Consider the following 102,938-nt stretch of genomic DNA (forward strand, 5'->3'; position numbering starts at 1 on the left):
CCTGGATGGTGGGGATCCTTGATTATGGATGCTGCTTTTTTTGTGGCAGTGCTCGTTGTAGATGTGCTCAGTGGTGGAGAGGGCTTTGCTTATGATAGATTGGTCTGTGTGCACTACTGTTTGTAGGCTTCCTTTGTTCTTGGGCATTAGTGCTTTCATAACAGGCCATGATACAAGCAGAGAGAATATGCTCCACTGTGCATATATAGTTCTTCAAAGGTTAACATGAACCCCATTTTAAAAGGTTAACATGTTTGTCACGAGCAATGACAAAAGGTTCAAATGAAGCATGACTTTCACTAGAGATCCTGCATTATCTGGCAGTACACTATTGTACATGGAGGTTTACCAGGATGATGCCTGGATTTGAGAACGTCTTACGAGGAGAGGTTAAGCGAGGTAGGGCTTTTCTCTTTGGAGCGAAGGAAGATGAGAGGTGTACAGATGATAAGAGGGATTAATAGAATGGACAGCCATACAGTATTCTCAGGGGGAAATGGCTAATATGAGAGAACATAATTTTAAGGCAATTGGAGGGAAGTACAGTGCAGTGTCAAGACAGGATTTTACAGAGTGGTGGTAGAAGTGGATACATTAAGGACATTCAATAGGTAGCTCTTATTTTTTCATCCATATGTCTATATTAGATTGCACTTGGAACTGGATCAAGGGCCTGTAATGTTCTATGTTCTAAAAGAAAGTTGGCAACTCAGTAAGATTTAATTCATTGCTTAAAAGGGTGTGGAGTCATCTTTGGAGGGGACACACAGTAGTCCTCATCGATGGATTAGCAGTGGAAAGGGTGAGCACTCTCAAGTTCTGGGTGTCAAGATCTTTGAGGATCTTTCCTGAGCCCAACATATAGCTGTAATTAGAAAGAAGGCATGACTGTGGTTGTATTTCATTAGGAGCTTTTAAGAGTTGGGACAGTGCCTATAAAAAGAATTCACCCCCCCCCCCACCCGTAAGCTTTCATGTTTTATCACACTGAATCGCAGTGGATTTAATTTGCTTTTTCTTTTAAAAACATACTGATCAACAGAAAAAGACTTTTGTGTCAAAGGGAAAACAGATCTCTACAAAGTGATCTAATTACCAATATAAAACACAAAATAATCAATTGCATAATTATTCACCCCCTTTAATGTGACACACCAAACCATCATTGGTGCAGCCAATTGGTTTTAGAAGTCACATCATTAGTTAAATGGAGATCACTGTGTGCAGTCAAGGTGTTTCAATTGATTGTAGTAAAAATATACCTGTAGCTGGAAGGTCCAACTGATGGTGAGTCAGTATCCTGGCAAAAACTCCACCATGAAGACAAGAGAACACTCCAAGCAGTTTCGCAAAAAGGTTATTGAAAAGCACAAGTCAGGAGATGGATACAAGAAAATTTCCAAGTCACTGAATATCTCTTGGAGTACAGTTAAGTCAATCATCAAGAAATGGAAAGAATATGACATAGCTGTAAATCTGCCTAGAGCAGTCCATCCTCAAAAACTGAGTGACTGTGCAAGAAGGGGAGCAGTGAGGGAGGCCACCAAGAGACCTATGACAGCTCTGGAGGATTTACAAACTTCAGTGGCTGAAATGGGAGAGACTGTGCATACAACAACTGTTACCCGGGTGCTTCACTGGTCACAGCTTTATGGGAGAATGGCAAAGAGAAAGCCACTGTTGAAAAAAAACACATGAAATCTTGGCTAGAGTTTAACAGAAGGCATTGAGACTCTGAAGTCAGCTGGAATGAGACTCTATGGTCTGATGAAACCAAAACTGAGTTTTTTGACCATCAGACTAAACGCCAAACATCGCACATCATCAAAAATACACTATCCCTACTGTGAAGCATGGTGGCAGCTGCGTCATACTGTGGGGATGCTTCACCGCAGCAGGTCTGGAAAGCTGGTTGAAGGTAAAATTAATGCAGCAAAATACAGGGAAATCCTGGAGCAAAACCTGATGCATTCTGCTTGAAAACTGCCACTTGGGAGAAGATTTGTTTTCCAACAAGACAATTACCCTAAGTATGAAGTCAAACCTACACAGGAATCGCGTAAAAACAACAAAAGTAATGTCCTGGAGTGGCCGTCAGATTCCAGACCTCAATCCAATTTAGAATTTGTGGCTGCACTTGAAAAGGGTTGTTCACTCACGATCCCCATGCAATCTTACAGAGCTTGAACAGTTTTGTAAAGAAGAATGGGGAGAAATTGCAATATGCAGATGTGCAAAGCTGATAGAGACTTATCCGCAGACTCAAGGCTGTAATTGCTGCCAAAGGCATTTCTACTAAATACTGACCTGAAGGGGGTGAATACTTATGCAATCAATTATTTTGTTTTATATTTGTAATTAATTTAGATCACTTTGTAGAAAATCTGTTTTCACTTTGACACAAAAGTCTTTTTCTCTTGATCTGCGTCAAAAAAGCCAAATCAAATGCACTGTGATTCAATGTTGTAAAACAATAAAAATTAAACTTCCAGGAGGGGGGGGGGGTGAGTACTTTTTATAGGCACCGTATGTTACCAAGGACACTTGCAAATTTCTATAGAAGTACTGTGGAGAACATTCTAACTGGTTGCTTCATCATTTGGTATGGACGGGCCACTGCACAGGATCAGAAAAAGCTGCAGAAAGTTGTAAACTCTGCCAGCTCCATCATGGGAATTAGGCTCCCCAGCATCCAGGACACATTCAAAAGGCGATGTCTCAAAAAGGTGGCATTCATCATTAAAGATTCCCATCATCAGGACATGCCTTCTCCTCATCGCTACCATTGAGGTGGTGGTAAAGGAGCCTGAAGAAACAGTATCTTGCCCCCCACCCATCAGATTCAGAATGGGCAATGAAACTATGAACACTATTTGATCTTGGAGTAGGTTAAAGGGTTGTCATAGAGGCTCTATTGTGCTGTTGTGTTCCATGTTCAATAGGGAAAGGTATTTTGGTAATAGCCAATCAGAATCAGGTTTATCATCACTGATATTTGTAATGAATTTGTTGTTTTGTGGCAGCAGGACAGTACAGAGCATAAGAAAACTATTATAAGTTACAATAAATAAATAATGCAACAGAGGATTAGTGAGTTAGTTGCATTCATGGAGCGTTCGGAGATCTAAACTGACAGTGGATGGAAGAGGTCTGCTCCTCTCCAGAATGGTGCCAAATGATCCCTCACACCTTGAAGTGGGTCTTCAGTTTAATGTTTCACTCAGAAGACAACTTATTGATCCTATTGATCTCCCAAATCACTTATTTGTGGTAGTGTGTGTGTGTTATATATACTACGTTGTGTACCTTGGTCCAGAGGAACGTTGCTTTGTTCGGCTGTATACATCTGACCGCTGAATGATAATAAACTTGAACTAGAACTCACAACCTACCTTGTTACGGCCTGGCACCTTATTGTCTGCCTTCACTGCATTTTCTCTGTCACACTTTATTCTGCATTGTTATTATTTTCCTTTATGCAACCTCAGCACAGTAGCGTGATGAAATGATCTGTATGGATGGCATGCACCAGAGGAAGCAAAGCAGGTTTTTCACTATCTCAGTACATGACAATAATAAGCCAATTTAAATTCACAATCTACACAAGATCAACATCTGACTGGCCATGGACGGATTTAAAGTATGCTGACTGCCAGTGTTTCTGGGAATGTTTTCTCCAGACAATAGTATGTCTGCCTGCAACAGTCACATTTCCAGTTTGCCCAGTAAGAAACCTCTCCCCCCACACCCACCAGCATTAATGCCAAGGATGCTGCAATGTCAGTCTTACTCTGCATTCCCCTCCCACCCACGAGAAATCTGCATACACACAGCATGCTGGCTGGCTTTTCTTCATCTTTAATGTTAAAACATCTTAAGTTGTTTTTTTTCTCCTTAAATTAATCTGGTATTTTCACTTTCTAACTTCCAAAACTATACCAGCCTCTCCTGTTACAGTATAAAGTGATTTAAAGTTGCTGAACACTATACATATAATCTGAAATGGCATAGAAGAATATTTCCTGTCTTTTTAAAGTAATTCAGCATTCAGCAAAACTGATTTACAATAACACCATGCCAGGACAAGGTATATTTTGAACTTTCGCAGAATTCATCACAAAGACTTAGCCAAAATATGCACACAATATATTTTATCATCAGCAAACCATTACAATCAAACAGAATACCTAAAAATGACCCGAAGACAATTTAAAGAAGACACTCAAGTATCTTAGAACTAAAAAAAAGGAATGTTTCTTTGTTTAGTTACTTTGGAATTCAGTATCCATAAAGGCCATAATGCTAGTGTCAAGAGTATTCACATTGGGTCTGAACCGTGGCTTGGCTGATCAGAGATATTCCTGCGAATTTTAAGAAGCTCTTTGTAGTGGCTTATGTTTCTTCTTGCCGGATGAGAAGGAGATGGAGAGATCAGGTGGTTACTGTAAATTACCTCACTCTGTCCTCCAGGCAATGTAGATTCACTTATCAGAAGCCAAGGTGGTAACATTAATATTAGTGCCATTTCAACAGAAACTGTGGGACAAGACATGGAATAAATTACATTGCACAATATCACTGTACATTAAGTAAGGCTCCAGAACTGATCCCAGATAGGCAGCATCTCACTGGATGGAATTTAGAAGGTGGACAACCTCCTCACTGCAACACCCAGCTAAAGAACAACTTTAAGATCACCTATGACACATGGGATACGTTTTCGAAGCAGTTTGTGGCTTTTATTGCGTAAGGCCATGTGGGTTTCACAGCAGCAAAGAAAATGGAACAACTTCTGTATAAAAGCATAGAGTACCCAAATGGAACTGAAACATATTTAATTGGTCTCTATCCGGGGGGGGGGGGGGGGAAATGAAGTAAAATGTTTGCAGCAAAGGTGGGAAATTACTAGCCGAACAAGTCCTTCAAGTCGTTATTGGCTGACGTGCTGGACGGCGTGGAGTTCGTGGGCAAGCCAGCCTGGGCAAAGTTCTGGGGCGACATGAATGGGTTGGCCGGTAGAGGGGTCACAGGGAATGCTGGCTGCCCCATGGCCCTTGGATGTGGCCCTCCCATTGGGCTGTTGGCAGCCGGAGAGCCCTGGGCAGGAACAAACTGGTTCAGCCACTGGTTTTGAGGTGCCGTGTGTATCTGCGACACCTGGACCATCTGGTTCATGCTGACTTTGCTCTTCTGAGGGCCCAGCAGGTTGTCTAGAGCAGACATGTTCACGGCTTTGCTGGGCTGTGGCGCTGAAGCGCGCAAGGGTTGGCTCAGAGAACCCATGCCGGAAAAAGCTGGGAGACTGGCAGACGACGACACGGGCATCCAGCTCATGCTGGAGCTCCCCTGGGTGGCATAGAAGTTCTGCCCTGTGCTGCCCATCCCCATGGCGAAAGAGGCCTGGAAAGGTGAGGTGGAACTGAAGACTCCCCCGTTGCTTGTGCCCCCTAAGGCGTTGAGGCTGGTGTTGGGTCTGGCGAACCCCATGGTGCTATTTGCTGGGCCGGTGGCAGAAAAGCCACTCGAAGAAGCAGTCTGTGTAGAGCCTGGCCTGGATGAGTTGATGGAGATCGAGTTCATGGACGTCATGTTTTCCAACAGGCTGCTCGTCAGGTCTTTTGTCTGTAAACAGAAAATGGAACAGAGAAGCTCTGTGTTTAAATGGTCATCATCAGAAATCACTTCAAAACAGCATTATAGTCGTATGTTCTCACTTGTAAAAATTGCGTACAGTGTGCGTTAAATTAGATTTTCTTGGGAATGCTTATCTGATGTCCTGTGCCTATGATGCTGCAAACCACCTTCCTCAGCTCTTCCCAGATACTGGTGATACCAATTAGGGCATTCAGTCCATCTGGGAAAAGTCCTTCCTTCCACTGAGAACATCTACAAGGAGCACTGCCCCAAGAAAGCAGCAGCCATCAACAAGGACCATCATCATCTCGACCATGCTCTCTTCTTGCTACTACCATTGTGAAGGAGGTTCAGGGCTCTTAGGTGCCACACCACCAGGGACAGGAACAGCTATTATCCCGCAACCATCAGGCTCCAAATTCCCGAACCAGTGTGAATAACTTCACTCGCTCAACACACAACTGATTCCACAACTTACGGACTCACTTCCAAGGACTTAGCAACTCTAATTTGTCTTCTTTTGCACATTGCTTGTTTGCCAGTCTGTTTATGCATAGTTTTTCAGAATTTCTGTTGTATTCCTTCATTTTCTTGTAAATGCATGCAAGAAAATGAAAGCACGGCTGAAAGCACACACTACCAGGCTTAAGGACAGCTTCTGCCCCACAGTTATGAGACTATTGTCTTGTATGTTAAGATGGCATGAGATTAAGATCTTGACCTGACAACCTACCTTATTATGGCTTTTCACCTTACTGCCTGCCTGCATTGCACTTTTTCTGTAATTGTAACACTTTACTCTGTGCTCGGTTAGCGTTTTCCCTTGTACTACCTCAAGGTACTGATGTGATGAAATGATCAGTATAGATGGCATGCAAAGCATTTTTTTTTACTGTAGCTCAGTACAACAGACAAGAAGAAACCAAGTTACCAACATTTACTAAATGTCACCTTAAATCTTCTTCACTCCCTGAAGAATAGCATTTCCTTCCGCTTTATCCTCATAACTGAAGTCTCCCATCACTGCTATTCTAGTAAATCACCTCTTGTGGCCATTACCCAGGTACAGTACATATCCAAACAAAAATTTCACAAGTCTGTTCCCAAAAGCTCCCAATAATCTCTGTTGGTCAATAATAATTGTTCATGGAACACAAACTTTACCCCACTTCTTATTAATTCCACATATTCCTTATACACATTTCCCTTCAATCTCTCCATGACATTAAGACCGTAAGACACAGGGACAGAATTAGGCCATTCAGACCATCATGTCTACTATGCCATGACATTCAGCTGATTTACTATCCCTTTCAATCCCATTCTTCAAGTTCACTTCAATTACTTCCAGCAGTTCTACATTTTATTTGGGAAGTGACAATAGGCCTGAAATCTATTTTCTCCTGTGACTAAATGACATTTACGATGCTTACAATGCTCACGTTTTATGCAGTACTCCAAGAGTGGTAACTTGTGCTGTCAAAGTAAAACAAAAGAGGTAAATAAAAATCAGGGTGAATAATGCTAGAATTATAGGTTTGGTCTCCTCTGCCACAACCACTGGCCCTAATGACTTCTTGGAGTTACACCAGCTCTGCAAAGATGTACCTGTGAGCTGGGAGCAGAAACCTTGACAGCTGTTGGGGCAAGCGGCTGCTGGTTGCGAAGTTTCTGAGCCTGTTCCTGCTCCTTAGCCAGACGCTGCTTTTCCTCCAAAGTCAGAGAGGCCTAGACATAGAAACAAAGTAGATGATTATTATACGGAGTGAAGGATGAGAGGTAGTATGATGGAGGTGTGGAAGATTATAAGAGGCTTAGAAAGTGGACAGCTAGCACCTATTGTTGTCGACTGCGGAATTCTGGGCATTCAATGGACTGAGGGTGTGGACTGTAAATACGGGTGGCTGTATTTTACTGATATTCTATATGTGCTTGTCACCTTGTATATGTGAGGTGTAGGCTTCGAGCCGCAGTGTCATCTGTTTACAGCTGCCAGGAGAGAGGCGACAGAGTTGGTACACTCCACCGGGGGCGGTGGGGAGTGGCATCCAGGCCAGAGTTGCTGCCTGCCCCCTACATGTTCACTCAGCAGAAGACAAATTCTACTGTGGTCAACTGTAGATTGATGGCTTGAGTTTGAACTCTTCTATTGCGTGGCTGTGATACCACAGGTGCTTGCTATATCACGATTGAAAATAAAGTGGAAATAATAAAGTGATCGGAAAGAGGTGAAACGCCATCGGTCACTGGAAAAGCGTTAGGCTACAGTCGGTCAATGATCGGAACAATTTTAAAAGATAAAGTGATGATAACATTTGAGTAAGAAGATTGGGACCTAAAAACCTCAGAACCAAAGAAGTTTTTGACGAAAGAGTTAGCTGAAACCTTTTGTCTCATGGAAGCAGGGATGGCAAAGTTAGAGGAGCAAGATCTTAATACAGAGAGGTTCACCAAAGTTTAACATACAGTTACCAAGGGCCTCAGCTGCTACAAGGCAATCTATGATGAGAAAAAGAAAAGTTCTGCATAGAAAGGTAAAATATATACTAAGGCAAACATCTGACTAACTGACGCTAAATAAGAACCGTATGTACCTGTTCCAACTTCCCTACAAATTCGACTTAAAAGACAGACTTAGGAACAGATCTCTTTCGTAACCTGGGGACTGCCTGTATCCAAAAGGTAGCACAGCCAACATCAGGACTATACTCACCCTGGATTAGTGACTCAAACCTAATGATTAGAAGCTACTGAGTGAGTTACTGTGGATGCCAGTCAGGACCACATTGAAGAATAGGAACAAGCCTAACGTCTGGTATAAAGCTCTCACCTTGACTTGCTTCTGTGGGTTGGAGGCCAAACCATTTTCCTTTCTGTTAGTTTTGGTGTGTGCTTGGTCCACACCAAAACCGGAGAAGATCTTGTCAATCTGTTTGACAAAGTAACAGGGAAAGTTAATGATAAGCACAGAACCGAAACACTGCAGCCGCAACACAGACAAAACGCTGGAGGAGCTCAGCAGATCAGGCAGCATCTACGGAAAAGAATAAACAGTAGACATTTTGGGCTGAGACCCTTCATTGGGACTGGAAAGGAAGGGGGAAGGTGCCAGAATAAAAAGACAGGGGAGAGGAAGGAAGACAAGCTAGAAAGTGAAGGTGAAGCCAGGTGGGTGGGGAAGGGGGAATGAAGTAAAAAGCTGGGAGATGATAGATAGAAAAGGCAAAGGGCAGGAGAAATGTGGCAGATTCAGATTTATTGATCACATACACATCGAAACACAGCAAAATGTGTCATTTGTGTTAACAAACAACATACACAAGGATGTATTAAGGGCAACCCACTGATAGCATTAATCCAGACATTAAAAAATCCTTCAGCTGAGCCCAGACACACACAAGAGTGCAGATGCTGTAATCTGAAGAGTTCCTCCAGCACTTTGTATGTTGCTCCAACAGCTTTCCTGATTCTTTCAATTTCAAAAACTTACCAATTAAAGCAGAGGAGACACATTTGCTCTCTAACTGTCCCTGCCATTTATTTGATCTTATCATCTTATTCAGTGATACAGCATGGAGTAGGCCTTTCCAGCCCTTTAAACCACACTGCCCCAGCAGCCCCAGACAAACCTGATTAACTCTAACCTAATCATGGGACAATTTACAATGACCAATTAACCTACCCAGTACTGGTTGGACTTTGGGAGGAAACCAGTGCACCCAGGGAAATCCCACACATTTCATGGAGAGGACGTACACAGACATCTTACAGAACGGCACTGGAATTGAACTCTGATCTGTGGAACGCCCCAAGCTGTAACAGCAACACTCCTGTGGCATATCCCCTTTTCCAGAACTCTTTTTGATTTCTTAAAAACATTCTTTACATGGCATGACATGATAATCTCTGCCTCAATGTCTCCTGAAATTCAAGCATTTCCCACTTGGTTGTCTTAAATCATTCTTGGAAATGTACTGGTAGTACTTCACTGCTACTGCTTAAACCCAGCAAACTACTCTATTCACCAGAAAGACAGCTGTGGTTAAACCACCACCACCTTCTCAATGACATGCAAGGAGGACCAATAAATGCTGGCCTTCTCGACATTCTTCAAAACAATTGCAACAAAGGTTAAGTTGATGAGAAACACAGCAGATTCTGCAGGTGCTGGAAATTCAGAGAAACGTGCACAAAATGCTGTTGGAGTTCAGCGGGTCAGGCAGCATCTTTGGAAAGAAATGAACAGTCGCTGTTTCGGGCCAAGTCTCTTCATCAGGACTCTTGAAGAGTCTCAACCCAAAATGTTGTCTCTTTATTCCTTTTCTTAGACACTGCTTGACCTGCTGAGCTCCTCCAGCACTCTGAGTGTGTTGCTCTTAAGCTGATGAGGTTATGTTGATAACCTTGTTCCCTCTAAAGGGCAAACAAGCTGCTTGGTGGTCATGCTGATAGATGCAAAATAAACTGCAAAATAGTGAAGACGATGGAAAACTGGGAAAAAATGGAAAGCACCTGGCAGGTCAGGCAGTACCGACACAGGGAGAAGCAGTTAATGGCTCAGAGGCTGGAACAGTGGAACCGTGACAGTCTAGCACAAAAGCGTAGTAGTTACATTACTATATTAGCACCTTAGAGCACTGCATTAATGATCAAGGGACATTAACTAACTAAATAATCCGGAATTAGGAAGCTGGTGTCAAAAATTACTTAAAATCCTTCTGGTCCAATGACCTTCAGGAAAGCAAATCTGTAGTCTTGAACTATTCCCTCCCTGAAGAAATGTCTGTTAACGTCACTCTTTCCAGGACTTCCAGCTGTACAAGACATCGAAAACTTTGACAACCTTAATGGTTAGAGTTACACAGCATGAAAACAGGCCCCTTAGCCTAACTCATCCATGCTGACTGTGCTGTCCAGTGAGCTAGTCCCATCTGCCCATGTCTGGCCCATAGCTCTCGAACCTCTCCTATCCACATATTTATCTAAATGGCTTTTAAATGTTGCTAGTGTGTCCACCTCAGCCGCCATTTCTGGCAGCTCATTCCAAATACATATTTGCCTTTTGTGTGAAGAAGCTGTCCCTGATGTCCTTTTTAAACTGCTCGTCTCAAATCTTAAACCTATGTCTTCTTGCTTTTACCCCATCCCTAGGAAAAGACTACGTTCTTTCACCCGGTCCATGACCCTCATGATACACCTCTATCAGAGCACCCCTCAATTTCCTGTGTTCCAGAGAATAAAGTTCTTGTCTTTGCAGCCTCTCCTTGTAACTCAATCCCACAAATGTAGGAAATTCCTGGTAAATCCTTTTGGCACACTTTCTAGTTTAGTAACATCTTTCCTCCTACAGGGTGGCCAGAACTATATACAGTGCAGCCTCACCAAAAACTTGTATAACCAATCTATTCTTTCATTAGTTGTCTATGCAAGATAATAATTGTCTCAGCTGCATAATCAAGACTGCCTTTTCCACCAAACAACATTTAAGGGCTACACTAAAATACCTGAATCTAGCTATTGTACAGGCTAATTGTTATCACTGGAATATTATTTTTTTTAGTTGCAGCTAGTTCTTTGTAGATGTCCATGACGTTTTCAATCAGCCCTTCTTGTTTGTTCTCTGTTCATGTAACACAGCTGGAAACAACATGCATCATGCCTTATTATTGACTTCTGAATCTCTGGATCACAAAAAAATTACCAGGATCCAATAGTCCTCAACAGCTTTTTCCTAACTAATCTATCAAATCCATTCAGTCCATCAGGGTAAAGTTCTCCTCACTACTGAACAATCTACGAGGAGCAGTGCCAGAGGAGAGCAACATCCCTCATCAGACACTCCACCATCCAGGCCATGCTCTCTTCTCGCTGCTACTATCAGGAAGGTGGTACAGGAGCCTCAAGACACACACCACCAGGTTCAGGAATAGTTATTACCCCTCAAACATCAAGCTGTTGAACCAGAGGGGTAACTTCCCACAATCTACAGATTCACTTTCAAGCACCATATTCTCAATATTTATTACTTATGTATTAATAATTATTATTTTGCTTGGATTTTTTTGTTGCTTCTTTGAATTTACTGTAAATGCAAGAAAATGAATCTCAGGGTAACATATATATGTACCTTGATAATAAATTTACTTTTAACTTTGAAATCATTCAAAATCCTTAAATCTCTCATTTAGCACCACCTCAATTTTTCTTTTACAAGGAAATAAATACCGGTCATTCTGTAATATATCTAAATCTTTAGTATTTTAAGTGCACCTACTTCCTTCCGGCACTTGTCCTCTGACAATCACTACTGATTATGGTGCCAAGAGTTAAAGGAGTGTCTATATACCGCTCCTAGCCTTTCATGTCTTACAACACTTGATGGTGCTGTTACTCCCCACTGGACAGTCAATACAGCTCACCTCACTTTGTAATAAATCAGGGTTTGCTTCAGTGGAGGGAAACAACAGAGAAGTCACTTTTGAGAGTGATGTACAAGAAACATTCATCACATCACTGGGCAGACAGTACAGCACCACAGTTAATGGGAGGTTATCAAAAAGCTACATCAATAATCTTACAGGATTCTAATTGATACACCTACAAGAAAAATAAGAGGAGCAAAGGTAGCCCAGGTGATAATCTCAGAGGTGAAGAGCTTATAGGTTGTTTCAGAACATGGAGCATAAAACAGCCCACAATGTTGTGCCAACGCTTTGAACCAATATGAGATCTAATTCACCCTTCCTTCCTATATGGCCTTCCATTTTGCTTCTCCATGTGCCAAAGAATCTCTTAAGTGTTCTGAATGTATCTGCCTTTATCACCACCACCACCACCACCGTCAGCACATTCCACGTCCAATATCCTCCTATATTTACCATCAAACATGTCCCTTTGTATTAGCTATTTACGCTTTGGGAAAAGTCCCTGGCTGTCTCTTATCATCTTGTACATCTCATCCTCTTACTCTACAAAGAGAAAAGCGCTAGCTTGCTCAGCCTTTCCTAATAAGACATGCTTTCTAATCCAGACAAAACCTGGTAAATCTCCCCTGTACCTTCCACATCCTTCCCATAATAAGGCAACCAGAACTAAACACAATACTCCAAGAGTGGGTGAGCCAGAGTTTTATAGAGCTGCAACATTACTCACAACTCGAACTCAATCCTCCAACTAATGAAGGAAAAACAACACAGGCCTTCTTAACCACCCTATACTATGCTTTTCTGGATAACTTGTTAGAAGGACATATTCCAAAGCAAACTGGATCTGGTATTGTGTAACAAGTTAGATCTACTTAATAATCCCATCACTTCTTTCACAACCTCTTCCCAGTGGTGCTGCCACGTCCTTGACTCTTAACTCAGCTTCTCTATGTTATTCACCTACTGTTACTTTAGTACTGAGGACCTCTGTTCATCACTGTTGACCATGGATGCTGCGTCCTAGCTGTCTATGTGATACACAAGATAGTGCAGTACGATGTGGAGAACAAACTGTTGCCCACGCAGCAGGCTCCCCCTCTCCCCACAGCTGATGAATCCAACAGAACAGCAGAGACCGATACAGTTTGTCACCAGTGGCATTGCAAAAGTTGCCAGTCAGCATTGAACTCCATGCAGGACTGCCTTAGGGTTTGGATTTTTCCTTGAGGTTTACTCCCACAGCCTTCCTAATGAGTGGGTATAGTTGCAAGGCAGAGGAGGTTTGAGATCAGAGTTTTCCTTCTCCTAAATGAGCTACCAACCACGGCTGACAAACCCCATTTGCCTGAAGAAACTGGTTTCAAGGCATCAGTAACCTGTCTTTGCCCCTTCTATCAGTAGAAATGGTTTCATCAAGCTTAGTAACTAAGACATGCATGAAGGCCAGGAGCTGGACTTAGTTGTCAGAGAGTATTTGAGATGCACACCATCGGGAGCATTTAATAGGTAGTGGGAGCTCATCCCCACTACTTCACCTGGCTATAACAACCTTAAGCAACCGACTTTAGTATCACCATGTACATATACTGTTTATTGGTACATGAGAGCAAGGAATTCCATTGCAGCCTAGTGTATATAAAGCAATAAGATAACCTGAATATGAGTAGCCATACTGTATGTAAGTTTTTTCTTCGATTTTGAGGTGAGGCTTAAGTTTACTAGGATTCATGATATTGATTCAAACACAATGAGTGGACTGGTCACCTGGTTTCTGCACAATATCCCAGAAAATAAGCAGGAAAAGATCATCATGGTCCTTGTGATCTGCTGAAACAGTGAGGCAGTGTCACATCCCATGACACATTTCCTATCCCTCTATCAGATCTACTTTGACTTAGCTGTCTCAGATGGAACCTGCTGCTACACTCAGCTGGCACTGCCTCACATATTCAACTCCCTCCACTTAATGTAAATGGGCGCCACAGTAGGGTAGCAATTTGCACAACACCATTACAGCTCAGAGCGTCAGAGTTCGGAGCTCAATCTTCTTGTCCTCTGTGAGGAATCTGTATGTCTTGCCCGTGGAATGCATGGGTTTTCTTTGGGTCCCACAGTCTAAAGCATCTATAGGTCAGTAGACTGTAAATTGTAAGTTGTCCCATGATTAGGCTAGGATTAAATTGGGGGTTTGTGGGCAGCGCAGCTCAAAGGGCCAGAAGGGCCTATTCATTGTTGTATCTCTAAATAAACAAACAAACAAATAGACAAATAAGTAAATAAATAACACAGAAGTCCCATTACACCCTCCTATGAAGAATGTTAGAGTTCACTAATGCTGTTGCTCAAACAGACCTTGGGCTTGTCTCCCTTCCCTACAACCGCCACTGCAAGCAGCTACAATATTATGGGGGAGATGTCACCTCAAATTTCCATTCAAACTTCAACCCTATTCTAAGTTCAAAAGATGTGACATTGCAGCTATAATAGATTCCACTGTTTTTTGTAAATACAAGAAATTCTGCCATTCCTTGGTTTCATCAGCTGTGTGGAGAGAGGGAACTTGCTACATGGGCTACAACTTGCTCTCCATGTCGTACTGCCCAAGCTTGCGTAACTAGACCGCTAGGATGTGATATCTATGGTCAACTCTGACCGACAGAGGTCTCAGACCAGAGACAAGAGATTTAGCAGAGCTGGAAAGATTAGATTAGGTTAATTTGTCACATGTACATTGAAACATACAGTGAAATGTGTTGACTGTGGCAAAGACCAATACAGTTTGAGATGTGCTGGGGGCAGCATACTTCTGGCACCAACACAACATGCCCACGGTATGCCAACCCTAACCCGTGCAGTACGCTTTTGGAACGTGGTAAGAAACTGGAGAACCTGGAGGAAAGCACACGGTCATGGGGAAAATGTACCAAATCTTTACAGCTGTGGGAATTAAACCCCAATTACGGTCGCTGGTACTATAAAGAGTTATACCAACCACTACACTACCGTGTCACCCCGAAACTCTGTCCCAACCCATAATGCACTTAACCCAAGATGAAATGGACACATCTCCTTTCCCTACAACCTCTATTACAAAGGAGGAAACAGCTGCAATGAAATGGAGGTGTCACTTCAGATTTCCATTCCAATTTCCAAGTGTGGTGACACTACTCATAACCTCAGCATCGTGAGAAAGATATCCACTGTTGGGTCAGGACTGAACGTGAGCCGATCCACCACATACTGCGTCAGTGTACACCCCACTGAGCATCCTTCACGTAGCAAAATGGCTCAATGTGCTTCCGAGGATAGGTGACAATCAAAAACTGACACACATTAAAACAAGAAGCAGGAGCAGTAATACACACAAAATACCGGAGGAACTCAGCAGGTCAGGCAGCATCTATGAAGAGGAATAAAGCCCTTCCTTTCCAGTCCAGATGAAGGGTTTTGGCCTGAAACATCAACTGTTTATTCCCCTCCTTGGTTCTTCCAGCATTGTGTATGTTGCTGTGGATTTCCAACATCTGCAAAATCTCGTTTTTATGAGCAGAAGCAATGAGAAGCATTTTAAAGGGGGAGACTCAGAGGGCCAAAGCTTCTAACAAACAGGACATTAAAATCTGATAAACCACAAGCGGGCAGCTCCGTCAACAATATCATCAGTACATGGAAGAACCGATTTTAACTATAATTGGGAAGAGCCTGTTCGATAGAGAAAGTTGTACAACTGGTTGCACATTTCCCTTCTATTTACTAGTTTTACCTGATTGTCCTGACTTTCCTTCGACTCAGCAGCTTTGGATAACTGGCCAGGTAGATCCAGACTTCTAAAAGGAAAAAAAGGAACAATTTCATTACTGTTTTGACAAAGGGGAAATGTAATGCGTTGTAGTAGCAAACTGAAGACATTCCAGTGTGCTACGCAACCACCAACGCGTGGATGCCATCATATTGATAATGTAGGAAACCTGGCAGGCACTTGGGTTTCTCTATCTGTAGGAATTTGCTGTTCACAGATTGATAATGATAGAAAATCAGCCTGCATTGCTGGTTCAATGACAAAATTGGGTGGCTCCTTGACAAACAAGTTACCCAAGGGGGAATGGCAGAAATGTGCAGGTTACATTTTGATCAGTCATAATCTTACTGAAGGGTGGAGAAGGTTTGAGACATCAATCGCCCTTCTCCTGCTAGTTTTTGTTCACAGGACAACAAAGTCTAACTTCAATAATTAACAGGATTTGCACCCCAAAGACCAAAGCAGAATCCTAGCCTTCATGATTCAAGATAGTTCACTGTCATTCTTCAGTACACAAGTGATGTCCTTTATTCTTGTGTAATGAAAAATGATAATAAACAATCTTGAATGTTCTTATTCTTGTTTTAAAAAATACAATTAGCTGAGAACAAAAAGCAGTTTGATAAGCTTCGAATTATTCAGTATGATTGGGGACTATCCAGCACTGTCCACACTGTCGCTGTGAAAGTGTACTTCTTCCCAAGATCCTACCGTTCCCTTGTGGCCTTCACAGCGTTTCCACTTCATCTGGAACTTACTGTCCAGGAAGGCAGCGGAAGGAGAGTCACGTATGGCTTTCCAAAGGGAAGTGGAAAGGCTCTTTGTTATGTTTGGTAACTCCAAAATATAAAACTAACTGAAAGAAAAGCACAGAGCTGGGAATAACTTGTGTACGTTTAGTTTTTACTTCAGTGAGGCACACCAATAAGATGTGGTGGTGCAGTGACATATGCCATTCACATATAACCCATAATAAATTATGTAACCAACAAAAAATACTGAAACATTACTCAAGTATTACTGAAATATTAAATACACAACACTCTTGACAAGAAAGAGTTAAAGGGCCACAGGGGAGGAAACAGGCTACTCAGAAGATGAAGAGTGGACATAATGAACCAAAATTTTATGTCAGCTGCCTTGAAATTTAAACCACAAAATTTAAAACAAAACCCTAACACGCAAGACTGCATTTTCTCCTTTCACTTTATTTCAAGAACATTAATGGTTTAACGATGGCAAAGATAATAATGCAAGAAATTATGGAGTTTGGGGCCAAAAATTCAAACACAAGGTTTTTTGTGGATCTCTTTTCTCCTTCAGAGTCCCTGAAGCTCACAACCAATTACATGTTGCTTGGTTCTTACACTGCAGGGTACAGTCACATTGCCGGCGGTCACACGGAATGTAATGCAAGCACTCTTTACCTCTGTTGTTCCTGCATGCTGTGCAGTTGTTCCAGTTTAGTCTTGTGTTCTCCCTCCAACTTACTTAACATTTCCTTGATCACTCCCATGAAGGAATTGAACTATAATCAGCAAAGAAGAACATAACATGTTCATTACTGAAAATCATACGAACCAACACACAAATCAGAAGACTCAGCAATCCTTCACCAGCAGTTAGAAGTGGAGGTTGGTAAAAGTATTGACTCGGGTTGGGCTCTAGTCAGGAGATTTGGTATGTCCCTGCCAACCCTTAGCAATTTTTATTGATGCACCATAATAAAGCATACTTTCAAGATGCTTTGTGGCTTGTATGTCAATTGCTCTGCTCATGACCCCAAGAAACGGCAAAGAGATGTGGACAAAGTGCAGTGCATTATGGCAACCAGCCTGCTCACTACAGATCTTGTCTACACCTCTCAGTAGAGCAGACAACATAATTAAAGACATCACCCAACCTAGATATTTTCTCTTCTCCCCCTCTCCCATTGGGCAGACGATACAAAAGCCTGAAAGCACCAACTACCAGGCTCAAGGACAGCTGCTGTTTTAAGATAATTGAATGGTTCCCTACGACAATCCACAGTCCTGACCTCACAATCCACCTTGTTATGATCTTGCAGCTTATTGTCTGCACTTTCCCTATAGCTTGTACTGCCTCAATGTACTGTGTAATGATACGACCAGACAAGCTTTCTACTGTATCTCAGTACATTTGGCAGTAATAAAACTTATAACTAATAAGGTATTGAACCTGCTGGATATGCAAGGTTACCAAACATACGTCTTCATTATCGGCACTTGAACAGCGGAAAAGTCAGAGACCAGGAGCGAGAGAAGAGGCGACTCACTCAGGTAGGTGAGCGGGAATTAAAAAGCAGTGCTTCACGGAAGCTTTGGCATTTGAACAGCAGCCAATCAGACATTGGGATTCATTAGCAAGTGTAACTAAAATAAGGCAGGGGCAAGTGGAGTGGTGTTTGTTGGAGTGGACAGTGTTAAGAGTGGGAATTTTGAGGCTTTAGCTCTTCGAGGCTTCAGTGAAAGAAGGCAAAAAGCTGTAGTTGATTTTTTTTCAGCTTTTTGTTTCCTTCTTTTCATTGTACAGTTAGAGCAGTTGGGATGCCAGGCAGGATAGCGGAATGCTCCTCTTGTAGGATGGGGAAAGGCAGGGAAACCTCCAGTGTCCCGGACAACATCACCTGCAAAAAGTGCATCCAGATGCAACTTCTAACAATCCACGTTAAGGAGTTGGAGCTGGAACTGGATGAACTCTGATCATTCGGGAGGCTGACAGGGTGTTAGACAGGATATAACCTGGAGAGAGGTTGTTATACCTAAGATGCAGAACACAGGAAACTGGGTGAAAGGAGTTAAATGGCCAGTGTAGACTACCCCTCTGGCCACCCCCCTCAACAACATGCATAGCACTTTGGATACTGTTGGAGGTTGGGGGAGGGGAATGACCTAGCAGAGGAAAGTCACAACAGTTGGGCCTCCGACACTGAGTCTGGCTTTGTGGCTTAGAAGGGAAGGGGGAGAAGAGGTGAGCCATGCTGATAGGCGTTCGATAGTTAGGGGAATAGAAAGGAGGTTCAGTGGATGAGAACGAGATTCCCAGATGGCATGTTGCCTTCCAGGTGCCAGGATCCAGGAATCTCAGATCAAGTCCTCAGCATTCTTAAATAGGAGTGTAAGCAGCCAAAGATCGTGGTCCACGTCTCAATGACACAGGTAGGAAGAGGAACAAGTTTCTGCAAAATGGGTTCAGGGATTTGGGTGCTAACTTAAAGGACAGGACAACTAGGGTTGTGATCTCAGTACTGTTACCTGTGCCACATGCTGGTGGGGCCAGAAAAAGGAAGATCTTACAGTTTAACACGTGGCTAAGCAGTTGGTGTAGGAAGGAGAGCTTCAGATTTTTGGATCACTGGTTTTTCTTCCAGGGAAGGTAGGACTTGTACAGCAGAGTCAGTTTTGCACCTAAACTGGAGGGGGACTAATATCCTCTTGGGAAGGTTTGCTAGTACTGCACAGGGAGGGATTTAAAATAGAGTTGCAGGGGGATGGGGTCCAGAGCGCCAGAACAAGGAGTACAGTGGATGTGGGAAGAGATGTTGTTAAGACCTCAAACAAAGTGAGGAAGCAAAAGATTGAGCATGGTGGAACCATGAGTTCCACATGAGTTGCGTATACTTCAAAGCAAGAAGTATTGTAGGAAAGGTAGATGAACTTAAGAGCATGGACTAACAAATGGAATTACGATATTGTGCAGAAAATCTGCAGACGTTGGAAATTTGAGCACACAAAATGCTGGAGGAACTCAGCAGGCCAGGCAGCATCTATGGAAAAGAGTAAACAGTACAAATTTCAGGCTGAGACCCTTCATCAGAACTGGAAAAAATGATGAGAAGTTACAGCAAGAAGGTGGGAGGGGGGAGAAAAAAGTACAAGGTGGTGAGTGATAGGTGAAACCGGGAGAGGGGGAGAGATGAAGTAAAGAGCTGGGAAACTGATAGGTAAAAGAGATAAAGAACTGGAAAAGGGAGAATCTGATAGGAGAGGGTAGAAGACCGTGGAAGAAAGGGAACGGGGAGGAGCACCAGAGGGAGGTGATGGGCAGGTAAAGAGATAAGGTGTCAGAGAGAAACAGGAATGGGGAATAGTGAAGTGTGGGGAAAGGGGGTGGCAATTACTGGAAGTTCATGAAATCGAAGTTTATACCATCAGGTTGGAGGCTACACAGATGGAATATAAGGTGTTGCTCCTCCAAACTGAGTGTGGCCTCATCATGACAGTAGAGGAGACCACGGATTGACATGTTGGAATGGGAATAGGAAGTAGAATTGAAATGGGTGGCCACCGGGAGATGCTGCTTTTTCTGGCGGACGGAACATAGGTGCTCAGTGAAGCTGCTTTCCAATTTATGTTGGGTCTCATCGATATACAAGGGGCCACACAGGGAGCACTGGGTATAGTAGATGAGCCCACAGGCTCACTGGTGAAGTGTTGCCTTACCTGGAAGAACTGTTTTTGGCCCTGAATGATAATGAGGGAGATCAGTGGGGAAGGATGAATGGACAAGGGAGTCACATAGGGAGCGATCCTTGTGGAAAGCAGAAAGTTGGGGGGGCTTGGAGAGAAAGATGTGTTTGGTGCTGGGATTCTGCTGGAGGCGGCGAAGGTTATGGAGAATTATGCACTGGACGTGGAGGTTACTGGGGTAATAGAGGAGGACAAGAGAACCCTGTCCCTGGTGGGGTGAGGGCAGGTGTGCGTGAAATGGAAGAGAATGCAGGTGGGAGAAGGGGGATGGCATGTTGTGGAGGAGGTATATTCCAGGTAGCTGTGAGGTTCAGTGGGTTTGTAAAAGATACCAGTAGATAAATTGTGTCTACAGGTAGAGACAGAGAGGAGAGAGAGGCGTGAAAAATGGACCAGATAATTTTGAGGGCAGTGTGGAAGCTGGAGGCAAAGTTAAAGAAATTGTCAAGCTCAATTTCCAGGGGGATAAAACAGAGTCAAGGTATGCAGATATAAGTTCAGTGGAGCAGGAACAAGCAGAAACAATGGGTCTACCTGCTGAAGCAGGTTTGTGGATCTTGGGTAGGAGGTAGAAATGGGACACGCCGAGTAAGGGGACTATGAGGTTGGTGGGAGAGGATGGGGGATCACCAGTGTTGATTAGGTCAGTGATGGTGTGGGTGACAATAGCCTGGTGCTCCTTAGTGGGGTCCTGCTTGAGGGGTAAGAGGAGATGTCTGAGAGTTGTCGTCTGCCCTCAGCAACATAGAGACTGAGCACTGTAAACTGGTGATCCAGTTAATCACATTATCATCCAGATCATCCAAATTTACGGATGACACCATGATTGGGGATGTAGTAGACAGCGAGGAAGTCTATCAAAACTTGCAGGAGAATCTGGACTAGCCAGAAAAATGGACTGAAAAAATTGCAGATGGAATTTAATACAGACAACCGTGAAGAGCCGTACCCTGAGAAGACCAACCAGGGTAGGCCTTACACAGTTAGCGGCAGGGCACTGAGGAGTGAGGTGCAACAAAGTAATTTAGGAATGCAGGTCCATAATTCATTGAAAGTGGTGGCACAGATAGGTAGGGCTGTTAATAAAGCTTTAGGCACATTGGCCTTCATAAATCAAAGTACTGAGTGCAGGAGCTGGGATGTTATGTTGAAGTTGTATAAGACGTTGGTGAGGCCTCATTTGGAGTATTGTGTGCAGTTTTGGTCACCTACCCACAGGAAAGATGTAATTAAGGTTGAAAGAGTACAGAGAAGATTTACAAGGATGTTGCCATGACTGGACGACCTAAGTTATAAGGAAAGATTGAATAGGTTAGGATTTTATTGATCGGAACATATAAGATTGAGGGGAGATTTGATTGAGGTATACAAAATTATGAGGGTATAGATAGGGTAAACGCAAGCAGACTTTTTCCACTTAGGTTGAGTGAGACTACAACTAGAATTCATGGGTCAAGGGTGAAAAGTGAAATGTTTAAAGGCAACATGAGGGGACATTTCTTCATTCAGACAGTGTAAGATGTGGAATGAGCTGTCAGCACAAGTAGTGCATACGAGCTTGATTTCAAGATTCAAGAGAGGTTTGGATAGATACATGGATGGGAGGGGTATGGAGGGCAATGGTCTCTGGACATGGCAGTTTAAAGGATTCAGTAGAGACTAGATGGGCCAAAGGGCCTGTTTCTGTGCTGTAGTTTTCAGTGACTCTATTAAAGTGTGTAGCAATATTGAATTACAGAAACAGGCCCTTCAGCCCACAAAATCCATGCCAACCGTTTTGCCCATCTACACTAATTACATTTGCCCGCATTCAATCTAAATCCTTCTATGTCTTGTTTATTTAAGTATCTGTTTCAGTGCCTTGAGATTGTACCTGACTCCACTTCTCCTCTGGTAGATATCCACACACAATGTTTATAAATAAAACTTAGCTTTCAAATTCCCTTCAAACTTTCTAAGTCTCAGGTTAATCTATACCTTCCTACTTTTGACATCACTACAGTGGGAAACAGATTATACCCATTTGCCCTCTCTGAAGCAGGGTTAATGGCAGGATTCTTAACATTACAGAGGAACAATGGGATCTTGGGGTCCACCTCTATGAATCCATGCAAGTTGATAGGGTGGTTAAGAAGGAGAATGATGTGTTGGCCTTCATTAGCCAGGAGGTAATGTTACAGCTCTGTTAAAACTCTGGTTAGATTACACTGGGAGTACTATGTTCAGATCTGGTCGCCTCATTACATAAATGACGTGGAAGCTTTAGAGATGGTGCAGAGGAGACGTACCATGTTGTTGGCTTGATTAGAGAGCATGTCTTTTGAGGAAAGGTTTAGTGAGCGAGGGCTGTTTTCTTACAAGTGAAGGAGGATGAGAGATGACATATAAAATGAAAAGAGGAATAGATAAGAGTGGACAGCAAACACCTATTTCCCAGGGCAGAAATGGCTAATACGAGTGGTTATCATTTTAAGGTGATTGGATATAGGGGAAATATCAGAAGTAGTTCTTTTTCTCCTCCACAGAGAACAGAAAGGTGGCATCCATTAAGGACCCCATCACCCAGGACATGTCCTCTTCTCACTGTTATCGCCAGGAAGGAGGTACAGAAGTCTGAAGGCACACACTCAATAGTTCAGGAACAGCTTCTTCTCACCCACCTTACGATTCTTAATTGGACATTGAACTCATGAATACTATCTTAGATTTTTAAAATATTATTTGTTTTGCACTTTTTATATTTAATTATATATATATATTTTAACCGTAATTAATTTACTTATTCCTTCTATATTATCATGTATTGCAACATACTGCTACTGCTAAGTCAACAAACCATAACACGCGCTGGTGATAATAAACTTAATTCTGATTCTGACCACGCTGCCAGGGTAGAGGCAGATACATTAGGGACATATAAAAGACTGTTAGATAGGCACATGGATGAAAGAAAATGGATAACTATGCAGGAGAGGATTCATTGTGGAGTAGATACAACACGGTGAGCTGAAGGGTCTGTACGTACAGTTCTATGTGCTAGAGACAGGTTAGTACTGAAAAACATCCTTAAATCCCAGCTCCAATTCAGGATACTGTGCTGTTGAGAGCATGCGGAGGCTGCAGAGGTGTTTTGCAGTAGGGATTAGTGGGGGTGTGTGCCCCCTTTGATTTTAGGATTAGGTTTGGGGGTAGGGCTGGTGGATGTATTTGTGGGGCTGGAGAGAGAGGTGCACATTCGAGGCCATGGATACAGAAGAGGAAGGGGTCTGACCTGGTTTAGATTCAAGTTATTGTCAATGCTGAGGGGAATGAGGTGTGGCAACACTTTGGAGGCCAACTGTTCTTTGGTAATTCCCAGCTTCTTGTGGCTGAAGGTACATTTGTAGATACCTGTGCAAAAGAGAGCAGAAGAAATGTTTCAAACCCAGTGCCAAATATACCCTTAAAAAATGTTACGTAAAACATGAGGAAGAACTCTCCCTGAAGTTTAGCACGTAGTAACCAGGCAGAAATGAGATTCGAATAAAAGGGGTGTTGAAATGGTGGTCTTCAGCCACAACAACAGCGAGGAAAACAGATACTTCATAATTTCTGCCAGCTCCAATATGATTCCCACCACGGCTACACCTTACAGAGATACAAGAGATTCTGCTAATACTGTAACTCTTAAGCAAAACACACTAAATGCTGGATGAACTCAGCAGGTCAGGTAGCATCTATGGAGAGGAATAAACAGTTGACATTTCGGCCCGAGACTCTTCATCCGGATTGGAAAGGGACAAAAGCCAGATAAGAATATGGGGGTTAGGGGAGGAGCACAAGTGAGGGCGGAGGTGGTTGGGTGGGAAGGGGGGAATGATGTGAGAAGCTGGGAGGTGATAGGTGGAAAAGATAAGCAGCTGAAGGACGAGGATCTGACAGGAGGAATACCATTTTTAACAACTGACAATGTGGGAAAGGGTACAGCCAAGGTATCTGTAAGGGTCTGTAGTTGGATGTTAGTAGATAATCTGTCTCCGGGAGTTGGAGTCAGAGAGATCAAGAAAGGGGAGGGAGGGGTCAGAGATGTACCATGTAAATTTGAGGGTAAGAGTGGAGCTTGGAGGCAATATCAGATTCCTATCCTTCAAGCCTCCTCAGTCCACCATTCACCCACTGGCCCCAATCTCACCCCTCCTTCTCCCCTCTTCACCCTCAGTCCTAATGCAGGGCTTTGACCTGAAACAACAATTATTCACTTCCCAGTAGATACTGCTTGACCTGGTGCTCCTCTCATGACTTAACTTGCGGATATTTTCAATCTTCATGGGTTAAATTCCTCCTGAGTAACATTATAACCGCAGAATACGTGGCATTTACATAGCACATTTCACAGTTAAAATCTCTGTTGGCTCACCTAAAATTCCCATCAGAACTGCAGGCTCCCGAGATGGTATCTGCTGTAGGAAAGGAAGGATTTCGTCTAGGACAAACCACTTGTCAAGATATTCTAGGAGTTTGCCAAGGCAAACCAGAGAATTCACACGCACCTGGAGAAATTGGAAACAGAGATATAGTCTGTTAATTAACCCATCTATATCCTGGGGAAAAGCTAAGTGACTGTTGCTGTGTAGCTAAAGGCAACATGGTAGTGTAGCAGTTCACACAATCCCTTCACAGCACCAGCAATCACCGATCGGGTTTTAATTCCCACTCCTGTCAGTAAGGAGTAGACACGTTCTCCCTGTGATGCATGAGCTTCCTCCGGGTGCTCCGGTTTCCTCCCATGTTCAAAAGTAATATAGGTTAGGGTTAGTGAACTGTGGACATGCTATGTTGGCACTGGAACACGGTGACACTTGTGGGCTGTTCCCAGCACAATCATTGCTGATCTGATTTGATGCAAATAACTTACTTCATCGCATGTTTCGATGTACATCTGACAAAAAAAGCTCATCTTTAAATTTTTTATAAATAAAAATATAAGAATTACAAACAAGAAATGGTCTGTGAAGTCATGGTAAATTGGTAAATTGAGTTATAGAGAGGCATAGAGTCCTATGGCACAGAAACAGGCCAGTCGGCCCATCTAGTCCATGCCAAAATTATTATTCTACCTTGGCCTGTCAACCTGCTACTGGACCACAGCTGTCCATACCCCATCCACCATGTACTTATCCAAACTTATAATTGGCTTATTATTTTAATACGTACAAAGGTGAGACTAGGTGAGGGGGAAGTGGGTTTGTGGAGGAGACGCACAAGATGATGGTAGAGACAATATTCCAGAAAGGACATACGGGTGTGCTAGTGAGCCCTTCCTGTCACCTACCCACCCACCTCCCTCACAATCATATTTTTGTTTAAAAAGAGCTGCAGTGTTTCAGTCAACCAGTAAAATATTAATGCTCCAAAAGGTATGAGTTGCATTTCCCATAGTACAGTAGTGGGTAAACTAAAAAGTAGTTTGCAATCCTTAAAACATTTTGGGATGCCCTGAGGTTGTAAATGGGATTAGTACTGATGGGTACAATGGACAGCACAGATGGCCGAGGGGCTCTTTCAGTTCTAAACAACTTGATGACTGATTAACATTGATTCTTTAGAGAAACTCAAGTGGTTCACTGTATTTTATTTTAACTAACATAAGAAACAGGTGTAGCAGTAGGCCATCTGGCCCATCGAGGATGCTCGGCCATTCAATAAAATCATGGCTGATCTGTCCGTGGACTCATCTCCACATACCTGCCTTTTCCCTATAACCCTTAATTCTCCTTCTATGCAAGAATCTATCCAACCTGGTCTTAAACATATTTACTGAGGTCGCCTCCACTGCTTTGTTGGCCAGAAAACTCCACAGATTCACCACTCACTGGGAAAAGCAGTTCCTCCTCATCTCCGTCCTAAATCTATTCCCCCCGAACCTTGAGGTTATGTCCTCTAGTTCTAATCTCACCTACCAGTGGAAACAACTTTCCTGCCTCTATCTTATCTATCCCTTTCATAATTTTATATGTTTCTATAAGATCTCCTCTCATTCTTCTGAATTCTAGCAAGTACAGTCCCAGACGACTCAATCTCTCCTCAGTCTATCCCGCTCATCTCTGGAACCAACCCGGTGAACCTCCAAAGCCAGTATCTCATTCCCCATGGAGACGAGAATTACACGTCGTACTCCAGATGCTGCCTCACCAGTACCCTATACAGTTGCAGTATAACCTCCCTGCCCTTAAATTCAATCCCTCTAGCAATGGCCAACAGTCCATTTGCCTTCTTGATAGCCTGCTGCACCTGCAAACCAACCTCTTGTGATTCAAGCACAAGTACTCCCAAGTCCCTCTGCACAGCAGCATGCTGCAATTTTTTTTACCATTTAAATAATAATCTGCTCTTTCATTTTTCTTTCAAGGCGGATGACCTTGGATTTACCAACATTGTACTCCATCTGCCAGACCCTTATCCACTCACTTAACCTATCTATATCTCTCCGCAGACTCTCCGTATCTTCTGCACAATTTGCTCTTCCACTCAATTTAGTATCATCAGCAAATTTAGATACACTACACTCAGTCCCTTCTTCCAGATCATTAATGTATATCGTGAACAGTCAGGGGCCCAGCACCGACCCCTGCCGCACACCGCTCACCACTTGCCAGCTGGAGTAACACCCATGTATCCCAACTCTCTGCTTTCTCTTAGTTTACCAGTCCTCTATCAATGCTAATACATCACCCCCAACTCTATGCATCCTTATCTTATGGATAAGATTTTTATGCAGCTCCTTATCCAAATAACATCCATCTGTTCCCCTCAATCCACTGCACTCGTTATATCCTCAAAGAAATCCAGCAAGTTTGTCAAACATGACCTGCCTTTGCTGAATCCATGCTGCGTCTGCCTGATGGATCCATTTCATTCCAGATGTCTTGCTATTTCTTCTTTAATGATAGCTTCAAGCATTTTCCCCAACTACAGATGTTAAACTAACTGGCCTATAGTTACCTGCCTTTTACCTACATCCTTTTTAGAACAGTGGCGTGACATTCACCATCTTCCAATCCACTGGGACCTGCCCAGAGTTCAGAGAATTTTGGCAAATTATCACCAAAACCTTTACTTTAACTTCTGCCATTTCTGCCAATTAAGTGATGGTGAAGGTAAAGACTATAAATTAACTTACCGCAAGGGAGGAGGTCTGTAAACTGACACTCTTAATGCGAGGTATTAAAGAGTTCTTCATGGATGGATAATCTATCAGGTTAGCAAATGTTGGAATTATATTCAGGCAAAGCTCCTAAAAGAGAAAGAAAATAATTTAAATCAATACTTGGTTAAAGTCATTGCAGACAAACTCAAGGGATTGACTACTGGAAGTTGGAGCAATCAGTGTTCATGGCATCAGGTTGGAGGCTACCCAGACAGAATATGAGGTATTGCTCCTCAGACCCGAGTATGGAAGTAGAGGAAACTATGGTCAGACATATCAGAATGGGAATGGGAAGTTGAATTGAAATGGGTGGTCATCAGAAGATCTTGCCTTTTGTGCTAGACTGGGTAAAGGTCCTTGACAAATCAATTCCTCCAATCTGCGTATTATGTGTCTCCAAGTACTCAGAAATCTCATCCTTAATAATGGACTCCAACACTTTCCCGACTAAAGTTAGGATGAGAGGCCTATAATATCCTTTCTTTTTCCTCTTTCCCTTATGGAGTGACATTTGCAATTTTCCAGATCTTTGCAACCATTCCAGAATCTAATGATTCTTGAAAGAACATCTGCATGGACCAACCATTGTATACGTCTTAAAAGGCGTGTGGCACTTTATACAAAATTCAGACTGTGTAGCAACAAAGGTGACATGTGTGGCTGCATTTTAGTTCATGCGTGGCCGCATACATTTGCAACTTATATTGCTCCACAGTCTCTTCAGCTACCTCTTTCAGGACCCTGGGGTGCAGTCCATCTGGTCCAGGTGACTTATCTACCTTCAGACCTTTCAGCTTCCTAGGCACCTCTTCAACTACACTCACTTCTGCCCCCCGGACACTCTCAATTTTTTGGCATACTCGTAGCGTCTTCTATAGCAAAGACTGATGTAAAACTTTAGTTCCTCTGCCATTTTGTTATCCCTACATTACTATCTTTTTAACATCATTTTCCAGTGGTTCGATATCCCAGCCATTGCTGTTCTGTTGTCGTCCTTGCTAATGTCCTCTTCCAATCAACTTTTGCCAGCTCTCCTCTCAGTCCTCTATAATTTCCTTTACTCCACTGCAATACTAGAAGTTTTTTCAGTTATATAGAGTAAAAGGGAAGTGAGTATCAATATTACACCACTGGAAAATTATGTTGATGAGGTAGTAATGGGGGACAAAGGAATGGCGATGAACTTAATAAATAATTTGCATCAGTCTTCACTGTGGAAGATATGAGCAGTGTGCCAGAGGTCTGTGAGTGTTGGGGAGTAAGTGCCATTGCTATTACAAAGGAAAAAGTGCTACGCAAACTGCAAGGTCTTAAGGTGGATAAGTCACCTGTAAACAGCTAGACTACATCCCAGAGTTCTGAAAGAAGTTGCTGAAAAGATAGCAGATGTATTGGATATGATCTTTCAAGAATCACTTGATTCTGACATGGTTCCAGAGGACTAGAAGATTGCAAATGTCACTCCACTCTTTAAGAAGGGAGGAAGGCAAAAGAAAGGAGTTTATAGGCCAGTTAGCCTAACCTCAGAGGATGGGGGAATGTTGGAATCTGTTAGTAAGGATGAGGTCTCAAAGTACTTGGAGACTAATGATAAAATATGTCAAAGTCAGCATGGTTTCTGTAAAGGAAATCTTCACTGACAAATCTGTTAAAGAGTTCTTCGAGGAAGTAACAAGCAGGATGGACAAAGGAGACACATTGGATGTCATTAATTTGGATTTTCAGAAGGCATTTGATAAGGTGCCACTTACAAGACTGCTTAATAAGATAAAATCCCATACATTACAGGAGAGACACTGGCATGGATAGAGGAATGGCAGACAGGCAGGAGGCAGTGAGTGGGAATAAAGGGAGTCTTTTCTGGTTGGCTGCCGGTGACTAGTGGTGTTCCTCAGGGGTCAGTATTGGGACCTCTACTTTTCACATTGTTTGTCAACAATTTATGTAATGGAATTGATGGCTTTGTGGCAAAGTTTGCGGATGATATGAAGATAGGTGGAGGGGTAGGTAGTTTTAAGGAAGCAATGAGATTGCAGTAGGATTTAGACAAATTGGAAGAATAGGCCAAAAAAAGTGGCAGATGGAATACAGTGTTGGGAAATGTATGATAATGCATTTTGGTAAAAGGAACAATAGCGTGGACTGTTACCTAAATAGGGAGAAGGTAATACTGATACATCTGACTTTAGCATCTCCATCTCAAACTGCAGGGTGAATTCTTAAGATCCCTGGCACCTTAGGATTCCTTTACCTTAAGCTCTGTACGGTCAACTCAAATGTCTTCCATGATGAGGATGTCTCTGAATTAACGGAAGGGGTCATGAGTTTCTTCCAGAAGTGCATCAAGGATGTTGTCCCCCAGAAATCGGAGAGGGTCTATGCAAGCCAGAAACGCTGGATCAACAGTTCTGTGTGAGCAGCACTTACTGCATGACACAGGGCTTACATTGCCAGTAGCCAACAGGAACTCAAAAAATGCAGCTACGATCCACTCAAAGTCATCAAGGCAGTGAAATGAAAATACAGGGACAAGATCTAGACACAACTCTCCACCAATAGCATACGCAGCTTATGACAGGGTCTGCAAACCATTGCAGACTTCAAAGCTAAACACAGTGGAGTTTCCAGCATTGCTGCCTCTCTCCCAAATGAGCTAAATCCTTTTTACCCTCGATTCGATGTTGCCAACACTGAGCTCCTGAGGAGAGCCGCCGAAGAGACCTGCAGCTTGGTCATCTCGGAGGCTGAAGTACACAGCTGTATCGAAAGAGTGGACAGTCACAAAACCACGGGACCGAATGGTATCCCAGGGCGGGTACTCAGGATGTGCGCATCACAACTGGCAGGTGGGTTTACAGACATTTTTAATCTCTCCCTCTTCCAGTGTAGAGTGCCCTCCTGCTTCAAAACATCCACCATTGTTCCTGTACCTAAAAAGACCAAGGTATCAAGTCTGAACAACTGGTGTCCTGTCGTACTCACCTGAATAATAAGCAAATGCATTGAGAGGCTGGTCAAGGATTACATCTGCAGCATGCTACCACTCACACTGGACCCCCTACAATTCACCTACCGACACAACAGATCAACAGATGACGCAATAGCCACTGTCCTTACACATCTGGAGAAGAAGGATGCTTATGTGAGAATGCTATACTTGGACTACAGTTTAGCATTCAACAGCACGGTTCCCTCCAAGCTTGACAAAAGCTCAGAGATCTTGGCCTTCACCCTGCCTTGTGTAGCTGGATCCTGGACTTCCTGTCAGATCGCCGGCAGGTGGTAAGAGTGGGCTCCCTCACCTCTACCCCTCTGACTCTCAACACAGATGCCCCTCAGGGCTGTGTCCTAAGTCCTCTCCTTTACTCTCTGTATACCCATGATTGAGTCACCTCCTACACCTCTAATCTGCTAATTCAATTTGCTGACAATAATACACTGATTGGCCTAATCTCAAAAAATAATGAGGCAGCCTACAGAGAAGTCATCGGCATGACACAGTGGTGTCAAGAAAACAACATCTCCTTCAATGCCGCAAAAACAAAGGAGCTGGTTGTGAACTACAAGAGGAATGGAGACAGCCAACTGACATCAAGGGATCTGGGGTTGAGAGCTTCAAATTCCTCAGCATACACCTCAACAAGGATCTCACGTGGCCTGTACATACCGGCTGTGTGGTGGAAAAGGTACAAGAGCGCCTCTTTCACCTCAGATGATTGAGGAAGTTTGGTATGGGCCCCTAAATCCTAAGAACTTTCTACAGGGGCACAATTGAAAGCATCTTGACTGGCTGCATCACTGCCTGGTATGGGAACTGTACTTCCCTCAATCACAGGACTCTGCAGAGAGTGGTGCGGACAGCCCAGCACATCTGTAGTTATGAACTTCCCATTATTCAGGACATTTACAAAGACAGGTGTGTAAAAAGGGCCTGAAGGATCATTGGGGATCCAAGTCACCCCAACCACAAACTGTTCCAGCTGCAACCATCTTACCCCCTGCACCAGTTCCTCAGCCAAGCATTTATCTGCCAAATGTTCCTATTCTTCTCCTATTACCCCAACACGTGGCACAAGCAGCAATTCAGAGATTACTACTCTGGTGGTACTGCTTTTCAGCTTTCTACCCATCTCCATAAAACTCTTTTTTTCCAGGGCCTCTTCACCTTTCCTATCTATGTAATTGGTACCAGTACATACCAAGACTGCTGGTTGCTCCTCTTCCCCCTTTAGAATACCATGGCTGCCAGTAGGTTGTTCCCCTTAACAGTATCCAAAACAGTACACTTATTACTGAGGGAAACAGCCACAAGGGTACTCTGTATTGGCTACTCATTTCCCTTCCTTCCCCTAATTAGTGTAATGTCTTACAGCACTAGCTGTAAGATTGGGGTTCAATTCAAACTATTGACTGGAAGCTGTTTGTTCATTCTCCGTGTGACCACATGGGATTCCTCTGGGTGCTCAGTTTTCTCCCATGTTCCAAAGACAGATGGGTTTGGGCTAGTAGATTGTGGACATTATGTTGGTTGTTGATACAAATCAATGCATTTCAATATGTTTTAATGTAGATATGACAAATAAAGCTAATCTCTTTAAATCTTTTTATTCATGTTTGCATTAGTAATACATTTTGTATCAAAGATTAGCTTTATCTGTCACATATATTTTACAACAAGTTGATTGCATCAAATCAAATCAACGAGGATTTTCTGGTCATGCTATGTTGGCATCATACTTCAGGTGCCATCATTTCTCCCGCTGTTCAATAAAGGCTCTAAGAATAAGCCAGGAAATTACAGGCCAATGAACCTGACATCAGAAATAGGAAAGTTATTGGAAGGTATTCTAAAGGATCAGATATTTATTATTTGGATGAACATGGACTGATTAGGGATTGTTAACTTGGCTTTGTGTGTGGCAGTCATGTCTAACCAATCTTAAAGAGTTTTTTGAGAAAATTACCAGGAAAGTTGATGAAGACAAGGCAGTGGATGTTGCCGACATGGATTTTTGCAAAGCCTTTGACAAGGTCCCACATGGGAGGTTGGTCAGAAAGGTTCAGTTGTTTGGCATTCAAGATGAGGTAGTAAAGTGGATCAGACATTGGCTTCGCGGAAGAAACCAGAGAGTATTGTAGATGGCTGCCTGACTGTGACCAGTGGTGTGCTGCAGTGATCATTGCTGGCTCTGTTGTTTGGCCTCTATATGAATGACCCGGATGATAATATGGTAAACTGGGTCAGCAAATTTGCAGATCACACCAAAATTGGGGGTGCAGTGGATACCAAGGAAGACCATCAAAGCTCGCAGTGGGATCTGGACCATCTGCAAAGATGGGCTGAAAAGTGGCAGATGAAATTTAATACAGGAAGTGTGAGGTATTGCACTTTGGAATGACCAACCAAGGGAGGGCTTACACGGTGAGCAGTAGGACCCTGAGGGGTGTGGTCGAAAAAAGGGATCTGGGATACAGATCACATAATTCCTTGAAAGTGGTGTTACAGGTACATAGTGTTGAAAAGAAAGCTGTTGGTACACTGGCCTTCATAAATCAAAGTACTGAGTACAGGAATTGGGATGTTATGTTGAAATTGTATAAGACACTCGTGAGGCCTAATTTGGAGATTTGTGTGCAGTTTTGGCCACCTGCCTACAGGAAAGATGTAAATACAACTGAACAAGTGCAGAGAAAATTTACAAGGATGTTGCTGGGACATGAGGACCTGAGTTATAGGTTGAATAGTTTAGGACTTCATGATGTTACAGAGTCCACATCATTTATGTCAGTGCTTGAAATTCTCACTGCTCTTCAGTAAGACCATACCTGAATCTGAATTGATGGTGCTTCCAGAGCCCTGTAAATCATCGGTAAGACTGTGTTTTTTATATCTTCTGGAGGAGTTTTTGTTAACAGCAAATCCATCTTTTGCAAGAAGATTAGCAGCACCTAGTCACAACAGAATACAAATAATTTTATTCAGTTTGTTATTTCTCCAAGCAAACCAGTAAAATATATGAAAATCAATTCAAGTTTATTGTCATTCAACCGCATACATTTACACCATCAAACAAAACAACGTTCCAAGTAGCACAATACAGTACATATAACTCTCACAACACGTAAAAGTAACATTACCACAAAGTTAACAAATAATAAATATATTCCAGAAGATTGACATTTAGCATAAGTGTCAGAGATTGACAGAAAAAAAATGCAAAAGCTAATAAGACTATTTCTTTTCAGCTTTGTATCTAGATGTGCATTCAACTCACCATGTTGCTAGCCTGAAGCATGAAAAGAAAAGGAATAATTTACTTAAGACAGAGTACATGCAATTCATAACATGCAGCATGGAGTATTTCACAGATTGCTAAAGAGCACACACATAAAAATAATATTTCTTTTTAGCTCAAGCAACAAACAGAAATTCACCCAAAAGCAGTTTGCAGGCAGCAACGAAGACCTGGCAGACTTGGGTCTCGGGATGACACAAACCCATACCACAATCTCTAAGCACCTCAAGTGAGTGAATTAGTGGTAGGGCAATGTGTAATCTAGAACTCTGGAAGGATATTACGTCTGCCACCAATAAACATGCATGGCTTTCTATTGAATGGCTGCTAATCACACTCACAACCTAAGTAGTATTACTCATACACAGCCACAAGTGGGCTACAGTGAGAAGACTCATTGCGATTTCCCTTTGCTTTTAGCCTGTGCATCTTAACCTAAACAAAACTCAAGCTGCTTCATTCTTTGCAGCTTCTTGATGGTCTCGATTCTCTGTACCTGAATGGGCTCCTGCAACTTGAAGACTGGTATCAGGTCTGGGAGAATTAGCTTAACGTACTCCTCCTTGGTGCATTCTTCAACTATGAGCAGGACATTCGGTAGGACAAAGGGCACCATGTCCGGGTTCACAAACTCTGACGTCAAGTATGGTAGGATACGCTGAACTATAACCCGCTAGACCAGGAAAAAACAACAGCAACGGAATAAATAGAGTTTCATCCTTTGTTAGAATGACATCCTTACTACTCAAGAACCTATCAAACTCTGCTTTAAATATACCTAATGACTTAGCATCCATAGCTGTCTGTGGCAAGGAATTCTACAGATTCACCACCCCCTGGCTAAATAAATTCCTTCTCATCTCTGTTGTGTTTTCCGTTTCTTGGCAATCTGCATTTTGATTCAACGTATCAATGGGTTTAGAACATCTTTTATTCATAAACATTCACTTCCTCCATCTCCTCTCCCAACCAGGTGTGAGAGGGTGCAGAAGAGGTTTACCAGCTTACCTAGGCCAAATCAAAGGTGGTGATGAATCAATATTTAGGAGGGAGATTGAAAATCCGGCTGACTGGTGCCACAACACCAACCTCTTACTCAGTATCAGTCAGACCAAGGAGCCGATGATTGACTTCAGGAGGAGGAAACCAGAGGTCCATGAGCCAGTCCTCATCAGGGGACCAGAGGAGGAGAGGATTAGCAACTATAAATTCCTCAACGTTATCATTTCAGAGGACCTGTCCTGGGCCCTGCACGTAGGTGCAATTACAAAGAAAGCTTCTACTTCTTTCATTGTTTGCGAAGATTCGGCATGATTTCTAGAACTTTGACAAACTTCTATAGATGTGTGGTGGAGAGAATTTTGACTGGTTGCATCACAGCCTGGTATGGAAACACCAATGCCCTTGAAGCGAGAATCCTACTAAAAGTAGTGGATATGGCCCAGTCCATCATGGATAACCCCTCCCCACCACTGAGCACATCTACATGAAACAATGTTGCAGAAAAGCAGCATCCATTATCAGGGACCCCCACCACCCAGGTCATGCTCTCTTCTCACTGCTGCCATAAGGAAGGAGATACTGGAGCCTCAGGACTCACACCACATTGAGGAACAGTTATTACCACTCAACCTTTGGGCTCTTGAACCAAAGATAATTTCATTCAACTTCATTTGCCCCAAAACTGAACTCTTCCCACATCCTATGGACTCACTTTCAAGGACTCTTCATCTAATTTTCTCAGTTCTTATTGCTCATTTAGCTGTTATTATTGTTATTATATTTTTTTCTTTCTTTTTGTATTTGCACAGATGGCTGTCATTTGAACTGATTGTTCATCCTGCTAGTGCGGTCTTTAATTGATTCTATTATGGTTATTGGATTTATTGAGCATGCCTACAAAAAATAAATCTCAGGGTTGTATATGGTGATATATACGTACTTTGCTAATAAATTTACTTCAAACTCTGATTTGTATGACAGTTTATAAGACAACCTTCACACTGTATATCGGTCCATGTGACAATAATAAATCAGTATCAATTGTGATTTAAGGAACTAAGCTTCACTGCCATTACCAGTCACAATGGAACTAACCAGACCTTGGGAAGCTTCGGCAGAACTTTCGGCAGCCCTTTGTAAAACTGTGACTTCTGGAGATTGTCTCGCTGGAAGAGGGAATCAAAATACTGCAGAGTCATAGCCCCTACGTCATCAAAAAAAGGGATCTGGGAAAGAGCACACAAAGTTCATCAGAACAAAACAAACACATAATGAGTTCAAAGGCTTCATGGAAATTCAATTTGATGCCAGAATTATTTTCTCAAACACTGATCAAGAATAATCAAGCACACGTCAGAACATTTTTAAGAAGAGTATATATATTCAGCTATAAAAGCACAGAGCACTACAGCACAGAAACAGACCTTTCAGCCTATCTAGTCCATGCTGAACAGTTGTTCTGCCATTGATCTATGCGTGGACCACAGCCCTTCATACCCCTCCCATCCAAACTTGTCTTAACTGCTGCAAATGAATCCGCATCCACCACTTCCGCAATCAGACAATCATTGGTTAACTATCCATGGTCTGGATTCAGGCATGGAAGTTGAAAGAACAGAGTGTGTCCAATTCTGGTCGCCTCATTATCAGAAGAATGTAGGTGCAGAGGAGATTTACTAGCATGCTGCCTGGACTTGAGGGCATGTTGTATTAAGATAGGCTGAATGATCTAGGGCTTTTCTCTTTGGAGTGACCTTAGCCAAGCACATGGACCAAATGTCCAAACCTGTCACACTGAGGGCCTTGCCACACTGTTGCAGTGAAGAAGCAAGAACGTCACTAACTCAAAAGTCATCTGTGCCACCTTCAGCATCTTTTCTCATTTTCATGAACTTGCCATGAGCCTGAGGGTCTGGGCCCAAGGACTGGAGGTCCAAAAATGGCCTGCCCCGGGGTTGGAGGCTGCCTGGTGTGTGTGCGCACGAGTGAGTCGGTGGATAGGAGGGTGCAAAAGAGGTTGTTTTGCTGTTGTTGTCTTGCTGTGTTTTGTTGCTGCTACTGCTGTTTAAGCATGTGGGCATGCTATGATGGTGCCAGAATGTGTGGTTGTGAAAGTAGATACATTTTACTGTATGTTTCAATGTACCCGTGACAAACAAATCTGAAGCTTATCCTATTGCCACCACGAAGGAGGTACAGTAGCCTGAAGACCCACACTCAACATCTTAGGGATAGCTTTTTTCCCTCCGCCATTAGATTTCTGGATGGTCCATGAACCGATCAACACTACATCACTATTCCTCTTTTGCTTATTTATTTATATATTATTGTAACTTAATCTTTTATATCTTGCACTCTACTGCTGCCACAAAACAATAAATTTCACAACATGTATCAGTGATAAAAACCTGATTCTGATTCAGATGCCCTGCCTTTCTCAAATGAGTGTAAAGTTCCTCAAGCAACTCTTCTAAGAAATTGACCATCCCTGCTGGACTTGTTTGTGTCCAGGACAAAGATGTGTGAAGGAAAAACTTTTATGGACACTACCCACCCTGCAAACTGCCTTTTCCTAAAGCTCCCTTCTGGAAAGTGCTATAGAGCTATTAAAACTAAAACTTCACACCATCTTGAAAGTTCTTTCGTCCAGGCAGTTGATCTGACCAACCATTTAGTTCAATCTTTCCCCTTTATCTATTATTACCCCTTTCATTGCTCTGTAAACCCATTGATAATGCTGATTACATTGTAAATGCATGCTAGTATTTATGTGCTGATGCACATTTCACATCCTCTTTCTTGACTAATTTTATTAGATTTTTTCACTATACACAATTCTTTATTTTTATATCATTCTTTATAGTTGTTGAAGGTTGCTGTCTCTTGTATGCTGTTCGCTGACCGTCACACCATAGCAAGTTCTTAATAATGTACATGTATATGGGAAATAAAGTTGATCCTTGATCCTATGAAGGGTAAGGAGCTTTCCCTGAAGCACCAGGCTGAACTAAATCACTAAACGCACAGATTGGCCTATCATTTATCAATCTGTTGTTTCAGGAAGCCTGAGGTGCATAAAATGTGTTCTTGTTGGCTGCTTTGTAAAAGTACTTCCACTGCTGAGAACTACAAAATCACTGGGCAGGAGAAAGAATCATCTGGTTTCAACAAGTGGAGAGATGTAATTTCATATCTGTGTGCCTGCTCACCTTACATAGCTGATCAGCATCTGGTCTCACAGCAGGCGTTACATTTAGGAGCAACTTCAGATGCTCCCGGACCTCCTCGGGAACCTTCTGCAGTATGCCAGGGCCTAATCGAGTGAGCTGCAAAAACAGAAAAGATGTTCATAATTCAATCCTCAAACCGAACAACGCCAAGTCACATTTTGGAAAATCACTCACAAACTTGATTGATTTATTTTATCTCTTGAACTGTCAACATGAACTTCAAGACTGGAAGACTTCAAAAACCTATCCCCACAGCAACCCTGACCTCAACCCCCTCAACCTCCCCCTTATGAAGGGTAGAGATGTGGTAAATGTAAGCAGGCTTTACCCGCTGAGGTTGGGTCAGACTAGAACTCGAGGTCATAGGTGAAGGGTGAAAGGTGAAATGTTTAAGGTGTAGCTGAGGGGCAATTTCTTCACTCAGAGGGTGGGCAAGAGTGTGGATCGAGCTGCCTGCAGAAGTGGTGGATGCAGATTTGATCACAAAATTTAAGTTTGGATAGGTTCACAGATGGGAGGGGTATTGAGGGCTATGGTCCAAGAACAGGTAGATGGGACTAAACAAAGTAATAGTTTGGCATGGGCTAGATGGGCCTTAGTGCAGGATTCTGCACTGTAGTGTTCTATGACTATATTACCTCTGTCTTACCCATTCCTCTGCTTCTTTGCACCTTAAAGCTAATTTATTTTCACTTTTTCCTGGTATTGACAAAGGGTCTGTGACTTGATGACTGTTTCTCTTCCCACAGATGCTGCCTGACCTGCAGTGTTTCCAGCAAACTATTTAAGACACTTGCTCTATGTTTTTATTCTTGCAAGATACACAAAAGAAAAATAAATTATGTGGTAAAATGATTAAAAGACCAATGATGGCAGCTGAGCCTTGGACGCGTGTTTTAATCAAATACTTAAACACAGAGAGAGGAATGGAATTAGGGGTCAGGCTGGGAATTAGACACAGATGTGAGAGGTTAGACAGAGGTCAGGCCTGAGTCTAGGCCTCTACTTTACGTTACACTCTCGAAGGCGAGCGACGACATAGATGAAGGATGGATGTCAGCCATGGACAAAGACCAGCAAACACAATGGCTGGTTCCCCAAGCTATGTGAGTCAGTGAGTCTGAAGTTCAGCCGTGAGGTCAACACTGAAGATCAAAGCCCGAAGATCAATTAGAAGCCTGGGAATCGAGGCCCGTTGGCCAGAGCCATGAATTCCAGTCTATTGGGGAAGTCGAAGGCCTGATATCTGTGAGTCTGATGAAAGCTGAGGTCCAGGAGGCAGCCTGTTCTGTGGTTGAGGACTGTTTGTATATGTGAGAAGGTGCGCAGGTGAGAGGAAGTGAAGCCACCAGTTTTGCTGCTGTTCCACTGAACATTGGGGGCACGCAATGTTTGTGCTGGAATGTGTGGCAACACTCGCAGGCTGCCTCCAGCATATTCTTAGTTTGTGTTGGTTGTTAACGCAAATAACGCATTTCACTGTAGGCTTCGATGTGCATATAATAAATGAATCTGAATCAATCTACTTCCTTCAGGCCTTGCACTTTATTTGTCTGCCTCCACTGCAATTTCTCTGTAACTGTAACACAACATTCTGCATTCAATTTTGTTTTTGCTACCTCAACGTATGTATGCATGCAATGATCTGCCTGGAAGGCACACAATAAAAATGTGACAATATTTTTTGGATGGTACAGGTGACAATAAAAACAAACTATTCCAGGAATTGGAGACTTGGGGGATGAATTACCTATCCAAAATATAAAGGTTAGTTTTACTTGTCACATGTACATTGAAACATACAGTATCATTTGTGTCAACTAGCAACACAGTCTGAGGATTGCTGAGGGCAGCCTGCAAGTATTGCCATGCTTCTGGTGCCAACACAGTAACACTAAGCCTTACATTCTTTAGATTAAGACCAATTGCAAAACACAAGTAAAATAGTTCACTCCCTCAGAGGAATGTGAATAGAGGCTAACAAGTGAAATTTTCAAATAGGTCGAGACATTTTTGCTAGGTACAGTACAAAGGACAATGAAATCAGCCATGATTTACTGAATGGCACCACAGACTTGAGGATCTGAATGGTCTATTACTACAAAGCTGGAGGGAGCCAGGGTTAAATCCTTAAGTGACTCTAAAGGTACAGCTACTATTGTCATCTTGAATGAGTGAATGCAAATAAGAAACTTTCTGCTGGAAGGATGACAGAGGGATGGCAGGAGGGAGAAATATCAGACACTGAAGAATATGGTGAGCATGGGAATGGGCTCATGGCTACAGTGACAAAGGATGTTCAGTGCCAGGGAAAAGAGGAGATTCATTTTTTGTAATTTATTTTTTATTGAAGTTCATCATCAAACAAACATTTCCATAAGATGTATTTCAGACATTTTACATATATATCATATAATCATATATATCACAAATCTCCACAAAGTATTTATCTGAGGTATACACTTATAGAAAGAGTGGAAAGAAAAAACAAGCAAAAGGAAAAAACTATGTACAAGTAGGGAGTGATCTTTTTTTTAGAACAGATTCATTGATTTGTGAGAATAAAATCAGGCCTATGAGGCATTATGTAGTTAAACCATTTTTCTGGAAAGGAGGAGATTCAAACACTGGAGTGGTTGGAAAAGGCAACACAAATTTGTGAGGTAATAGCAGATCAGAGGAAGAAAATGAGTTTGAAACTAGAGCACTGTGTTCCATGTGAAAATGAGTTAAAAGTCCACTGGAGACCCAGCAACAGGCAGCTGTGCTGGGATTGGAGGACAATGTATTTGTGTGTGTGGGGGGAGGGGGGGGGAGGGAATGGGGTTTGTTTTGCAGTTCAAAGTTCAATGGTTCAAAGATCATTTATTATCAAAGCATACAACTCTAAAGTTTTTCTTCTCCAGATAGCCACAAAACCAAGTAAAAAAGTATAACAGGACAATCGTTAACCCCCAAATTCCCCCTTCCTGCACAAAAAAAAATTAAATGGAACAGGCATATCGGCTCCCAATCACCATTCCCCCACACACAGAAAAATGAGAAAGATCAGGTAAAAAAACACAGAATATAAAAAACGATAAGATTGAAAAAAGTCCATATTCAAAACGCAGAAAACCTCTCTCCAGGCACAGCATGTCTCTCCCCTCTCTCGCCTCCCACAGCAGAGCGACCCCACTAGCGATCAGAAGGCAGTCTCCCCTCTGTTGTTAATTGTTGTTCTGCTGAGCATTGAGGGCATGCTATATTGATGCAGAAGGTGTGGCGACGTTTATGGGCTGCCCCAGCACATCCTTAGGTTGTGTTGGTTGTTAACACAAATGATGTGTTTCACTGATGTATGCATGAGGAATAAATTAATCTGAGTCTGAAAAGTCAATATTCTGTAGAGGGAATTAACAACAATGGCTTTTATGAGCCCTGAAATGATGAGAGTGAGATTATTGCAATATATGAAGGGAAGTGGGACAGGCAGCTGAGAGGGTCATTATCTCACATCAGGGGTGGTCCAGGGCCCAAGGGTAGGGAGACCTTAAGACATAGGAGCAGAATTAGGCCATTCATCCTTTGAGTCTGCTGCCATTCCATCATGGCCAATTTATTATCACTTTCAACCCGTCTTTATAAATCAAGAACTTATCAAACTCTACTTTAAATATACCCAATGACTTAGCCTCCAAAGCCATTTGTGGCAATTAAGTCCACAAATTCACCACTCTCTGGCTGAAGAAATTCCTCCTCATCTCTGTTCAGAAGGAACGTCCTTCTGTTCTGATGCTGTGCCCTCCAGATCTAGACTTCCTCACTGGAGGAAACATTCTCGGCCCCTTTATCTAGGCCTTTCAATAGAGACTATGAAGTAGGTTCTGGGAGACATGAGAGGAAAGGAGGTGGGTAAGAGGTGGATTCAAGAGATCAGCCAGTCTGATAAAAGGTCATCGTCCTCTGCACACTACTGCTCTCTCCACAGATGCTGACTAACCTGCTGAGCATTTGCAACACTGCCGGTTTTTATTAATGTTCATTACCTACATTTCGATTACCTGATCCAGTTGTCTGCTGAAACTCTTGAAGATGTCCTGCTTGTTGACTTCAAAGATGGGTGCGCCGTCATTAAACACGGTGAACATGACACCTCCTAAGGAGTACATGTCACTGGCCAGATCACAGCTCACCGATAGAATGTACTCTGGAGCAATGTACTCTGGGTTCGGAAGGCACAAAGGAGGAAGGTTTGGGTCCCACTCCTTGCATGTAAATTTAAGCTGCAAAAGGGAACAAGAAAAATATAAACACAAGAGATTCTGCAGATGCATAAGAAGAGTCTGGCATGGGGTAGATGGGCCGAAGGGCCAGTATCTGTGCTGTAGCATTCTATTAGTATGTTGGAAATCTTGAACAACACACACAAAATGCTGGAGGAACTCGACAAGCTAGGTAGCATCTCTGCAGGAAAATCAAGGGTCAAAGTAGCTGACCCGAAACGTCGACTATTTATTCCTCTCCATGGATGCTGCTTGACTTGCTGAGTTTTTCCAACATTTTGTGTGCATTATTCCGGATTTCCATAGAAAGGAATAAACAATCAATGTTATGGGTTGACTGCTGATTTCTCTCCATAGATGCTGCCTGACTTGCTGAGTTCCTCCAGCATTTCAAGTATGCTCCACACAAAATAAACCTGATTTAACTAAATACAAATTGTAAAACCCAGCTGTTTGTTCATTTTTATTTAATTTCTACGCAGGTTCACTGCAGACAATGCAAGATGCATTATCCACTGCAAACAGTCTTTGGTCCAGCAACGTTTAGCCACCTCATGGTAAGGTTTGCCAATGACACAAAATTAGGGGGAACGGTCTGATAACGTTCAGGCAGCAGAATCAATACAGTTAGATCTAAAAAAAATCAGGATGTGGGCAGATAAATGGCAGATGAAATTTAATACAAGTAAATGTAAAGTATTACATATAGGAAGCAGAAACATTAGCTATAAATACACAATGGGAGGCTCTTGAGTTAAAAAGTGCACTGTATGAGAAGGATTTGGGTATCCTGGTAGACTTGTTGCTATCAACAACTAGACAATGCACAGAAGCAATTAGGAAGACTAATAGAACGTTGTCTATATAATGTGCTCAGTGGAGCTCAGATCTAGAATCATTCTCCTGAAGCTGTATATTACGCTTGTGAGGCCACACCTTGAGTTCTTATACAATTTTGTTTTCCATGTTGTGTGAAGGATGTGAAGGCACTGGAGAGAGTTCAGAGAAGGGTGACTAGACTCATTCCAGGTCTGCAGGGTATGAGCTATGATGAAAGATTGGAAGAATTAAATCTTTTTAGCCTTAGTAGACATAGAATGAGAGGAGACACGATAGAAGTGCTCAAAATCATGAAGGGTATAAGTAAGGCGGATGCCTGCTGCTATTTCAAAATTAATCCAACATCAAGGACACAGGCCATACGTGGAGACTGATTCAGGGGAAATTTCAGACTAACATCAGGAAGCATTTCTTTACACGGTGAGTTGTGGACATGTGCCCAAACTACCTAGTTGTGTACCTTAGAGACTTTCAAATCTAAACTCGATAGTTATTTCAACACACTATGTGAATAGGAATTTGGCAAGCTTTGTTGGGCCAATGGCCTGTTCTTGTCAAAATCAACCTCTGTGCATTCTACGTCATGGTGACTTGATAACAAAGTGTTTTGTTGTCAAGAGTAAATCTCACTGCTTTGGACCTCACATCAGATGCAGTCAGGACAGCTGACTGAAAGACAAAAGAAAATCAAATGAGCTTTTGCAACAATCCTAGGTTCATTATCATTAGCACTGATGGCATCTGCTCAACATTATTTGTTTAAATTCCCTGGCTACTGTGATAAAATTCGAACTCTTATGAAGGGTTGTGGGCTGTGTAGGAGGGAAGGGTTAGAAAGCCTGCCATTTCACATTGGCTGCACCTTTCCTGTAACTTGATGATTGGTTATAAATCTGAAACATTAATTTAGTTCACTCATTATAGATTCTGCTTAACCAGATGAATCACAGAGTTACAGCATGGAAACTGGCCCTTTGGCTCACCCATTCTTAGTAGACAAGTTTTATTTGAAATATGTACATTGAAACATCAAAACATACAGTGAAATGTGTTGTTTGCATTAAAGTCCAACACATTCCAAGGATGTGCTGGGGAAATCCTCCAAGCGTTACCATGCTTCCCTGACAACATAGCATGCCCACAACTTATTAACACTAACCCATATGTCCTGGAATGTGGGGGAAACCAGAGCACTTGGAGGAAACCCACGCAGTTTGTGACGTGAAATTTGTTAACTTAGCAGCAGCAGTCAATTCAATGCATAATATAGAAGAGACGAAAAAATAAAATAATAAGTCAATTACAGTATACAAATATTGAATAGATTAAAAAACATGCAAAAATCAGAAATACTGTATAATAAAAAAAAGTGAGGTAGTGTTCAAAGCTTCAATGTCCATTTAGGAATCAGATGGCAGAGGGGAAGAAGCTGTTCCTGAATCATTGAGTGTGTGCCTTCAGGCTTCTGTACCTCCTACCTGATGGTAACAGTGAGAAAAGGGCATGCCCTGGGTGTTGCAGGTCCTTAATAATGGATGCTGCCTTTCTGAAACACTGCCCCCTGTAGAAAGGCTACTTTGTAGGCTAGTATCCAAGATGGAGCTGACCAGATTTACAACCCTCTGCAGCTTCTTTCAGTCCTGTGCAGTAGCTGCCCATAACATATGCAGCCTGTCCACGGTATATCTACAGAAATTTTTGAGTGTATTTGTTGACATTCCAAATCTGTCTTGCCTTCTTTATAACTACATCTATATGTTGGGACCAGGTTAGATCCTCAGAGATCTTGACACCCAGGAACTTAAAACTGCTCACTCTCTCCACTTCTGATCCCTCTATGAGGATTGGTATGTGATCCTTCGTCTTACCCTTCCTGAAGTCCACAATCAGCTCTTTCATCTTACTGACACTGAGTGCCAGGCTGTTACTGCGGCACCACTCCACTAGTTAGAAACATAGAAAACCTACAGCACAATACAGGTCCTTCAGCTCACAAAGCTGTGGCGAACATGTCTTTACCTTAGAACTACCTAGGCTTTACCCATAGCCCTCTATATTTTTAAGCTCCATGTAGCCATCCAGGAGTCTCTTAAAAGACCCGATTGTTTCTGCCTCCACTGCCGGCAGCCCATTGCACGCACTCACCACTCTCTGCGTAAAAACCTTATCCCTGACATCTCTTCTGTACCTACTTCCAAGCACCTTAAAACTATGCTCTCTTGTGCTAGCCACTTCAGCCCAGTGAAGCCTCTGACTATCCACACGATCAATGCCTCTCATCATCTTGTACACCTCTATCAGGTCACCTCTCATCCTCTGTCGCTCCAAAGAGAAAAGGCCGAGTTCGCTCAACCTATTTTCATGAGGTGTGCTCCCCAATCCAGGCAACATCCTTGTAAATCTCCTCTGCACCCTTTCTATGGCTTCCACATCTTTCCTGTAGTGAGGTGACCAGAACTGACCACAGTACTCCAAGTGGGGTCTGACCAGGGCCCTACATAACTGCAACATTACCTCGTGGCCTTAAACTCAATTCTACGATTGATGAAGGCCAATGCACCATATGCTTTCTAACCACAGAGTCGACCTGCACAGCAGCTTTGAGTTTCCTATGGACTCGGACCACAAGATCCCTCCAATCCTCCACGCTGCCAAGAGTCTTACCATTAATACTATATTCTGCCATCATATTTGACCTACCAAAATGAACCACTTTACACTTATCTGGGTTAAACTCCATCTGCCACTTCTCAGCCCAATCTTGCATCCTATCAATGGCCCGTTGAAACTTCTGACAGCCCTCCACACTATCCACAATACCCCCAACCTTTGTGTCATCAGCAAATTTACTAACCCATCCTTCCACTTACTTATCCAGGTTATTTATAAAAATCATAATGAGTAGGGGTCCCAGAACAGATCCCTGAGGCACAACACTGGTCACCAACCTCCATGCAGAACATGACCCGTCTACAACCACACTTTGCCTTCTGTGGGCAAGCCAGTTCTGGATCTACAAAGCAATGTTCCCTTGGGTCTCATGCCTCCTTACTTTCTTAATAAGCCTTGCATGGAGTACCTTATCAAATGCCTTGCTAAAATCCATATACACTATATCTACGGCTCTACCTTCATCAATGTGTTTAGTCACATCCTCAAAGAATTCAATCAGGCTCGTAAGGCACGACCTGCCTTTGTCAAAGCCATGCTGACTATTCCTAATCATATTATGTCTCTCCAAATGTTCATAAATCCTGCCTCTCAGTATCTTCTCTATCAACTGAAGTAAGACTCACTGGCCTATAATTTCCAGGCCTATCCCTACTCCCCTTCTTGAATAAGAGAACAACATCCGCAACCCTCCAATCCTCTGGAACCTCTCCCATCCCCATTGATGATGCAAAGATCACTGCCAGAGGCTTAGCAATCTCCTCCCTCGCTTCCCACAGAAGCCTGGGGTACATCCCATCCGGTCCCAGTGACTTATCCAACTTGATGTTTTCCAAAAGCTCCAGCACATTCTCTTTGTTAATATCTACATGCTCAAGCTTTTCAGTCCACTGCAAGTCATCCCTACAATCGCCAAGATCCTCTTCCGTAATGAATACTGAATCAAAGTATTCATTAAGTACCTACGTTATTTCCTCCGGTTCCATACACACTTTTCCACTGTCACACTTGATTGGTCCTATTCCCTAACATCTTATCCTCTTGCTCTTCACATATTTGTAGAATGCCTTAGGGTTTTCCTTAAACCTGTCCGTCAATGCCTTCTCATGGCCGCTTCTGGCTCTCCTAATTTCATTCTTAAGCTCCTTCCTGCTAGCCTTATAATCTTATCATTCCTATCATTACCTAGATTTTTGAACCCTTAAGCTCTCCTTTTCTTCTTGACTAGACTTACAACAGCCTCTGTACACCATGGATCTTGTACCCAACCATCCTTTCCATGTCTCATTAGAACATACCTACTCATAACCCCTCGCAAATATCCCTGAACATTTGCCACATTTTTTCTGTATGTTTCCCTGAGGACATCTGTTTCCAATTTATGCTTCCAAGTTCCTACCTGATATCCTAATTCCCTTTACTCCAATTAAACATTTCCCTAACTTGTCTGTTCCTATGTCTCTCCAATGCTATGGTAAAGGAGACAGAATTGCGATCACTATCTTTAAAATGCTCTCCCACTGAGAGACCTGACACCTAACCAGGTTCATTTCCCAATACCAGATTAAGAACAGCCACTCCTCTTGTAAGCTTAACAACATATTGTGTCAAGAAACCTTCCTGAACACACCTAACAAACTCTACCCCATCTACTCCCCTCACTCTAGGGAGATGCCAATCAATATTTGGGAAATTAAAATCTCCCACAACAACAACCCTGTTATTATTACTCCTTTCCAGAATCTGTCTCCTCATCTGCTCCTCAATGTCTCTGCTACTATTGGGTGGTCTATAAAATACACCCAGTAGAGTTATTAACCCCTTCCTATTCCTAACTTCCACCCACAGAGACTCCATAGCTAACCCCTCCATGACTTCCTCCTTTTCTGTAGCCATGACACTATCTCTGATCAACAGTGCCACACCCCCACCTCTTTTGCCTTCCTCTCTAACCTTTCTGAAACATCTAAAGCCCGGCACTTGAAGTAGCCATTCCTGCCCCTGGACCATCCAAGTCTCGTAATGGCCGCAACATCATAGCTCCAAATGCTGATCTCACTCCTGTACGCCCTCTCGTTACCACCTGAGATTCTACCAACAATGGTTGCATCGTTAGCAAATTTATAGATAGTACCTGAGCTATGCCTGGCCACACAGTCATGTGTATATAGAGAGTAGAGCAGTGGGCTAAGCACACACCCCTGAGGTGCGCCAGTGTTGATCATCAGCGAGGAGGATATGTCATCATCAATCTGCACAGATTGTAGTCTTCCGGTGAGATCCAGTTGCAGAGGGAGGTACAGAGGTCCAAGTGTGGGAATGATGGTATTAAATGCTGAGCTATAATCGATGAACAGCATCCTGACGTAGGTGTTTGTGTTGTCCAAGTAGTTTAAAGCTGTGTGGAGAGCCATCAAGTTGCATCTGCTGTTGATCTATCGCGACAACAGGCGAATTGCAATGGGTTCAGGTCCTTGCTGAGGCAGGAGTTCAGTCTAGTCATCACCAACCTCTCAAAGCATTTCATCACCGTTGATGTGAGTGTTACCAGGCGATAGTCATTTAGGCAGCTCACATTATTCTTCTTAGGCACTGGCATAATTATTGCCTTTTTGAAGCCAGTGGGAACTTCTGCCCGTAGCAGTGAGAGGTTGAAAATGTCCTTGAATACTCCTGCTAGTTGGTTAGCACAGGTTTTCAGAGCCTTACCAGGTATTCCATCTGGACCTTCCACCTTGCGAGGGTTCACCTTCCTGAAAGACAGCCTAACGTCAGCCTCTGAGACAGAGATCACAAGGTCATCAGGTGCAGCAGGGATCTTCACAGCTGTAGTTGTGTTCTCCCTTTCAAAGCATTGAGTTCATCTGGTAATGAAGCATCACTGCCATTCATGCTATTGAGCTTCACTTTGTAGGAAGTAATACCCTGCAAATCCTGCCAGAGTTGCCATGCATCTGATTTCGCCTCCAACCTCATTTGAAATTGTCTCTTCACCCTTGAAATAGCCCTCCGCAAATCATACCTGGTTTTCTGGTACAGGCCTGGGTCATCAGACTTGAATGCCACAGATCGCGCCCTCAACAGATGACGTACCTCCTGGTTCATCCACGGTTTTTAGTTTGGGAATATACAGTGAGTCGTTGTGGGCACACACTCATCCAAGCAGATTTTAATTAAGTCGGTTACAACTGCAGCATACTCCTCCAGGTTCGAAGATGAATCCCTGAATACAGTCCAGTCCACCAATTCAAAACAGACCTGGAGGCGCTCCTGTGCTTCCCTTGTCCATACTTCTTGGTCCTCACTACTGGTGTTGGCAGTCTTCAGTCTCTGCCTATACTCAGGGAGTAGAAGTACAGTCAGGTGATCAGATTTCCCAAAGTGAGGGCGGGGAATAGCATCGTAGACGTTCTTGATGATGGTGTAGCAATGGTCCAGTGTGTTGCTTCCTCTGGTATTGCAACTGATCTGTTAATGGTAATTGCTTAGTGGGGAGAACATACAAACTCCTAGTAGACAGTGACAGGAATTGAACCCTAATTGTGATTGCTGGCGCCAGAAAGTTTTACGCTAATTGCTACAACAACACAGCACCACAAAACTATAGGTAAGGAGGGGACTAATCTGATCCACAAGGCCACATCCACTGAGAAGTAATAAATGCTAAGAAAATAACCTGTTGGACCTGTTAAAATCTGTTAAAATAATGTCTTGTTGGAATCACGAAACAATTGAATGAATTATCCTGTCACTACCTCCTGTTCCGATGAATTGGAAGATGATATGCAAAAATCAAAACCCATGATTTTCCAGGCACCACTTCTATTCAGAATGATATTCTCTGGTGTTAGGTTCCCATGAATCATCTTAACACTGCTGTGCAGAAAGGAGAGGCCTTCACAAACCTGCAAGTAAACAAGAGTCATATTATTGCAGTTTAAAATGGACTTAATTAAGATAACTGCATGATCATAACCATGGACATTCTATAAGTACAAAAGTCTAGGACAGCACATGTACTGCTGAAAATCTTGGAGGACCAGTCACATATTCCTAGGCAACAACAGTTTATTCAACAGTGTTTTACACACCAAATCCTGAGGGACTGAATTACAGACTAGAGTACAAACAACCTGGGGAAATAGTTGTAAAGACCAAGGAAATGGCAGAATCAACACACACAAAATGCTGGTGGAACACAGCAGGCCAGGCAGCATCTATAGGGAGAAGCACTGTCGACGTTACGGGCCGAGACCCTTCATCAGGACTAACTGAAAGGAAAGATACTAAGAGATTTGAAAGTAGTGGGGGGAGGGGGAAATGCGAAATGATAGAAGACTGGAGGGGGTGGGGTGAAGCTGAGAGCCGGAAAGGTGATTGGCAAAAGTGATACAGAGCTGGAGAAGGGAAAGGATCATGGGACGGGAGGCCTCGGGAGAAAGAAAGGGTGGGGGGGGGGGGGGGGGGGGGGAAGCACCAAAAGGAGATAGAGAACAGGCAGAGTGATGGGCAGAGAGAGAGAAAAAACAACTAAATATTGTCAGGGATGGGGTAAGAAGGGGAGGAGGGACATTAACAGAAGTTAGAGAAGTCAATGTTCATGCCATCAGGTTGGAGGCTACCCAACCGGTATATCATGTGTTGTTCCTCCAACCTGAGTGTGGCTTCATCTTGACAGTAGAGGAGGTCATGGATTGATATATCGGAATGGGAATGGGATGTGGAATTAAAATGTGTGGCCACTGGGAGATCCTGCTTCCTCTGGCAGACCGAGCATAGGTGTTCAGCGAAACGGTCTCCCAGTCTGCGTCAGGTCTCACCAATATATAAAAGGCCACACCGGGATCTGGGGCCCTTAATGGTGGTGAGGGAGGAAGTGTAAGGGCAGGTGTAGCACTTGTTCCGCTTACAAGGATAAGTGCCAGGAGGGAGATCGGTGGGAAGGGATGGGGGGGACGAGTGGACAAGGGAGTCGCATAAGGAGTGATCCCTGTGGAAAGCAGAAAGAGGGGAGGAGGGAAAGATGTGCTTGGTAGTGGGATCCCGCTGGAGGTGGCGGAAGTTACTGAGAATTGTACTTTGGACCTGGAGGCTGGTGGGGTGGTAGGTGAGGACAAAGGGAACCCTATCCTGAGTGGGGTGGCGGGCAGATGGGGTGAGGGCAGATGTGCGGGAAATGGGAGAGATGCGTTTGAGAGCAGAGTTGATGGTGGAAGAAGGGAAGCCCCTTTGTTTAAAAAAGGAAGACATCTCCTTCGTCCTGAAATGAAAAGCCTCATCTTGAGAGCAGATGCAGCAGAGTTGGAGGAATTTGAGGGCAGGGTGAAAGTTGGAGGCAAAATTAATGAAGTCAACGAGCTCAGCATGTGTGCAGGAGGCAGCACCAATGCAGTTGTCGATGTAGCGAAGCAAAAGAGGGGGACGGATACCCGTATAGATTTGGAACATGGACTGTTCCACAAAGCCAACAAAAAGGCAGGCATAACTGGGACCCATGCGGGTGCCCATGGCTGCACCCTTGGTTTGGAGGAAGTGGGAGGAGCCAAAGGAGAAATTATTGAGAGTAAGAACTAATTCCGCTAGACGGAGGAGAGTGGTGTTAGAGGGGAATTGGTTAGGTGGAGAATCCAAAAAGAAGCGAAGAGCTTTGAGACCATCCTGGTGGGGTATGGAGGTATATAGGGACTGGACGTCCATGGTGAAAATAAGGCGGTGGGGGCCAGAGAACTTAAAATCATTGAAAAAATTCAAAGCGGGGGTTCCGGCGACGTCATCGTTGAGAATGGCAGCTTAAGTCACTAGCTCCTCCGGAAAAACACGTATTAAGCCCCGTTATTCCATCAAATATAATATTTTTCAAAAAATATTTGAACTGAAAAGAGGGGCAAGAATGGGGAAAAGGAACGGAAATAAAAAAAAGTGACACTGCAGAGCCTGCGTCCGAGAGGAGTGCAGCGAGCGGCTCTCCGACCCGACCGCGTGCTAGCGAGGCGGCTGCTGGGTCTCATTCAGGCGAAGCGGCGAATTTCTTCGAAAACCTGAAAGAAATAATGGAGGTCCAGAAAGAAATAAAGCAGCAGCTCTGGGATATTAAGGCAGAGCTCGCCAGCGTTAATCAAAAAATAGCGGTGGCAGAGACTCGAATCAAGAAGGTGGAAGATCGCGTTCAAAATGTGGAACGGATACTGAGTAATACAATAAAAATATTACATCACCAAGAAGGTAAACTGCTTGACCTGGAGGGAAGATCATGGCAGAAAAATATCAGAATCTACAACGTTCCCGAAGGAGCGAAGGGCTCGTCTATGACGGAGTTTGTCGAAAAGCTACTGTGGGACATGCTGGAAATTCCCTCGGTTATGAAGCTGGAAATCAAGAGGACGCACCGCGCGCTGGTTCCGAAACCTACCCAGGACAGAAAGCCATGCTCTATAATAATTAAATTCCTTCGGTACAGCACCAAGACGCAGATTCTACAAAGGGCCTGGGGTAAGAAGAGAGTGTTTTTCGACGATAAATTAATATATTTCGACCAAGATTACCCCCCCCCCCCCCCCCCCCCGCGGTCCTGCAGAAACACAAAGAGTACTCTGAAGTAAAGCGAGTACTAAAGCAAAATACAATTAGATTTCAAACTCCGTACCCTGCTAAACTTCGAGTGTTTTATGACAACAGGACACGGTTGTACCAGACGGTGGAAGAGGAGACTACAGACATGAAGGCCAGAGGTTTGCCCGTCAGTGTCACCAAAATGAGGGAGAGCCTGACTGAGGAACTGTCCCACTCCGCTTGGGAAATAGTGCAAGAGTCGAGAAGGCAGGAGATGGGAGGAGGCCAAGAGAAATATATCAGGAAGAGACTGGGAGTTTCCCAAAGACAGTCCTCACCCCCTTCAGAAGAGCCATAAGGTTTAGCTAACTTTAAAAATGTTGAGAAGCTAAATGAAAGCAAAATTACACGGTGATATACCTATCTCGAGAAATACTTATTATAACGTGGATTTTATTTTACTTAGTTGTTATTCTTTATTCTCTCACTCCTTTTTCCCCACCAAAATGAGAATATATATATACGTATGTAATGTGTGTGTGTGTGTGTATGTATATGTGTGTGTGTGTGTGTGTGTGTGTGCGCGCGCACACATATACATATATATATAGGAGGAGTACACAGGGAAATCTTTTCTGTGTAATGGATTTGTTCACTGACTTTTATGAATACTACATTGGGGGCCCTCAACTCACAAGTAGGCGGGGTTATCCCCCATAGCTAAACATTTCCTCTAGCTCAACGCAGGGTAATCTACTAGTGACCTCAGCCTTGGAATCACACGTTCGTTGCCATTTTTGTTATTATCTGCGTTTCTTGGTTCTTATTTGTTCAGGGAGTAGATCGATTAAGTTTTATTCTAATTTCAATGGTACATTGACAGATAAATACAGATGGCTAAGGACAAGGTAAAATTCATTTCTTTTAATGTCAATGGGCTATTAAATCCAATCAAACGTAAGATAATTTTATCCAATTTGGAACAATTTGATTCATACTGGGAAAAATGGTTTAACTAAATAATGCCTCATAGGCCTGACTTTATTCTCACAAATCAATGAATCTGTTGTAAAAACAAAAGATCACTCCCTACTTGTACATAGTTCTGACCTTTTGCTTGTTTTTTCTCTCCACTCTTTTCTATAAGTGTGTACCTCAGATAAATACTTTGTGGAGATTTGTGATATATATGATATATAATATATGATATATAGATACAATGTCTGAAACACATCTTATGGAAATGTTTGTTTGATGATGAACTTCAATAAAAAAATAAATTACAAAAAAGAAAAAATTCAAAGCGTGAGAAGTGTCACGAACATAGGTGGGAAGAGATTGAACAAGGGGGGATAAAACAGTGTCAAGGTATGCAGAAATGAGTTCAGTGGGGCAGGAGCAAGCTGAGACAATATGTCTACCTGGACAGGCAGGTTTGTGGATCTTGGGTAGGAGGTAGAAACGGGAAGTGCAGGGTGTGGGAACTATGAGGTTGGTGGCAGTGGAATGGAGATCCCCAGAGCTGATAAGGTTGGTGATGGTATGGGAGACAGTGGCCTGGTGCTCCTTAGTGGGGTCATAATCAAGGGGTAAATAAGAAGAGGTATCAGAGAGTTGTCGCTGTGCCTCAGCCAGGTAGAGGTCAGTACGCCAGACAACAACAGCTCCCCCCTTATCAGCGGGTTTTATAGTGAGGTTGGGATTGGTGTGGAGGGAGCGGAGAGCAGAGCGTTCGGAAGGAGTGAGGTTGGAATTAGAACAGGGTGTGGTGAAGTCGAGACGGTTGATGTCCATGAAGAGGAGGAGGGTTGAAGATGGAAGAAGGGGTCATCGGTGGGGGTGGGAGAGTCCTTGTCAAAGAAGTAAGCTCGGAGACAGAGCTGGTGGAAGAAGAGTTCAGCGTCATGGCGTACGTGGAACTCGCTGAGGTGTGGGTGAAGGGGGACAAAGCTGAGGCCCTTACTGAGGACAGAGCGCTCTGTCTCAGAGAGTTGCAGGTCGGAGGGAATGGTAAAGACCCGGCATGGATGAGAGATGGGATCAGAGGAGGGAGGGAGGCTGGTAGTGTCAGTGGAGAGGGGAGGGTTGGGGTGAGAGGAAGATGGAGCCTCGGAGGGCCCAGGAGCTGATGATGGGATCTGAGGGAGTGAGTGGTGGTGGGGGAACGGGAGACGGGAGTCACAATCGCAGCATGTGAATCACTGGGGATACAGTTGCAAGAAAAAGTTTGTAAACCCTTTGCAATTAACTAGTCTTCTGCACTAATTACTCATAAAATGTGTTCTGATTTTCATCTAAGTCACAATAATAGACAAACACAATCTGCCTAAACTAATAACACACAAACAAGTGTACTTTCCATGTCTTTGTTGAACACAATTTTTAATCATTCACAGTCCAAAATGTATAGGAATCCTTGTATTTAATAACTGGTAGAATCTCCTTTAGCAGAAATAACCTCCACCAAATGTTTTCTGTAGCTTTTGGTCTGACTTGGACAATGACAAAAAGGAATTTTAGACCATTTCTCCATACAAACTTTCGTTCATCAATATTTCTGGGATACCTTGCATGAACAGTCCTCTTCAGGTCATGTCACAGCATCTCAATTTGGTTAAGGTCTGGACCCTGACTTGACCATTGCAAATCACAAATTTTCTTTTTTTTTTAAACCATTCTGTTGTTGATTTATTCTTGTGTTTTGGATCACTGTCTTGTTGCATCATCCAACTTCTATTAAGCTTCAGGTAACAGACTGCTACCCAGACATTCTCTTGTAAAATGTCTTGACATAATTTTGAATTCATTGTTCCCTCAATGATTGCAAGCTGTCCAAGCCCTGAGGCAGCAAAGCAGCCCCAAACCATGATGCTCCTTCCACCATGCTTCACAGTTGGGAGGAGGTTTTGGTGTTGATGTGCAGTGCCCTTTTCCCTCCAAACATAGCAATGTGCATTTATGCCAGAAAGTTCAACTTTTCTCTCATCTGTCTACAGAACATTGCCCCAGAAGTATTGTGCCCCAGGTGGTCTTCTGCAAACTTCAGACATGCAGCAATGTTTTTTTTTTGGAGAGCAGTGATTTCCTCCGTAGTGTCCTTCCATAAATACTATTCTTGTTCTGTGTTTTTCTTATAGTGAACACGTGAACAAAGACTTTAGCAAGTCTTTGAGATTTCTGCAGGTCTTTTGCTGTTATCCTTTGGTTCTTTTTCACCTCCATTGCACATTGTACTCTCGGTGTGATCTTTACAGGATGCCCACTCCTACGGAAAGTAGCAACAATACTGAATTCCCTCCATTTGTAGAGGACTCTTACTGTGGACTGATGAACACTCAGGTCTTTAAAAATCCTTTTGTAGCCTTTTTCAGCTTCATGCATCTCTACAATTCTTCTTCTAAGGTCCTCTGAAAGTTCTTTTGATCAAGACATGCTGCATATAAACAGATCTTTCTTGAAAAGAGCAAGTTCTATTAATAACCTGACTTTACGTGTCTTTTTTTTAATACGGCATGGCACCTCTACAACCTACACCTCCATTCTCATCTCATTGACTGGAACATTTGACTCCAAACAGCTTTTGTGGAAGGCACAACCCTAGAGGTTCACATACTTTTCTGAATCTAGACTGATTGTTTAAATGGTGTATTCAATATTGACGAGAAGTATAACTGTTTGTGTGTTATTAGTTTGGGCAAATTGTGTTTGTCTATTATTGTGACTTAGATGAAAATCAGACCACATTTTATGAGTACTTAATGCAAAATACCAGGTAATTGAAAAGGGCTTACAAACTTTTTCTTGAAACTGTATGTAAAGCAGAGATTGATAGGTTCTTGGCCAAACTCTACTCCTGTGTCTTATGGTCTTAGACTTTTCATCATTTTTGTGGAAGAAGTTATGACAAACATTCCACAACAAATAATAGTGAGGAGGAATGAATGAAACTGGATTTAGTGAATTGATGTTAGGAAAATTTATGATGCTGAAACCCAGTCAGTCCCTGTCCCAGATGACTTACATCCTTGTATCTAAAGAAATAGCAGATGCAATAGCTATAATCTTCCAAAATTCTTTGAATTTAGATAATTTTATTTATTTTTGGTTTTACTTAGATCTATAGTACTGTAACAGTTCTTTCTGGCCCAACGAGCTTGTGATGCCCAATTATACCTATGTGATTAATTAACCTTCTTTGGAATGTGGGAGGACCCAGAGGAAACCCACGTGGTCATGAGGAGAATGTACATATAAACTCCTTACAGACAGCAGCAGTAAGGTCTTTCAGAGGCATTTAAGAAAGTCTTTGATAGGTATACGGATGATAGAAAAATGGAAGACTATGTAGGAGGGAAGGGTTAGATTGATATTACAGTGGGTTAAAAAGTCAGCACAACATCGAGTACAAAGGGCTCAAATAGACTCCTCTGGGACACACTGGCAGTCTTCTTACCACCTATTCAGCCCAAAATCTAGATTGACACCCAGCTCACACTCACAACTAACAGCACTAAAGATGCCTGGTTAACACACCAGAGGTTTTTCTTTTGGGGGGGGGAAGAGAGGGTGACCTCACTGAAATTATCGAATATTGAAAGGCCTAGATAGAGAGGTCATAGTGAGGACCTTTCTAATATTGGCAGGTCTAGGACCTCAGGGTACAGTCGACATTTCAGACCAAAACTTGTAAAAAAAATTCTATTCCTCATATCAGATTCCTTTCTCTTCAGCCCTTAACTCTTGCACCTATCCCTTCCCAGCTTCTCGTATCATTTTCCCTCCCCCACCCACCCTTTTCTCCCTCACCTGGTCTCACCTATGACCTGCCAGCTTGTACTTCTCTCTTCCTTTCCCACCTTCTTATTCTGGCTTCTGCCCCCTTCTTTTCCAGTCCTGATGAAGGGTCTCAGCCATAATCATAACATAGATGCTACCTGACCTGCTGAGTTCCTCCAGCATTTTGTGTGTGTTACTATCATAGAGTTGAGTATGTTGAAAACACACCATCCACTCACCTGCAGCAAACCATATTTGATTTCCACATCATAAAGCTTGTGCTCTTTAATTTCTGCAGGCACAGGAGACGGTAGGTGTTCATAGCAACCGAGGACATTGGCTAAGCTTGCAAAGACGGGCTCCGTGCAAAAGGCTAAACAGTCTCTAAAAAGAAGTTCAGTTAGACCACAAAAGAAAAAATCAGTTTAACAAGAGTTAACTTTCACATGAACAGTTAGCAACACATGCATCAGATTGGCTCTACCTGGACTCCTCTAGTGGATGCTGTACAGTCAGCAGTCGTGGGTGCCTCAGTCTCGTCAGCTGTTGCACACCTTTCTTGAGTGACTCGATTATGTGGTCCTTTTCAAACTTCTGGTACTTCTCGATTAGCTTTTTGTCAAAAACAAACACAGCTACTTCCTGAAACAAGGAGATTTGACCAATGTCACAGAATTGAAATATTAAAATTGCATTTTACAATTGATTCTATTGAATGTTAAAGATTACTGTGAGAATTGAAAAGAATATGAAATATGAATTACTAGTGCTTCACAATGACCACTGGAAGAAACTGTAATCAATCTGTTCTCCATCTGCATAATGATAAAAACCCTTGCAAAAATCATGTAATGCATGTGCATTCCAATGCTAGGTAAGAAAATCTTTGAAACAGTAGGGTCAAAACCAAACTCATCTGCACAAGTACGTGTGCACAGGTGTAATTAAAAACTTGCAGCAGTGTCACCAGCATATAGCATCAGAGAAGCAGCATTCAGAAGAAAATCAATAACATAAATTATACATTATTTTTACAAGAAAGAACATATTTAGAACAAAAAGGAAGCCCATTTTAGAGCCAAGTCACCATCAGGACTTTGTCGGTTGGATCACAAAACCAGGTTCGAAAATAGTGGTGTCAACAAACAGTGGTGGCACTGCCCTCAGCAGCCGGTCATGAACTGCATGAAATCCATTACACTGAAGCCCTACTAGTGTGCATATCGCCCCAATCAGACCACCAGTGATACAACAGTCTCAGTCTTGTCCCAGCTGGAGAGTAATGCTCATCAACTTGAGTTCAGTGCTCAATATGATCATTCCTCAGAAGCTGGTGGGAAAGATGTCCTTGTCAGGTCTGAATGTCTCTCCGTCACTGGATTTTACTTTTTGATGGGACAGACCTCAGTCAAAGGTCTGTGTTGACACCAACAGCCCCAGAGCAATGTGTTTACTCTGCTGATGCATGTCTGTACTGCTTGATCCAGCTCTAACCACTGCATTTGGCATCATCAGCAACAACGATGAGCTGGCATACAAGGAGGAGGCAGAGCCACTTGTGGACTTCAGGAAGGTACAGGCTGACCACTCCTACTACACAAAGGCTACTCCGTGGAGAGTCAGGTGAACCAAGTTTCTTGGAGTGTACATCACAGAACATCTCACCTGAACCCTGAACTCCACCTCTTTAGTTAAGAAAACACAGCAGAGCCTCCACTTCCTGAGGAGGTTGAGGTGAGTGAGGCTCCACACCCCAGTTCCAACCACATTTTACTGGAGCACCATTGAGTGTCCTGATGAGCTGTATGGGAATTGCAAGGTAATTTACCACAAGACTTCATAATGGATTGTGAAGACTGATGAGATCATCATCCAGAGTCTCCCCACCCCTTTCCAGAACATATACCAGAAGCACTGCAGAGCCCTCAGCATTGTCAGGTTCAAGATCAATTCATTGCCATTCAACCATACACACATATACCACCAAATGAAAGAATGTTCCTCCTGACCAATGATAAACAACACAGTACATATAACTCACATATATAACACAAAGAAAAGTTACCACAAATAATAAGGAGCATTAACGCACAAGTTAAAAAGTAAACAGTATTGCTGTCGCTGATAATAAAATCAGATAGCTAAAATAACAGGGCTGAGAACACATTCACTTTTACGACCAAAGCATTCCTTTTTTTACTTGTTATCAAAGAGAACAACATGGGCCCCTGTCACCCACACTGTTCTGGTCTGATTAGAAAACTGTCTTATTGGTAATGGATATTAACCATTTGGTAAATTGCATATGTTTGAATTCCTTACTCACAGGATCAATCACCATTAACAACTGAGGTGTTAAAAGTCAATCAAAACTTCATGCAGACAGCCGATATTTTGAAGTTGGCAAAGTCAATTGTCCCTTATTTATTGGTTGGGTTTCACATCATTTTGTTTTTCTTGTCTGTTTCCGGCACCACTACTGTGCAAAACAGCCTTTCTCAACCTTGTTGCCCAGGAGGAACATTTGAAAATGATTAAATATACAGCTCAAGGAACATTAGCGTGATCAGAAAGTTGTAGATATAATAATCCAAAAATGATCATCAATGCTCTTTTAAGCAGAGAATGAATTTTTAGTCAACCTTTCTTGAAAAAAAAGACAGTTAAGCTTAGCTTACCTTTCTTGAAATTAATCTCTTTCTTTACCTTTCATAAATTTTTTAAAAACTCATGAGGAAAACAGAATAAATTTCTCAATTCTGGATTGAACTTGAGATAAGCACACGTGGATTTCACCTTCAACTGAAATGAGATGATTGCTATCCTTGCTCTTCATGCTTGTTAAACAAGAAAAAGTGTGCTCACATATGCAAGAAGTTGAAAACTGCAGCAAAGTGTCCATTGCTTTCCTACGAAAGGCAGGATACTCTTCACACAGTTTTTAAAATATTCTCAAGTGAACTGGTCTTAAAGCTACTAAATAACTTCCTTCCTGGGTCTTTTCACTGACTGTGACGTTATTTTCAAAAGCTTTAATCTGCTTGTTTTGAGATTCCAATAGTCATTTACAATAATCTGCACTTTTATGTAGTTATGTGACCTTTCAAATTTGCTGCAGCCATCGCTACGTTTTAAGTTGTTTGCCACAGACTGGGCACAATGGAATGGGACAATTTGGGTCACCAGTCCATGTGAAACCCATTGACAAGTAGCTCTCATTGTAAAGATGGACTTTTTTGTGTCCATTGTTGCACTAGTGCAGTGAGATGACTCAGAAGAATGTAATTCTTCATCATTAATCTCCGTAGGCCTAGACCTAGCAGACTCCTCTTCAAAAATCACCACACTGGACTGTCTTTAGAATGAAAATTAGCCTTGAATTTTCTACTACACTGGTAACTTGATCACTCCAATAAGTCAGTTGGTGACATGCAAGGGGAAGTTGGTGGGAGGGGAGGTAATTTGGGAGGGAGAGGCTGAAGTAACAGCCCAAGTTGGGCAAGTCCATTCAAAGCTCAGAAAATGCACTTCATGCTCCTCAACAGCCTACCATCCTCCCCTCCATGTAATACAGCACTCACCAATTATCAATGGCCTCACCTATCTTGCATCAAAAACTGAGAATAAACACAATCCTACAGCGCACTTCCATACTGGGCTGAGAGACCTCTAACGAGATTGCTAATGGCAATGCTCGGTCACTGCCTACCACTGCGGGCACCAGCATGATGCGTTGCGTGAAATTCAAAATACAACGTTTAATCTTTTAAAATAACGATCTCTCGCGGAACCCCGGTTGAAAAACATGGGTATAAAGAGACGCCATGAGTTTGAGGAAGATCTTTCTGGAAGTCTCACTACAGATGCCTTATGTGTCTGGCTTGAGTACACACTGCCACAGTTACCCCAGCCTATCATGTCTGCAGTAAGCAGAGGCGTCTCCGGCGGTCTCACTTGTCTACAACTGCTGCACACCATCTTTGTCTGGACATCGTCTTTAACCCTTGCCCTTAATACAACTTTCACAGTATAATGCTACTGGTGCTGCATACACAATGAGACCTGGATGGTGGCAGGGAGTTTAGTAGCTTTACAGCTTGGAGGAAAAAGCTGTTTCCCATCCTAACAGTTCTTATTCCAATGTTACGGTACCTCCTATCTGATGGTGTGGGGGGGGGGGGGGGGGGGGAGGAGTCAAAGAGATTGTTGGACAGAAGGGAGGGGTCACTGATAATGCTAAGGAACCTTGTGTAGGTAGTGGTCCGGATAAATATCTCTGATGGGTGGAAGAGAGACCCCAATGATCCTCTCAGCAGTCCTCGCAACCCTTTGTGGGGTCTTGTGGTCGGATGCCTTGCAACTCCTGTACCAGATGGAAATCTCTTTGAAGGGAAGCTTCTTCCCCCAGGCTGTGAGAATAATCTGCTACCACCCAGTACACATTATTTATGACAGCACAGTATACTACTGTATATTTAAATATGTAATTTATGTACTTTATGTTTACATCTAGATATTTTATTGTGTTAATATCATTTTATATGTTGAATGTGATGTATGTACTGTGTTGTGCACCTTGGTCCCTGAGGAATGTCGTTTCATTTAGCTGAATGCATGTGTACAGTTTAATGACAATAAACTTGAACATGATCTTGAAACAGTTCATGATGTTTTCCTCAAGCTTGCCCTTGTACTTTGACGACACTACACTGTCCTTGTGGTTTTGATCTTATTGCAACAACAAGTTTCTGCCAGATTTCTTGATACCAAGTGGTTTAACATTAACGATGTTAAGTAGTTAACTTTAATTACATTCTGATTCAACTATTTTGCTCTCACAAATCGGTGCTCTAGCTTTAGATTTATCCATACTGGCTCTCTGTACTTGTCCGCTTCTCAAGTTTTGCAAATCCTTGAATCCCCTTGCTACACCACTAACACGTGTGCCTTTGGTTAACTGAGCACCAACTTGGGAATTACAACACAGATTAAGATAAAGACAAACTTTATTTGTCACATGTAATTGAAACGTACAGTGAAATATGTCAACAACCAACACAGTCTGAATACGTTCTGGGGGTAGCCCATAAGAATCGCCAACATAGCATGCCCATAACTTACTAACTCTAACCTGTACATCTTGGAGTGTGAGAGAAAACCGGAGCACCCAGAGGAAACCCATGCAATCACGGAGAGAACAGACAAACTCCTTACAGACTGCAGCAGGAGTTAAACACTGATTGTTGATCACAGGCGCTGTAAAGCATTACATTAACGGGTACATTACAGTGCAGCATAGCAATGACCCTTCAGCCCACGATGTTGTGCTGACCTATATAAACCAACAACATGACCAATTTAACCCTTTTCTCCAACACAGCCTATAACCCTCCATTTCCCCTACATCCATGTGCCATTCTTTCATATATCCCTTTTGTATTAGCCTCTATCACAACCCCTGTAAGTACATTCCAGGCAACCACCACTCCTTGTGTAAAATACCTACTCTGACATCTCCCCTAAACTCTCCCTCACTCACATTAAGGGGATGTCCTCTGGTATTAGCCATTGCTCTTCTGCAAAAAAGGCAATGGCTATCCACTCTATCTATGCCCCTCCCAATCTCATATACATCTATAAAGCCATCTCCCATTTTCCTTCACTCCAGAGAGAAAATCTCTAGCTCACTCAACCTTTCCTCATAAGATAAATTCTCTAATCCAGGTAGCATCCTGGTAAATATCTGCACTCTCTCTAGAGCTGCCAAGTCCTTCCCATAATGAAGCAACCAGAACTGAACACAACTGTTAATGTGTGGTCTAACCTGAGTTATACAGAACTGCAACATCACCTTGCAGCTCTTACACTAAATTCTCCTATTCATGAAGGCCAACACACCATACGTCTTCTTGCCCACTCTATCAACTTGAACAGCAATTTTGAAGGATCTATGGATATGGACCCCAAGATCCCTCTGTTCCTCCATTCTGCTAAGAATCCTGCCATTAACCTTGCAGTCCAGTTTCAAGTTTGACCTTCCGTATCACTTCATACTTTTCCAAGGATGGACTTCATCTGCCACTTTTCTGCTCAACTCTGCATGCTGTTCTAATCTACAACAGCCTTTTACACAACCACAATGATACAACCTTCATGTCATCTGCAAACTTACTAACCCACCCTTCCACCTCCTCATCAGTCACAGAGCAAGGATCCCAGAACAGCACAAGTCAGTGACCTCCAGGCAGAATTCACTTCATCTATTATCACACTCTTCCTTCTGTGGGCAAACCAATTCCAAATCCACACATCTACATTTCCATGGCTCGCATGCGTCATGACTTTCTGGATGAATTTCTACATATAACCCCTCCATTTGCTTTAAACTGCTCTTTAAAAGCAACCATTTCATCAAACTTCTGCTGCTAGTATCTCTGCTGAGCAGTCTGGTAACAAACATTGTCCTTATACAGTCCTACAAAGAGCCTTGAGAGGTTTTGTCACTTCATAAGCGCTAATTATACTTTTTTCTACAGTACACAAAACAGGCCTTTTGACCATCTAGTCCATATTAAGTTGTCATTTTGCCTATTCGCATCGACCAGCACCTGGACTGTAGACCTCCATCTCTCACCCATCCATGTGCTTCTCCAAACTTCTCTTATATGTTGCAGCTGAAGGTCCATCCATCAATTCTGTTGGCAACCTGTTCTGTGCCCCTCCTCCCATGGTTCCTCTTCAATATTTCACCTTTCACCCTTAACCTATGATCTCTAGTTTGTGTCTCAGCAAACCTCAGTGGAAAAAACCTGCTTGTGCTTAACCTATCTATATCCCTCATAATCTTACATACCTCTACAAATTTCCCTTCATTCCCCTATAGTTCGAGGAATAAAGTCCGAACCTGCTCAGTTTTTCACTACAACTCAAAATGCAATCAGATGTAACTATGAATAGAAACCTGAAGGAACACACTTAACCAAATTTATTGTGTGGAAATCCCACAGACAACACTGCTACAAGCCAACTTAATGTTCTTATAATCGTCTAAAAGTTTTAAAAATTACTGGCTTCATTTGACAAATATATATCAAAACATCGAAACACAATGAAATACATTGTTTGTACCAGGTCAAATGAGTGAGGATTGCACTGAGCAGCTAAGTGTCACCCTGCTTCCAGCTCCAACAACTCACTAACCCTGAATGGTACATACTTTTGGTATGTGGGAGGAAACCAGAGCACCTGGAGGAAACCTATGCAGTCACTGGGAGAATGTACAAATTCCTTACAAACAGCAGAGAGAATCAAACCACTGGCACCGTAAAGCAATGTGCTAACCTCTACACTACTATGCCACCCTATAAAATTACACTAATAATATGACTGGAATTCTTGGGCTCTAACAACCAGTCAGATCCTAAATAGGGTAAATGTGTAACACAATGATTACTACAAAGAGGCAATGGTTTTCCCTTCTGTGCAGTGAAGCTGGTCTTATTGGAGCCGCTACTAATGAAGGCATCTAATAATACACTAATTAATTCCCAGATGTTCTGTTTAATGCTGGTAATTAAATTCTTGACAGGGAGTCCCAATTAACCAGCTCCAGTTCCAAAGGTTTTGGAAGTGGAAATAAAATAAATAGATAGATCCATATGCACAAAATCCAGCAACCGTTCCCTGCCCCCCCCCATAGGTTAGTCATACAGGAAATCAAATTCATTGAACCACACACAGGGAAGGTTGATTCAAATATAAAAGGAACTTCAAACTAAAAGCATACAGTAGGTCCAAAGAATCAAAACAAATTGGTTTATTATTGTCATATGCACTGCAGTGAAGAACTGTTTCTTTACCATCCATACAGATCATCATTACAACAGTGCACTGGAGTAGTACAAGGTAAAACATTAACAGAATGCGGTGTGGGCAGGCAGTAAGGTGTAAGGCCAAAGCAAGGTAGGTTTTCAAATCAAAAGTCCATTTTATCATACTAGGGGACAGTTAAATAGTCCTATGACATTGGGATAGAAGTTGTCATTTAACCTGATGCATGTGCTGTTAAGGCTTTTTACATGTTCTGCAACAAAGGGTCTACCAAGGGTACAATCTGACTGGCTCTCCACTCAACCTTGGACCGCCTGGACAACAGCAAAACCAATGTGAGACTGCTGCTTATTGATTAAAACTCAGCTTTCAATAACATCATCGCCTCAGTACTAATCAACAAACTTCAAAACCCAGGTATGTGTACCTTCCTCTGCAACTGGATCCTTGACTTTTTTTAAAATTGGGAGACCATAGCCAGTGCAGATCGGAAATAACATCTCCTCCTTGGTGAAATCAACCTTAAGGTTACAAGCTTAGCCACTGCTTTACTCTCTCTAACCTCACAGCTGTGTGGCTAGACACAGATCAAATGCCATCTATAAGCTTGCTGATGACACAACTGTTGTTGACAGAACCTCAGATGGTAACAAGGAGGCATAGAGGGATGAGATGGATCAGCTGGTTGTGTGGTGTTGCTGCAATGACGAAGAATTGATTGTGGACTTCAAGAAGTGGAATTTGGGAAAACACACACCAGTTCTTATTGAGGGGTCAGCAGTAGAAAGGATGAGCTGCTTTAAGTTACTAGGTGTCACCATCTCAGAGCTAACAGTATTGTGAAGGACTCCACGCAGCCCTCACACAAACTCTTCTCCCTCCTGCCATCTGGCAAAAGATAGATAGACAGATAGATAGATACTTTATTCATCCCCATGGGGAAATTCAACTTTTTTCCAATGTCCCATACACTCGTTGTAGCAAAACTAATTACATACAATACCTAACTCAGTAAAAAATATGATATGCATCTAAATCACTATCTCAAAAAGCATTAATAATAGCTTTTAAAAAGTTCTTAAGTCCTGGCGGTAGAATTGTAAAGCCTAATGGCATTGGGGAGTATTGACCTCTTCATCCTGTCTGAGGAGCATTGCATCGATAGTAACCTGTCGCTGAAACTGCTTCTCTGTCTCTGGATGGTGCTATGTAGAGGATGTTCAGAGTTATCCATAATTGACCGTAGCCTACTCAGCGCCCTTCGCTCAGCTACCGATGTTAAACTCTCCAGTACTTTGCCCACGACAGAGCCCGCCTTCCTTACCAGCTTATTAAGACGTGAGGCGTCCCTCTTCTTAATGCTTCCTCCCCAACATGCCACCGCAAAGAAGAGGGCGCTCTCCACAACTGACCTATAGAACATCTTCAGCATCTCACTACAGACATTGAATGACGCCAACCTTCTTAGGAAGTACAGTCGACTCTGTGCCTTCCTGCACAAGGCATCTGTGTTGGCAGTCCAGTCTAGCTTCTCGTCTAACTGTACTCCCAGATACTTGTAGGTCTTAACCTGCTCCACACATTCTCCATTAATGATCACTGGCTCCATATGAGGCCTAGATCTCCTAAAGTCCACCACCATCTCCTTGGTCTTGGTGATATTGAGACGCAGGTAGTTTGAGTTGCACCATATCACAAAGTCCTGTATCAGTTTCCTATACTCCTCCTCCTGTCCATTCCTGACACACCCCACTATGGCCGTGTCATCAGCGAACTTCTGCACATGGCAGGACTCCGAGTTATATTGGAAATCTGATGTGTACAGGGTGAACAGGACCGGAGAGAGTACGGTACCGTAGCATTCAGGCTCTCACGACCAGACTGTGCAAGTTTCTTCCCCCAAGCCATGAGACTCCTCAATACCCAGAATTAAAGGTCATGTGATGTGCAATATTAATTAATATTGTACTGCTGTCCACAAATGCAGCCTGGCCTGCTGAGTTCTTTATTCTTTCTGACTTAGCTTACAATACATAGAACAATACAGCGTAGTACATGCCCTTCAGATCATGATGTTATGGCAACTTTTAACCTACTCCAAGATGAATCTCACCATTTCCTCCCACATAGGCTTCCACTTTTCTATCATACGTATGCCCATCTAAAGAGTCTCTGAATGTCCCTAATGTATCTGCTCTCTATCATTGCCCCTGGCAGGGTGTTCCACGCACTCACCACTCTCTGCATAAAGAACCTACCTCTGACACCCCCTTATACCCTCCAATCAACTTAAAATTATGCCCTCCGATATTAAGACATTTTATCCTGGGAAAAGTCTCTGGCTGTCCACTTTCCCTGTGCCCCTTATATACCCTCTATCAAGTTTCATTCTCCTTCGATCCAAAGAAAAAAGCCCTACCTCGCTCACTCACTCAACCTATCCTTATAAAACGTGCTTTCTCATAAAATGGCATCCTGGTAAATCTTCTCTTATACCCATTCTACCACCCTCTCTTCCACCTCCTTCCTATAAGCAGGCAACCAGAAATGAACACAATACTCCAAGTGTGGTCTAACCTTGAGTTTTATGGAGCTGTAACATTACAAGGATCAATTTTATTCACCATTTACATTTACATGTGTTTAGGAATTTATTGTGTGTTGGTCAGAGTGTGACTTGCAACAGAAGACAACATTCAACAATTATAAAGAATAATATAAAAACAATTTTATATCTTAAAAGCCTAGCAAAGCGTTTTAAAAAGCAGAAAGCTTTTCAATGGGATTCTCTGATTGGAGCAGTCGTCATTGTGGTCTGAGTCAGAGTGGTAAGGCTTTGGCTCAACACAGCTTCGGCAAGAACAGTTGGAGGAAGGTAAGCAGGTAAGTTCATTCCTTATTTCTTTTTTCTTATTTAACTCGAGAAAGTATAGGTGCTTTGTCTACAGGGCCACAGTTCTGTTCTGGGTGTCAGATGTAGGATTTCCAGGAGACTACCAGCCTCCCCAGTGGCCTCATCTGCACCAGGTGCATCGAGATGCAGCTTCTTAGAGACCATGTTAAGGAACTGGAGCTGCACTCGATGACCTTTGGCTTGTTAAGGAAAGTGAAGAGGTGGTAGGCAGGAGCTACAGGGAGGTAGTCATCCCAAGGCTGCAGGAGGCAGATAAATGTTTAACTGTCAGGAGGGGGAACGGAGAACATCAGATAGTTGAGAGCAGCCCTGTGTCCATCCCCTTCAACAATAAGTATTCCATTTTGAGTACTGTTGGGTGAGGGGATGACCTACCTGGGGGAAGCAACAGTGGCCGTGCCTCTGACTCTGAGTCTGGCCCTGTGGCTCAGAAGGGTCGGGAACTGAAGAAGATAGCAGCAGTAATAGAGGACTCTACAATAATAGAGGGCAGACAGGTGATTGTGCAGACATGAAAAGGAAACACAGATGGTAGTTGGCTCCTCAGGTGCCAGGGTCTGTGATGTTTCTGAACGCGTCCACAATATCCTGAAAAGGGAGGGTAAGCAGCCAGAAGTTGTGGGACATATTGGTACCAATGACACAGGTAGAAAAAATACAGGAAGTTAGAAAGGAAGTTGAGAAGCAGAACCTCAAGGGTATTAATTTTGGGATTGCTGCCTGTGTCATGCGACAGAATGAAGTGGCAGATAAATGTGTGGCTGAAGAATTAGAGCAGGGGTCAAGGATTCAGATTTCTGGATAATTGGGACCTCTTCTGGGGCAAGTATGACCTGTACAAAAGGGACTGGTTACAATTTAATCCAAGGGGGGACCAATATACTTGCAGGCAAGTTTACTAGAGCTGTTGAGAGTGGTTTAAACTAATACGGCAGGGGATGGGAAGCAGTATGATAGAGCTGACAATGAGCCAGCAGGTTTACAAGTAGATGATGGGTACAACATGAATGTAAGGAAGGACAAGCCAATGATTGGGTACAAATGCAGAGTAAAGAGTTAAATTGTACCACAGAGGCAAAATGCAAAAGGGCAAAGAAGGCAGAACTGAAGTTTCTGTATTTAAATACATGTGGCATTCAAAATAAGGTCAATGAACTCGTGGCACAATTAGTGACTGGTTGGTAAGACATTGCGGGCATCACTGAGTCGTGGCTGAAATAAGGCCATAATTGGGAACTAACATCAAAGATATACTTTGTATCAAAAGGACGGGCAGGAAGGCATAGGCGGTGGTGTGGCTCTGTTGGTGGAATTACATCTTTAAAAAGAGGTGACATAGTATCAGAGAATGTTGAATCCTTGTAGTGGAGTTAAGAAACAGCAAGGCTAAAAAACCATTATGGAAATCATATAAAGGCCTCCAAACAGTAGCCAAGATGTGGGGTTCAGATTATAAAGAGAGCTGGAAAAGGCTTGTAATAAGGGTAATGCAGTTGTAATGGAGGTCTTCAATCCTGAAGGGGATTGGGAAAATCAGGTTCATGTCAGATTGCAAGAGAGGGAATTTGTTGAATGCCTATGGGATGACTTCGTAGAGCAGCTTGTGCTTGAGCCGATTACGGGAAAGGCTACCTTAGATTGGGTGTAGTGTAATAACTCAGATCTTATTAGGGAGCATAATGTAAAGGAACCCTTAGGAGACGGCGATCACAATATGATTGAATTCATACTGCAGTTTGGGAGGGAGAAGCACAAGTCACATGTATCAGTATCGCAATGGAATAAAGGGAATTACAGAGGCATGAAAGAGAAGTTTACCCAGGTGGATTGGAGGAGGATACTGGTGGGGATGACAGCAGAGCAGAGATGGTTGAAGTTTCTGGGAATAGCTCACAAGGCACAGGATAGGTATGTCCCATAGAAGTTGTTCTCAAATGGCACGTGTAGGCAACCATAGCTCACAAGGGAAGTTAAGGACTGCATAAAAGCCAAGGAAAGGGCGTATAAGGTAGCAAAAGAGAGTGGGAAGTTGGATGATTGGGAAACTTTTAAAATCTAACAAAAGGCAACTAAGAAAGCTATAAGAAGGGAAAAGATGAAATATGAGGGCAAACTAGCCAGTAATATAAAGCAGGATACTAGAAGTTTTTTTGAGTTATATAAAAAGTTAAATGATGCTGGAAAATGATGCTGATGAGGTAGTAATAGAGGACAAAGAAATGGCAGATGAACTGAATAAGTACTTTGCATCATTCTTCAACGTGGAAGACACTAGAAGTATGCCGGAGGTCCAGAAGCGTTGGGGAGCAAGAGTGAGTGCCATTGCTATCACAAAGGAAAACGTGCTAGGCAAACTGAAAGGCCACCTGGACCAGAAGGCAAATGCAATCTTGGCATTCATTTCAAGGGGAATAGAGTATAAAAGCAAGGGGATAATGCTGAGGCTTTATAAGACACTAGTCAAGCCACACTTTAAGTATTGTCAATAATTTTGGAACCCAATATCTCAGAAAAGATGTGTTGTCATTGGAGAAAGTCCACAGGAGGTTCATGAGGATGATGCCGGGAATGAAGGGTTAACATATGAGGAGCAATTGGCAGCTCTGGGCCTTGTTACGAAAACCCCGTAACCAGGTAACTTACCAGCAAAGATAGATGGATCAGCTGAGTCGGATGCTACTATTTTCAAACGTTTTATTCAATAAGGGCACAAACGTATGGTTAATACAAAACATTCAAATCGTCAAAACTCAATCTAAAACACCGGTGTAACCATAATCAATCAGAAATAAGCTCTTTCGTTGTCTAGGGTATATAATACTGAGTCCAATTGGAAATATAAAGAGTCACTCTGAAGTCTGCAGGCTTTTCTCTTTTGGTTTCACGTGTTGGAGAGAGAGAGAGATAAAACGGAAAAACTTGCCCAAAACATCCGTGGAATCAGGGGAGCGATCTTCCCCGTTGTTAGTTAAAAAGCGATCTTCCGTTGGTTCCAGCCACAAACCCCGCATTCGGAATTTAACGCACGTGGCTTATTTCAAAATGGCTTCCCGTTCCCACGGGAAGCGGTATCGTGCTTCTTGGTGTTTCTTCTTGGTGCGTCTGAGGGTCGTCCTCTTTCAGACCCTTCTTTATACTGCCTCACGGGATCTCAGGTGTCAATCAGGTTGCAGGTGATGCAATCTCTCTCTCAACCAGCCCACTTTGCCCGAGGGCTTTACAATGTCCCTGCGAGTTGGCACGTCTGCAGTTCCCAGGTGTCTCCTGAGAACAATGCCACAGTCACCAGCTTTTGTCCCAGTGGAATGTCTTTCCATTTCCTGTGTCCATTCAGCCTGTCTCTCTCTCTCTCTTGGGTCATTGACCCCCCTTTCACTAGGGCTCTTGCAATTCTCACAAAGGAGGGGGCTGGTATCATAACACCTCCCCTCTTAAAAAGGTTTTTACCAGCGGTTAAAACCCAGAGTGGTACAGTCTTACAGAAATTTTGAATCTAATACAATACAGAAGCTTTTCTTTTCACTACAGAGCAATACAGTTATACATTCAAGTCAGCATCTAAACAGTTAACAAGTACAGTGCCCCTTTTCTTTAATACCTTACCCTACCGTGCCCTACATCGCATACTCAATTCAACACCTGGATAAACAATCCGCTAGCACATTATCACTCCCCTTTATGTGCTGGATCTTAATATCAAATTCTTGTAGCATCAGACTCCAGCTTAATAACCTTCTGTTTTTGTTTTTCATATTGTTCAAGAATACCAGCGGGTTGTGATCGGTATAGACCACTAGGGGTCTTTGCGCCGGACAAATGTACACTTCGAAATGTTGTATCGCTAACACAAGCGCTAACAATTCCTTTTCCACGGTAGAGTAATTCCTCTGGTGTCTATTGAACTTCCGAGAGAAATATGCTACCGGGTGCTCCACTCCATCCCCCGCTTGCTGCAATAGGACTGCTCCTGCCGCCTCATCGCTGGCGTCCGTGGCCAAGGAGAAGGGGGTTAACAGATCGGGCGCTTTTAACACCGGGTCATGGCACAGTACGGCTTTTAACTTTTCAAAGGCATTCTGACAAGAATGACCCCACTCAAATTTTTCCTCCTTCTGCAGTAATTTTGTAAGGGGGAGCGCAATGTCCGCAAAATTTTTACAGAATTTCCGATAGTATCCCACCATGCCCAGAAACCTCCTCAGGGCCCTTTTATTGGAGGGTACCGGGACCTCGGAAATAGCCCGGACCTTCGCCTGCACAGGGGCCAACTGCCCGTCTCCCACCACATACCCCAGATAGGTGATCGTGGCATGACCAAACTCACTCTTAGCGAGGTTTACAGTAAGGTGGGCTGCCGACATTCGGGTAAACAAACTTTCTACAGCCCTCAGATGCTCCTCCCAGGTGTCATTCCAAACTACCACATTGTCAAGATAAGCCTTGGTGTGGGTTAACCCCTTTATCACAGCGTCTATCATCCGCTGAAATGTCCCTGGGGCATTTTTCATCCCAAACGGCATAACGTTGTACTCGTACAACCCAGACGGGGTGACAAAGGCCGAAATCTCTCGAGCCCGGTCCGTTAAAGGAACGCACCAGTACCCCTTTAGCAAGTCAATTTTTGTGATGTACCTTGCCTTCCCCAGTTGATCAATGCAATCATCCACCCGGGGAAGAGGGTAAGCATCGGTCTGGGTAACCGCGTTGACCTTCCGATAATCGGTACAGAATCGTATGGTCCCGTCCGGCTTTGGGACAACCACGCAAGGAGAAGCCCACGCGGATGAGGATTCGCGGATTATCCCAGCAGCTAGCATATGTTCAATCTCCTTCTCTACCAGCTGGCTTTTCTCAGGATTCATCCGATAAGGGGCTTGTTTAATAGGTTGGGTTGAGGTAGCTATCACATCATGTTGTGTCCCATTACACCTTCGGGGAACATCTGGGCATAAGTCTGCATGCCGGTTAACGAGCTGTATTACCTGCTCCCGCTGTTCAGGCTTTAAGTGGCCAACTTTACCCGCAAGATTCGTCAATACGACAGAGTTCTCTAATCTGGTAGGGACTATACCTATCTTGTCGAACCGTTCTGGTTCCTCCTTACCGTCCCCCCCTACCTCATCGGCTTTCATGGCCGCGCCAACAACCGTGGGGGTGGGTTCGTGATACCCTTTTATCATGTTCACGTGAACTAACTGGGTCGGCTTTCGTCGGTCGGGGGTTTCGATCACGTAATTCAGCGAGTCTATTTTCTTACGCACTGTATATGGTCCTTGAAACCTCGCCCCCAGAGGGTGAGTAGCTACCGGGAATAGGACCAGGACCCGGTCGCCCACGTGAAACTCTCGTTCTCTCGCTCTCTGGTTATACCACTGACCCATCTTTTCCTGAGAGGCTTTAAGGTTTTCGTTTGCCAAGGCGCATACTTGACGCAGTCTTTCCCGGAATTTCAGCACATAGTCGACCACACTGACTTGGGCGGTCGGGTTAGACCATTTTTCTTTCAGTAGGGTTAGGGGTCCCCTGGGCCTGTGACCGAAAACCAGTTCAAACGGACTGAACCCCAGGGAGCACTGGACTGTATCCCTTACGGCAAATAACAAAAGGGGTAAAGCCTCATCCCAGTCTCGAACGTTCTCCTGGCAATAAGCTTTAAGCATGGTCTTTAGGGTAGCGTGGAACCTTTCCAACGCTCCCTGTGACTCCGGGTGGTACGCAGAGGCCATAATCTGCCTCACCCCGAGCTGGGTCATCATCTGCCGAAATACGTTCGACGTGAATGTACTTCCCTGGTCTGATTGTATCTCCTTGGGTAGCCCCACGGTGGTAAAGAATTTGATAAGGGCCTTCACCACCGCAGAGGTCCTAATACTACCCAGAGGCACGGCCTCGGGAAATCGTGTAGCGGCACACATCAGGGTCATGATATACTGCCGCCCACTCGCAGTTTTAGGTAAGGGTCCCACAAAATCCACAATGACTCGGGAGAAAGGCTCCTCACATGCGGGAATAGGTCGGAGGGGGGCCTTAGGGATAACTTGATTCGGCTTACCCACCACCTGGCAGGTATGACATCTTTTACAATACTCAGTAACATCTTTCCTCAGATTGGGCCAATAGAATTCCCTCTGAACCCGCTCTACGGTCTTCTTTATTCCCAAATGCCCGCCTAAAGGTCCCTTATGGGCTAAGTCAAGAATGTCGTTCCGATATACTTTCGGGACTACTATCTGACGTAGCACCGCCCAGTCCTCATCGGCCTGCACCGCAGGGGGTCTCCACTTCCTCATCAACACCCCCTCCTGGAGATAATAACCCTCTGGCTCTGCCTCCAGTTCAGTCTCGGAGAGAACCGACTCTCTCAAGGATACCAGCTCCTCGTCACCATTCTGTTCCCGTACAAACTCTCTTCTGGCTAAGGACCGGTCTACCTCCTCTCTATTTCCCACTCGTTCCTCCCTACTCTCCGTTGTCCCTTCCTCGGACTCTCGTTGGTACAGAGTCGGTAAAAAAGTTTCGGCCAAATCAAAACTGGCCAGATTCCACCCGCTCTCTGTCTCAGCGGCCCTTTTCGACATGCTGCGAGTGACCGCACATGCGGGATAGAATTTTTTTTCTGAGGGAGGGTCTTCAACTCTCACGGGCTGGGTGGTCAGCTTCACGGCGGCACCCATCTTCCCACCCGCTAGGTCGTTACCCAGAAGGACGTCCACTCCTTCTCCTGGCAATTCCGGCAGGACCCCCAGATCTACTGGTCCCGACACCAACTCACAATCTAGAAAGACCCTATGCAAAGGCACGACCTCGGTTCGGTTCCCGATACCTCTAAGGGCTACCTCCCCCGTGCGAGGGCCGAATTTTAACACATTACGGCTAATTAACGATAGTTCCGCCCCCGTGTCTCTCCAAATTCGTACGGGAATTGGGGGGTCCCCTTCCTTCAAAGCCACGGTTCCTTCGGACCTAAATGTCTCCCGCCCCTCCTGTATTCCATCTGTCTGGGGCCTGCTTGTCGATTTTCGGATCGACGCAACACAGCCTATGGAAATAGCTGCTTTCCCTCGTTCCGACTCCTTCCTCGGAGCAGTGCATTTTGATGCAATATGTCCCACCTTTCCACAATTAAAACAGTTGAAACCAGGAGATCTCCAGGTTTCTTGTCTGTTATCCTCACTTTTTGTGCTAGCTCCCGGTGGAGTTTCTCCCTTAGCCGGCGGACTGTCCCTACCGTTCCGACGGTCTCTCGGGTAACTTTTTGGCGAGGAAAACTTTGTCTTGTGGGTTAGGGCATATTCATCTGCGAGCCTAGCCATCTCTGAGATGGACTGATTCGTCCTCTCATTTAAATACATTCGGATCTCTTCCGGAACGCAACTTTTAAATTCCTCAATCAAAACTAGCTCCCTGAGACGCCCATAGTCCTCGGCCACCTTTTCAGCTGTGCACCAACGATTCAAGAGCACACCCTTCTCATGGGCTAGCTTGGTATACGTTTGATTCCACCCTCTTTTTAAATTTCGGAACCTTTGTCTATACGCCTCAGGTACTAACTCGTAACCTCGGAGAATGGCCTCCTTTACTTGATCATAATTCCCGTCCCTTTCTGTGGGCAGCGCGGCATATACCCGCTGTGCTTTTCCTCGTAACACACTTTGTAACAACGCCACCCATTGCTCTCTGGGCCACTGCTGATTCTCTGCCACCTTTTCAAAGAGCAAGAAATAACTATCAACATCCGTCTCCTCGAACGGGGGGACCAACCTCAACGCCCGACTAATATCAAACCCCTCTTTCTCTCCCCCTTGAGTTCTTCGCTCTTGTTTCCGCCTGTCCAGCTCCAATTCATAGTTCCTCTGTTTCTCTCTCTCTTCTGCTTCTAGCTGCTTTAGTTTGAACACCTGCTCTCTTTCCCTCTCGGCTTCTCTTGCCCTCTCGGCTTCTCTTGCCCTCTCGGCTCTCTCGGCTTCTCTCTCTGCAGCCTTCTGAGCTGCGTCTATTTCTAGCTGCTTTATTTTAAACTCATGTTCCAGCCTTGCTTTCTCCAACTCTGCCTGATTTGTCCCACTCACTAATCTCCTTTCGGGAATATTTTCCAAATCCTCAGCTGTAAACACCTTCTTCCCAACGTAATGCTGTTGTATGACCCTTAGCACTTCCTGCTTTTTCATTGCTGGCTTCACCGCTGTGAGGTCTAAGGCCTGCGCCAAACTTACTAAGTCTGATTTTGTAGCCTTCCCTAGCGCCTCTACCGTCGGGTTTCTCCTAAATTCCGACACATCCATCTTTGCTGGTTTCCCGTCTGACTACCTGCGTAACCAGATTTAAGTTTGGACTTACAGCCCGATTCACTGACCCTCCCGTTTGGTTTCAAATCCCGGACGAGCCCCCACTTGTTACGAAAACCCCGTAACCAGGTAACTTACCAGCAAAGATAGATGGATCAGCTGAGTCGGATGCTACTATTTTCAAACGTTTTATTCAATAAGGGCACAAACGTATGGTTAATACAAAACATTCAAATCGTCAAAACTCAATCTAAAACACCGGTGTAACCATAATCAATCAGAAATAAGCTCTTTCGTTGTCTAGGGTATATAATACTGAGTCCAATTGGAAATATAAAGAGTCACTCTGAAGTCTGCAGGCTTTTCTCTTTTGGTTTCACGTGTTGGAGAGAGAGAGAGATAAAACGGAAAAACTTGCCCAAAACATCCGTGGAATCAGGGGAGCGATCTTCCCCGTTGTTAGTTAAAAAGCGATCTTCCGTTGGTTCCAGCCACAAACCCCGCATTCGGAATTTAACGCACGTGGCTTATTTCAAAATGGCTTCCCGTTCCCACGGGAAGCGGTATCGTGCTTCTTGGTGTTTCTTCTTGGTGCGTCTGAGGGTCGTCCTCTTTCAGACCCTTCTTTATACTGCCTCACGGGATCTCAGGTGTCAATCAGGTTGCAGGTGATGCAATCTCTCTCTCAACCAGCCCACTTTGCCCGAGGGCTTTACAATGTCCCTGCGAGTTGGCACGTCTGCAGTTCCCAGGTGTCTCCTGAGAACAATGCCACAGTCACCAGCTTTTGTCCCAGTGGAATGTCTTTCCATTTCCTGTGTCCATTCAGCCTGTCTCTCTCTCTCTCTTGGGTCATTGACCCCCCTTTCACTAGGGCTCTTGCAATTCTCACAAAGGAGGGGGCTGGTATCATAACAGCCTGTACTCACTGGAATTTAGAAGATTGCAGGGGGATATCTTTGAAACATACTGAATGTTGAAATGACTAGATAAGGTGGATGTGGAGAGGATGTTTCCTATGGTGGGGTGGAGGCCAGGTCTGTGGGTATGTCTGTGAGTATATTTAAAGCAGAAGTTGATAATTTCCTGATTGGTCAGGGCATCAAAGGACATGGCGAGAAGGCAGAGCAGACTTGATGGGCTGAATGGCCTAATTCTGCTCCTATATCTTATGATCTTTTATATATGTAATGCCCTGGTTAGGATTTCTACTGCTAATGCTGCGGGGTAGGGTATTTTTACTTCGTAGCTTTCTATAAAAGCAGTCTGTCCTGCTTGTAGATGTTTTCGTTTCAGCTAAAGGGGCTATGATGTTCAACTTAGGAACACTGTGTCAGCCAATCAGGATGCTGAAATTGGGAGAAGGTTCTGGAGAGAGCTGGGTGGAGAGAGTTCTGTGATGGACACTGGTGGGGCTCATGGTCTTTTTGGTGGGAGATGCAAAGAAGAGAAGATCAGGAGAGTTAGCTGTAGGATTCAATCTGACAGGAGGAAGCAATTGTAAGAGGTGCTTTGCGAGACAAAGGAGTCCAAGACTGGCTTTTTTGGAAGCTCTATCAGTGACCGGTGATGAGAATTCAGTGTCGTAAATAATGGTCATACCCAGCTTTTGGATAATACAAGTGCCAACGCCATGTGCACATTTAGACCGGTTTAACCGTAATGGCCTTTCTTTTTTTCTCTTTTCTTTCTCTTAATAACTGTTTGATAAAACTGAAATTAGTAAATAGACTTTCTTTATAATTGTATGCTGTGTACAATCAGCTACTTCTTACCAACTGATAATTGTGTATGAGCAGTATTTTCACAGCATTTGTTCAAATGGGGTTCTGTTAATCGGAACATCCCAACTTTCTTTTTTGGTTGAACCTCAAATTATACCGACCCGAGACATATATTGTTTATGAAAGGCGACCTTCTCAGCGCTGAGTCCCGTGGCTGTCAGCAAAGCTGACTAACCAGCCAAGTTTGTATATGAGCCTGATTTGGGGGGGGGGCTTACATATAAATTCAAAAGAACATGGCCCTTGAACTCAATCCGCCAAATAATGAAGACCAACTCACCTTATGCCTTTTTAAGCACCCTTATCAACTTGTGCTGCACCTTTGAGGGATCTGTGGATGCAAATGATTTACCTTGCACACAGCTTCGAGTTTGACCTTCCAAAGTGAATCATTTCACACTTTTTTGGACGGAACTTCAGCTGACACTTCTCAGCCCAGCTCTGTCAAAGTCTTCCTATAACCTACAACCTTCTACACTACCCGCATCACCACCAACCTTCATGTCAACTGCAAAAAAATAATTGCACAAACTGATCGCCATGAACATGGTGTGAATTTCTGAGAAACTTGTGAACACTGGGACCTTGGAAAGAACAAAGTGAAGATTTACCACAATATCAAGAATGAAAGGTCATAAACATTGTAATTGGAGAAGCGGGATTCTGTCTGTTTATTTATTTAGAGTTACAGCAAGGGAATAGGTCCTTCTAGCCCAGTGCACCCACCACCCTGTGTAAAGACACCTATCTCTGACATCTCACTTATACTATCCTCCAGTCCCCTCATATTAGCCACCTTAAAATCCCCACTTAGCAAAGCAAAAGAAACAGTTGTTAATTTAGGAAAAAATAACCAAAGCAGTTTGAGGAATCAAATGTGATCCCTGCACTATGTAAGTCATTTAAACATAAAATGATTAAATCATTAAATCATTTTGACTCCATGAACTAATTATGATTCACTCATCCAAGACCAGGTTGGGTTCCACTTGATCTTTGGGTTGGAATTTAAGTTCAAGCGTACTGTTGTCTCAGATATACATACGTAGAATATAAATGCCATGAAAAGTAGTTTTTTTCAAGGTGTGGATCTTCAGGCTCCTGAACCTCCTGCCTGATGGGTCAGAATTTGAGATTCTGAGACACTAATGAATAAAAATGTGCTTTTTAAGACAGGACATTCCAAAGCCTGTTATCACTCTGAAGTCTGGCCATTGTTGTAACATGGGATGACTCCAAAAAGGAGCTGTTGAGTTAGATAAAGGAGTTGGCCTGGGAAAAAAAGAGTGATGGATGAAAGGGAGTAAATACAAAAAGTAGTGAACACAGCCTAGTCTATCACAAGTAAAGCCTTCCCCACCACTGCGCACACTTACATAGTGTGCTGTTGTAGGAAAGCAGCATCCATCATCAAGGACCATGCCTCTCCTTGCTGCTACCATCAAAAAGGTGACAAAGGAGCCTCAGTTCCCACACCACCAGGTTCAGGAACAAGTACTACCTCTCAACCATCAGGCTCAAGAACCAGAGGGAATAACTTCATTCACCCACAACATTGAACTGGCTCCACAACCTATGGACTCACTTTCAAGGACTCTTCATTTCATGTTCTCGATATTCATTGTTTATTTATTTATTATTCCTTTTTTCTTTTTTGTATTTGCACAATTTGCTGTTTTTTTTGCACACGGGTTGTTTGACCATCTCATAGTTTTTCATTGATTTTATTGTGTTTCTTTATATTTACTGTGAATTCCCGCAAGAAAATTAATCTCAGTGTTGTATATAGTGACATGTATGTAGCTTGATAATAAATTTACTTTGAACTTTGAAATGAAAAACCTAGCACCACCTTACTCAGTTCAATTGGACTGAGTAGTCCTATAAACCAGCAGTACAATGTGTTAGCAATTATTTTGCAGTTTTGTAGCTGAATGGCCATAAAAGAAAGCCTTTTACTTCAGTTCTCTGAATAACAACAATTTATGTACCACCATTAAACTAACAATATGTTCCAAGGTGCTTCAAAGGACTAACTATACAACTGAAAATTCATAATGAGCGCATAAGAAAATATTAAAGCAGATAATTAGAAGGGCAAAAACAAAGATTTTAAAAGAAAGAAATAGCAGAGGAGATCATCTTTATGAAGGAAATTCCAGAACAAGCAGCATGGCAATTGATGTCTTCATGCCATCTCTCACTATCATCAGGTTCAAGAAGGCAACATTCATCATCAAAGATCCCCACCATCTAGTTCATGTCATTTTCTAGTAGATACCTACGCACACCATGGGACAGAAGGTACAGAAGCCTGAAATCCCACACCACCAGGTCAAGAGCAGCTGCTATATTATATCAGCCATGATAGAATGGCAGAGAAAACACGATGGGCCAAATGGCTAATTCTGCTCCTATGTCTTGAACCAACTGGCAGAACCCTACACACAGCAGTTTAGCAACAATTTGATCACTTCATTAAAATGGACTTAGTTTAGTTTCTGATCTAATTCTATGTTCGTTCTTCTAAAAGTTGTGCATAGTTTAGGTTTAGTTAGTTTTTTATTGTGAACACTGCTTATCTGATGCTGCATGCTAGTTATGGTGCTCCAAGTAGGCTATCAATTACATGGACTTGTGCATACGACAATAAACTTTTGACTTTTTGTCACCAACTAAAGAACAATACAAGAGTGACCACAAGATCATAAATGCAGGAGCACAGAGATCTCAAGGTGCTGTAGGGATGTGGGAGTACACAACAGCCACAGAAGCATTGAAACCAAGGCTAAGAATTTTAAAATAGAGCCATTACACAAGTCAGTGAGCACAGCGTGAGGGATCAAAGGGGTGAGTCAGGGAACAGACTGCAATTTTAGTAGACCTGAAGTCAGGAGTAAAAGGAAGAGGCAAAGGCATTTAGATTATCAAGCTTTAAGATTTAAGGCAGTGTGGAGGAACAATGGGATCATGGGGTCCATGTCCAAGAATTCCTCAAAGTTGCCACTGGTTATGAAGGCATATGGTGTGTTAGCCTTCATGAGCTGGGGAATTGAGTTCAAGAGCTGTGAGGTAATGTTGCAACTCTTTAAAACTCTGGTCAGACTACACTTGGAAAATTGTGCCAGTTCTGATCGCTCGTTATAAGAAAGATGTGAGAGCTTTAGATAGGGTGCAGAGGAGATTTACTAGGATACTGCCTGGACTAGAGAGCATATTTAATGAGGATAGGTTGAGTGAGCGAGGGGTTTTCTCTTTGGATCAAAGGAGGATGAGAGATAACTTGAGAGGCGTACAAGATGATAAGAAGCATCAATGGAGTGAGACAGCCAGAGACTTTTTCCCAGGGTGGCAATGGCTAATATGGGACAGCATAATTTTAAGTATAGAAGGGGTGACAGAGGTAGGATTTTGTTTTTTTATACAGAGAGTGGTGAGTGTGTGGGATCCGCTGATATGGGTGGTGATAGAGGCAAATACATTAGGGACACTTAACAGACTCTTAGATAGGCAAATGGATAAACGACAAAATGGAGGCCAATGGGGAATGAAGGGTTAGATTGATCTTGGAGTAGGTTAAGAGGTTGGCACATCATTGCGCTCCAAAGGACCTGTATTGTGCTGCACTGTTCTATGTTCTTTTTATAAAAATAAAATTCTACATTGAAAAAAAATGTTAAACATTGTTTTACCTGTTTTGTTGACTTCTTTACACCATGAAAAATCTTCCAGGCCATTCCTGACCCACCACTAGCTATGTGGCGTCCCACATCAAACTCCCTGGTTATGGGATTTCCCATCACTGCACTGGTAACATCCGCTGTTACCTTGGTAACAGTGCTCTTTAGTTTATTAAGCATGGACTCCATGGTTTCTGATGAGTGTGTTACCTGCAGGAAGAATGGAAGAATAGGGAATCAGCTTTAGAAAAATCAACCCCTTCGTGCTCCTCGTGGGTACTATTGCAACGCCCATCAAAGCAGTGCTGAGAGGGACCTGATTAACTTCTCTTAGGAGTTGCTCATGCAGCTAATTGACGGGTGGTCGGTTTCATTCGGTCAAAGCCCTGTGGCCAAAGCCTGGAGGCGCAGAAACCTGTCCTGCAGTTGAAGGACTGCCGGTGTGTGTGCACTGGTAGGAAGGAGGATAGGGACTTGATTTGCAATAGCTTTTTAGTTACTTGTGTTCTGCTGAACAAGAGGTGTCTGAAGAGATTGTGGAGGCATTAGTAACAATATTACAAGAATCAATAGATTCTGACATGGTTCCGATGAACTGGAAAATTGCAAATGTCACTCCACTCTTCACGAAGCGAGAGATTCAGAAGAAAGGAAATTATAGACCAGTTAGTCTGACCTCAGTGGTTGGGAAGATGTTGGAGTCAATTGTTAAGGATGTGGTTTCAGAGTACTTCGAGGCACTTGATAAAATAGGCCAAAATCAGAATGGTTTCCTTACGGGAAAATCTTGCCTGACAAATCTGTTGGAATTCTATGAAGAAATAACAAGCAGAATAGACAAAGGAGAATCAGTAAATATTGTGTACTTGGATTTTCAGAATGCCTTTGACAAGGTGCCACACGAGGCTGCTTAACAAGTTAAGAGCCTGTGGTATTACAGGAAAAAATACTAGCATGGATACAGAATTGACTGATTGGAAGGAGGCAAAGATTGGGAATAAAGTGAGCCTTGTTGGTTGGCTGCGGTGACTAGTGGTATCCCACAGGGGTCTTGTATTGGGATGGCTTCTTTTCACATTGTAAGTCAATGATTTGGATGACAGAATTCACGGCTTTGTGGCCAAGTTTGCGGATGATACAATGGTGGGTGGAGGTGCAGGTAGTGTTGAGGACTACAGAAGATCTTTAAGACAGACTAGGAGAATGGGCTAAGAAATTGTAGAAGGAATACAGTATCAGGAAATCTACGGTCAGAAGGAATACAAAAATCAGGAAATCTACAGGTACTTTGGTTGAAGAAATAAAACCACAGCCTATTTTGTAAATGATGAGAAAATTCAAAAATCTGAGGGGCAAAGGAACTTGGGAGTCCTCGTTCAGGATTCCCTAAAGGTTAATTTGCGGGTGAGTTAGTGGTGAGGAAGGCAAATGGGATGTTAACATTCATTTTCAAGAGGACTAGAATATAAAAGGAAGGAATAATGTTGAGACTTTATAAGGCACTAGTGAGTCCTCACTTGGGAATACTGTGAGCAGCTATGGGCCCCTTATTTAAGAAAGGATGCGCTGACATTGGAGAGGGTTCAAAGGAGGTTCATGAAAATTATTTCAGGATTGAAAGTCTTGTCATATAAGGAGTGTTTGATGGCTCTGGGCCTGTACTCACTGGAATTCAGAAGAATAAGGGGTGACCTCATTGAAACCTATCAATGTTGAAAGGCCTCAATACAGTGGATGTAGAGAGAGTGCTTCCTATGGTAGGGGAGAGACTCTGACACAGACTCAGAATAGAGGAACGTCCATTTAGAATGGAGACGATTTATTTATTTAGCTAGAGAGCAGTGAACCTGTGGAATTCTTTGCCATAGGCAGCTATGGAGGCCAAGTCTTTATGTATATTTAAGGAAGAGGTTGATAGATTCTTGAGTAGTCAGGGCATGAAGAAATACAGGGAGAAGGCAAGAGATCAGGACTGAGAAGGAAACACATCAGCCATCATAAAATGGTGGAGCAGACTCAATGACATAATGGCCCAATTCCATTCCTATATCTTATAGTCTTATGATGGGCCCACAACTTACTCACCGTAACCCATACACTAACAAGAGAAAATCTGCAGAGGCTGGAAATCCAAGCAACATACACAGAATGCTGGAGGAACTCAGCAGGCCAGGCAGCATCTATGGAAGAGTCTGATGAAGGCTCTCAGCCCAGAATGTTGATTATACTCTTTTCATAGATGCTGCCTGGCTTGCTGAGTTCCTCAGCATTTTGTGTGTGTAACCCTAACCTATACATCTTTGGACTGTGTGAGGAAACCAGAGCACCTGGAAGAAACCCATGGGGTCACAGGGAAACCATACGAACTCCCTACAGAGAGCAGCTGGATTTGAACCTGAATTACTGCACTAACAGCTATGCCACTATTTCCATGTGATTCAGTCAAATTTGGTTTGATAACCATAGGAGCAGAATTCAGCCCATAGAGTCCATTCCGCCATTCTATCACGGCTGATGTATTATCCCTCTCAATCCCATTCTCCTGCCGTCACCCCGTAACCTTTGACATCCTCACTAATCAAGAGCCTATCAACCTTTGCTTAAATACACCCAATGACTTGGCCTCCAGGAGTCCTTTATTTTTGACCCACAAAATCTGCAGTTATTAACATTAACAACACCCAAACATAAGGCAGCTGAGAGAGAGAGACTTACAGTATTTGTATTATTTATTTAGAGATACCATGCACAACAGGCCTTTCTGGTCCAACAAGCCACACCACCCAGCAACTCACCTATTTAATCCTACCCTAATCACAGGACAACTTACAATTTCAACTTATCCTACTAACCCAAACGTCTTTAGACTGTGGAAAGAAACCAAAACACCCAGAGGAAACCCATGCACTCACAGGAAGGACTTTCAAACATCTTACAGAGGACGCTGGAATTGAAGTCTGATCTCTGACACCCCGAGCTGTAACAGTGTAGGGTTTCAGAAAAACACAAATAGCTCAAGAATTCCCAGGGCAGAGAATCAGCTCCTTAAAGTTATTGATCTCCACTTCACCATCAATCTCAAACCCTCAAATGTTATCATACTGCTTTACTGATACCTGATTTAGTATGACCAGTCACATAAGAGCAGATAAAATGTTAAGTAAATGTACCGTGGAGAGCATTCTAACTGGTTGCATCACCACCTGGCATGGAGGGGCCACTGCACAGAACCAGAAAAAGTTGCACAGGGTTGCAAACTTAGCCAGCACCATCATGAGCACTAGGCTCCCCAGCATCCAGACCACCTTCAAAAGGCAATGTCTCAAAAAGGTAGCGTTCATCATTAAGGACCCCAATCACCCAAGACATGCCTCTTCTCATTTCTACCATCAAAGAGATACAGGAGTCTGAAGACACACATTCAACATCTGAGGAACAGCTTCTTCCCCTTGGTCATCAGATTTCTGAAAGGACATTGAACCCATGAATAGTTCCTCAGTAATTTTTCCGCTCTTTTTGCACTATTATTTTATATATGTACTCCTTTTTATTATGATTTATAGTTTTTATTACTATGTATTATGATGTACTGCTGCTGCAAAATATATTTCCCAACATATGCCACTGATATTAAAATAAAGTCTAATTCAATTCATAAGACCACAAGACATAAAGAGCAGAAATTGGCCATTCAGCATACCAAGACTGATCCTGTGAATCATTCTGAAACATTTTACAACGCAGTAAGTTCAATATAAATGCAATGCTAAAGCATCAGCTGTTTTTATTTAATATACACTCAGTGGCTACTTTATTAGTTTCAAGTTTAGTTTAAGTTTAATTATTTTTCAACCATACATGAATCCCCATGAATACAGCCAAACGAAACAGATTTCTTCCAGGATCAAGGTGTAAAATACAGTGCCAACAGTCATACACAGCACAGAGCACATATAGGATAACAAGTAAACAGAGTTACACAAAAAAACCTATTGCCCAAGTCTCTGAGTGACATGTCCTGTCAGTTTATGGAGCATGGGTGTCATTGGCAAGAACAAGTTCTCAGCAATCCCAAGTCAAACATACATATCATCCAGCTTGTCTTCCACTAATTGAACCCTGGAGGGGCCAGTCTCCAACCAAGTGTGGACACCATGCAACAGAGCCTTCGGTGTCTCCTCTCCTGGACTCCTGCAACAAGCAAGCCCATGGCTCGAGGCTTAGTCTTCGCTACAACCAAGTCCATGCAACTCTGCTGCCGTCTAAAACAGACTTGCAGTATTTTACATTACTAATGTCCAACAAGTCCAAGGCAATCACTCGCTGTTAGACTGCACACCGCCCTCAGGCGCTGACTCTGATGCCTTCCTGTAGCAAGGAATAACATGGTCCACATGAAGTCCACCTCCTCCACCAAAGAGCAGCCCACTGTTGGAGTAGACCAGCAGTACTTGAACTTCTTAATACCTATCATCACCTTCCAATTGTAAAAAAAATTGTTTAAAAAAAGACAAGAGCATCTTTGGTTGGCCCTGGAGAAGCCACTGCGACCAAACTGCCATTTGACTGGAAGTCCTAAAGTGGACTTCTGCTGCTGTAGCCCATCCACTTCAAAGTTTGATGTGTTGTGCATTCGGAGCTGCTTTTCTAACACATGGTTATTTGAGTGACTGTTACCTTCCAGTCAGCTTGAACCAGTCTGGCCATTCTCCTCTGACCACTCTCACTAACAAGGTGTTCTTGCTTACAGATCCGCCACTCAGTGGATTTTTTTTAATTTTTCGCACCATTCTCTGTAAACTTTAGTGACTGTTGCACGTGAAAATCCCAACAGACCAACTGTTTCTGAGATACTCAAACCAACTTGTCTGGCACCATTAATCATTCATTCCATGGTCAAAGTCACTTAGATCACATTTCTTCTCCATTCTGATGTTTGGTCTGAACAACTGAACCTACCGATCATGTCTGCATGCTTTTATGCATTGAGTTGCTGCCACATGATTGGCTGCATTGGTATTTGCAATAATGAGGTGCACAGATGTACCTAATAAAGTGACCTCTGACTGGCTCAAACTCATTTACAGCTTGTTCCTGTTTCTGATCGCCAGCAGGCTTCATCCTAAACATAAACATTTTCATAGTCTAACTGGATTCTCTCCAAAATCAATGAACCTGTCAACACTCAACATTGAAATCACCACGAAAAGAATACTTACACCTCCCACAGATCCATAAATCAGCTTTGGTAACCGCAAAATGTAGTATTCATTTTTGAATGTCAGTTCAAGGCAATGCAATCCTGGTTCCAAGCTACCGGTAGTCTGTGAGTCTCTTGGTTCGTCTGGTTATAAGAGTCTCTTGTAAGACTCTTCAGCCTTGTACAACACCTACTTAATATTTTGCTTAGCAGCTGTGGCATAGTAAACATGGATTAAGATGATTACAAGGGAGATTATCATACAAAATTCAACAGCCTACAAGGACAAATTAGTTCTGGCGATCAAAAGCTTGGTTAAAGTAGCAGTTCAGGGATATTGCAAGGGGGTGGCATGGTAGTATAGTTGTCACTGTAATGCTATTACAGTGCTGGTGATCAGGCTTCAAATCCTGTTACTGCCTGTTCGGAGTTTGCATGCTTTCCCTGTGACCAGATGGGTTGCCTCCTGGGGATTCGCTTTCCTCCCACATTCCAAAGATGGAAAGATTAGGGTTAGTCAGCTGTGGGCATTCTACGTTGGTGCCAAAAACATGGCCACACTTGCAGGCTGCCCATAGCACATGTTCAGACTATGCAGGTCATTGACTCAAACGAAGCATTTCACTGTATGCTTCCATGTATGAGTGACGAATAAAGCTAATCTTCAAAATTAAAAAAAAGAGGCAGAGGATTCCTCAGGGAATTCCAGAGGTGAAGTAACCAGAAGTACTTCTATCATATCAGCAGAAGAGTTAAAAGAAAGCTAAAATTGCATCTGTCACTGTGCCCTTCTCCCTGAGAACTAAGGAATATCTATAAACATTGCAATAACAAATGGCTCCAACATTGCTGCTGCAGTCACTAGATTGGCTGGAAAGTAGGACACATTTCACAAACGTGGTTAGGTAGTCGTACCCAAGCAATCACATTCTCCCTTTGCTCTCTTTCTCCAGGCTGACAGGTCTGAGTTACACTTCTCCCGCAACCTGTACTTTGGATATTTGGTACTTTGGGAGTTTTATTGATCCCTGGAGTCTCATTCATATACAGCTCCAGTGTAAATACCATTGTAAACATGCCCTTTGATAAACCAATGGTGAAGCAATTCCGTACCTTGACTTATTTCACAAAAGCAGCAGCATCTGGTGTTAGCCAATCACTTCCAGATAAATGAAGACACAAAAGACTGCAGATGCTATAATCTGAAGGAACACGCGAAAAGCTGGAGGAAATTCAGCAGGTCAGGCAGTGGAGGGGAGTGGAGAAAGGAAGGGTGCATTTGAAGGAAAGTTGTTAGGTGTAGGGTCTCAAATTGAAATGTTGACTGTCCATTTCCCTCCATAGATTCTGTTTGATCTTCAGCTTTTTGTGCGTGACTTCCAAGTAAAGTTTAGCATTCAACCAACTTTCTGAAAGCTAAAGTCAGTTGATGAATGTTTACATTTTAAATATATCCACCTCTAAATTAGTAAATTAGTTTACTACTGTCTCATGTACTGTGGTACAGTGAAGAACTTGTTTTGCATACCGTTTACACAGATCAATTCTTTACAACAGTGCATTGAAGCAGTGCAAAGGAAACAACAAAAGAATATAAACAATTGTCCCAATGAATGGGCTCGGCCCAAAATGTTGACTTATTTATGCCTGACCTACTGCGCTCCTCCAGCATTTTGTGTGTGTTGCTTTATGAGAATAAAGTCTTTCAGAGAAAGTGCAGTGCAGGCAGGCAGGCAATAAGGGGAAAAGCCATAATGTGATAGATTGGGAAGTCAAGAGTCCACATTGTAAGAAGGGAACATTTAATAGCCTTATAACAGCAGGATTGGAGCTGTCCTTGAGCATGGTGCCACATGCTTTCAGACTACTGTATCTTCTGCCCAATTTGGGAGGGCTCAGGCCCAGAGAACTCGCTGGCGTTTCTGCATAGAGTTGATGTATGGCTTCCTCCTTGCGTAATACAGTTGTAAGTTGCATTTCTGGATGCAGTGACGGACTGTGTTAAGTGACAATGGTTTTCCAAAGTACTCCCGAGTCCAGGTGGCTATAATTGTCACAGTAGCATGACGGTTTCTTAGGCGGTGCCGCCTGAGGGCTCGAAGATCACGCGCATTCAACAGTGGTTTCCGACCTTGCCCTCTATGCACTGAGATGTCTCTGAATTCTTTGAATCTTTTCACAATATTATGTACTGTAGATGTTGAAAGACCTAAATTCTCTGCAATCTTGCGTTGGGAAATGTTCCTTTTGAACTGACTAACAATTCTCTCACAAATTTTGGCACATAGTGGTGAGCCATGACCCATCCTTGCTTGCAAAGACTGAGCCTTTGATGGATGCTACTTTTATACTCAGTCATGATACCTCACCTGCTACCAATTAGCCTGCTTAATGTGGAGTCTTCCAAACCGGTGTTACTTGAATATTCTACGCACTTTTCAATCTTATTTTAACTCTGTCCCAACTTTCGTTGAGTGTGTTGCAGCCATCAAATTCTAAATTTGTGTATATTTACAAAATACAATTAAGTTGGTCAGTAAAACTATTGAAAATCTTTTCTTTGTACTTTTGTCAGTTAAATAGGGGTTCACGTGAATTAACATATCACAGATTTTTGTTTTTATTGCATTTTGGAAAATATCCCAACTTTTCTGGAAATGGGGTTTGTACATTGGCTGTGTTAAAAGAAATGTTCATAGAAGCACGAACTGAAAAGCCAACTCCCTCTTCATGTTACACAACATAGCGCAGGGGATGGATGCATCCAGGTGAGGGGTGGTACTCTGCTGCTGGGAATTACGGGAATCCAGTGTATAGTCGGTCAGTTCAACAGCATCTGTCTTGCCGAAGTTTTACAGTTCTTACATCATATGAATAGGGAATTGGCTTGTCATTTCCTTTCTGGTCTGTTGTTTTATTTTTCAGCTCAGATTTCTATTAATTTTCCTTTTTACGCAGACAATGTAGTTACTGGTGTAATGCAAGAAAGCATGGCAACCAGTCTGCATGAAGCAAGGCCCAGAAACAGCAGTAAATACAAAGCCAAACTAAAGTTCCTTTAACCTGTTGTTCTAGATATTGCCTGTGGTGCTGCCTTCTCCATACGTGAAGGGGTAAATCGTTTATTCAACAAAGCCTTTTTACACATGAATCTCCTCCCCCTATCCAATGAACCCACATGTATCCCCCTGCTTCGTTTTCTCTTGTATTTATCCATTTTCATTAGATGTATCAATGGTGCGGAGCTTCAAGTTCTTCTGTGTAAACATCATCAATAGTTTGTTCTGGTCAAACTACACTAATGCTATGGGCAAAAAAAGCACACCAGCGTCACAAGGAGAATGTACAAACTACTTGACAGGAATAGAACCCCATCGATGATCACTGCAAAACGATGTGCTAACCGCTAGGCTACCACTCCACCCTAAATTCCATGTTTCTATGAAGATTCAGGATATTAGAATGCAGATGCAAGTTGCAAGGACCCAACTCCAACCATCAATCCATTCCATCATTGTCTGATCACAGCTACTCTGTATCCAAACTCCAAACAAATGCCTTAGCTCCACATCCTTTTACACCATTATCAATCTGATTTAAAATATTAACTAAGCTTGCATCTAATGGTTTACAAAAAAAAGTGATCCACATCTCGAAAAGCAAAGGTCATTGACTGTATCGTTCTTTCAGCTCCCACAAGTGCTGCCTGAATTCCTCAAGTTTTTAACTACAGTTGGCCCTCCTTATCCGCGAGTTCTGCATGCGCAAATTCAACCAACCACGAATCGAGAAAACCCGGAAGTGCTCTTCCAGCACTTGTTGTTCAAGCATGTACAGACTTTTTTTTCTCGTCATTATTCCCTAAACAATGCAGTGTAACAACTATTTACATAGCATTTACATTGTATTAGGTATTATAAGTAATGTAGAGATGATTTAAAGTATACGGGAGGATGTGCGTAGGTTATCATGGATTGGAATCAAACAAAATCAGAAGTTCTCTTACTAAGTCGGAACAGGTACATCCAGTATTATTTAGCGTCAGTTAGTCAAACGTTTGTCTTAGAAAATAGTATATATTTTACCTTTCTATGCATATAAAACACTTAAGAAACGTATGTATTTCAATAATTAAACCACTACATTGCTAAGTAACAACTGTAGCTTTCATCAGGGCAGGGCCTTTCTCACTTTATCCTTTAAAATTGTTCTGATCGTTAACCAACTGTAGCCTAACGCTTTTCCAATGACCGATGGCATTTCACCTCTTTCCGATTGCTTTATTTCCACCTTATTTTCAATCGTGATCGTGATTATTTTCGTGAACAGAAACACTGCGGATTCAGAGCTCTGCCGGGTCCTAAAGACCACAGCTCTGAGACAGGTTAAATAAGGTCCGGGGTTCCGCTGGGTCCTAAAGTCCAGCTCACTGAAACAGGTTAAATAAGGGACCGGAGCATCCGCGTGTTTTGGTATCCGCGAGGCGTCCTGGAACCAATCCCTCGCGGATAAGGAGGGCTGACTGTATTATCACACAGCAACCACCTGTGTGTCAGATGGCTTCCAGCACTGGCACACGCAAACTCATCGACCCCATCCTGTCCACTAGTTGCTCTGTGACCTCTACTGCACCGTGTTATCACTCAACTAGAAACCACAGTCATGGAAACCCAGCTAAGAACAAATTCATCTCACTGTAATGTGTATTAACAGTTAAAAAGCCTTTTATTTTACTTCAACTTAATGGATATTTATGTTTCACTACCATAACAGAATGTCATGCAAGTTCATTAGAATATTCATTACGATACAAATAAAATTATGTACAATAAAATATAATTTGTTCTAAATTCTTCAGAATACTGAGAGGCCCTTTATTTTCATCAATAACACAGTCAAGATTAATGGTTTTCTAAATTATCTTTCTAATTAGAATTAGTGTCACAAGACCACCACATGATGTAGAAGGACAGCACTTAAAAAAATAAGGACAAGAAATAGTACCAGAAGACTGGAGAGTGGAAACTGTTATTCATTGGGTCAAGAAAGGTAATAGGGGTATCGACCAGTGAGTCTTACGCCACTAGTAAGCAAACTATCGGAGGGGATTCTTAAGAGACAGGATTTTTCAGCATTTGGAGAAGCAGAGGCTTCTGCAACCCTTGCTCTTTGTGATTTTTATAAATGACTTGAATGAGGAAGTGGAAAGGTGGACTTGCAGATGACACAGAGGTCGGTGGGTTGACGTAGGCTACAAAAGGCCATAGATCGGATGCAGGGATGGCAGCTGGAGTACCATCTGGAAAAGTCTGAAGTGATACATTGAAGACTGAATTTGAAGGTGGACTACAAGGTTAATGGCACAATTTATTTGTAGTCTGGAGGGATCAGAGTCCATGTCCATAGATCCCTCATAGTTACTAAGTCAAGAAGGCAGATGCTGTGTTGCCCTTCAATAGTTTGGGGCTGAGATTAAGAACCTCAAGGTAATGTTACAGCTCTTTAAAAAACTCATGTTATATATTGTATCCGGTTCTGATTGCTTCATCATGGAAAGGATGTGTGGAAGCTTTAGACAGGCTGAAGAGTAGATTTACCAGGATGCTCCCTGTACCGGAGAGCATGTCGCATGAGGGTAGATTGACTGAGCTAGCACTTTTCTCTCTGGAGCAAAGGAGGATGAGAGGTGACTTGATAGAAGGGTATAAGATGATCAGAGGTATAGAGAAGACAGTCGGTGACTTTTTCTCCAGGGGGGATAAGTTTTAGCTGATTGAGGAAAGTATGGGGGATGTCAGAGGTAGTTTTTTTTTAAAAACAAGAGTGAGGTGGGTGCATGGAGTTCCCTGCCAGGGGTGGTGATGACGTAGATACATTAGGGACTTTTAAAAAAAAAACAGAGGGCAATGTGGGAGGGAAGGATAGACTGACCTTAGAGTAGGTCAAAAAGGTCAGCTCAACATCATGGGCTGAAGGCCCTGCACTGTCCTATGTTCTAAGAAATGAGCATAACCCTCTCTGAAAAAAGAAATGCCCTGGAGATTTACTTATTCCGTTGTTAAAGCAACAAATCAAGCACACCCAGACATAACCTAACAGCCAGCAATCAGAGGCCTTCTGACTCTTGAAACGGATCAAACATCTTTGAAAGAGAAACAGAAATTATTTGCTGACTCAAGGACAATTATATTCTCAAATTTTAGTCTTCCAGTGGTTAGCCCATTGCATTTTGTTCACGAAACTGAGAAACGATGTTCCTTCAGCACCCGAGGATGAAGGTGCAACATAAACAGAAGTTACCAATCAAGTGCTCGAGTCTGTTCTCATTAGGAATTGGAGGTACCTTGCTTTTGACATGTTTTATTTTCAGAAGGAATAAGGGAAAAAATTAAATTACTTGGAGTGCTTAAATGTAATTATTTTCCCTGACGCAAGGTGTTTAGAGTTTAATCATGTCAATTTGAAGCTTTGTTTGCCATCCAATAAATTAAAGACTTGACTGGGCCTTTGTTCTTTAAAGATGATACAATAATGCAAATCAAATCTCTGCCACAGAATCTCACAAGAAAATTATATTACACAAAGCAGCATTTGCTTAGATAACTGTTGTCAGCATGAAGCCCATGTGCTCATAAAGAACTCAAGTCCCTGTCTCCTATTAATCAGTATTCTAAATCAATAACCCCAATAAAAAGAATGGCTTGTGTTTCTCTAGGACCCAACACAACCTCAACAGTAGCAAGGTATTTTAACAGCCCATGAAATACATTTTACGTACAACCAGTGACATAATGTAGGAAACAAGGCAACAAATTTCCACAAGCACTAAGCTGGCAATGGCCAGATAATATGCTGAAGGAAATTCCTCCTACTCCTCTCATAATCTTATAAACCTCTGTAAGATCTCCACTCAGCCTCCACCACTCCAGAGAAAATAACACAAATCTGTCCAAACTCTCTTTATAGCATGTGCATTTTAATTAAGGCAGCATCCCGGTAAACCTCTTCTGCACCCTCTCCAAGTCTCAACGTTCTTCCTATAACGTGGCAGATAAAACTGTATAAAATACTCCAGATGCAGCCGAACTAGAGTCTGATAAAGCTGCAATATTACATTCGAACTCTTGAAATCAATTTCTTGACTAATAAATGAAAATATACCACATGCCTTCTTTACTGCCCTATATATCTGTGTAATCACTTTCATGGAGATGGAAAGAATTTAGGAGACTTCAAGAGGATCTAAGTAAAAACAATTTTTCACCCAGAGGGAAGGCATTGTTTAAGGAGGAGGTGAAAACAGAGACTCTCAAGACATATAAAGATCCACCTGCCAAACGTTTTCATTCAGAGAGGGGTTAGAATCTAGATCAAAATGCTTAAAGGGGCGGTGGAATCAATGAAATAAAAACAATAGGATGTCGGGAATGACAGATGGAATTAGGATCTGAGACAGGGTAGGGTCAGGACTCTAAAATCAAACGGCTGGTTTTTAGGAATGTGACGTAGGACAGAATGGGAAATAAAAGATTTGAACTGTGACCTGAAAGAAAAACGATTTGCGTTTAGGATCACGACATTTAATCAGGATGGAGACAAGCACCTGGATCTCCAGCATACAGAAGGGGACACGAAATAAGTTTTGGTAGACGGGGATCAGTGCAGTTCGGTAGCATGGACGACTGGGCCTCCGCGCTCTTGTGACTCAACCTCAGCCCATCGGGCAGCTTCTGGGGCCAGAGCTTCACCTCTCGGACCGAGCCTTTCCCTCTCCCCCCAGGTCACAGCGCCTTCACCCACCACGAATATCCCCGGGCCCGGATTCGCCGCAACCTCCCCACTCCACCCCATCCCAGGGCCGTCACCTGAAGGTGTAAAGCGGTGCTTTGAGGCCGCTTGGCGGTGGGAGCGCGGAGGCGAGGGAGGGTCAGTCTATCGGCCGACCCTAGGCTCACTTAGGCCCCATCGATGTCACGGCGGCGCCGGCAGGAGCAGGCCCTGCGCCATCACAACACTCACTAACCACCCTGCCGCATACCTCACTTCCGCTTCCGCCCATACACGTCACGCCGACCTCAAAGGGCGTGGCTACAGGTGGGGAAGGGTGGGGCGTCTGTTCAGGTGTCACTCACCTGGGCTACAACACCCAGCTGCTCAAATCAACGTCAGGTTCATTGTCATACGTACAAGGTTCAATCAAACACTTGCTTGCAGCAGCATCAACAACTATAGAGCATCAAAGAAACAGTCACAAATAAGATATGAATTAAACATAAATTATTCTCAAATCTTACAAGAACACAATTAGAACAAAAAAAGCAACACACACAAAATGCTGGTGGAACACAGCAGGCCAGGCAGCATCTACAAGGAGAAGCGCTGTCGACGTTTCGGGCTGAGGCCCTTCGTCAGGACTAACCCAAAGAAAAGATAGTAAGAGATTTGAAAGTGGGAGGGGGAGGGGGAGATCCAAAATGATAGGAGAAGACAAGAGGAGGAGGGATGAAGCTAAGAGCTGGAAAGGTGATTGGCAAAAGGGATACACAGCCGGAGAAGGGAAAGGATCATGGGACAGGAGGCCTAGGGAGAAAGAAAGGGGGAGGGGAGCAGCAGAGGGAGATGGAGAGCAAGCAAAGAGTGATTGTGAGAGGGGCAGAGAGAGAGAAAAAGAGGGGGAAAATAAATAAATCAGGGATGGGGTAAGAAGGGGAGGAAGGGCATTAACAGAAGTTAGAGAAGTCAATGTTCATGCCATCAGGTTGGAGGCTACCCAGACAGTATATAAGGTGTTGTTCCTCCGACCTGAGTGTGGCTTCATCTTGACAGCAGGGGAGGCCATGGACAGACATATCAGAATTGGAATGGGACGTGGAATTAAAATGTGTGGCCGCTGGGAGATCCTGCTTTCTCTGGCGGACAGAGCGTAGGTGTTCAGCGAAACGGTCTCCCAGTCTCCTCGTGTCTACGTAGAACAAAACGAGACAATTTTAGTGCAAAGTGGTTCTAGTGTTGTTATATTGAGTAGTGATTAGGGTTGTGCTGATTGGTTCAAGAACCAAATGGTTGAAGAACACTAGTTGTTTGTGAACTCGATGGTGTGGGATTTCAGGCCTCTATACCTCGAACCCAATGGTGGCTGTGAAAAGGTGGCAAAACACACAGAAGGTGGGAATCTTTGATGATGGATGTTGTCTTCTTGAGGTAGTGCTGCCTGAAGAAATGACCAATGGGGGTGGGAGATGTGCCCATGATGTATTGAGCAGTATCCACTACTCACTGTAGCTTCTTAATTTCCTGCATATTCAAATTGTTGTACCAGGCCATGACACAACCAGCAAAGATACTTCCAACAGTTTATCTGTAGAAGTTATGTTAGGGTTCAGCAACAAGCCAAAGCTCCTACAAAAGCCAAGGCACTGTTGGGCTTTCCTTATGATTACATTTATGTGCTGGGTTAACAGAAAGGCAACAGCCTTTGGATTTCATGACAAACTTGACATTACATAACATTTAGCAAATATCAGAATCAGATTTATTATCACTAACATATAACATGAAATATGTGGATTTGTAGCAGCAGAAGAGTGCGAGGACATAGAAGTCTCTAAATTACACTAAAAGGAATAAGAAAGTCGTGTTTGAGGTGGAGAACCTATTCCTAAATCATTGAGTTATTGAGTTATTCCTAAATCATTGAGTTAAATCATAAGTCTTGGAGCTTATATTATAATATAAACGTAACATTATAGAGACATAGGAGACTGAACGTGCGGAAAATATGCATCACAAAGGAGATACAGGATCTCAGCACACAAGACGACATCTATGGAAGGAAATAGAAAGCTGATGTTCAAGACAAGACCCTTCATCTGGATTACCAGACGTGCTGAGTTCCTTCAACTCCTTTGTGCATTGATGACATCACATTGCATGACATTACAAACTTGACGTTGCAATACATTATGTTACAAACATGACATCAAGTTACATTAGCATGAGATTTTATATATACCCAACATATACCTTGGGTCCTTAAGGTTGTTATAGCCAGGGGTGGTAATGGGGACAAGCTCAAGTCAAGTCACTTTTTATTGTCATTTTGACCATAACTGCTGGTACAGTACACAGTAAAAATGAGACAATGTTTCTCAGGACCATGGTGCTACATGAAACATTACAAAAACTTCATGGACTATGTAAAACAACACAGAAAAAAAACTACACTAGACTACAGACCTACCCAGGACTGCATAAAGTGCACAAAACAGTGCAGGCATTACAATAAATAATAAACAAAACAATAGGCACAGTAGAAGGCAGTAAGTTGGTGTCAGTCCAGGCTCTGGGTATTGAGGAGTCTGATAGCTTGGGGGAAGAAACTGTTACATAGTCTGGTTGTGAGAGCTCGAATACTTTGGTGCCTTTTCTCAGATGGCAGGAGGGAGAAGAGTTTGTATGAGGGGCATGTGGGGTCCTTCATAATGTTGTTTGCTTTGCAGATGCAGCATGTGGTGTAAATGTCTGTAATGGCGGGAAGAGAGACCCCAATGATATTCTCAGCTGACCTCACTGCAGGGTCTTGCGATCCGAAATGGTGCAGTTTCCGAACCAGGCAGTGATGTAGCTGCTCAGGATGCTCTCAATACAACCCCTGTAGAATGTGATGAGGATGGGGGGTGGGAGATGGACTTTCCTCAGCCTTCACAGAAAGTAGAGACGTTGCTGGGCTTTCTTTGCTATGGAACTGGTGTTGAGGGACCAGGTGAGATTCTCTGCCAGGTGAACACCAAGAAATTTGGTGCTCTTAACGATCTCTACTGAGGAGCCGTTGATGTCCAGCGGGGAGTGATTGCTCCGTGCTCTCCTGAAATCAACAACTATCTCTTTTGTTTTGTTCACATTAAGAGACAGGTTGTTGGCTCTGCACCAGTCCGTTAGCCACTGCACCTCCTCTCTGTAAGCTGACTCATCGTTCTTGCTGATCAGACCCACCACAGTCGTGTCATCGGCGAACTTGAAGATATGGTTCGAGCTGTGTTTTGCAGCACAGTCGTGGGTCAGCAGAGTGAACAACAGTGGACTGAGCACACAGCCCTGGGGGGCCCCCGTGCTCAGTGTGATGGTGTTGGAGATGCTGCTCCCGATCCGGACTGACTGAGGTCTTCCAGTCAGGAAATCTAGGATCCAGTTGCAGAGGGAGGTATTCAGGTAGTAGGCTCAGCTTTCCAATCAGTTTTTGAGGGATGATTGTGTTGAATGCTAAACTGAAGCCTATGAACAGCATTCAAACGTATGTGTCTTTTTTGTCCAGGTGGGTTAGGGCCAGGTGGAGGGTGATGGCAATGGTGTCATCTGTTGAGCGATTGGGACAGTACGCAAACTCCAGGGGGTCCAGTGAGGGGGGCAGCAGGGTCTTGATGTGCCTCAAGATGAGCCTCTCGAAACACTTCATGATCATGGCTGTGAGTACAACGGGACGGTAGTCATTGAGGCAGTACACTGAAGACTTCTTTGGCGCGGGGACAATGGTGGCGACCTTGAAGCACGTTGGAACAACGGCACTACACAGGGAGATGTTGAAGATGTCAGTGAGAACATCTGCTAGCACCCTGCCAGGAATATTGTCTGGTCCAGCAGCCTTCCGTGGGCTGACCCTGCACAGGGTTCTCCTCACGTCGGCCACGGTGAGACACAACACCTGGTCATTTGGAGGAGGGGTGGACTTCCTTGCTGCCACGTCATTTTCTGCCTCAAACCGGGCGTAGAAGTTGTTCAGCGCATCTGGGAAGGAGGCATCACCCGCACAGTCAGGTGTTGTCCTGTAGTTGGTGATGTCCTGGATGCCCTTCCACATGCACCACGTGTCGCCGCTGTCCTGGAAGTGGCTGTGGATTAGCTGGGCGTGTGCATGCTTTGCCTCTCTGATGGCCCAGGATAGTTTGGCCCTCACTGTTGTAGAGGGCTGCCTCGTCGCCTGTTCTGAAGGTGAAGTCACGGGTCCTCAGCAGCGCACATACCTCTGCGGTCATCCGTGGCTTCCACTACCAACGAAATGCTCCCAATGGTGTGCACCTCAAATAGCCTCTGACAACTAAGTCCTGCTCCTGGCCTTCATGTGTGGCTTACCTATTAAGCCCAGCTGAACCATTTCTACTGACAGAAGAAGGGCAAAGGTAGGCTACTGGCATCTTAAAACCAGTCGCTTCAGGCTGATGGGACTCATCAGCTGTGGTTGGCAGCTTATCAAGGAGAAGGGGAACTCTGATCTCAGACCTCCGCTGCCTTGTGGCTATACCCACTCATGGGGAACGCTTCAGGAATAAACCCCGAGGGAAAAGTCTGGAGCGGGAGTCCCTAAGGCACTTCCACATTGAACTCAATGCTGACTGACAACTCCTGCAATGGTTCTGGTACCAGACTGTATCGGTCCCTGCCATTCCTTTGGGTTCATCAGATGCATGGAGAGGGGGAGACTTGCTACAAGGGCAACAGCTTGTTTTCCATATCGTACTGTCCAGGCTTGCGTATCTAGATGGCTAGGACTCAATACCCAACGTCTGCTCTGACCAACAGAGGCCTCAGCAGCACAATACATGCCGATGACAATAAACTTGAACTCGAACTCAAACTGAAACAAGTCCTGCTGTGTCTGGACAGAGAAACTATGACTGCAATCAGAACTTCTGCTGGAATCACAGGAGGGTGCATACATGTGGAAGAAAAGTAGTAAGACATAGTGACAAACATTAAGGGGTTAATGACCTTCTTCTTGTATGTGAATTCAAAGTCTCTAATCACTTATCTGCCACTAATATACACCGTGTCACTGAAATGCGCTTTGTAGATGGGATAGGAAAATAACTATCTCTGTGCTTCCTTGTTCTAAGAATCATCACATGTCTGCGCTTGGGAAAGCCTGATATACTGTCTTGAGAACTAACACTTAAGAAAATGTATAACCGCTCAAGGACATATAGTGCAACTTCACTCTTCTAATGAGTTATAGTTGGAGTTCCCTCCTTTTTCAGATTTAAGTGCTTCTTGTCACATACGCCTGGGGTATAAATAGGAGTTTAAACCATTGTTGAGCAGAGTCTTAGAGCTCTGCTTTAGGTGTCTGGGCTCTCCATGATATCATGTAATAAAACCCCTTAGTCTGAAACAATTCTCTGAGTCGGCCTGATCTATTCTGTCTGCTGCTCCTGAGATTTTTTTTCCACAATACATCATATTGACTAGTAACAGGAAGAGGCCCTACAAGTCTGCTCTACCATTTTTTATTTTCACTGACAAATGTCATTGTTTGTTTTGCAGCAGCAATACAATGCAATACATAAAAATACTATAAATTACAATAAGAAATATATATAAACATTAAATTACTCCCTGCGCCATGGACTAACAGAGGTAGTAATGCCATGATAACACAGATTGAATAAGATAGTGCTGGGGAAAGGGTTTCAAGTTCTTGAATCATTCGAACCTTTTCTGGGGAAAGGGTAACCTGGACAAGAGGGACAATTTGCACCTGAACCAATATTGGAAGGGAACCAATATTCTGGCTGGAAGGTTTGTTGATGCTACTTGGGAGAGTTTAAACTAGTTTTGAAGGGGGCTGGGAACCAGAGCCCCAAGTCAGGAAGGGCTAGATCAAATGGGAAGGTAGATGTCAGGGAAAGTATTGAAAGGCAAAATTGAAATATCAAGTATGACGGGTTGGATAGTTTTAAGTGTATATATTTTAATGCTAGGAGTATTATGGGAAAGGGTGATGAACTTATAGCATGGATCAGAACATGGAACTATGATGTTGTAGCCATTACTGAAACTTGAGTTGAGAGGGGGGCAGGAATGTGTGATTAGTGTACCAGGTTTTCAAAGTTTTAGAAAAGATAGAGGAGTTACAAGAGGGAGTGGAGTTGCACTATTAATCAGGGATAATATCAGAGCTGCACTTAGAGACATAATGGAGGGGTCAGACACTGAGTCCATTTGGCTGGAACTCAGGAATAGGAAGAATGCAATCACACTGATGGGATTGAACTACAATCCCCCTAATAGCCACAGGATAGCTATACACAGGCACAGGTTTGGTTATAAATTGGAGGGGGCATTTGGCAGGAACAAATATGTGTTAATTAGGAACACCTTTCCTTTGGCAAGTCCACATTAAATATGTGGAAGGTGCTTAAAGATCAATTGCAGAGTACAGGAAAGTAATGTTTCTGCTAAAAGCAAGGATGGGGATGGAAAGTCAAGAAAACCTTGGATGTCCAGAGAGGTGATGAATTAAATGAAGAAGAAAAAGGCAAAGTATGTAAAGCCTCAGAAGTTACGATCAAATGAAGCACGAGGAGTATAAAGAAACCAGAAAACAATCAAAGAAGGGAATTAGAAAAATCCAGGAGAAGCCATGAAAAGTCCTTGGCAAGTAGAATTAAGGAGAATCCCAAGGCATTCTATACATACATCAAGAATAAGAGGATATAAATATGCTGGGGGATTTAAAGGTCAAGGAGGAGGAAATGTTGGGCCTCCTAATGAGTATTAAGGTAGACAAGTCCCTAGGGCCTGATGGGACATCCCAGGGTATTGAGGGAGGCAAAAGATGAGATTGCTGGGCCCTTGGCCAGTACCTTCATGCCTTACCAACTTGAGCTTTTTTGACAAGATGACAAGAGAGATTGATGAGGGTAGGGTAGTGGATGTTGTCTGCATGGATTTTAGTAAGGCGTTTGACAAAGTCCCCCATGGGAAACTAAACCAGAAGATTAAGATGCAGGGATCTGTGGCAAGTTGCCTATTTGGATTCAGAACTGGCTTTCACATAGAAGGCAGAGGGTAGTGGTTGAAGAGACTTATTTGAGCTGGAGGTCTGTAATTAGTGGTGTTCCACAGGGATCTATGCTGGGACCTCTGCTGTTTATAATGTACCCAGTATATAAATGACCTGTATGAAAATGTAGGTGGGTGGGTTAGTAAATTTGTGGATGATACCAAGATCGGTGGAGTTGGGATAGTGTAGAAGACTGTTAAAGAATACAGCGTGATATAGATCAGGTGCAGATATGGGCTGCGAAATGGCAGATGAGTTTAACCCAGATAAATGAAAGGTTCTGCATCTCAGCAGGGAAAATGCAAGGAGAGAGTACACAGGGCAAGGTCCTTAACAGTGTTGCTGAGCAGAGAGATCTTGGGATTCAAGTTTATAGCTCAATGAAAGTGGCTACACAGATTGATAAAGTGGTTAAGGCAACTTTTCAAATGCTTATTTTTATTGGTTGAGGAACTGAATTCAAAAGTGGAGTGGTTACATTGCAACTTCATGAAACTCCGGTTTGGCGACAGCTGGAGTATTGCATACAGTTCTGGTCGCCCCACTATAAGAAGGATGTTGAGGCTTTGGAGAGGGTGCAGTAGAGATTTACCAGGATGCTGCCTGGTTTAGAGGGCGTGTGCTATCATGAGAGGCTGGATAAACTTGGGTGGTTTTCTCTGGAGCGTTGCAGGCTGAGGGGAGATCTGATAGAGATTTACAAGAGTATGAGAGGCATAGACAACGTGGACAGAGTATGTTTTCCAGGGTTGAAATGTCTAATACCGAAGGATATGCATTGAAGGAAAGAGGGGTAGGTTCAAGGGGTATATAAGAGGCAAGTTCTTTTACTCAGTCATAGAGCCTGGAATGGTGGTAGAAGCAAATACATTCAAGGCTTCTAAGAGTCATTTGCATAGGCACATGGATGTAAGGAAGCTAGAAGGATATGGACATGGTGTAGTTAGGATGGATTATTGTTTGAGTGTTTTGGATTGGCTTTTTAAGCTGGTTTGGCACAACACTGTAGGCCGAATGGCCTGTTCCTGTGCTGCATTGCTGTGTTCTTAAATAAGCAGTGAAAAAGAGAGCAAAAATAGTGAGCTTGTCTTCATGGGTTGGTTCATTGCCTGTTCAAAAATCTGATGGTGAAGGAAGAAGCTGTTCCTAAAATTTTGAGTGTGTCTTCAGGTTCCTGTACCTCCTCTCCAAAAGTAGTAACGAGAAGGAAGCTTATCCTGGGTGATGGGGGTCCTTAATGACAGATG

The 102,938-nt window shown here is 43.2% G+C and overlaps 1 protein-coding gene across 3 annotated transcripts; it reads right to left on the reverse strand.

Moving 5' to 3' along the window:
• Positions 1 to 4,124: 4,124 nt before the first annotated feature.
• On the reverse strand, positions 4,125 to 94,914 carry scyl2 (SCY1 like pseudokinase 2). 3 transcript variants are annotated; one of them, XM_073058775.1, is made up of 19 exons: positions 94,894 to 94,914; positions 81,668 to 81,865; positions 57,647 to 57,804; positions 57,402 to 57,546; positions 49,593 to 49,742; positions 42,106 to 42,327; positions 38,042 to 38,158; positions 35,933 to 36,058; positions 34,327 to 34,503; positions 33,810 to 33,821; positions 33,361 to 33,483; positions 27,508 to 27,621; positions 24,745 to 24,877; positions 23,620 to 23,738; positions 17,286 to 17,386; positions 15,823 to 15,886; positions 8,465 to 8,563; positions 7,243 to 7,362; positions 4,125 to 5,622 (listed from the first exon to the last, which is right to left on the reverse strand). In XM_073058775.1, exons 1-19 carry the CDS (start codon positions 94,912 to 94,914, stop codon positions 4,906 to 4,908), a joined length of 2,916 nt encoding a protein of 971 aa, XP_072914876.1. In that variant the 3' UTR covers positions 4,125 to 4,905. The 3 variants fall into 3 exon arrangements, with proteins under 3 accessions (XP_072914876.1, XP_072914878.1, XP_072914877.1); XM_073058777.1 differs by lacking the exon at positions 94,894 to 94,914 and adding an exon at positions 94,721 to 94,887; XM_073058776.1 differs by lacking the exon at positions 33,810 to 33,821 and having other exon boundaries at positions 94,894 to 94,913.
• Between the last annotated feature and the right edge of the window lie 8,024 nt (positions 94,915 to 102,938).

This window comes from Hemitrygon akajei, chromosome 10 (assembly GCF_048418815.1).
Source record: "Hemitrygon akajei chromosome 10, sHemAka1.3, whole genome shotgun sequence".
NCBI lineage: Eukaryota > Metazoa > Chordata > Chondrichthyes > Myliobatiformes > Dasyatidae > Hemitrygon > Hemitrygon akajei.

Coding starts and splice junctions, on each gene's coding strand:
- scyl2 (XM_073058775.1), bottom strand. CDS start 94,914: ATGGGCGGAAGCGGAAGTGAG. Junction 57,805..81,667: donor TAAAGAAGTCAACAAAACAG/GTAAAACAATGT, acceptor TCCTTGTTTCAG/GAAGTAGCTGTGTTTGTTTT. Junction 15,887..17,285: donor AGCATGCAGGAACAACAGAG/GTAAAGAGTGCT, acceptor TTTTCCTTTTAG/AAGTCTGGATCTACCTGGCC.